The sequence below is a fragment of the Haliotis asinina genome, chromosome 15, assembly GCF_037392515.1.
Source record: "Haliotis asinina isolate JCU_RB_2024 chromosome 15, JCU_Hal_asi_v2, whole genome shotgun sequence".
Taxonomy (NCBI): domain Eukaryota; kingdom Metazoa; phylum Mollusca; class Gastropoda; order Lepetellida; family Haliotidae; genus Haliotis; species Haliotis asinina.
Genome location: NC_090294.1, coordinates 16,332,254 through 16,472,169, shown reverse-complemented (window position 1 = coordinate 16,472,169; position 139,916 = coordinate 16,332,254). Strand labels below are relative to the sequence as shown.

The window sequence follows — 139,916 nt, the reverse complement described above, 5'->3', positions numbered from 1 at the left end:
TTGTACAGGGATGAATTTGTCCTTAACACTGATAGAGTTGATGTCCCGTCACTTAAAGAGTTGATTTTGTTAGCACTCATAGAGTTGATTTTGCCCTTATCAGTTATTGAGTAGATCATACCGTGACTGCTTATGTAGCTGTTATTGCCTTATCATATAAAGATCTGATATTCCTCTTATATATTAAAATAGAGTTGATGTTGTGATGATCACTTAAAGAGCTGAGCGTAAAACACTTATAAATTTGAATTTGAATTTGAATGAGGTTAAATTTGAACTGGTTACATTTTTATAAAATCCAACTTTGACATAAAGACATAAAGAATACCTAAGACTTTAATGTTGAAGGTAGAGATTTGATATGTATACTACATTACATTTTAGCTTTAAGTTTGACCACCAAACATGATATTTTATTCAGCTTATTAATAAGCCCATAAATTATATTCCAGCAGTCACGAATATATTTTTATACATTAACGTGAAATATGTAAGGGTTTATTACATATCACTATATCTACAAGATTTAAGAGCACTTATTTGTTCTATCCATTATCATGTTCTCTACGACTCACTTGAAACAGAATACATTACTGTAACCGTATGCACGAATGTTCACTTTCTACGAGACTGTGTGACAAGAGGGATACTTTCAACTCTCCAACAGCTTTCACGTTTTGTCAAGCCATTAGACTCGAGTATTCTGTGTCCGTATTTTTAAACATGTGAAGTGGAGCTCTGTCTGCATTTTCTGCCCAGATTTTAAAGGGCGTCATCCTCTCTTGCTCTGATATAGTCTGATAAAGGATGCTAATATAGTCTGATTAAGGACACAGTAATGCTCTCAGAAAGGTTTATGGTAGACATGTGGATGACCTTTCCCGACGTGCCCCATCAGTGATGACCATTATGTCCGAAGCAGTTACCGATACAGGGTTGTGTCACATGTCTCCGTGTTGTTGTCTTTACATTTTGAATAATTGCCTGGCTTTGCATGTGTTTATAACAAATGCCACTTACCTGCGCTCACCTTTTCGCAATGACTTGGTATCATCACTATTTGCTAGAGATACATCAACATATGGTTTTGTTGTACCACCATGCAATACCTTGGGCAAAGATTTCTTGCAAACATGAACGGGATTTTTGTATCGACTATTTAAAAAATACTAAGGATTATTAGAAAAGCTCGTAATTCTTGCGAGAGATGTGTGTAGAAGAAACTCGTTTGTCAGCTGTAAGACATAAAATGACATTTACTTCAAAACTACTCATTACCACCTGCCACGGGCCCTGTGGCGAGAACAGATGAAGGCGCAGAGGATAATGTATGTTTAAATGTCTAGACATGTGTCATACTACTACGCTGTACTTATACTGCTGTCACACCAACATACCATTGTCATCCCATGTGGTATACTTACAATGCACTGTTGTTAAAGTCAGGAAACCTGCCATACCAGATGATATATACATCTGTAAATGTCTACTCTCTGGCCCAAATATCATTGTCGTATTAGATGGTGTATGTGCTACCGTAAATATCTGTTCCCTATATTCTATACCATTGTCATACCAGAAGGTACATGTTATACTGTAAAAATCTACGCTCTGGTCTATATGGAACTGTCACATCAGATGGTGTATGTACGTATGTAAATGTCAACACTATGGTTCAAACATCATTGTCATACCAGAAGATAGAGCTTATACTGTAAATCTCTGCACTATGTTTCAAATATCAGTCCCACACCAGATGATGCAGGCACTACAGTAAATGTCTACACAGTAGCTCAAATAAGAAAAGAGTACACTTGTCCACATAATTAAAGTCTTGAAAGCTTAAGTCAACTAAACATGGTACAGTAAACGCTTCGTCAGAATATATACCAGAATTACAAAGATCCATGTATGCAAACGCACCAAAATCACTCTAAATGAGCCAAATTAAGTCAAAATGAGTTTAACTTTGAGTCAGGATACTTATAAACATGCTATTTCCCATTTACAACCTCCAAAACACGGAAAAGCGTGTATTTTGAGCAAACGTAAATATTATCGCCCATGGACCAAATGTTTCTTCGCCCATGGGCCAGCTCATCGGCCATTATTCGCCAATGGGTGAGCGAGTTGAAGTGTTGTGGTTTTGAAACAAAATCATTTTTTCATCATCAACATATATTCGTAACAACTGCATGTTTATTTTTGTCAAATCCCTTGTCGAAAAGGTGTGGTGAGTTTCTGGACTTGTGTGAGCCCCCAATTAAATTGTGACGTGTTTTATTTCTCTCTCGACGTATATTTACCCATAGTATGACCATTGATTCATATTGATACCTCAACATGTAGTTATGATATTGTCGGAGTCGAACAACAGAGATTCATTATGTTTATGGAAAAGGTTTTGCCCTTTTCCATTGTAATTATGTCAAATCAAAGAAAAAAAACTTTATAGCTAACGCTGCCGCTTTCGGAAATCAATATCATGTTACTAGCTCTTACACGGATGGGGTGTCTAGTAATTTGCCTGTAAATAGCGATCATGGTGTACTTAACGACAATTATGTCTCACTTTCAAACCAAAAAGACAAATATTGGCATTTGAAAACACGATTTAAACCAGTTAAATCTCACCCGGAAAAACGCGACAAAGCGATCATGCGACTATATATACAAACGATATATGCACAATTTAGTACCGTTAAGTTTTCCAACATCATTCCATAAAGAGGTATGCCAACAATCAACATCCTGTCTTTTTAAGAATTCTTTTATAATATCAATGCCTAACATGCTGAGTTCCAGGAAGGGCAACAAGTACCACCACCTAACTTCTGTATACAGGACCACTAATCTCTGACAGTCCTCTCCCCGAGCATACCCTCTACCCACTCCACCTAGCAGATTGTCTTATTCAGTTTTAAAAATCACATTCGTACTTCACATTCAACATAATCTAAACCTATCCTCTACGGTTGAGTGCAGTAACGTTTAAGATCGACATGGTGCTTAATTGCTGCCATAAATGCTCTCAGCCAAAGGAGTGTCTCCACATGACGTTTCAATATTGCACTTATAACCGTTCACATAGGTAACTACAAAGATCAGTTTGAGCGCATTTTCTAAGAAAAACATTTATTGGAGTGTTTTACAGTGTTACTAAACATTTTATGGACCTTAGCCTTATCCTTTTTTCTAAGCATTGAATAGGATCGGCTACGAAACACCAGGGTTTGATTCATGAATGAACAGGTATGAATGGATTTCTTTAAATGATCATCTCGTCTTTATAGATGTCTTTGTCGTGTCTGAGTTTCCCATGGACCACACCCGGATGTAGAGATACGTCTTTGTTGAATTGATTTGATTGGTTAGTCAAATATCCGTGAATTACATCGTGATATTGAGAAAAATTCATGTTATTTGTCATCGATTGACAGTGTGCCTCAAACGTTAGATAAGCATCTCTGTACAACAACTATTTATATTTTAATTATTTTATAATGACGACATATAGAAGCATCCATACTAATCTTGATTTACCTTCTAGCACATGTTGCTACTTGTGTTCAACAAACTTAAAGAAATCTCTCCACCAAAACTAAATGTACATTCTGAAAGGTTTTTAAGTTGACATACATCTTATCTTGAGTCTGTCAATCATTCATGTAGCTGGTGACGATACTCTTCCTTTAACCTTAACGGTAAAATATCTGCAAGTGTTCAATCACTCCTTTGATGATGTAGTTTTTATTTAGCGGCTTACTATGAGAGAAACCCCAACAATCGTTCAGCATTAGGTCAACAATTTATTACAATATTTATTTTAGAGCACAGTGCAAGTGTTAAAAAAAAACATCCTTTACTATAATTATTTATTTCCTAGCTTCAATGTCAGTCTTTCATATCAGCATATGGTAACGCGGAGGTATACAGCTGAACTAAATCATGTACATGGAAGGGCCTCGGGGAAGAACGGAGTTGTTGTTCGCCTAAGAATGTCTAATGTAAAAGGTTGTAGCTGAAGTAGATTCTCGTTAGTGTATCATATATTTAAAAAAAACCCGAATATTAAAGTCCATTTCCAAGCTCTAATATGAATAACGTGTGTATTCACTCGCTGTGTGAGCTCTCGCATTGTGACTTGATAGCATCAGGACTACGTGAGTGTTTTAATATCATGTTCTTGATAATTAATAAACCCGAGAAGACCTGTATGAGAATTGATCTTCAGTAACCCATGCTTGTTGTACGAGGTGACTAACGGGATCGGGTGGTCAAACTCGCTGACTTGGTTGACACATATCTTCGTATCCCGGTTGTGTAGATCGAAGATCATGCTATTGATCACTGGATTGACTGGTTCCCAAATCGTTATTTACTGCCTACTGTTATACAGATTGAATATTGCGCAGCGTTAAACAATGATAATTAATATATATATAGTGGATGTTCGCGTACAAGTTTATTGGGTTGTTGTAAACTATGAAAATCTGCGCGTTTGATACATTTGGACATGCAATTCTTTGCATGCACGTATGAGTAATATATATGACCATTCACGTATTTGCGTGTGCATGGTAGCTTATGTGTTTGTGCATATGCTGGAAGTGCTTGTTGCACCAGAGAGTACATTCACATTAATGCAGATGTCAGTACGTACTTAACATGTTTGAAGCAAATGAACCCAACACCGCTCGTGTAAATCTAGAGTATGTGGCGAAAAAAAGACGAAATTTATATTATTAGCAGTACTATTATATTTTATAAATTTAATTTAGGAACGGTTTGTAAAATATGATCATTTTCAGAGAGGGTTAGTCAAGGAAACTGAAATTTTGAGAGAATAAACTTTATAATAATTCATCTTATTACTCACCCGTTGAAACTAGTACTAATTAATAATTTTACAAGGTTATTCCACATCGCGTGATGCCGTATGTATGACGTCAAAGTGTTTTACATGTGTGACGTCACAATGCTATTGCCTGTCACAATAGTATTAGACCTTGATTGACTCGCGGAAAGCTGAGTGTCACCACACTCGTTGAATTCTTAGGAAAGAAGTGAGTGAGTTTAGTTTTACACCACACTCAGCAATATTCCAGCTATATGGCGGCAGTCTGTAAATAATGGAGTCTGGACCAGACAATCCAGTGATCAACAACATGAGCATCGATCTGCGCAATTGTGAACAGATGACATGTGTCAACCAAGTCAGCGAGCCTGACCATCCGATCCTGTTAGTCGCCTCTTACGACATAGGAAAGATGTACTTTGCTCGACATTATTTTGCTTATGTTGGATGAGTAATAAATGAAATGCTAAACTATGTCCCGTGTAACAGCATATTTATGAAACTCGTGAATGGTATCAGTATTTGAATTTAAAGATTGTCAAGAAAGGCAATTGAAGGTGTTATTATTGAGGTCACTGGAACAAGAACTGACACGGGAAAGGCGCTATAACGTTGTGTTATCTCATGGGGAAATTCTAGGACTTGAAATGTGAAATATGACATACAACGACATCGCCACAGGAGTAAAACTGTCAACCACGTCAACACAAGGAAGTGTGTAAGGAGTAGTGTATGGGGACAGGCATTGCACGCATACCTATAGTAGGCAGAGGTGAATGAAGGATGACACAGAGGATTTCAGTTTTCCTCATAATTTCAGAAATTATTCCAATTCAATAATATATTTTATAGAATGTTCCCCGCCCATTCCGAAATGGGAATGTGATGAGTAGAGACTGTTAGACCTTAAGATGGGATGGATTAAGTCGACTAGGCCTGAGGATGGGGCCAGTGTAGCTTACTAGAGTTGAGAATGGAAGGTGTATAAACTGCTAGAGCAGATAATGGAATGAGTATTGACTGGTAGGGCCGGTAACTAGTGGAATAGAGGAGGCTGTGAGAGATCAGAATAGAAGGGGTACATGCTGCTGGAATAGGTTGAGAATAGGATGAGCACAGACTTCTAGTGCTGACAGTGGGATGGGTATAGACGCCTACAGCTGACATTGGGATGGGTACAGGCTTCTCGAGCTCACAATGGGATGCCTACAGGCTTATAGAGCTGACAATGGGATGTGTACAGACTGCCAGAGCTGACAGTAGGCTTAGTATATACTGCTGGAGCTGATTATGTGATGTGTATGGGCTGCATGAGCTGAGAATAAACTGAGTAGAGAGTTTCCAATGTGATATGTATGGACTGTTGGAGTTGATAGTGGGATGGGTATAGGCTGACAGAGTTGCCAATGGGATGTTTATGGACTGTTAGAGCGATGAGTATAAAGTACTATAGCTGACAATAGGATGATTATGGAGTGTTAGAGCTGACAGTGCGATGAGTATAGACTGCTAGAGGTGACAATGGGTTGCTGATAGAGTTGATGATGGGATGAGTATAGACTGCTAGAGGTGACAATGGGTTGCTGATAGAGTTGATGATGGGATGAGTATAGACTGCTAGAGGTGACAATGGGTTGCTGATAGAGTTGATGATGGGATGAGTATAGACTGCTAGAGGTGACAATGGGTTGCTGATAGAGTTGATGATGGGATGAGTATAGACTGCTAGAGGTGACAATGGGTTGCTGATAGAGTTGATGATGGGATGAGTATAGACTGCTAGAGGTGACAATGGGTTGCTGATAGAGTTGATGATGGGATGAGTATAGACTGCTAGAGGTGACAATGGGTTGCTGATAGAGTTGATGATGGGATGAGTATAGACTGCTAGAGGTGACAATGGGTTGCTGATAGAGTTGATGATGGGATGAGTATAGACTGCTAGAGGTGACAATGGGTTGCTGATAGAGTTGATGATGGGATGAGTATAGACTGCTAGAGGTGACAATGGGTTGAGTATAGGCTGATAGAGGTGGTGATGTGTTGAATGAGGAGTAAGTTATATCGGACACTCCAAGGCCTTTTAGGGATGTAGACAGCATGTACGACTCTTTATCCCGCGATCCCTTCATGTTAAAATCAGAGGTCAGTGGGGACTTATTCTTTTGTGGGATCCCTACGTGCTGGGGCAATGACGACACTGAATGACGATCTACCCTGGGAGAACACGCCCCACCCCCACCGCACCTCTTGTGTGAAGCATGTACACGAGTACAGCTGTGTGTCGTGAGCAGTTGCAATTGAGTGTATGGGAGCGGTGACCCAGGTCCAAACGACTCGTGTGTAATGTCTGCTAAATGGGGGTTCGGGGAGGGGACTTGAATGAATTGTAATGCCTTGCAATGTAAATGTCTGATAAGGAAAGTTGTCACAATGGCTGGCGTGAAGTGAGACGCATCATGCTTGACATCAGATGAAAGGAGCCACACTCATGTTAAATTGATCGATTTAACTCCTATCATTGTAGTATTCATATCATTGATACAAAGAACATGCTTTTCTGTATGGATTAACCCTGACTTTGCTTTGTAGAAACACGTTCTTTCACCTTCGTTTTAAATTAAATTGGTGACAGCTACAGCGAAATGTGATGAGAGTTTGCAGGAAGCGTTTGTGAAGACTTTGGTTTGGGTGTGTTTGTGACGGAGGCAGCATCCGCTCGCCTTTTTACGAACACCTGACTGATTGGTAGTAGGTCTATCTGGGATTAACGCTTATGAAGCTGATTTTGAAGCTATATTTTCCCAAAGATGGTGTACTGTCAGATATTGATACTGTGGCAGGCTTTAGATCGATATTAAAGATATCTTAGACCGACGTCACGCTGAAGACCCGGACTCGATTTCCTTCTTCGGTACAATGTGTAAAGTCCATTTGTGGTGTCACCCGCCGTGATATTGGTGGAATATTGCTAAAAGCGACGTAAAACTCACTCATTCACTCACTCACTCACTCAGTATTACGATCGTCACCGTCTAAACAATAGAAGACCTAGATCTGTTCCGGGGAAGTACCAGGATCGATACTTGTGAAGTTCTTTGATCTGAAATTCGTATAACTTTTGTCCTTTCCCATCTATTGTAACAATTTGTATCAGTTTATTTAATGCAGGAATATTCCATATTGACTTAATATTCCATACAATATTTATTAATGATTTACCATTATATTTTAATGTTATATTTTCTCTTACATGTGCTACATCGTCTAAACAGGCAAACAAATCGGATCAACGAAGCTAGAATTAACGCGATTTCATAGATAAAAATGAAGAAATTTTAAATTGAACCAATTTTAATCATAAAGTTTTTAAATCCTCTTAATTAAAGCAACATTGTAGCTTTTTAGACGACGAAACGCTCGAATATTTGTCAAAGAAGATAACGCCAGAGTAATTATTGTATTCTTGTTCTCTAAGTTTGTCGCTCCTTGAACATGACAAATAGCAACACAATCTTTGTGTCACCTCAAAGCGTAATACACATGTACTATTTGTGAAGGCGAAGGCCGACACGCCCAGTGGCTTTCACTACACAATACGGGATCATTTTAAATGGTAAATACATATTTACACGCCTTAAGAATTCTTACGTGATAGCGATTATTTGCACGTTTTGATGTTATAGACGTGTATATTCTGAAAAAATCGTCATTGAACATACGCCAAATGACATATGTAAACCATATTTTTCTGTGTAGTTGTTTATGTAAACATTCATCAAGGTGAACGATTGCAAAAGGTTTAGACTAACCGGTGTCAGTGCAAATAGTCCACCTTTGAGATGAATGAATGATTGAGTGAGTGAGTGAGTGAGTGAGTGAGTGAGTGAGTGAGTGAGTGAGTGAGTGAGTGAGTGAGTGAGTGAGTGAGTTTATATTGCACTCAGCAATATTCCAGTTATATGGCAGCGGTCTGTGAATAATCGCGTCTGGACCAGACAATCCATTGATCAACAGGATGAGCATCGATCTGCTCAATCGGGAACTGATAACATGTGTTAACCAAGTCAGCGAGCCTGACCACCTGATCCCGTTAGTCGCCTCTTACGACAAGCAGAGTCGCCTTTTATGGCAAGCATGGGTTGCTGAAGGCCTATTCTAACGAATCGATTCATTATGTGTGGTAATGTTCAGGTTTTCATGGGAACAGTTCAGTGTAGACTAACAAAAAATATGTCTTACAGAAAAAATGTTCATAGTTAAAAACAAATAAAAATAGAATGAAAAGAAGCCCTGGCCTTTTTTCATTTTCTAGACCTGCATGGGCTTTCTTGTTATATTGGCTTCAGGGTTCTGTATGACAGACTAGGTACATTAATGTGTTCAATGACGAGGAATCGATGTATTCAGCTGAAGGCACATGGTAGATGTGGATTCAAGACATCTATTATGTTCAGTGTGTAGTAGAATTTCAGGTATAATTTGAGTTGTATAGTGTAATCGATATTGGTTATCGACATGTTGTCGACTTCAGGTATTTCACGAATGAGTTTAATCGTCGAGCTAAAAGCCAAGGTTCGATACCCGATATGTTTCAAGTTACGTCATGTGTGAAGTCTGTTTCTGGTGACCAACGTTGTGACAGAACTTACTGCTGAACGCCGCGTAGAACAAACCTTTGTTGATTTAACTTTTACTTTCAGAATAGTGAGTGAATGAGGACGTTTTACGCCGCCTTTTGCAATATTCCAGCAATATCACCAAATATAGGCTTCACATGTAGGAAATCGAACCCGGTTCTTCGACGTGACAAGCGGACGCGTTACCCAGTAGGCTACCCCGCTGCCTCTGTGCTTGCGGTCTGTCAGAAAAATCGAACTTTAAACTTTATATTTAAATTTGCATCAGAGACATGTCTTACTCATAACTTAATCTTTCTTCACGTACAAAAGATTCATTTACACACAGTAAAACATAAATTTAGAACAGAATCCATGAAACAGTTGACATTATTTCCTTCTATGCAAAGTTCGTGATTTGCAGGGTAATGTCATGGAACTGTTTTCTAAATTATACGAAACAAGATGGAATACCTTGAAATTCCGCATTAAATAACCACGCCCATTAGCATCTGATTGTTCAGTTTAACCTGTGTATATCACTAGATCCATAGTGGTTCATGATTTTCTAACTGTGCCACTGTTCTGTGTTAATTAGAGGACCCGTGAAGGTACAGGGGTAGAACAGGCCTTCAGCAACCTATGCCTGCCATAAAAGGCGATTATGCTTGTCTGATCGCGTGGTCAGGTTCGCTGACTTGGTTGACACATGTCATCGGTTACCATTTGCGCAGATCGACGCTCATGTTGTTGATCACTGGATTGTCTGGTCCAGACTCGATTATTTACAGACCGCCGCCATATAGCTGGAATATTGCTTAGTGCGGCGTAAAGCTAACCTCACTCACTCACTGTTAATTAGAATCAAAGCAAGCTGAGTACCGTATCCATGAGATGAAGAAAAGTAGGGGGTCCTGTGCCTTATGGTCGATAAGGAAGTCACAGACGAACTGAATGCGCTGAATGCATGCACAACCAGCATATAATGCATACTGTATGTCGACACACCAGTGTATACACGTATATTGATTATCAACATACATTCATGATGAACCGTTTTTGTTGAGAGACGTAACAGACTGTTCTACAACGAAGGGCTTTGCAAATATTATCATACACGCTTTATTTACTGTATTTTTAAATTGCTAATATTTTAGTTCGTCAATTCAACCGCATTTAAACATAAGCTGTACAGAAATTGTTGCTGTGTGCTCTCGGTGCAAAAGACTTGGACTATAAGTAGGTATTAATTGGTCAGAATGAGGTACGAATGTACACACATTAGTATGTAGACAAAATGCCTGTAGTTCGGGTAAGCATGCATGTCAGTTCTTTCATGTATTTCAAGAGCCACTTCAAAAAGTCAACTTTATTGCAATAAACCTTTAATTGTGTATGGTCTGTGTTTAGTCCATGTTACGAGGTGTGCGGGGCTGAGAAGAGTTCAAGATTTAGAGGTTGTGTTTTGAATTGGTTGTCATGACCATGGCATAGACTTGAGTGAGCGAGTGTGGTTTTACGCCGCTTTTAGGAATATTCCACCAAAATCATAGTGGGGGCTGACACATCGGAGGGATGATTGGACGCGCTAACCATTAGGCTACCCCACCGAACTTAAAGGCCTGTTCTCATATGAATAGGTCCTGTGTGGGACTTGACATTGGGATTAATGTACCTCTGCCTGGGATAAGACATATATGTGGTTCGACATTTGGCATGACATTGTATGTTACATGACCTGCGTTACAAGTGACGTACTCTCAGGACAAATTAGCTGACACTGGACACGACGTGACTATGAACGTTACATGACATACTTTGCACTGACGGTCCTTCGAAAGGAATCCTGTCTAGGCTAAATAAAAAAGTGAAGTTTTACCGCCCTCGAAACTTTTGGGGAAAAATGTGCACGAGAGACATTTAATTTATTCATACGCAGCATTAGGACTTGACTTTGGGCAAGACTGGATTACATGACGCACCATGGATACGACATATATTGCGTTGAGGACTTGAGACTGGGTATGACCACGTATTTAATCGTTTCAGACCTGAGCTGGACCCATTCTTTAATATGTATTCTAGGTTCTGTGAGACAGTAGGTGACTTTATTTTTACGTCTCAGTTGTTCCACAAACACCGTACCTATGTGGGAAATTGAACCCGGGTTAACAGTGTGATAAATGAACGCTTTAGCCACTACCCCACTTATAGAAAGACCCAGGTGTACACACCTGAATAAGGAAAATGCGGATCCGGGATTCGAACCCACGACATCTTGCACGGTTAAGCCAACTGTACACGATACCGTATCAAGTGGGTCATTTATCAATTCTTCAGACACAATATAGTTGGGACATGACACGCCATGGATAGGCCATGCGTACACGTTTCATGATGTGTTTGGCATGTGACATGATGCTGTCGACATGATGCAGTGGCTATGTGGTAGTGTTACGGCTATAAACTGAACCAGCATCGCACAGATGGACCAATTCTCTTACGCCAAACTGAGTGAGTTTGCTTTTCTCCGCTTTTAGTAATATTCCAGCAATATCACGACGGGGGACACAAGAAATTGGCTCCACACATTGAAAACCATGTGGGGAATCGAACCCGGGTCTTTCGCCCTGTGTGAACGAACGCTTAACCAATAGACTACCCCACCGCCCCTTTGAACAATTGAAAATGAGAGGTCTAACCACAAAAGGAGTCGGTTTATCACTAGGTGTCACTCAAAACATGTTTGTTTGTTTGTTTGTTCAACACATAAAGATTAGATCTTCAGATCGGGAGTCAGGCTTAAATGATCCATGTCATCGTGTGCAAACTGCGTTCATCGATGTTCATGATGTCAATCACTGGACTGCCTGAACAGACCATCGTCATATAACAGGAATAACATGTAAACAAACAAACAACAAATAAACAAACTTACGATTTGTTTGAGTTGCTGGCATAGAGATGACACACCTTTATGGATGATTAACTTTTGTACGTTAACAATGACGACGTTTCGGTATGGGTGTTTGTACAGTTTTCAAGCATAGTCAAAATAAAGAAGCTGATCATATGCTTGAAGACGGTATAAAAACATACACAGAAACAAGTTGTACCATAAAGGTGTGTCACGTCTAAACAAGCTTACGACATAACCTTACTCGATATCCAGATGGGAACATTAAGAGTTCATAAATATTTATAAAAATCTTTGGAGCGAGTTACAGTCCCTTAAGACAATATCTGTCACAAATAGCATCGTTAAATTAGTTTGAGGAATCCATTCAACATGTGTTTTAAGAATTTCACTTACATAAACACACATGTCAACTGCTGTTGACGGACGTCTGTTATGTACTTAACCGAAGTTTTTATCACTTTGTTCAGGGAAAAGTTCACAATATTCAAGTCTCCTTAAAAACAATTTCTTCTATGGAATCATCACTGAAAAAAAAACATGAAGGATTTTTAGACGAAAACTCCAAACATCATCAATTGTAAAACGTATTGTAAATGGAAAGAAAATGAACAGAAATTTGCTGTCCTTTCATGCTGGAAATTTTAAACAGGAAAAAAGATATAAACCCGGTGAGAAGGACCCCGCAATTTAGAAGTTCACGTATGAATATATAACATGCTTGAGGAAACACAGACAGGCGTTGAAGTGGCCGGCCCAAGGAAAACATCTCTTTAGTACACATGCAAGGATGTCTGAAAAGGCACAACGTTTTTTTAAACTTTAAAAGTGGATTTTAACATCTTCCTGATAAGCACGATGGCCTTCAGTGCGTGAGGATTGTAACAAACGGGAATTGTTTAAGGGAAAGATTTCCCAACAGTTATATGATTAGAATTGTAGATGAGAGAGTAAATATTAGAAACATTTTTCTGATAGTTTATAAGGTTATAGTTTCTTATATCGTAATTTTTATTTTAAAGAAATTACCTTACCATCACGGTGATCTTGCTTATCTGACAATCGCTTTTTTTTGTTTACTGTTGTCTGACGCTCTGTAAATAAATCTGGACCAGATAATCCAGTGATCAATGGCATGAGAAACAATCTTATTAACCGTCGCTGTTACCCCCGCGTTGTACAGCGAAGCCGTTTGCTATATGTGGGTTTAACGGGTGGTACAGTTCCGAGAATAAGAATTACACTAGACATTTACTGATGCGACAACGATGTGATTACTGAGGTCCATGTTGACGGTGTTCAGAAGTCGGGTACAGCATACTGGAGGATGTCAGCAATGCAAAACACACAAAGCATCATTACTATAACAAGAAATATGTCCAGTTTAACATTTGACATCTAAAAATGTCTTCATGAATAATATAATGTCTTCCAAATAATATTTAGCAAGATGTCAGGTGTTTGTGAGAAGGTGAGTAACATTCTGCCACACCATATGCATTCGTTACAAACGCATATAATCGGTACAGAATGTGGTACTTTACACAATTAAACTGTGTGATAATCAGTATATATCGTGCTTCTTTACACCATTAAACTTGCAATAATCGGCACATATTGGGGTACTTTACACAATTAAACTGTGTGATAATCAGTATATATCGTGCTTCTTTACACCATTAAACTTGCAATAATCGGCACATATTGGGGTACTTTACACAATTAAACTGTGTGATAATCAGTATATATCGTGCTTCTTTACACCATTAAACTTGCAATAATCGGCACATATTGGGGTACTTTACACAATTAAACTGTGTGATAATCAGTATATATCGTGCTTCTTTACACCATTAAACTTTGCAATAATCGGCACATATTGGGGTACTTTACACTAATAAACTGTGTGATAATCAGAACACATTGTGTTTCTTTACACTATTAAACTGTGTGATAATAAGAACATATTGTGTTTCTTTACACTTTTAAACTGTGCGATAATCAGTACTTATTGCGGCACTTTGTATTATTAAAATGTATGATAATCAAAACATATGTCGTACTTTACACAATTAAACTGTATGGTAATCAGTACATATTGCCATACTTTAGACAATTAAACCGTGTGATAATCAGTACACATTGTATAATTTTACACTTCATAAACCATGTTATAATCAGAACATATTGTCGTACTTTACACCATTAAACTTCGTAATAATCAGTACATGCTGGGCTTCTACAAAAATGATGGATAAGAGCTTCATAATTCTCTTCATCAGATAATTTAAACAGTTTTATAAAATTTCTGCTTTTTCGTCTTTTCTCTAGCGTTAATGCGACACATCATCAACAAAGCACTATAAGTGCCGAAAGTGCCCGGAAAGATTCCAGTGGGTGTAAATATGAAAACATGAATAATAATTAATCTGAAAATCAATGATGACACCAGGTGTCCGCTCCAGGGGATGAGCATGTGCTGTCCTAGAGGTAGCTCCGTCACCTACACGCTACTGACACACACTTGACACACCTTAACACAGTCTGGATATATTTTGTTATCACTATGAACGCGTTCAGAAGTGGTTTGTTAACGTACCTTAAACCATTTAACACATCCGACTGTATTTAAACACCGAAAGAGCTAACATATCAGAGTGACGCTAAATTTTATTCAGGTGGATAAGTATCTATGTTATTTTGCACACTCATTCTCTAGCGTCTACTTTCACCATCGTCGTTGATGCTTATTCTCCAGCAAGATGAAAAACTCTCAGCTGTTCAAATCCAGCGACTCCATAGACCAAGGAAATTAAATCTAAAGAATTTTAAAAGAGTTAATCCACTTGAACTTATACACATGCTGACAATTTAAGGAGTTTTAACTCAATTGAAGTTCTTGGTTTTTCCGTGTTAACTATTTCAGGAGTTTTAATTCAATTGATTTTGTGCACTTCGTAGCAATTTTAAAGGGTCTTAACTCATGTTTACGTTGCACACAAACCAAATCTTCTAAAAGAATAAAACATTGAAAGAATGGGAGACATTTAACTTCCAGGCATATGTAATATTTATCCTGTGACACCGTAGCGCCGAGATTCCGAGCCCATGGCCGTCATTCAATACACACCCCCACATCTGCACACATCCGTTCGCATCTAGGCTAATGAAAACATACAATGAATGTGGGCAAGGTTAAGCGCTCTTTAGCACATGTATACGTTTGTAGTTCCAACACAGCGAAGGGCTTTACCATTTGTCCTTGTGGTCGGCTAACATAATAGTATGTCATCAACGCCTGTTTATGAGTTACAATCAAAAATTCCACAAACAACGCTGAATGATTCAGTGTGGTTAACATTGCTGTGAGAATGTAATTGTTACTCATAAGATCTAACAATTTTCTCTGGAAGAGTTGATTCTACTTATCATATGTATTTGTTGTTATTGTGTTCACATGTTCCGCCTATATGACGTCAGAATGACGTCACAATAATGTAAGAACATGTGCACTGATCAGTCTTGACATTCGCCTTCAGAGCTATGTTTCTTTTAACGTTAAATGCAATTTGTTTCTGAGGATGTCAATTCATTGGCACTGTCGACTTATATTTAACAGGCACATTAATTTCTCTACATATACTGAGGGAAAGAAATAGGGGATCATATGAAAAAGACACATGTTCCTTTATTTATTTTTTTCTGTTTTTCTGTACAAGCTTTGCATCGCAAGGCTTGTGAAAAATAAATTGGAAAAATAAGGAAACATATGTGCTTTCATGTGATCTCTTGTTTTTTTCCTTCAGTATATTTTAGCACACTGTCTTACGCCTAAGTGAATGGGTGGGCAATATTCAGATGGAGTTAATTAACTTTACTGGTCGTTGCTCATGTTGTTGGTCATTGGATTGTCTGATCCAGATTCGGTTATTTACAGGCGGATGAACTGGAATATTGTGGCGTTAAACAACAAAGAAAGACAAAGGCAAAACATTTACTGATGGTTGATGACACCACATCACGTTTTCCCATGTATTGACAGAGAAACAGACAGTATAAGATCCCAAAGTCCTCTTTGGTACACTCGACGCTTGATCATTTTCACTTTTTAATGAATAATGGAGGGCAAAAGTAGATTTAAAGCTTTGCCCGTGTTTTGGAACTTGATCATACCTTAATACGTAAGTAAGTCAGCTACATGACAACAGTATGTAATAATCGAGTCTGGACCGGAAACTCCAGTGATTTATATCTTGAGCCTCGATCTACACAAATGAGATATGTTGACATCTGTCAGTCTAGTCAGCGAACCTAACCACTCCACCCCTTTGGTGGCCTTTAAAGACAAGCGTGGGTATTAGAAGGTCCAATTCTTACCCGTATCTTAAGTCGAACCGGAGCGGTTACTCACAGAGGTGTGGTATTCTCACGATCATGATAGAAACAGAAATCACAGAAATCATAGAAATCATAGAAATTCGTAGAAATTCGTAGAAATTCACAGAAATCGCCTTGCTGTTTGATTCGGAATGAACGACATCAATCCAATTTATATCTGAAAGATAGTTTGGCGGTCAACGTTGCAGGGGAAATATTTTTTCTTCTAAGAGAGGTGACACGGAATCATATCTTACATGCATGTGAAATACTTAATTTCATTAGTCAATGACGCTTTAACAAATTCCCGTGTCAGCCTATGACCGCTCTACTGAAGAGACAATTGATTGATTAAGTAATGATGCTGTATTTACATAACGATGACTTGTATGATGATGCAGCTGCTATCGCAACATAAAAGGCTACAGTGATTGCGAAGGATTTGATGAATGCTTCCATCCAAGACTACCTAAGCCCTCTGTGTACCTGTCAGTCATTACAGATTAGTGTCTGACACGACCAAACTGTTTGTATAACGACTGATGATAGTCGATCTAGAATATTTACCTATGCTTGCCATTTATGCCCAAAGGTTTCGCCTACTGTTCTTTGGTGTAGACATTTAAAATTTCAAGCCAGCTGCCATTTTGTGGAATTGTTTCCATTGTTAAATGATTTTTCTGCAAAGATTTCTTATGCATGTGGAAAGGGTTTGTCGCATTTTAACGAATTTCAAAAAGAATAGTAACTGTTTGATATTTTGAATCTCAGTTGTTAGATTGGACTACGGAGGAAATGGTACCAGGATTTAATTACGATGTCCGTGACTTCCTGACGTAATCCCCTTTGTGTGCACGAGAAGCCGGGGGAAGGGGGACCGTGCAACCTCATGGGTGGGAAACTTTCGCTTTCGGATACAGGTGATAGGAATCTGGGACGCTGGTGCACACGGTGGTATGCAAATTCCTCCTCTGTCATCAAACAGCCGTGCACTACTTAAAATAACGGCACTTACAACAAATGTCAAGTTTAGAATTGAAATGGAAATACCACCCTGAGTTAGTTTGCAAGCCCGTGTGATACAATGGCGACAGGCCCATCTGTAAACAGTACATCAAGTGAACGCAAGTAGGGTTATGGTAGGAATGGGAGAAGCGTTTTCGGGTTCGACATTATGTCAATTGGGGACCAGGGAAGTTTAGAGTAGATTAGGACGAACAAAACTGCCGGTTGCAGGTGTAAATTGTGTTTATACGTTTTAACGGTTGCGGGTAGCTGACGAAGAAGTTACGGACCGATCCGCTTTGATGTCACACGGTAGGCAAAGGTGTTTGCGTCTACACGTTACATATATTTCATATACATTTAAAAGTTGTAAAGGACAGTTAAAAACGGTAAACGGAGCCCGGTGGTTATGTACACAATGTAGAGTTGGGAGGGGGAGGACTTGACTTGCCTATGCATGTGTCTGTGACGGATACCACCTGTGGACACGGTACGTAGCTCACCTTTTCAAGAACAGCTCGTGTCATCACTGTTTCATACTGATTCATAAAACATATTTATTATATAGTCAGAAATGTATAACCGACTCGACCCGACTCGGGGAGATATTTCTTCAGAATATGAATAGATTATATTGTTCGGTTATATTAATTATGAATAAGAAAATTAAGGGTATTGTCAGGTATAGTTAAGAAATTAAGGACATTGTCAGGTAGAGTTAAGAGAATAGTGAACATATTTTGAAGAGAATAGCACATCGGTAAATTCGCCTTGAATGATACCTTTGAACGAATAACTATCCAGTGCGAATTACTTCATGCCTTTCAAAGTAAATCCTGTTTTTCGGAATGTTGTAAATTTGAATTCAATTTAAAAGGATTATATATGATATCGACATTTGTTTTTACATACATAATTGATAGAAATTACTTTGAGTTATTATATTTATAAACCGGTTTGTTTCGATTTAGCTGTCAATAAGTTTGAATTATTTTTCGACAATTTATTTATTAGACAAAATAATATACTAATGAATAGATGTGGGTGAATTTTACCCTAACTAGTTTCCCATGACCACTGTTGGGCAGTAAATAAACCGGATAAGTTATTACTTTTCAGCTGTCTTGACGTCTAATTTGGGCACTTGGTATCATTCTATCATTATGATACAATTCACCTCTGTTCTGTCTGGCGCAGTATAGAATCGGTTTCAGCTGTGTATCAAGTGTGGTCACTCTTTGGCATTTGTGTTTCAAATATTCAGGACGTAGCAATTGATAAACATCATATTTCCCTGGTTACCAGTTCTCCTACCGATCTCCTTGGACTGATAGCAAATATAGGAATGCCTGACATTACATATGAGGATATATCTATATTACTATTATAATAGTTAATTAATAACATTGTAATATTTAAAAGAAACCAATACTATATGAGAAATTGTATAAAAGCATAGTTTCATTGTTGTTGCGTTGTCATGCCAAAACAAGGACAGATCCAAGGATTCGGTATTGAGGGGATGGCGTTTCATTATGAGGTATACATACCACAATGTGTTTATTTATTTGTAACACGCGGACCGCCTTGTCCTCATTGTTTTCTCAGTGAGACAAGTCGAATGACGTCACAAGAGGACGGGCGGGGAATAAGGAACCCGAAGAGGAACTGACTCCTATGAGTAATGCTGTTTCATATTGTTACATCCCAGAATCCGGGAAGGTCACTTAACACTGACTCGCTCCTTATAGTATATAGGTGACGAATCACTTATGCGGCGTCGATGAAGATGAGGTGGACATGACATTGTAATTCTGAGTGAGTGAGTGAGTGAGTGAAATTTGAACGTCACCTTGGCTTCTAATTCATTACACATTCATAATTCACACTGATATTTTAGAAATGAGGGTTAAGTCAAACTGCCTCTCCACCCTAAGCAGTTTTAGAAAAACGAGACTGTGCAGTCTGATTTAACCTGAAAATTTGCGCTCCCCTACAAAGAAGGAATCGATTTACAAATACATGCCTACACACGTGTGTGATGATATTGTGACAGTTCTTATATATATACGGTCTAATTAAATGTGGGATTAACAAATGATTAATTGATCTTAAATAAGAATTTTTTGCGTTTGTGTAACGTTTGTGATAAATGTCACACGTTTCTTAGTTACCAGGGGGCAGTGGGGTAGCCTTGCATTTAAAGCGTTCGCTCGTCAAGCCGAAAACCCAGGTTCGATTCCCTACATTGTCCATTGCTGATGTCCTCCGCCGAGGATAAACTCACTTATGTACTATCCTTTATTGCATAAGTTGTGATGTGTCTCTTCACTGTCTAATGACTGCTGTGCATGCACTTTTACAGACATTTAAACTTTTTAACAATAGATTGCACACCCCCGTTCACAGCCATTGAAATTTGTTATACCTGAAGGCCCCGAATCAGCAAAACAGGATACAGTCAGCACAAGATCTTAAAGGGGGAGCTGGTAACTGTCATATAACTTCTATTTCCCAATAAATGGTTGACATTCTTGAATGGGTGTTAAATGGGTGTAGTCCCGGCTGGGTATGGTCATGTCAGTAGGTCAAAGACTGCCCAGCCTAAATCGCAATCTGTCCACGCCCGTATGAAAGCTCATCACATCATTATGCATATTCATTGTAATGCTTGCCGCAACTATTTGTAGGACAGTGTAAGGAGTATCCGGGCCGGGCTGTCACGCTTTCACGTCTTCTTGGAATCTATTTTGAGAGTTGAGTACGGGTAGACGAAGAATAAGAATAACACATTTCTAACAGCCATTGATTCGTATCCGTTTCGTAAAGATACAGTCTTGGAATGAAATCTGAAACTAGTTTCACAGATGACTACCGTAAAACGGTTTACGGATTACTCATAAAGGGGGTTGTTGATGAAATATAGCTACTCGAGTTGCATCAGGGGTCCGACTGAAAATGTCGACGACCGTCGGTCACGCAGTTCCGGCTCGATTACAGGATTGCAAATATGTCCTAAATCCATCTCCCCTTTCGGACAGTCTCGCTGCTATTTTCGTACCACGTCCGAAATATACCATGACCACATCGTGACGCGTCCCTGAGTTGAATTTATTGCCATCTGTCACCTCCAAACCCCTAACCGACTACAAAACAGATTAACGAAAGGCGTAGGTTGTTTGAGACAGACATGTATGAACACCTGCCCAACTATCATGATCATAAATTTGAATACACTAACATTTTAAGGGTGATGTTAAAATGATAAAGATATCCACGTGAGCAAATTTGAAATTTGTTAAGCTTAATTAAAAAAACACGAAAACTGGAACCCCTTAATTACATCGTTTGAGAAGGTTCATTTGTACGTCTGGTTTAATCCTTATCGAAGTGAGAGAATGGTTTTACAAAGACACCAGAAATGGACTTCACAACTCTTACCCATGTGAGGAATCAACCAGCCCACTGCCTTCAGCGTGGCGAGCGAACGTTTTAACCACTAGCCTACTCCACCGCCTTAAACCTGAAAGGAACTGTGGTCTAGTGGACAATTTACTACAAATAAATACATGTCATATTTTCTGATGTCTAGTGGAGATGCAATTTATTACGAATGAATATTTTCCGATGTTAGAAATAGCTTAAATTTGGCACCGTTTACTGGAGTAAATACGAATTAATATGGGCCTATCTGTTTTCCATTAATGCAGTCACAGGATGACTATGATATTTTTAAATCTTTAAAATTTGTAAGGTTTAGGTAGGGATTAAATGCCACAAGAATAATTAAAGAAATGCTATTTTGGCAGTAGTGCATCGGTGAAGCTAGCGTTTCACAAGGCTGCCGTTTCTTGACCCCATACAAACACAACTGCGTGCTCCCATACTAAAGGGAGCAATTACATAACATTTGGGCGGAGGTAAAGAGAATATTTGATTTTCTAATGGACTTGCTAATGACTTTATATTTGCTTTAAGCGCAGGTATGTTTGGTGTGGTTATGCAAATAAATTATTTTAAAATTTGAAAAGAAAGTTATTGTAAGTTATGACAACATTAGAGGTAGATCATAGTTAATGCTGTTTATTATATTGATTGTGTTGAAATGAGTCACGGTTGAAATTGTTACGCTTTCTCTTTGATGCTCCTCTGGAATTTATTACCAGGAAACTGTAGTTTCCCTCACGTTTAAATACGTATTGTTCACGCATGAGAGACTTTCACCGAATTCTATATCGCTTACTGTCCACCAATCCTAACTTTCGTAAAAATGACAGAACGCATAAAACAAAAACGTGTTCATCCTTTCAACACATGTTATTGTGTTAGCATAACATGCATATGGTTTATCGTGCCTGGTCCTGTCAAATGTTCACTTCTCTGTTTACAGACAACGAGATTTCGAACACAGACTACAGGACTGGCTACTCGGACTGTGACAATGTGTAAGCATGAGGTGATTAACAACGAGCCACGCACAGGAGGGTGGAACTCTGATTGACGTTTACAGCAATGCGTGCCTACGTAAACTGGGACAGGAGACACCCATTGGCTGGGCTGGCTCGGTCTTCACAGTGGGCGTGCCCTGACTCGATGAATTTAACTAATAATTTTGAAAACTTACACCACGACTACAAATAACATCATACCATCTAGCGGTCAATCCCTTTGCCGGACCTATAAAGGGAAAACTGGCTAAATTTATGTCTCATTTAAACTCAAAATATAAAGGAGTGAGGACGTCAATGTTTGTCATATGATCGAACACTCTCCTGAAACCACGATGGACTTGTGACATTTCGAATATTTGTGTTCTTTAAGCAGACACAGAATGAATAGGACTAAACGTGTTTTCCTCTATTTCACCTTCTGGGTGATATTGGCTCTTGGTGCAGTTTTGCTGAACATATTCAACATAGACTGGTCAAAGACAAACATATTCCAAGGAATAATCCTCACCGTGGTGTTAGGCGTACTGCAAGGTTCCGTGCTGGAGTTTCCCGTTATGACAGTGGCAACACTGCTTGTTGGAGGGGATAGACGAGAGAATGACAGGGTTTCGGGAGATCAGTTCACCATCGTCCTCAACTACAACCTCCTCGCCGTCAGCAAAGACGACATCGACGAGTGTCTTCAGACCATGTACGACGCTTACATGGGAAACCTATCTGAGAATGTATGTGCTGTGTTAGTAAGCGCTACGAATTCAGAGGAACTTAAGGCTTATGAATTGGAGGTGAGAGATAATTTCAGAGCAATGGTGTATGATGAACTCTTCAGAGAAGGTTTGAATTATGCCAGTGGGGATAGAGACCTTGTAGACTCTCTTCGGTTAAAACATATCTGGTCGAAGTTTGACGATATGGATCGTAATATTTTCGTAAGGACGTATTTAGATGAAATATGTGATCGTTTTGCTCGTGATTTCATGGTTGTTCACAGAGTGAGTAGGGTCCTGAGGAAATGTGGACAGTACCAAGACTTAATGCTTCTATCTCATGGTGATGATGAGGCATATGCATATACAGATAAAGACTACTATGGAAGGCAAGCCAGGCCATATGGGCAACCTTTGTTTCACGACTCTGAAGATGTGGAGAATATTTTCGGACGTCAGTTTGACTATACCTTGGTCCTTGACGGCGATACGGGTGTTGTAAGGGGATCAGTGTTTCAGTTGCTGGAAATTGCTGCTGCCAACCCCGACAGGGGAATCATACAACCAGCCATAAAACTACATTGTACAAGTACAGACACTATCTTCATGCATTTGGAACGAATGAGACAGGCTATATATGAACCCATGACAAACGCTATTACTGCACTACTGGGCCAGTCGTCCTATTTCGGTAAGGCTTTGATCAGGAACTCTGTTTATATTGAAAACGTCATCGGAACCAGAGACAATCTCATAGAGCGGGTTCCTGTTGATGTTCTCAGCCATGACACCTTTGAGGCAGCCCTTCTCAAACCTCTGTACGCCGGGTCCGTTTACCTTCTGGAGGCGCCTTCCTACAACTACGTGGCTTGGAACATTCGGGAAAGACGGTGGAACAGGGGCGAGGTTCTCTTGTCCATGTACTTTTGGAAAAACGCCATCGGGAAACCAATGCGATGGATCCAGAGGAAACTGCAAGGAGAGAAGTTCAACGCCACCAAACTGAGAACCGAATCTAAACTGGACTTTGTAACGTCGTACATTGCTCACTCCGCCCTGCGGCAGATGTTCATGAAGCCGCTGTTGCTGGCATACATCATCGTTCACTATCAGACGCATCTCCGTTACAGGTACGCCTCAATCATAATCGTCATGTTCCTCGTCCTCGTCTTCCCAAAGTTTGCCACCTGCACCCGAGAAAACTACAAGTTTGTGTTCCTCGAGACCGTCGCCTCCATTCTCCAGTTCACCCCGGAAGCCATGGTGGGATGCGTGCGCATCGTGCGGGCCATTCAGGCCAATATTAGTGCGTCAGTCAAATGGGTTCCTCAAAGAGCCGTGGAGGAAGAATTCAAAAACTCAAACCCATTTATTTCAAGTTTTAAACATTTATGGGGCTATTGTTTATTCGCAGTGGTGTGTGCTGTGCTTGTAGGCTTTTTCGCAAGAGAAGCATTATTGATCCTAGTAATGCTTGTGACTTTGTTCTTTTTACCATTTTACACGGGGTTTACCTCACTTACTCCAGACTTTAAATCATCCAGGAGTGTTATGGAGAAATATAAGGCAAATGTGGAGACAGAAATCAGCACCATTGCACAACCCGACAGCAGGGCGGGTCCTGAAAAATACGTATTTACAAACATTGCTACTACCCTCTCTACTCATCCGGACGCAAATACGCGGTACAAACCTTTCGCATTCCGTGGCCAGTATAACGTTGTGTAAAGACAGAAATCCGTAACCAAACACTGGCCATTTGCAAATAGCATTGACATGGATTCTTTAGAATCCCTATCCATCGGTTCTACGTGTTCACTCTGCTCATCATCGGAACAATTCTGATTTTCGAGGCAACCAAGATCGATTGAGGATGTTCCGTTTGCTCATATTTCTATACAGTCAGTATCATGCTCATTTCATGTTTCCAACGCTGTAAGATTGGACGCTGCAGCTGGTCAAAGTGATATAATGCCATATGCAATAGTCTTGTCTCGAATTATTGTGTCTACGATGTGGTATGCCTGATGTTACTACCTGCTCATGTGGTCAGTGTTTTTTTGTTCATTTGCGCAATGTTCGGTGTTATCGGTGCTTTGTTACTGAAGGTTAAGTACTAAAATATACATGTACATTAGTTTTTAAAACTGGCCATTGGCAGGTGGGTTGATAGGAACATCCGTCCTAAACAACGGTAATATGTTCTTTGAGGACAAGAAAAGAAAACAACATGAATCAAATAAGAAATGAGGTGCCCTAACATTAATGCAAGTGCTTTAGATTAAATGATGGAGAACTCACTGATATATACCACGACAATATGAGGCACTCAGAATTGCAATTCATGTTTTAAAAGTACAAAGGACTTTGGGTCATTTCAACTTCTTTAGCTGTCGTGTAGTACTTACAAATTTGATGGTTTTCTTAACTTTAGAATATCAATTTTATGTGTTGTGTAAATATCTTCCCTAAGGTAAAACTAGTGCAATGTAATACATTGGTATTTTGGCTCCCACGAGCTCAGAATCAAAACTTCAAAACACGATAGACAAGTTACAAATTTAGATTTCACTGTTGCAATAAAGCAAGTTTTATGCGTGACTCCCATGTAAATATGTGATTTATTTATTTTTGAATGTTTTATACATAAGATATTTTTATATTAAACTCATTCAATATATATGTGGGTTGTGTCATTTTATTTCGCCTGGTTATTGTGAGTGTGCAAAAGGTTTAGAGTTTCGTGTAATGTAGAGCGAAGCATAATTGCACATGTTGATATTCAGAACTAGACTTTGACCCAGAATAATATTCTATAAAATATGCTAAATGCGAAGAATTTTTGACATCGACTGCAAATTTGAGAATTCTTGTGACCTTGACCTTATTCCACATTGAAGTCAGCTTTGAACTATCACACCGTACAAGTCACCTTTGTTACATGGTATTCATAATACGTCGGTCACAGTGACCTGATGCTCCGACCTTCACTTTCATAAAGTATCAGCTTTGCCATTAGAATAAGATTTCCACCAGGGTGACACTTATAGAGGTTCGGGATGGTGTGTGTTTGCGTGCGTGCGTGCGTGCGTGCGTGCGTGCGTGTGTGCGTGCGTTGTGTGCGTTGTGTGCGAGCGCGCGCACAAGGCCAGCTATTTCGACATGTGCTTGTTTGATTTAAACATATTTTATTCATTAAGAAAAGGATAGGGCAGAAGTTATCCAGCTTAGAAAAGCCCTCTCCTGATAATTACAAATTTATCTTACAACACACACAAGAGACAGACAAAGGATGGGATATGTACAACAGATGTTAACTAAGAAAGCGATGGTTTGTGGTCAGGACCACACAATCCAGTGACTGACATCATGAATGTCAATCTACGCAGTTGCGATAAGATGCATCATGTTTTCTTTTGTTCGTGTCAACTCGACAGGACTCCAGCTATACGTGGGCGATTTGCAAATAATCAGACCACACAATCCAGTGACTGACATCAGGAACGTAGATCTATAACCGTTTGGATGCGATGCATCATGCATTTTTGTTCGTGTCAAGTCGACAATTCTCCAGCAATATGTAGGCACTCTGAATATATGTAAATAACCAAACCAGGCAGTCCAGTGACTGACATCCTGAGCATGGACCTCCGAACCTGGGGTACAATGACAGGCATAGATCAAGTCAGCACAAATGAACGCCCGGATGCCCTTGGTCGCCACTTTCTACAAGTATGGGTTGCGAAAGACCAGCTCTACGGACCCATCATACCGCAATGGGGACGGCGGGGTAGCCTCGTGGTTGAATCGTTCGCCTGTCACACCGAAGACCAGGCTTTTATTCCCCACATGGATGCAATGTGTATAACATTTATGGCGAATCCTAGTGATATTGCTGGAAAATTGCTAAAATCGGCGTAAACCTATACTCATTCACTCTCTTACTTATTCCACAATGCATTTCAAAATGGTATCTTTTCTCACTCTGCAAACATGGCGTCTCAATAGGCTAGCACTGATCCACTGAACCATCAGCAATATGTCGGACTAAAACACACACACGCGCGCGCACACGCACTGGCAGGCACCGAATGAACTCGGATGTAAATACTTACAGTAACAATTACATCAACAAAGATTATTTTAATATCCTTTTAAGAATCTTTAAGAGAGAAGTTATACTCTGTCATTTGAATGCTGCCCTGTCTGGTACCCATTAACACCAGATGTATTTTCTGACTGTGTAGTTTTTCGGAACAAAATGTATAATATGTAACAAGTAAACCGAAATGGGCAGCATACGTCGTCTCAATTCCCTGCAATTAAAAAGGAGTCAGTTGTATTTTACGTCAGCACGATTAAAGCCATTTTGCCTCGGTTCCCCCATAAAGTGACTCGACGCCCATGTGGCGAGCATCGCCACCTTAACAACAAACGTTTTGTTGTGAAGATCCGGGTTAGAACTGATCTTCAGCAGCCTATTCTTGTCGTAAGAGGCGACTAACGGGTTCAGGTGGTCAGACTTGCTGGCTACCTTAACAACAAACGTTCACATTTAGCATCCATGCGGGGAAACGAAACCGGGGCTTCATCATGAAGAGTGAACGCTGTAGCCACGAGGCTACTCCCACCACACCACTAAATGAATTCGCGAATGGACACCCGGTGCTCGTGAATCGAATATGAATGTGTCATCGTGTCGACTGACATACAGAAAATCAGTGAGTAAAGAGAATTAGAGGTATATCTATCTATCTATCTCTCTCTCTCTCTCTCTCTCTCTCTCTCTCTCTATATATATATATATATATATATATATGTATATATATATATATATATATATATATATATATATATATATATATATAATTTTAACTTTGAATAGAATGTTAAAAATCTGAGCTCGTTCCTTGAGTGATACAACTGAATGAGCAAGTTCAGCAATAGTCCAGCAACATCACAGCGGGGGAAACCAGAAAAGGGCTTCACACTTTGTACCAGTATGGGGAATCTGACCTTGGTCTTCGGCGCGACGAGCGAACGCTTTAACCACTAGGCTATGCCAACTGCTCAGCGAGACAATTGTTCAAGGTCGATGACTAACGCAGAGTTAAAATATATTCATTCGGTTTATAAAGATGCCAGAGATAGCTTGACGGTTCTGCCTTGCCCTGCGGGGGAGGCGCTCTATTCTTGTGTGGTTATTTCTACAGTAATGTCATCGTATAAACTGTCATGTCAAAAGAAGGCTAAAGTGCATCCGTAAAAGTATGGCGCAGTTTATCATTGATATTTTGATTAATAAGCATTTTGACAGGCTGTTGGAAGATGGAATTTAACAATGAAAATGAACCACATGGGCATGTTTGTATAACATGTATTTCGACAAATTGCTATATTCTCCACCAAAAGTGTAAAAACATTGACAAAAAGTATATCGTCTACGTTTAGACTTTTTATGTAATGTGACTTCAAACGGGTTGATTATATAAGAATCAATTCCGATTATTTGTTCCTTGGTGTTGAGATCTGTGTCTTTGTGAATAAATCGTTCTGTAATCACGCCAAAAACACGGGTTCGATTTCCCAAATTGGTACAATTAGAGTGAGTGAATTTAGCTTTACGCCGCACTAAGCAATATTCCAGCTATACAGCGGCGGTCGGTAAATAATCGAGTCTGGACCAGACAATCCATTGATCAACAACATGAACATCGATCTGCGAAACTGGGAACCGATGACATGTGTCAAACAAGTCAGCGAATCTGACCACCCGATCTCGTTAGTCGCCTCTTACGACAAGCATAGTCGCCTTTTATGGTAAGCATGGGTGTTGTACAAGTAGACTGCCCTTAGTTTCTGGATATACATAATTTTGATTGTAACAATGTGAAACTCAAAAAAAGCCCCTGGAGGAACAGGGATTCAGAAAATCTAGACTTAAGTTGTTTCAAAGGCATTTAGAAGTTGGAGGAATCAAACTAAAAATGCTTTATGGATCAACTTCTATATGATACAAGGTCACAACGTTGAAGTTGAACCATAAAGCATTTTTAGTTTAAATCTAGACTTGCTTCATTTACGGCTTAGCATTGCACAGAAGGGAAGGCTAAAGGGAAAACAATATGGTTCAGGGATTGTGAAACTGACTATTGTACAATATGTGAAGCCCATTTCTGATGCTATGGCTTGAATGTTGCTGAAAGCGCTCACCCAGTCGTAACTGAGAATTTATTTCAAGCTAAGAGGTAACATATAGTTATTGAATCAGAGTCAATGTCGTGATATTCATCTCCTTTGCATGGTTAGTGTTGTGTAACGCCGGTCTCATCAATATTCCAGCTATATGACTGCGGTCTCACTTCCTTTCTATGGACGGTGGGGTAGCCTAGTGGTTAAAGCGTTCACTCGCCACGCCGAGGACCCGGGTTCGATTCCCCAGTTGGGTGTAATGAGTGAAGCTCATTTCTGGTGTCCCCCGTCGTGATATTGCTGGAATATTGCTTTTAAAGAGTGGCTTGAAACCATACTCACTCACTAATTTTTGTGGAATCCGGGGTGGCTGGGTGAGTTAAACGACCACTGACGTGTGTGTAGGCGATTGTGTGAGGGCGTGGCTTCGAATCCCGGATTGGATTTAACCCAATTAAAGTACAATAATCTGTACTTTACAAAGAAAGTATAATCCCAAATATGAAATAAGTTACATCTAATCACTTTCTAATTGGCATTGTGTATTCATATTACTGTGGCTAGTCTAATGGTTAAAGCGTCTGCATGTTACGCTGAAGACCCGGGTTCGATTCCTCACATGGATAGAAAGCGTGAAGTCTATTTCCGGCGTTCCCTGCCATGATATTGCGGGAATGTTGTTAAAAGCGGCGTAAAATCACACTCACAGATACTCACGTTACTGTGTTGTTTTCGCACCTGGCCTATTTCTCTGTGTGGCGTGTTACAGTAGAGACTTATTCAATAACACTTCAACCGAACTTCTGTGGAAAAGCAGAATGTTAGTTGCTCAATTCTCAAACAAACAAACGACACTGCCATTACTGTTCTGCTGATGGATTGAGTCGTCTGCGACAGTCTAGGGGAGGTAACTCTTATTGACCGCTCATGTAAGTTTAAGGCTTCTGAAGAAAGCAGGACAGAGGAGTTTATCTTTATCAAGAACCCAACAACAGCACTGTGGGGAACACCAGAATAGGCTTCATACATGGCAATCATGTGGGGAATTGTACCTTGGTCTTCGATGTGACGAGCGAAAGCCACTATAGGCTACTCCACCGCACTCTTGACACAGAAATAAAATAAACAGTTCATAAAAACAATCCAGGATATTTCGAGAAAAGTCTTTGTTTTATACATTCACTGTGTATTATTTATTTAACACTATTGCATTGTTAAATCAGTTGTTTACAAGTAGGATCTTCTGGCGAGAACAGGTTAGTGTAGGATTTTAAAATCGTATAACTGTTTATATTTTAATATCTGTGAATTATTTTTGATTTGATCAGGTCGAAACATTTCGGGGTTTTGTTGTGTTTGGTTCTCAGTATTTCTTTGAGTTAAATTTCAAATAAGCCAAAACAGTTCAACTAAATCGGGGTTAGAACTGATCTTTGACAAAAGACGACTGCGCAAACGATAAGGGGCGAGTGACTTTAGTTTTACGCCGCACAATGAAGTGATCGAAAGAATGTCGATACGATGCTGCTCATGCTGTTTATCACTGGATTGTCTGGTCCAGACTCGATTATTTACAGACCGCCGCCATATAGCTGGAATATTGCTGAGTGCGGCGTAAAACTAAAGTCACTCACTCAAGGTCAATTCCAGAAATACTCACATTTATCTCAAAACTAACGATATCGAATCAGTGATAAAATTCCACAAAGGGACAATCCGTTTTCCCAGTCGATATGGAGATTGGCTTAACAGGATTCTATAGGCTTCCTTATTGTATGGCATGCTCGTGACACGGATCCAGAGATTCCTCCGACAGTGGAATGCTATAATGCTACTATCTTGACACCAATTTCGTTGACTTTCTGTTAAGAACAGAGTGAGTTTGTGAATCTAGTTTTCCGCCGCTATTAAGCAATATTCCAGCAATATCACGGCCATGTATGCAGCGTGCGAAACAGCCACTGGCCTGCCTGTCAGTGTCTAGTAAATTTCCAGTCGAACCGGCAAACCACAGTCACTGGCCCGACTGGTTAGTGAATGTTTATGTATGTACGTATGTACGTATGTACGTACGTATGTATGTACGTATGTACGTATGTACGTACGTATGTATGTATGTGTATGTGTTTATATGTACATGTGTATATATATATATATATATATATATATATGTGTGTGTGTGTGTGTGTGTGTGTGTGTGTGTGTGTGTGTGTCTGTCTGTCTGTCTGTCTGTGTGTGTCTGTCTGTGTGTGTGTCTGTGTGTGTGTAGCACTTCTTCCCATGTTCTCGTTTTAGCCGCACTTCCGCACTCGTTAACATTCCAGGTAAAGCATGACGTCGCTCTGTAATTTAATGCCGGAACCGGGAAACCAGGTGAGAAGTATTAATTCTGTTTGTTGTCAGGCGTATCTCTCAGCATTTCCCCAGCTAAATGACGGCAGTCTGAAAATAGTGGAGTCTCCACCAGACAGTCCCCTGATGACATCATAATAACTGATTGGGATACGATGACATGGGTCAGCCAAATCGGCAAGCTCGACCACCCACTCTCGTTAGTCGCCTCTCACGACGACCATTGGTTACTGAAGATCACTTCTAACCCGTATCTATCGGGTGCTGCGAATTTACATCTTTTACCCGTGTGTGTGCGCTCATTACGAAGTTATGTTTGTTACCGTCAAACTGTGCCTTGCTGTTTCGAACATCAAATTACACAAGCCATTACGATTCAATTTCAAGGCATGTATGATTGTTTGTTTACTGATGCCATGCCTAACAATGTCTGTAAGACTGCGATCTGAATCAGACAATCAAGTGTGTCATTCTACGCCGTTTGGATAACATGAGAGCAAACCTGACCACCCGATCCCATAAACCGCCGTTTACAGAGAGCGTGGTTCGCTGAATGTCAATTCTAACCAGGATTTACAGGGGTTCAGATTCAGTCTGGACCAGATAATCCAGTGATAGACATTATCGATATCAGTCTACGAAAATGAGATACGATGACATGCATCAGCCAAGTCAGCCGTCCTGACCACCTGTCACCATAGTCGCATATTTGCTGATTATTGCAATTCTAACCATGGGCTTCTTTCACGAAGCAACCTTTTACTAAGGTTAACCTTAACTCCCATTCTTTAACATGGCACTAGGATCACCTTAGTGACGTACGATCAACTTAGTGTTTCGTGAAAGAAGGCCCAGATCTTCAGGGGTATAATTATCGAAACAACGTAGTAATAGGAATATGTTCTAAAGGTGTACCTTTACTCTATCATGAAGTCAATCTGCCGTGTATAATTAGAACAGAATGGTAATATGTGTGCGGACATAGTCACCATAATATTTAGAGAATATTAACATAAACAATGAGACTGGAAAATGGTTTCATTAAACAGTTACAATGGACACTGTTTAGTAAATTTGGTTTTGTTTTATTGTTGTATTTTATGTTTGTTGTTAAACGCCATGCTCATTTGGATTGTCTGGTCCAGGCTCGATTATTCATACCGCAGCGCTGCAACGTTGCTGGATGCGGCGTTAAGCAGCCAACCATATAACTGGAACATACAAATGGAACATTGCTGAGTACGGCGTGTAGCAACCAAATAACCAACCAAACTACTATATAATGACGATTTGTAAATAACAGAGATTGGACAAGACAATCTAGTGATTGACATCATGGTCATCGGCCGAAACAATGCCAGGCTTTAACCAATCAGCTAAGATGACGACATGGATAGTACAGGGTGTGGAGATTACTTCTAACTCGGATCTTCATGCGTCATCACGTTGATATCAAATCCGGTTTAAGTAATACTGGTCATCCATGAGGAAACACACACCAAACATATGGAAACACTTAAATATGCTTTTCCGTTTAGTTGCCGGTTTCACATGGTCATTGTTTGCAGGCGGAGTTTTACCGGTTCCGATGAGCGATTCTTCATCTTCAGAAATGATTGTACGTCTTGTGGGCGTCATGTTTGGAGTCAAGCACGTGATTCCCGTGTAAAATGGCAGCACAAACAGGGAACAAAGCATAAATAACATGAACATTCCGTCCGTGAAATATATCACTACCAAAGCAACAAGAATTAACGACACCAATGAATACCCCCATAAGTGCTTCCATGCTGACAAAAATGGGTTGGAGGATTTAAATTCTTCTTCCACGGCCCTTTGAGGTATCCAATGTACGTTGGCGGTAATATTGGCCTGAATGGCCCGCACGATGCGCACGCATCCCACCATGGCTTCCGGGGTGAACTGGAGAATGGAGGCGACGGTCTCGAGGAACACAAACTTGTAGTTTTCTCGGGTGCAGGTGGCAAACTTTGGGAAGACGAGGACGAGGAACATGACGATGATGATTGAGGCGTACCTGTAACGGAGATGTGTTTGATAGTGAATGACAATGAATGCCAGCAACAACGGCTTCATGAACATCTGCCGCAGGGCGGAGTGAGCAATATACGACGTTACAAAGTCCAGTTTAGATTCGGTTCTCAGTTTAGTGGCGTTGAACTTCTCTCCTTGCAGTTTCCTCTGGATCCATCGCATTGGTTTCCCGATGGTGTTTTTCCAAAAGTACATGGACAAGAGAACCTCGCCCCTGTTCCACCGTCTTTCCCGAATGTTCCAAGCCACGTAGTTGTAGGAAGGCGCCTCCAGCAGGTAAACGGACCCGGCGTACAGAGGTTTGAGAAGGGCTGCCTCAAAGGTGTCATGGCTGAGAACATCAACAGGAACCCGCTCTATGAGATTGTCCCTGGTTCCGATGACGTTTTCAATATAAATAGAGTTCCTGATCAAAGCTTTACCGAAATAAGATGACTGGCCCAACAAATCCGTCACGGCGTTTGTCATAGGTTCATATATATCTTGTCTTGTTTGTTCTAGATTCATAAACAATGTGTCCGTGAGTGAACAATGTAGTTTTATGGCTGGTTGTATGATCCCCCGTTCAGGATGTGCAGCTGCTATTTGTAGCAATCTTAAAGCAAATCCAGGCTCTATCATTGTGTCGCTGTCCAACACGAATGTGTAATCAAAATGACGATCGTATATATTCTTCGTATCCTCAGAGTCATGAAATAATGGCTCACGAGGTGGTCTTGCGCATGTGCCATAATACTCAACATCGGTGTACGTATATGCCTCGTTATCCCCATTCGATAGAAGCATTAAGTCCTGATATTGACCACATTTCTTCAGAACTCTGTTAACCCTATGTATCACCATAAAATTACGCGCAAAGTGGTGGCAAATATCCTCCAAATACGTTCGTCTAAAATCACCTGTGTCTATATCGTCATATTTCGACCAGATGTGCTGCAAGCGCTGGGAATCTATCAAGTCTCTACTACCACTTGCATATTTTATACCTTCCCAGAAAAGTTTACTGTACACCAAAGCCCTGAAATTATCTCTCACCTCCAGCTCGTAAGCTTTAAGTTCCTCCGAACTGGTGGCGCTCACTAACACAGCACATACATTCTCAGACAAGTTTCCCATGTAGGCATCGTACATGGTCTGAAGACACTCGTCGATGTCGTCTTTGCTGACTGCGAGGAGGTTGTAGTTGAGGACTAAGGAGAGGTGGTCTGCGGAGGCACAGTTATTTTCCCGTCGGTTGCCTCCAAGAATGAGCGTGGCTAACGTCATCACTGGGAACTCCATCACGGAACCTTGCAGTACACCTACCACCAATATAATGAATATTCCTCGTGGGGTAGAGGTTTTTGCCCAGTCGATGTTTAAAATGTTTAAGACTACACCACACAATGCAAGCAATATCCACGATCCAAAGAATCCATATATTCGTAAGCGTGTAGTCATTTTCGCTCATTTCATTCAACCAAATGAATTCCTTTCCATTTACATAACTTTGACACAGGCGTCATTGCACGGAGGTATTTTGAGTAGCCTTTTCCTGATGTTCAACGACGTCCTGAGATAAAGGTTGTATCGCCCCGACCTGTAGAAACTACTGTATCGCCATCCTGAGGTAGTACAACAGCAGATTTCCTCGGTGAATTTCTTCTGAATAGTTGAAAGCATTGCAATCCTGACCGGGAAATAAACAAATAAAAACACCATACACATGTTATTTAACAATACTTTTACGAATATTATATAACTAGTAATGAGAATGATTACTGAGGCTAATATTGAAAGGATGAGCATAATATCAGTAACAGAAACCATTGTGAAAAAAAGATAAATAAAATATTCCAACACCGTTTCGAAGCAAATTAGATTACATGAAATGCTACCTTTGAGATAAACATACACATGCGAATCTGCAAGACACGGCTGCTCAGATGTGATAAAAATTGCAATTGCTTTTTGAATCAGAAAATTTTAGAAATAACGGATTGAACTTACTGTGCATTGCATATCTGTAAGTGCAGACTCAACATGTATGAATGATAAGGTGGAGTTCCAGTTTTCTATTATCACAGAAATATGCACTTTCACATTCACGTACTTCAGGGTAAGTGGTGTAAAGTACAGTTTACATGACAGTGTGATATTATTAAGTGTAGCAGGCACGTCAGTCAAGGACAACTAAGACAGTACAACACTCTGTGATGGAATTATCACTGAACTATTTTGATGTTTAACAATGTTCATGTGGATAATAGACGCAATCAAGGGGAAATTAGGAGGACGTACAGGCTCGTGTTTCTGAACATAAACAGTACGAGTCTGCAACGTTCGGATACAACCGCCCATGACTATATATAGAATGAATCTTGTGAGAGGGGAATATTTTTTTTCTAAATACCCGTAAAGAGAGAGAGAGAAGGGGGCGGGGCAGAGAGAGAGGGAAGGTAGCGTGCGTGTGCGTGTATGAGAGCGAGAGAGAGACAGAGAGAGAGAGAGAGACAGACAGACAGACAGACAGAGACAGAGAGAGAAATACAACAAATACATTATGTTCAATGAGTTTCGGTATTTTAATGTATTTATGTATGCCACAGTTGGCAATCACACAACTGATATATCTCCAATTCCTCAGATGACGATTCATAAGGTTCTCAAGCATCATTTTACAATGTTTTTAAAAAATAATTATGAATTATGTTAAGTAATGTAAATAAAAACATTGTGCCGATTACGATTAGGAATCAATATTGTTCCAATTAGGAGCATTAGAGCGTGTTTTCGACAAGACTTCTTCAAAGATCTGCAATGTATGCGTTGTGTTTCATAGCACAACATGAATGAATAGCTAACTAGTACAGCAGTTAATGCTGTTCTTGTATTGTTTATGGACAATTAATCCTGTGAGGTTAAATTACAATTGAATCTTTCAAGAATTATTTAGTCCACCCAGGACGATCCAGGTTAAAATTGGTCTTCAGCAACCCATGCACGTCTTAAGAGGAGACTAGTGTCAATCGGGTGGTGAGACTCGCTGCCTTGGTTGACACATGTCATCGTATCCCAGTTGTGTACAACGATGTTCATGTTCTTAGTCACTGGATTGTCTGGCCCATTATTTACAAAGCTTCGTCATACAGCAGGAGTGGGTTAAACAACAGTATAGCCCAAAACCTACGCAATGAAAATATTTAGACCGCATGATATCACTGGATTGTGTGGAAGCGATGTTTTCGGTGATTCAGACCAATAAAAAGAACTACCTATTCAAAAGTCCGATGTTTCATCTCTTCAAGGTATAAATCAAAATAGTGTGCCAGTTATACTTCCCATCACTATTGGCGATTTTCAAATAGAACAATGTCTTCATGTTTTTGCATCTCCAGTGCTTTTTTGGCTTTGATTTCATGAGACTGTCGTGAATTTTCAATCTTATAATTTGGCTATTTATAAAGGTTACCACGTCTTGCTGGTAAACCCAACCCCAACCCCCACCGCACCCCACCCCACAATATCCCCAGGGAGTCCTGCTCCATAATTCCTTCAATTCCTTCCCAACCAAATATAGAAAAGTACCAAACTTTCACAGATTAGTATCGACTGGTCAAAAATTGGAATACTACCAAATCTCCGTTATGCTATCAGTCCGCTGAGTGAGTGAGTGAGTGAGTGAGTGAGTGAGTGAGTGAGTGAGTGAGTGAGTGAGTTTCAGCAATATTCCAGATATATAACGGCAATCTGTCAATAAATTAATCGATCGTCAACATGTGTCAACTAGTTCAATGAACCTGACCATCCGATCCCGTTAGTCGCCTCTTACTACAAGCATGGATTACTGAAGACCAATTGCAAACCGGATTTTGCAAACCGGATTTTGCACAGGACCTGTACGGAGAATGCGCATCGAATTCAGATATGATTAGAGACATTACAGCTCCCACTGCTCAACTATTCACTCCAACATTAAATGTCACCATGGATTTACCGGAATTCTTTTTCAGAGTGAAACGAATTCGAGCGTTTACAATACTCAGTGAAAAACGAAATGTTATCTGATTCATTGGAGAAATGCACTGTACAAGTGGTACAGATGATTACGATCACAAATGGCAGTGGTAGACTATTCATGAAAGTTCCACATGCACTGCTGAAACTCTAAAGAAAATCCTCTAGCCTTATCCAAATCATGTTTTCGAACATGACACCAAAATTCTCCGAAGTGCACAAACAATATTCCATATCATGATGCTAAAGCGTTACTTCTTTTACAATCCTCATCTTCTTTGGCAACGTATTCAGCTGCTGTATCAACTAAACCGACAACTCCAGCTCCGGTAAATGCATCCACAGCATGTAAGCTCAAATAGGAAGTTACACCGGAAGCATTTGCTTCTGTTCCTCAAAATGAACTTGGAAAATCGACATCAGCCTCTTGATGTTATCCAAGAGCAGCAATTGCCTGAACATGCATCTGAGATTAAATCGCGCTCAGCTGTGGAAAAGCAAAAATGCAACTGAGAAGAAAAGTCAGCTCCTTCCAGCACTTGGATGTACCTTCTTCATTTTAAACTGTTGTTGAGGTTCACAGTTCGTTTGAACCTCTTGACATGGAGGTCACTCCTTTGCTGTTTGTGGAAGGTAGTGGACTCCATCCCGATCTCCAAATGAGTCCGCATGAGGAGCTCACAAGGTATCATACTGTGAACTTGCGTAGGACCACGCCTGCAGCCTTTTAATCACGGTGAATTTGTCTCTCAGGTGATACTTCTCTCTACAGTCTACACTTGGATAATTCAAACTTTCAGCCAACGATAATAAGTCTCCTCATAATTTGGCAATTCCAAAAGACCACTGAACATAGCTGCAGCAAATTATGCCCCACGTGACCAATCGGAAGCAATTGTCCCGCGTTACTTCATAGTAAATTCGGAAATCGAGCCAAACACACACAAAGAGGCAGGGATCCATACGAACTCTACATTTTTGTCGTTAAATCAATCCTGAGTGTTATTTTTTTGCTATTTCGTTTAGGCTGGTGGTGTTTTTTTTTGTGTGTTTCGTTTTTGTTTGGTATTTTTTTAGATATGTGTGTGTGTTTGTGTGTGTTTGTGTGTGTTTGTGTGTGTGTGTGTGTGTGTGTGTGTTTGTGTGTTTGTGTGTGTGTGTGTGTGTGTGTGGATATGGATATGGATTATGTCTGTGGTGACGGGTGGTGACGGGAGGTGACGGGGAAAGCTATTCCACAACATGAGAGCACCACATCTCACCTGTCATAGTAGGAACTTGGAAGAACTGCTTTCAGTTGGAATGCTTTTGACACGCATCCTCCTCGAAACATTTCGCCCGCAAGCATTATCTCTACAGAAAATTAATACAATCCTGTCGTAAGAATGAGACTTAGGATATGACTGAAGTGTCTTTTTGTGACTAGGTTATAAAGGAGTAAGAAAAATGACGATATCTAATGTGAAGAAATAATTACAATAAGGATAGGGGTATTTATCGGAAACTAACACCTCTGAAACTCGAATTTAGTCTCCACTATTCAAAAGTCCGACTGACAAGGGTAGTATTGCTCATATACTTCATACTGACAGTCTCTGTGATTCATTACAACAGTGGTGTTGGCGTAGTACAAGTGGTTAAGGCGTTTGGTCGTCACCCCGAAAACCGGGGTTCGATTCCCAACGTGCACAATGTTTGAAGCCCATTTCTGGTGACCCCTACTCGCGACATTGCTGGAATGTTGGTAAAAGCGGCGGAAAACTATAATCAGTCACTCACTCATTACAACATAAAAATATATGAATTCCTTGTAATATCGCCATCTTTGTGTCGTTGATCTCCCGAACACTGGCTTGATAAATAATGATTTTAGTTTGAGTCAAAACCAAAATGATGAGTAGTCTGTCATGAAATGCTTAAAGTGAACTGGACGCTTTGAAATCATAATTGTGTTCAAGAGGGGGTCTTATTGCTCCCTCCCTGTATCCCGATCATCTGACTACCATCCCTTTGTGCAACCAAATCTTGTTAGCCGGATCCAAGGAGCATGGATTATTATTGAGGACCAATGTAAACGCAATCTTCATGAAGCTATCAATAACTTGGTTGATTTCTTGATTAATGCAGCACTCGGCAATATTCCAGTTATATGGCGGCACGTTTTAAATAATCGAGTCTTGTCCAGACAATCCAGTGATCAACAGCATGAGCATCAATACTCGCAGTTGGGATACGATGACATGAGTCAACCAAGTCAACCCGATTCCAACAGTGCCCTCTTACAAGCACAGGTTACTGAAGACCTGTCCTACCTGAATCATCAAGAGAATGACTAAATGTATAATTATGATGAAGGAAAGATCATAAACAAAGGCAAATCATTAAAACATGAATGCAACAGTTTTATTAATTCTCTCCATTAACATACAGTCTTAAACAATAGCATCCAATATATTCCTTAACAAAGTATCAAGCCACTTTTAACAATTGCCAAGAAACCCTCGCCTACTTCTGAGAATACACATTGGACAATTGCAACATCTTCCACACTGTCATAATAATTGACATATAATCACGTTCACATGTTTACATGAAATATTCAGTGTTTTGTTATTGTACATAGCACACAAAAACAATGACATGAATCAAAATCTGGTCTTTTAAGATGGCACGGACTGAAAAAAAGAGCTTGGCAATTACTTAAAACGTCAGTGTATAGAGATCATGTATTACATTTCTAAACCAAATAGGAAGTGACTGACGTTTAAAGACATTTATTGAGACTTCCGTGGCTACATAAAGAGAGGCGCTCATGGTCATATACCTGAGGAGCTAACGTTTGTTTGTTTGCCTGCCAGTCTGTTTGATGTTTAACGCCACACTCAGCAATATTTCAGCTATATTGCCGCGTTTGTGAGTATGAAGTGTGAGCCAGACAATCTAGTGACTGACATGAACGTTCATCTTGTAATTTGAATGTGGCGATCATGGTCCGAGTCTGACAATCTGACCACATGATCTTATTATTCGTTTCTCACGACAAGCATGAGTTACGGAACACCAACTGTATCATGGCATTGAGGAGAACACAATATAAGCTTATGAAAAGTTTTTACACGCTTTGCATTTTCTGAGAATACATAACTGATACACTGCACCAGAAATCGCCTGGACCTTCAGTGAGTTTTACATTCAGCAATATTCCAGCTATAAGGAGGCGGTCTGTAAATAATAGAGTCTGGACTAGACAATCCAGTGATCAACAGCATCAATATATGCAACAGGGTGTAACCCAAGTCAGCTTGTCTGAAACTAACCACCGTTTGTCACTTCTTCCGACAAGCATTGGTTGCTGGAGGTGATTTTTAGGGTTAGGACTTGTATCTTCACGGAATCAGTGTTTTAACATTTTTAGTGGAGGATTAGTCTTGGCTACCCAGCCACCATACAGCTATAAACATACCTCCATTGAGAACATCTTCATGTATTAATAATGAACACTGTATACATGGTTTGGTCTTACAAAGTTAGATATGGCTGCCAGACAGTGCTGTGTGAGAAGGTGTATCTCCTCCTCCGACATTCAAGCTATATTAGAGTAGCCTGTAAGTAATCAGTGGACCAGACGATCCTGTGACTGATATCATGAACACACAGTCGGGATTGGATCATGTACCATTAACCAACCCACGAGGTCTTACCATAGTATCCATTATGTCACTCACTGCAAGGTGTAACCTGTCCAAGGGACCTTTTCTAACTCTCATTTCCATCAGAGTGAGTATAATTTTATGCCACACTCAGCAATATTCTGGCTATATGGCCGTGCTCTGAGTCAGAGAAAGGTAATCCAGTGATTAATAAATTGACCATCACTCTATGCTAATGGGATATGATGACATGTGTTAACCAAGTCAGTCAGCCTGTCCAACCTCCTTTTACATCCAACATCCAATGTCCTTTTACATAGGACAATCATGGGTTGCTGAAGATCATTTCTAGCCTGGACCTTCATGGGTCCAGTCCCAACAGGGGCCATCAGAGAGTGGTATTTCACTCAAATCTTGCAAGTTACCACTGGCAACATCTTTGGCATACATAACAACAAGATTCTAAAAATATACTTATCACCAACTTGAATATCACACAAACAACCTTCTATTTCAGGCAAATATCTCAAAACACAATGCTTTAATGACTAGATTCTGCAGACATGCAAGGTATATTTTTACAATTCTTTCCTATTTCCGTGAGACACTAAAAACTTTATCCTCATTGGACATGTAATGAAACGATTGTTTTTGACTTTCCATGACATTATACATTGTATTAAAATACGCAAGAAATGTTGAATCAATGACTGACACTGAAACTGTTGTCAGGGATGGTTGGTTGATGAAAGAAATATCATTATTACTTTGGTTACATAAATACACAATAATAAACAAAACAGACCTTGTAACCATGTTCTGTGTTTGATTGGAAGTTTCCACACACACAATTACATAAATATATCAAAAATCATAATATTTTTAATTTGCTTGCAGAAGGCTCTTTGATTAACAGAACTATTTTAAATATTCTTCAATACACACTAAAATGTTTTCCTCTGAACTGAACTAAAACTGTTTTTATCATATACTATTAACAAAAAAGTAGGGGATATTGGATTTACAAGATTGATAACATGTAAACAATGAATCCAAGGAGGAAACAGATGATGAAGAGAAATTAAGGGAAAATGTGACAATAAACAGCAGAAGCTGTCAAACCCGGCATCTGTCTAATTCAGCAAGTTGTCAACACTGGCATAAAATCCAAATACCTTTCGTGGCTTGTCCATTTATCATCACATTGTCTAAAGCAGATTATTTCCTCAGTCCCAACGAGTGCCGGATTAGACATCTTCCACTGTATTCCATGTCTGTTGAAATGTTTCAACTGTATTGATATATATTGCTTTTTCTCATACGCATTGACAGTGGCGAGTGGAACATGGAATATCCCCAACTTTTTTGGAATGGTCTATAATGTCTCTTTAAGTCATCCAGCATATGCAGCCAGCATCAGTTTCCATCACATTCAAGTAATTTAATTTTTTTTTAAAAGTAGACACATGGATTCCAAACTCCTCTCAGGAGATGGAAGTAAATAGGATTGTTTTACCAGAGACAAAGGGTGTGTTTTGAAAAATAATGTTACCCACCGGGACTAAAACAATGTTGCAGATAAGATTACTCCACTGACCCTTGAATTCTGGTGCCCACTATATTCTTTTTAAGTGGTGTGAATAAAATAAGCTTTCAGGCACCATAGTTTTTTTTTGGCACTGATGGACAGATGACATCCATCATTCTGATGACCACAAGTTTGATTGTATAAACAATTACACATTGACAAAGGTGTCATTAGTTTGTGCTTTACTTACACCAATTTTAGAGAGATGTAATTAGGACCACAACATTTTTTTCATACTCAGTGTTAAAATATACAAATGATATATATTTTCAAACTACCTGTGTCAAATGAGGACAAATTATACTGACAAGATGTCTAAGCTCTACATTAATGACTTCATCACAATATGCCTGAAAAATGCCTGTGAGGTACAATTGTAATTCATTCACTCTTTGACTTTAGGTGTATGTGTTGTTATTCTTGGTTGGAAAATAATTATTTTAATCCTTAATCAGCAACATGTTTCAAAAACATAATAATGTCCAAACTCCTGCTTCAGTTTGCAAAAACAATAAATATGTTCCACAACAAATTATTCTTTTTCATGCAACTTGAGACCAGTTGTTTAAGAGCCAGTACATTTTATTTGAACTAGTAGCAAATATAGTGAAGGAACAGGAAAGAGGCAGTTTTTCTGCTCTTTACAGATTCTAATAAGGCAACAAATAACTAAAACGAAAGGTCATGGGGTTATTCATTGCACACACCTCTATTTAAAGTATAAGAAAAAAGTATATATTGAAAAATAGTTATAACTGGTTTTAGTCAAATATGATGCACTGATGGTCCTATGGTCAGAATGGCTAATGTACATACATAAGCTAACTGGAGTTATCTCCCTTCAACTAGTTGGTTTCCTATTACTAAATGGCAAGAAACACATTATTGTTTGGATGTTTGTGTTGGTATGGACGGATATTTGGTAATAAACATGGACAAAGCTAAGTGACATACAAAATCTAGTCAAACAGATAATTCTGATATGGAAATATTTTAATTTCCCTCAGCAACTAAAGTATCTGGAGCATAAGCATTACCAAAATCAAATACAGGAAGTACCTCCATGTTTTATCAAAAGTCATACAGTTTCTCATGATGAAATATTATGTTAATAAGTGATAAAATATAATTTTTTGCACATATATAAAATGACAGGTATGAGGAGAATATGATACACAACTCAGTCATTAACAGGAAAGAGAAACACTATTGGAATAAATATAATTTCTGTTCCCGTAAGCAATATTCTGACCAGTGTTACAGAAATACACAACAAAACAATTCCGATGGAAATCATCTGGAGTGTTCTCAATAAAACATGTGTACACTTTCCAACCACCGACCATGGTATTAATCATATTGATATATAAGGAAGGATAACAATATATGGATAAACAACGTCTAGATTACAGTGGGGATGATTTTTCGGTGAAGGTTCATATCAAGCAGACGATGAGTGAGTGAGTGTATTTAGTTTTGCATCACTTTTTGCAATATTCCAGCAATGTCATTGTGGGGCACCAGAAATGGGCTTCCTACATTGTACTCATGTTTGGAATCGAACACGGGTCTTCAGAGTGCAAGTGATAAACTTAGGCAATGTCTGGCTATTGTTGCTGGATTCCCTAAGCCATTGTAGTCCTAATCCCCGACTGAAGTGTACAAATATCTCACATTTGCATATATGCTTCTTCATTATCATGCTTCTTTATCCCTCCTTTGCTTGATAACGGTCTTCGAGCCTACACCAAAATGTCACAAAGTTGTTTGTCCATATAGTTATCCTTCCTACCTCTTCCAAGTTCTTAAAGAAGATTAAAATATAAATTGAATTTTACCACAATAAAAACAAACATTTCTTAATATCAGGTACAGAATACAGGATTACATTCGATTAATGATTCTACAAAACAAATAATATCTTTTTCATGACCTATGATAAGTCGTAATATTGTTTCGAACATGTAAATGAACTGTACCATGTTGTAACACATACAGAGTTATCATGTGTTCCTGTAGATATCTCAACCGAAACCCACATAAAATTAAAAAAAGGGATCACATGAATGTACGAGTGTTCCTTTATTTTTTTTCCCAGGTTTCTTCACAAACTTTGTCTCACGCAATGAAGAAACCTGACAAAAATTAGGAACACTTGTGCTTACATGTGATTCTTTACTTTTTTCTCCTCAGTATATATTCATGTATTTATTGATGAATACAAACTGGCTGAAATCAGTGACGTATCACTGTATTTATGTATATTTCAAGCTATTATGACGTACCCTGATGAAAGACTAATGACACCTGATATTCATTCACATCTTATGCAACATGCATGTATATGAACTGTCAATGTACATATGACACAGCTAGACTGACAACAGCCTTCATTTCACCATAATAAATGATGCGAAGAAAATAACAAAAAAGTGACTTCTAAAATCTTGCATTATCACACACATTTGACTATGTTTTTATCTTTAGGTGCAACATCAGATTTCAGTTAAAAATGTCTGTCCTATTTTTATCAAAACTATAACACTATCTCTATACCAATCACTATTTGACAATGTCAGGCATTTATAAAAAATGACATCATAATCAAATGACATCACTAATCTCTGTCATAAAAAGTTTCTGCCACCTGTACTGTTAACACTTAAGTCACCGTGTCTACAAACTACAATTGGAAGACTGATTTGAGATGACTTTTAAAATCTCTGTCTGGTGTAAATATTAATTCTCATCATTTTGTATTTTTATAAAAAAGCAACCTATTTATATTTCTTTCTACACATTATATTTCAGGAGAATTCATTGGATATTTGTACACATCTCAACACAAGAGACTGATCCTTCTGACATCTGACTTGCATAACTCTTGATACTTAAAAGACTTCAGGAAAACTGTATAAAACTCTAAAAGATGAAAAACATTCCTAAAATAAGAAATACACTGTACATCCAAATATAACAACAGATTATAATATGTTGAATATTTTCTTTTAATAATATACCATTGATGTATTTTTATCATGATCTCAAAGTTTTCAAGAAAAATCTGAACACAAATATTAACAGAAAGTATTGGGCATACAACCAAGCTATTATGCCTGTATCAAAGTGTGAGTTACTGAGAGACTTCAACCAGAGTATTAAAAAAACATAATTACATTTCACATCTAACATACTATTCAATGTTTGCTAAGGATGAAAATTGTCACTAAAGGTGTGATCCTTAACAAATGTTGAGTACTTTAGACATGAGTCCATACACTTCATTTTGACCACAAGGGTAGGTTTTAATAAAAACATCTGTGGAAAACACCACATGTGCCAAACACCAATGCCCCTACCAGTATATTATTTTTTATATTTTTTGCACAAAATCATTCTTTGTTTCATATAGAAATAAGCCTCCCTGATTTTTAGGAGCCATTAGTGTCATAAAAGACTATATTCCAAGGAACTGTCTTTAATCATTGTTTTCTCCTCATTTTCAGTTCAAGAGTTTTCTTCAAATATATCAACCATGTAAACACTATGAGAGTCCAAACTGGCACCAAAGATCTGCATAATTAACAAAGTATGTATATAATCTATATAACTAATCCCTCTAGTTTCATATGACTATTTCTTACTGTAAAAGAAATGTTTATATTTGTTATTGTTAAATTCTGCCCTCAACTTAATGGTGGAAGTCTGTATATTATCAAACCTGGACCAGATAATCCAGTGATTGACATTACCCTCTCATTTTATTGTGAGACCTGCAGTCCTTTTGTGAAACAACAATGTTGACAGTTTGATTATTATTGAAACAGTATCTGAAAATAATTCCATATGTGTTACTTATAAATTCAGACACATCGCTATGCATTGATGGGCATTTTTAAATAATCTTATTTATTTAGAATAGTAAAATATACTACTGTGCTTTGGTTGGTTGTTTTATGCCGCACTCAACAATATTCCAGCTTTATAGCGGTGGTCTGCACATGATCAATTCTGGACTAGGCAATCCAGTGATCATCAGCACGAGCATCAATCTACGCTACTGAGATACGATGACAGGTGTCAACAGAGTCAGTGAGTCTGACCAACCGCTCCCGTTAGTCACCTCTCACAACAAGCATTGTCGACTTTTGTAGCATAATTGGGATACGATGTGTCAACCAAGTCAGGGAGCCTGACCACCCGATCATTCTGTTGCTGGCAAAGCAAGTAATAATCCTATCTCAGCCTGTGGCTGTTGACAAAAGAAAAGATTAACTGAGCAGAATATTCTCACAACTCCCTCAGATCCCCACTACCACTAGTACCAGTACTGCCACCACCCTGTGACCTAACATGGGCACTCAATCAATGATTGATTCTTCATTCTGTGACCATACATTAGGAGCTAAACCAAGGACTGACTCTCACACCCAGCACCTCTGGCCACATGGTAGCCTCATCATTGAATGAACAGTGTAATAATCTAAGCATGCTACAAAACAGTCTTCTTTCATCTTTTCAGTCTCTCTGCTTCATCCTGATTGGGATCCTCATCAGCATACGAGAGTCACAATACACATGGTGACCACGCCTCCTATTAGACATAATACCTGCTTCAGTGACTCCCTGAAACAGAATTATAGGGTTCAGAAACATCTGAATCTCTGAATATTATAACAACAATTACATACAACATTAGGTGAGTTGAAATGGGGTTTAACGTCACACTTGAGAATATTTCACTCATGAAATGTATTTCGCACATGATGAGATACTTGAATGTATATATGTGGATGCTTGTGTGTGTGTATGTGTGGCTACTTGTACTAGCCCAGTCTTAAGCTGGATTTATAGTGCTAGTTCACTATTCACTGAGATACCATGCTGCAATTCATCATGAATACCCACTCAGACATATATACTGACTCCAAGTCAACATGTCCCATTAATGCCGAACATCAGGCAGGGACCAATAAGTACCATGTTTGAATGTGTTTTGGTATGACTAAACTACACCATAGTAGAGGTTCATATACAGGATTAATGTTCAAGGGGATATCTGGCCAAAAAGAAAACAATTTCGCTTCTTATCTGTTGTGTACATTTGTTACAATGTGATAGTGTAAACTACAACATCTGATGTTATGTGTGTGCATGTATGTGTGTATGTGCCCTCACATCTAGTCCGTGTGTATCGCCATGCCATCACGGCACATGACGACATGCAGTCATCCATGTTGTAACCTTGACAACATGACAACAAGAAGTCATTTTGTATGACCAGCATCTACTTGCTGGGGACAAGTTCCATCTCTCGAATCCCCATAGGTATAAACAATAATGTTTTATGTGACCTACTGCCATTTTCTCCTCATTTTGTATTTCTCTTAGTCCCAGAGGGCTACAAGAAACTGTGGCCACAAGATACAAATGATTCAATGCATTACCATCCATGCTTTTCCTGTAGCAAATCAGGTACGACAGTTACCAAGGCGATGTATAGAAATCCTCCAGATGTAAAAGGAAGAATCCATGCAGTTCTCTCCCCTGTTCAACAAAGAAGAATGAATACATGAAGATTCAGGTATTTAACTATCAGAGTAAATATTGACGAAAGTTTATTCACACTCTCTATTGTAAAGATACAATGTTGATAGTTAATGTTGTAATGACCCAAAGTTGATATTTTCTGTTGCAATGACACACTGTTTACTCTGTTGTAATGACACTAAGCTGATACTCTGTTGTAATGATACAATATTTACAACTGATGTACTGACACAATGTTTATACTTATGTAATAAACAATGGTTATACTCTCTGTTGTAATGACATTAAGTTGATACTCTGTTGTAATGATACAATATTTACAACTGATGTACTGACACAATGTTTATACTAATGTAATGACACAATGGTTATACTCTCTGTTGTAATGACATTAAGTTGACACTATGTTGTGACGATACAATATTTACAACTGATGTACTGACGCAATGTTTATACTAATGTAATGACACAATGGTTATACTCTCTGTTGTAATGACATTAAGTTGACACTATGTTGTAACGATACAATATTTACAACTGATGTACTGACACAATGTTTATACTAATGTAATAAACAATGGTTATACTCTCTGTTGTAATGACTTTAAGTTGACACTATGTTGTGACGATACAATATTTACAACTGATGTACTGACACAATGTTTATACTAATGTAATGACACAATGGTTAAACTCTCTGTTGTAATGACATTAAGATGACACTATGTTATTATGACACAATATTTACACTTGATATACTGACAGAATGTTTACACTAATGTAATGACACACTGTTTCCTCTGTTGTAATGCCTCTAAGCTGATACTCTGTGGTAATGACACAATGTTTACAAATGATGTACTGACACAATGTTTATACTAATGAAATGACACAATGGTTATACTCTCTGTTGTAATGACACACTGTTTACCCTGTTGTAATGGCACAATGTTTACCCTCTCTTACCCTGACACAATGTGTACTCTCTGTTGTAATGACACAACGTACCTGCTGCCTGGGCGGAGTCGGACAGCAGAGCAGTAACAGCTCCTATGACGCCACCTGTGGCTGTAAGGAGCTGCAAAGACATATGAAACTATCTGAACGTGAACCTACTTCCTGTATGTTTTTACAAATGCTAAAGTCGGTGAATATATGATAGCAGGCAGCCTCATATTCCAGCCCAAAATTCAATCAATAGACTAGAGCTCAGCCTCAAACCCTGTGTCCATGAAACCCGGCCTTCAGCAACCCATGCTTGCCATAAAAGGCCACTATGCTTGTCGTAAGAGGTGTTCAACAGGATCGGGTGGTCAGGCTTGCTGCTGACTTGGTTGACACATATCATCGTTCCCCAATTGTGCAGATTGATGCTCATGCTGTTGATCATAAGACTGCCTGGTCCAGATTTGATTATATACAGACTGCCGCCTTATAGCTGGAATATTGCTCTGTGTGGTGGTAAACTAAATTCACTAACTCACTCACTCACTCCAGCCAAATATTCAATCAATAGACCAGAGCTCAGCCTCACACCTTGTGTCCAGGAAACCTGTGAAGATCAGGTCAGAATCTTCAGTATCCCATGCTTGTTGTAAGAGGCAGCTAACAAGTTTGGGTGGTCAGATTGCTGACTCAGCAGCATGCCAATATATCAATGCTCATGCTGCAGATCACTGGATTGTCTGGTCCAGACGGGATAATTTTCAGACCGATGCCATATAGCTGGAATAATGCTGACATAAAACTAAACTAACTCACTCACTCAATGATCCATTATCAGTGACAAGCAATGAGGACTGTGGAAATATTTTATCCAAAGTTGACATGGTGTAGGTGGACATGATTTAGTAGTTTTGTTTGTTTACCGTGCATTGGTTTCGTTTGTTTCTTGTTTCACGCAACACTCAGTAATATTCTAGCTTTCAGATGTTGACAAACTTTGTAAATGAAACTAGAAAACCTGCAATCACACATCACTAGACAGAATAATTCAACTGTAGTTCCAGTTATGCAACGTTACATAACTAGAATATTGATTAGTTTAGATTTCACCACCAAACAAACAAATCAGAGTCTCTCAATACCAGATCAATTTCGGTAATGTGACACAATGACATTAAATCATATATCAATAGATACTGTTTGAAAACATATTAAAAATGCAAGTTCTGGCTAAAAATCAATCAGCTTCCATGTTTATTAACCTTTTCTATCAAGCTGTCAATAAGTCATTCGAGCATATAAATATTAGTGACACACATGTTCCTCATAATTACCATCTGAAACAGACAACCAACACCCACAGATTTAACAGCTGGCCATAGTGAGGGTTCAACAGGTGGTCCTTGCATCAGATATATCTGTTTCAATGTCACCCTCAGGTGCAAAGTAAAAACAGTCTGCTCACTTGCTACTGTACAAGAATTCAATAACATACTGAAACACCGTAATGACTGATCAGTCTGATTGCTGTTGTATTGAGTGAGTGAGTGAGTGAGTGAGTGAACATTACCCTCTTCATTAACACTGGAAGGAGGTCATATTGAGTGAATGACATCATGAGTGAGTGGTTGGTTGAGTGAGTGAGTGAGTGAGTGAGTGGTTGACACCATCAAAGACATCATGAGTGAGTGAATAAATTTACCCCCTAAATCAAACCATGACATATAATGAGGCAACTGAATGCCTCTTGATGCCACTGACAAGACACTTAGAGAATTGCATGAAGAATGCATAAACTGAACAGATAGGTTTCAAATCCTCAGTCCAGATAATGACATAAATAGTCATTTGTTTTAAAAAAAAACAACAACAAAACCCAAAAACCCAAACAGCTGTGTCTGTCAGAGCATGACCCAAGTTACTTTGGCTATAATTCTATTTACAGAAACATATACCTGAAAAGCTGACTGTCAGGGTCCCCCCTTTACATCCTCACTGGTCAATATCCTATTAGGTGATATGCTACACAGATACAGTACCAGCCCTGCTTGTCTTTGTTAATGTATAGATTGCCCAGAAGGAATCAATTGGATTGTCCCATCAACAAAACCACGGAAACTCCTGGACAATACATAGCTACATTTTTCACATACGGAAAGTGCTGAAATTGCATGATGAGGAGAAAGATTTATTATGACTGGCAACCCAAGATAACTAACAACAGAGGATTCAGATTTCTGATAAGTGAAATTACACAAAAGTTTCAGTGCGTGGGAGGATTGTCCTCTGTATCATTTGTTAGGGTTGAGGAACGTGAAGAAATATTTTCAGAATCAAAGTACATTTAACTGCAGGGCAACTGGTGCCCGTCACTGAGTTGACACCAACTGACAAATAGCATGACCAGTGTTTTAGGACGGAAGTTGATAGATTAACAAATCCAACTTTGTGTGCTGTTAAATGCTGCACTCAGTAATTTCCAAGCTGCATGGCAGCTATACATAGATAATTATGTCTGGATAAGCCAATCCAGTGATCACCATCATGAGCATTGATCAACACAACTGGGAAACATGTGTCAACCAAGTCAGCAAGCCTGACCTGGATCCTGACAGCTCTAACTCAGATCTTCATGGGTAGAAGATTCCAAGCAAACGTGATCCCAATAGTATTGTGACAGTATCATTACTAGGATTTACTGCTCGCCTGTGGAAGATACTGCAGTGTAATTTTTTCATGGCAATAGTACACTAATGTAATACTGCTATATGTATGACGTCATAATGCTTCACAGTTATGATGTCATAATGCTAATGCTGCTATCGCAATGGCACTAGACCTTCCTTCACTTGCGGAAAGCTGAGAAAATCACACTGTGGGCCATTTCACCGCAGCTTCTATCAATCTGTGTGGCATAGTAATAAACAGACTACAACTACAACAAACACTAAACGTGCTTCTGTGAAATGCCATTTTTATTAAACTTGTGAAAGATATAGAATCAAACTCATTTTCACACGTTTGATACCAAATCATTAACTCATTTAATATATACGGTATTATAATACATATCATATTACATGGAAGGTTGCTTAGAATCTTCTATGAGATTTCTGATTGCCTTGGCTACTTACTTGTGCTTTTGCAGCTTTCCATCGATCAAATCCTGACCGTAGTAGTATTGCAAAGTCTCCAATTTCATGGGGAATTTCATGTAAGAGTATTGCTATAGTAGTCATGAGGCCAACCTGGGAAAACACAGAAAACACAAGAGACTTGAAACTTGTGCAATATTTGTCTTTTTCTTACAATTTCTTCAAAATATATTTGAATGAGCCATAGTTCTATATATTGTGGACTGCACACTCAGCAATATTCCAGCTATAGGATGGCAGACTGGACCAGATCATCCAGTGATCAATATTCATCCAGTGATCAATATTCTGAGCAACAAACAAATGTGATTACATAAACTGATGCATTGATTAAATTAGGAATCTGAACATGTCAGACATTTGTTTGCCTCTTCAGTCTAGCACAGGTTGCTGGGGACCTGATTTGAACCCAGAATCTCTGTGAGGATATTTCTGCTTTTAATGGCCATAGCATTCAGCAGCATTTCCTGATTAATTTACGAACATGGGTGCAACAACTGATGAAAGTATTGACACATTTCAAATGCCTATGGGCCATCAGACCATAAGTAATAAATATGAAATATCTATCAGTCTTTCAGCCAGAATTTAACATATTCATAAGAATACACCTCCAGAAGAGGCGAGGGCTTTCTCAGTTGAATCTGTAATATGTTCAGCAAGGGCAAAGTCAGAAGGCAAAGATGCTAAGAATACCATTGTCATAAGTAAAGGCTCTGACTTCAAGATACACGTGTATTCTAGCATGTGCACTCAATGACTATAGGGACAACCAGGCAGGCATTTCTGCCCTGACCTCAAGATACACCTTTTTTCTAGCATGTACACTCAATGACTACAGGGACAACCAGTCAGGCAGTTCTGCCCTGACCTCAAGACGTGCCGATCTCCTACGCCAGTCTCTGAACATGCACACCCAATGACCGTAAGGTCAACCAGCCAGGCAGTTCTGCTCTGACCTCAAGACGTGCCGATCTCCTACGCCAGTCTCTGAACATGCACACCCAATGACCATAGGGACAACCAGCCAGGCAGTTCTGCCCTGACCTCAAGACACGCCATCTCCAAGCATGTACATCCAATGACAATAAGGTCAATCAGCTAGGCAGTTCTGCTCTGACCTCAAGACATGCCAGTCTCCTACGCCAGTCTCCTACGCCTATCTACGAGCAAGTAGACTCACCTTTGTGCTGACAATGAAGCTACCTGCCACAGCCAGTCCGTGGGTAAAGTTGTCTATACAGTTGGCCATCAGGTTCAGATAACCGCTGACCTGAAACATGTTGAGATGAAGGATACGGTGAAACTTGGTCTGCATACTCATTTTGTGTCTTACAATGTCTTGTGTGTCATCATCAACAGTTTCAAACTGACGAACCAATGTTGCTAATAGGCTAAATAAACACTTATATTTGTATGACATCATCATCATCATCATCATCATCATCATCATCATCATCATCATCATCATCATCCCCAACAGATTATCAATTCTTCTTTGACTGGTATTCTGAAAGTTCGGTCGATAAAGAATGGGGGAATATTTTCATGGGTATACAACTTCTTTGCCCATAGAGTGTAATGAAGATGTATATCCATAGTATAATATTCAATCTTCTTAAGATTATCATTAAAAAATACTTGCAAGGTACATAATGATTCCTTGAAAATTTTGTGCTGATGGCAAAGATGCGAAACACTGAAAATCATAGGCCCAGTCAAAGTCAGTAGATATGCCTCACCTTTATATGCTCTTTGCTTGAACTACTTTGGGGAGTATTTTTCTGCGGAGTATTTGCTAAAGAGTCTCTATTTACAACTTTTTTATTATTCACAGCCTCGACAGTTTTCTTGTGATTTTTGTGTCTCCTCTTTTTATGGCTATTTTCACTTTCTTGTTTCATGGGGGCATTGACAGGGGTAGGCTCGACGTCACAGGTATCCTTGATCTGAAACATATGACAGCTGTTAATTTGAGCATACAATTCTTGTTCAACATTACACTCAGCAATATTGCTGCAAATCTGTGAGTAAGTATGGTTTTACAAAGCTCTTAGCAATATTTCAGCAGTATTATGGCAGAGGACACAAGAAATGGGCTTCGCACAATGTACACATGTGGGGAATCGAACCTGGGTCTTCTGTGTGACAAAGAATTGAACAAACCATTGGTTGATATCATGAGCATCAATTCATTAATTGCCTCGTATGACCTGCAAAGCTAATCAGCTGGATAAGCATGATAAGTCTTACACGTGCAGCCATGGGTAAAGTTTCAATTGCAAAGTGCCCAGCCTGTTTTTAATTTTGGCATGGAAATCTCCATTTTCGACAAGCACATAATTTTTATATTGTCACTGTAAATAATTGGATCAGAAAATCCAGTGACAGACATGATGAGCATATGTCCATGAACCATGACAACAAACCTGACAAGCATTTGAAAAACAAATAAATAACCTGGATTTGTGCAAGTCTTATCAATTATATTTTTCTATATATTGGGAAAATAAAAACTGTAATTTTGATTTGAAGTATTTTAAGCTCTGGCATCGACAACAGAAATCACCCTACTTGGTCTCACACCTTCAAAAGATAAGTATGACTGGGAGTATAACAACAGACTAATGGCCATCTCAGGAAAGTTATACAAGGCATGGCAGAAATAGATAGCACAGGATCAGAGATTACTTGCAAATCTACTCTAGATAATGTTTGTTCTTTTCAGTGACTATCACACTCTCGTATCAGATGTCCCCAAGGTTACTGGGGGTATGAGCAATGATGTGCCAAGGCGTAGCATGGGAATATGCCATGCATTTGTCAGTCGAGATTAGGATTATCTGGTTCTGTGATAGGGTTTGCATCTGCTGTTTCAGTGAAATTGGAAGCAGAAATTCTTTTTATTTCAATAGGTTCAGAGAAGAAATATTAAATTTGTTACAAAGGCTCCAGGATATCCCTTTCATATAGCACTTATTCCCTATGTATATTAGGGGCAGTGGATAGCCTAATGGTTAAATTCTATCATGACATTAAGTTTGTTTCTGATTGGCTGTTACTAAAAAATTAAAAGTGAAAATATTTTAGGGTAGCCTAATGATTAAAGCATCTGCTAGTCATGTTGATGACCCGGGTTCAATTCCCTACATGAAATACAAATCAACAATAGCAGTTTGAAACTGTGATCATTTGTTCAACAACTTTTATCCTCAGTTGAATAAAATTCAGAGAATTAAATGTTGAACTGGCAAGGTAAAATTATGAAGCTTCGCACTCTTAATTTCACTTTATTTGATATACATTTTTGTTTGAAGTGAAATTCATTGGTATGTTTTCACTTTAAACAGATTATAATAACATTGAGATTGACACTAAAATCTAAACATAAACTCAACAAACAAGTGTTATGTAGACTGGGATTTGATTCTCAATGTTGCTGCAAAGACAGGAATGTGGGGTGCCTGAAGTCATCTAATTCATGAGGCAGAACTGTACCCCATGCTGATGGGTTCCAGCACAGCAGTAAATATCTGGGAACAGCATCCAGGGCTTAATTTAACGCTTTGTTTCTTGCGTGAGTGCAACCTAATAGTAATATTACAAAAGTGCGACCTAGTTATTAGACTCAGTTGCACAAGGTGCAAGTAATATTTTGAGTAGGTTAACTTCTGAATGAGACATCTAAATAATTCAATAGCATATTTCTTTATTACATATTGCAATAAAAGGATTGCAGCTGGAATTTGTCTGGTGCAACTGGGGTTTTATCATATGTTGCACCAGGTGCAAGTAGGTTATCATCTCTTAAATCGAGCCTTGGCATCCCAGCATAAAACTGCCGTATACATTGACATGCCATGAGTGCACTCACTCACACACCCAGTCTGCCACCCACCATGTCACTAAGTCCACTCACTCACTCACTCACTTGATCACACACTCACTCACTCAGCCATTCAACTTCGGTTATGTGTCCCTCCACACACTGATCCACTCACTCACTCACTCATATACTCGATCGTAACACCGAAGACCCGGGTTCGATTCCCCACATGGGTGCAATGTTTTCTGGTGTCCCCCGCCATGATATTGCTGGAATATTGCTAAAAGCGGCGTAAAACCAAATTCACTCACTCATAAACTCGATCATCGCACACCCAATAATTAGCCATCCATCCACTCACCCACCAACCCAACAACTGAAACAAGAACAACACATCGCACTCATTATTTAAGGGGACATAACTCTTGTATGAGAACTGAGCTAAAGTCAACTTTACTTTTTTCCCCCAATGAATGAAAACTATATTGTCTCTTATTCTGAAGTAGCACATTATTTACTCACCTCATTTGAGGAATAAGTGTAATAGTTCAGTCCATTATTTTCATATTAATCAGTTGCTAATAACTTACTAGGGTAAAACCAGACTGTCTGGAGACATAATGCGTTGACCAACATTTCCCTGCGGGTTTTACTTACTGGAGTATATTCATTTTCATCGCCAAATGTCTTCTCTAAAATTAAGAACAGTAGCAGGCCGTTGATGATCCAAAGGCCAATTCTTGAATGGCTATTGTGCAGGTCATCTGAAAATCAAAGATTATATTTGCAATGAATTTGATTTATCAATTTTGAATATAATGTTTACATATGTCCATAACCTATGCAGGTCTACACCATTCAACGACTGCTAATGTACCCGGTGTCAAAAGCAGTGGTCAACAGTATGAGCATCTGTACATGTCAATGTGGTACAAAGAAACAAAATTTGTCGTCTGTCCAAACGTCCCTGAACCGCATTATTTTCACTTTCGCCCAGACTGTTTGGTTTAGTAATGCATGGATGTTTTTTTTAAAAATGTTACAAAAAATGTAGTCAGATTTATGCAAATAATTCTCGTCATAAGCGACAGTAATGAAACAATCATAAAGAACAAAACTTACCTGCCCACAAATAATTTAGGTTTGACAATTATCATCCAATTGGCATTCATCGCTTATTTTTAAAATAGCATGTAATAATGATTATTGTCCTGAAATATGATAAATATCTCCATATGCATGTCTAAATTTTAACCCGACCATTGGACAGGTGAATTTGTCCGAGAATCTGGCAGTCCGTGTTGAAATTAGTTCGTCCCTGCGGTCAGGCACGCATTTATTTTGAACACTGATAAAAAAACAGTTACACAATTTATTCAGATTTAACAAATAGAACAGCAAACAACAGAAATGATTAATCATAAAGACTTAACGATTTATTTTTTATAAATCAATACTACAACCCCCAATCAGCAGCAGCTGGCAGTTACATTATCCCACGTTGAAACTGCCACAGCCTTCATCTTTCAGCAGTTTCTGTTAATTTAGAGTTGCACATACACATCACAACTGTCAGGAGATAATGATCTACCTTTATCGAGATACGCCCACGCCTCTGGTAAAAGATGAAGGAAGACGTCTCCCAGTAACCCCCCAACTGCGAAGCTCAACATCAACTTGAGACGAGATGCAGCAGCTGAGAAAAATAAACAGACAAGTTAAAATGGTGTAAACATCATAAATATGAGGCTAAGAGCAGTCAGGAACAGTTTGTTGCAAGGTACAACAGATTATCATATAGATTGTAGTTCACTCAATGTCAAGGTTGAATAATTAATACAAGGTGCGACATAAAAAAAAAAAAATACATGGTCTGCAAATTTATCTGAGGCAGTTGAAATTATACGCAGGACTGGTTGAGTGAAGATGGTTTTACAGTTTCTCCCCGCAGGTTCATGGGACGCCAGAAATGGGCTTCACTTGAGCACATGTGGTGAATCGAACCTGATTTTTTGTATGATGAGCGAACATGGCTATCTTGTACGATGTTTTAGCAAATGCAGTACCACCATATACTTTGTGTAATGACAACCTGTAGCCCTATATCAAGAAGCAAAGCTTATTTATTTAGTCTGTCAACAAAGTGAATAGAAATGCAAAACTGCAAAAAATAAGAAACCACCCACATCAAATGAATTTGTTAATGCACGTAAAGGGAGAGCTCAAAATCACTACACTTGCATGATGATAAGCATTATTCTGAGACTGGAAAACAGAGACCAGTGATTTGGTGTGAGTGAGTGAGTGAGTGAGTGAGTGAGTGAGTGAGTGAGCGAGCGAGCGAGTGAATAAACGTTACCCTCTTCATTAACACTGGAAGGAGGCCATATTGAAACTAGATTTGTCATGAGACCGCCATGTGAATACAAGCAAAAAACTTTGACTGTATTATATCATGTTAAAAGTAATTTGTGAGAGCTTTGGGTACCAATCAGATGTATTCCTCATGCACAAAAACCCTATCTGACCCATCACACAGAAAAAAGATGGAGAAAAAAGAAGAGATTTAGTTATTTGGAAAAGAAACTTTTTGGATAACTTCTTTATTGCTTGCAATGACAATACCACCCACTTGAGACAACATTATGCTAATAATGAGGTGGTCACATACTCAGCTGCATACAAACATACACATGCACACTTCCCTCAAACACAGGGAATAGATTAAAAAATGAATTCTGTTATGTCAAAAGGTAAATACATGACTAAAATTCTGAGCATAATAAATGGTATGTACATTTTGAGCAGACAAACAGTGTCTCTCAAGTGATCAAGATGAAATATTTCATAGGCTGCCAAAGCAACCAGATTTGTGACAGATTATAATCAAATCCATGATTAACTAAGGCTGACTGAGGCATTAGGTAGGAAGTATAATTTGCTGACTGCACCAACAACATTTATGACTAAAGAGGCATGAGCGATGCCAAGCTGAACAAACATGTTTGAGATGACCTGCCCTTGTCACAGCTGGAAGGTTTATTTGATGGTGAGGTCTTGCAGGGGCACACCTTACACATCTCAGACAGACCAAATGCCAACAGCTGGCTCTCCATCCTTTCTCTAGCATATGTTACATGGAGATGAGCACTGGGTGACATGTAACCTTGTTAAGCAGATCTGCGGGTCTCCCGTTACACTGGGACCTGTCTCTTGGGCTGGTTACTTGTAATATCATGATTCACCAATGCATTGGTGCATCTCATCAAGTTTTGCACCAAGATTCCTATTTGGTCATATTGATAATCATCTTGATGTTGCACTGATACTTCATATGAAATTTTTTTGGTTAAATATAAACTGGACTTTATTGAAAGTAAACCTAGCACATTTTTCTCTTGTAATTTTGTTATATAGAAAATCAAATGTGACTAGACTTGGAGAGTTTGACTGATGGATACTTGGATGATACTGAATCTATAGACCATGTATGTTACACAGTTCCTCGCAATACAAGCCTTCATCTACACTTCTCAACATGCAAGTCTTGGCACCTTGGCACAATAAGACAGATCCACTCAAGATCCCCAGACACGTTTCTGCTGGTAGTTTTCCTGTATTCAGTGGATACATGGCAATGGTTAGACTGGTGCTTAGTATCTGAATATAGACTGTCAAAAAACACTTTAAAATGGAAATTAAAAAGAAAAACAGGTAGAGTGGAAATCCAGACTTGCTTCACTTAAGGTTTTAACACTGCATGGATGGTTAGGTTGAAGTGAAAATAATATAGGACAGACATTAGGGTCTTCAGATGACATGCTGATAAACCTACAGACTAATCACCTTCAGAACTGCAGGAAACACATTACTTCTGGCTTACAACTGCTGCTATAGGAGCATCTTAGGCTGAAGCTCATCATGTTTAGTGTCCTGTAAAAACTGTTTATGGGGAGGGTTCTTAAACACACTAATGGACTATTCAAGTAGATACACTTATGAAAGGACATCAAACATTGACTGCTTGGAAATTACTGGACATAGTGCTCTTCCGTATCAGTCCTCTTTGGCACAGTTCATGTTCAGCTGTTATGGCTTTTTAAATTTCTTGTTGTAATGGAAGGTTGTTGGGTAGCTCAGTGGCCAAAGCACACTGAAGGGTCTGGTTTGATTCCTTCCTTGTGGTGCCACCTGTTTATGTATTGCTGGAATATTCTTCCAACTTGTAACCACTCTGAGGCTCCTCACTCTTGTGTCTGTTCCAGAAAATATGATTAAAGTCATTCATATACCATCTCTTGTTATAAATTTAGCTTTCTAAGTGGTTGTTTGTTTTCATAACAGCGGTTCACTAATTCACAGCTTGTTTTTTTCACAACACATCTTAGAAAAAAAGTTATGCTCTTTTGAAACCATAAGTTGTAAGGTAAATGGTATCTGGCAGGCACTAGTGCAATAACATGTATGTCATGCATCTTGAATTCACCCCTTTTTAGGGTTGACTCATATGTGTACTTTGTCTATGCTCATGATTAAAGTGGTGTCTTATTAAGCAAGTGTCTTTAGTGATGTCACCAAGCTTGCTTCTCAGGCCTCACACAAACATCATTCACATCTGTGTATTCTAAAGGCAACGATGATGATAATGCAAAAGGACAGTTCTAAAATCCTCTGAAACCATCAAGTTACGTAACAGACATAAGTCCATTCAGAAGGTGTGGAAATAACCAAGTCTAGTGTTCTTTTCGGTCATACAAGCTAATTTGTATATCATGCTGTACCAGTGTCCAGTGGACTTTCCATTGTTAATAATATTTTTCATTCAAAAATTCAACAATAGCAATAATAGTGGGTACATGTCATCTTGTTAATAAATGGGACTTTTGACAAGCATGGGTTATTGAAAATCAATTCTAATCCAGATCTTTATGGGCCTGGTGTGTAAGAATGAAAAGGCTTTGATTCTATGAATACATGCTCATACTATCAACCACGAGGTTACCATAACATCAGTGTGATTATGAAGATGCTGGACTGATTGTGCTCATCTATAAAAGCAATATAGTTGACCACTATAAGCTCACTAATGCACCAGGTAAATATGGTTCAAGTAATCAAAAATAAGCTTGCTGTTTTAAACATTAAACAAATGTTAATACTCTGTTCATGCGTAAGGTAATTGCATTTTTAACATGATTAACTTGTGAAGGGTGTGGTGATCTTATCTAATAACTGCCTGCTGTATAATTTAGGCCACACCAATTTTATTTCTTGTTTTATGGATTCCTGTTCTCAGAAAACCTAAAGACAGGAAGGGGAAAAAAATAAAAATAAAATCACCAATAGAAGTAATATTCCTTCTCAATACTCAAAATATGTTACTTTTCGCAATTTATGAAGTGTATATCGGAAACAAAAGAAACATTTCTTGTAAGTTTGCATTTTTGGTAAAAAAAAACCCATAAGGATTTTAGTTGTTGAGTGGGAAAAATTCATTTTTATTTTTTTTTCTTATTCATGAAAAAGTACGACAGACAGACCTGTAAAACCCCCCAAAATTGGTCTGGCCTTGTACCTTTTCCTAAGTTAACTAATAAGAGTCAGGTGCATAAGAAAACTTTAATGTGTGTTCTTAGGACTGGGGATAACAATGAAAATCCATTGGGTAATTGAGACATTCATAAATGCTTCTCCACCACAATTCCTAAATATTCATAAATATGGATATAGTAGATCAAAGTAAAACCCTCAGTTGGTACCTTGTTGATTTGGAAATCCTGTCTTTCTGATGACTGCATTGTTGAACTTTCATAACTTTCAAAATTGTAGTCTTTCTAAGATAGAATGGATCTCCACCAACCCATGTCTCTTGTGAGGAATGATTGAAAAGATCAGGGGGTCAGGTTTTGTATAAGTAAGGTTAAGGGGCACTGATATATCACAGGTCTCAACCCAGCAGTCTAACACTCTCACCTTAGTCTCATTAGGAAGTGTGAGGCCATTTGCTGGTGTCTACGAGTTGAAGTTTTGGCATACATTCTAATATCATTATCTTAAAGGGCACATGCAAACAAAAAATAAAACAAAATTAAAACATTTTTTACTACATTGCTGATTAAGAAAAATCATATAAATAAAATGATAAATGTATAATTTAAAATCAAATGTGCAATATTTTGTCCTTGGGTTTACCTACTTTGAAACGAGGCAGCCGCGATACTGAACCAACTCAGAGACGATACTGAACCCAGTCAGAGACGGTGAGTGTGCACTCAAGTGTAACAAAACCGGGTTCACTTGCTTAGCTGTCTCTTTGTTTAAGGCTTATAAACATGATGGGTGTTAATTTCAAACTGCATGTGGTCAATGATGGAATTTTCTATTACAATGAAATGTGAGTTGATTATATCCTGCATCCTACAATCTTATTTCCGCGCCTTTAAATTTTCATGAGTGATGGTCATTAAACCTTTTATAACCTTTCACAACACTTGAATCATATAGCAGCTCGGAGCTGGACATGGATCTTTATTTAAGGAATCAAGATGGTTATCAGTGAAAAATGCCTTCTTCATCAATTCATCAATCTCACAATGGACAGGCACTAAAGTTATCATGTCAGATATTTTTGTAAGATGATGCATAACACGTGTCACAAAATTACCAGTGTTGTACATTTTGAATGTTCAAAAGGAGTCTCAGTTGTTACGGTGATATTCATATTAATGTTCACACAGGTATCACTGACTGGCTAGGCATTCTGAATTAGTGAATCCTGCAGTAGAATTAATGCTAAATTTAATAAATATTTAAATAAAAGGGAATAGAAAATAAGTATATTCAATTGTTGTATTTATTCTAATTGTGTTTTATTGTAAAAATACTTGTTTATATAGCAATCGGGAAAATAACCGGTAGGTGTTAAGGTGTTTGGCACAAGTAACAGGTTGCTGTTTGATTGAAGTGCAGGTATTTGTCGATGAATTTTAATCATGAAAGTGGTCTGTCATAACCTGACCCTAGGTCATCACCGTGGAGTAGCCAATTACAGGATTAGAAATTGATCTCAGACATAAGTGTGATACTAGGTTTTCTCATGTGGGTTACTCACCCATGGGTGTATAAGAAACCATACGATGATAGAGTATGTAAATGATCTGTATTGTGCAAAATGAATTATAGTTTATAACATATGTAGATGGGTACATTGAGACAGATTCTACTCCAACACAAAAAAGAACCCAAGAATAATATATTTATCATTGCTGAAAAATATATACATAAGGACTTCGATAGAACTATCTAACTCCTTTTAAACAGAAAAGGAGCCCCTTATAAGATGACAGAGTCAGACCTTGAGTGGTGAAAAATCTAGACTTGCTTGAGTTGTGGATTTTTCACATCAAAGAATGAGTGACTTATGTGGGGTTTATGCCAATGCTAGCGATATTCCAGCAATATTAAGGTATTAAGGGACACCTAGAAATGGGATTCACACATTGCAGCCATGTGGGAATTGAACCTGTGTCTTCAGCTTGATGAGCGAACACTTTAACCACAAGACTACCCCACCGCTCCTTTACACAACAACAATAATAGTGGGTATTTGTAACAGCGCCTGTATTCGTGCATTCAATGTTCGCTCAAGGCGCTACAAAAATGGAGTGTTGTGTTGATGGGGAAATAATCTGTTCAGGGACTGTAAGGAAGAATAATTTGAAATCTTGAGTAGTCAATATCCCTGTTTTAACTCTACAGTTTTAGATCATATGTTATCTTTTCTTTGGCAGCTACAGACTGTAATGTCAGTACAGTTGTATTCACACAAGTGCATGGTAAGTGCCAAAACAAAACCATTAAACCTTGACATTTCATTCTGCTGAAGACTTCTTTCAGCAATGACATGCAACTTCCACATAAATCAAGTGCAGTACAGATAGCAAGGCTGGTTTAGACCTTCTAAATCAACCCATGACCACATGGCGATACATATGGCTTCAGAAAAGCAATTAATGTCTTATTTCAGGAACAGTGATTAACTTGTGCCAAGTATTGTCCCAGAAATATTCCTGCACTCTTAGAACTTTGGCAAAATTTCTAAAACAAGTTACTAAAGACTGTGAAGAGATTCAAGGAAATGTACTGCTACTTGTTGCATATTAAATATGGATTCCGATTCTGATAAGATTGTGGAAAAGCTGAAGCTGAATAGACCGGTAAGATTCTTTTATGCAAGTTTACATTTGCGAAAAAATCCTTGGTGTTTTCTCATACACTAATTATAACATGGCTCTTCATCAAGGATGATGGTCATATTGTATCACTTGGATGCCTATGTAATACCAAGAATGTATTGGTGCTCATGCTCTCAAACATTAGTACCTTTCATACTACAGGACTCATAATCAACCAATAACCCCTCTGACTCTCATAGTTTTCCGGGATAAAATTGATCTGCAGCAACCATGATTGTCACAAGATTTGACTAAGAGGACTGGGTGCTCAAGATGTCTGTTTTGGTTGACAAATGTCACTGTATCCCAACAGATGCTCATGATGTTGATCACTGGATTGTCGGGCCAGCATACAAATATTTACAGACTGTCATCATATAGCTGGAATGTTGCCAAGTGGAGTGTTAAACTTCATACAAACATTGTTCGATAAATATGACCCATATATGAGAAATGACTGAGGCTGTCTTCACATGCTGGCTGACAATGAAAGTGATGACAATGAAAGTGATGACAATGAAAGTGATGACATCTGGCTTACTCCGGGGTTTCTATTACACAACATGGCAGTTTTATTCATGTCAGCGCTCACCTGAAGCATACACATATCATTCATGAACTAACTCAAAACACATGGATAAAGGCAGAAACAATTTCTTAAACGTGTTCACTTCACCTCTGGCTCAACCACTTTTTCACCTAACAAAGCTAATGTAAGTGGGTTAAAACATGGCACCTGAATTATATATGTTTTCGTGCATAAGGTCAGAGTGCTTGGTGCAGGTGTTCATGTCAAGCTACACTGAATTTTATCTGTTGGTTTAGGATCAAAAGCAATCATTATAATGAAAAAAATTTCCACCACATATACTTAAATTGAAAATGAAACATGGACTCAGTGACTGAGTTGGATTAAAGGAACACTTTTAGCATTACGTCAGTAAAGACCAGACCAATTTCATTTCTTGTTTAACAGATTTTTGTCCTCAGAAAACCTAAAAGCAGGAGGGGGAAAAAATGAAATGAGCAGTCAAAGTAATATTACTTTTACACACTTAAAGTATTATACTTTTAGCAATTTATGATATTTATTTGGGGAAAAATATAATCTAAAGAAATTCTTGTAAGTGCACATTTGTGGCCGATATAAAAATTAAGATTCTATTTTTGGAAAAAGGAAATTTGTTTCTTCACTCTTGAAAAAAATACAACCTGCCGATTATGTTTATAACAAAATTGGTCTAACCTAGAGCACAAAAAAATATTTCAAATAAAGTGGCTGAATCGAGTTTTAGTGATGCTATGAACATAATTGCTTTTCATGAATTAAAAAGTGCCCTGGAGATGAATTTATCATCATACTGAGCTCAGCTTAACTAAATTTACATCAGAACTATTACAGCTTTACATCTTGTGCCCATATCTGGAATGAAACCCAGGTCTTTGGAGGGACAGGCCAACACTTAAACCACTAGGCTTCATTTCACTCTAGGAAGTCTATAAAATATGTGTTACACCAACCACATGGGACATGCTCAAGAACTGCTTCAAAACAAGCCAGCCTTGAACGAGCCTAACAACACAATTAAATGGCCACCTTCACTAATTGCCCTAAACAGACATCAATACATTACTCCTAATGATAAAGTCAGGTGCTTATCACATCTAAGTCAATTAATGGCTGGTTGGTTTCTTGTGCCACCCCTAACCTACACACTCCTCCGCCACAGAGCATGCAGCCAGCTGCAGCATACATAACACTGCCCACTGTATCCCAAGACGTCAGAATCCTGCAGCCAAATTTGGCACGGCACATGGGCAGAATTAGTGGCCAGAGAAGCAGAAAGTAATCATCTGGCTGACTGGACATCTCTTGGAGTGACCAACAAAGCCAGGAATAACACCCGGTGATAAAAGAGTTTATACCCTGTGTGTGGAATACAAGAATGCCAGGAGAAGTGATGGATGACAATAGGCGGCATGATGCTAGCATCGGCATGATGGTAAGTGCACACAGGTTATGATAACTAGGGTGTTTGTATGTGTGTGTGTCTGTGTGTGTGTGTGTATCTATGTGTGTGTAGGTGGGTGGGTGTTCTTTGTGTTTGTCATAGTGGTATCATCATCAGTGATGGTGCACATGCGTAACTATTTTGGCATCATGTTTGTATTCAGACCTAAAACTTTCCTCTCTATTTCTATTGCGTTTGTCATATGGTTAATCTTTATATATGTAACTATACATTTGAATACTATCAACACATATTCTTATGACTCAAGAAATGAAACATATTATTGATGAATCAGCGGTTTGTTCTGTGGGACTGAGTCTCTGTATCAACGCCAACACTTACCAAAACAAACCTTGACAGTTTTGTTTTTTGTCAGTAATGCATAACAACCTGTAAGATATCACAAATTCACAATCTAAATTAACCGTATACCATGATTATGTACGCCATAAAAAAGAAATTACATTATTTGTACATCGACAATTATTACAACAAAGAAATGATACTAGATATCTCGGGATAGTTCAAGACTTCTTTTAACATACACCTCCTTGATGTAAGTGTCTATGTCATTGGCATGTTTCTTCACCGGTGGTTTATTTATATATGTCAGTCTATCTGTATGGGAACGCTAAGCTTGCTAAGCTTGGGTACTATTCAATGCCCAATTGTCTGACATGGTGAAAGAATAAATAAACATACTGTGATGCAACAACAAATACAGGCGATTTCTCTCACAAATATATAGAAAAGGAGTTTAATATTTGTGGCAATGTCTGGTATGCTCATTGATCCTAATAGGTGAACATTTTGTAAGAAGAATATTTGTGTAATTAACCAGTCTGTGAATTTCAAGCAATCTACCCATTCAAATTTTCTCAAAGAGCCATAATTGTATGATTGTACACTACAGCACCATTGTGTCAAACTCTGGTAATGATATGCCGGATATCTCGACATAACATCTCGTTCCCAGCAATATCCTTCATAATTTACCATTATTCATGTTCTTTTACCTCTCTTCACCCTAGTCAGATCTCTTGAAGTTCGGATAATATGATATTAATTTTCTTGGTCCGCTGGATATCAAGGCAACGGTGCAGTACTGTATTATCATCAACATTTCTATTGGAACTGTTTATCCTGGAACAAAATTGTAATGAACATGATGACCAGGGCCCTTATTCTTGAAACGCTCGTAGCCTTAAGAATTCTTAACTTTGATTGTAGACAATGTGATAAGAATGGGTTTAAGAACTTCGCAGAGCTACGAACGTTTCGAGAATAGCTAGCCAGTTTGTTTGATACAAATATACTATGCCAGGGCTGTGAATGTAACCCAGTGTAAGTAACTGAATCTGGACCTGTCATTCCAGTGATTGATATCATGAACACTGACTTGACAGTAGGTATTAAAGATAGCATGCATCATCCAAGTCAATGAGCATAGCAATTTCATCTCGTTTAAATCTCTCTTCACAATACATGGAATTCTGGGTGCTGTTTCACAAAGTTCTCATAAGCCAAAGATCTCCTCACTTTTCTCGTTGCAATTTTGTACCTACTCTGTTGTAACATAAGTATGAATGTTACGAGAAAAGTTATGAGATCTTAAGCTTACAAGACCTTTGTGAAATGGGGCTGTGGACATCTTATTTGAGTAACATTTTAGAAGTTGGGACGTACAATACTGAAGAAACATCATGGACATCAACTTGAGAGCATCTTCATGAGTGCAACACTTCCAAACAGATTTGATATCACTTGACAATGCTTTCATTCTTGCTTGATAATGGCTCAAGAATCTCTATCGAAACATCGCACTCAGGAAATAAAGAAGTTGTCATCCATAAAGTTTGTTTCTAACCTGGGCCTAGATTTTCACAGCTCTCTTAGTGCTATGACAGTCGTAAGCACCATACATTAACTTATGACTATCTTAGAGCTGAGAGAGCTTTGAAAATCTAGGCTCTAGACTTAATAATTCCCAGGGTCTGACTGTGTCTGAAACTGACACGAGGCCCAGAGGCACGTGTGTCTGAAACTGACACGAGGCCCAGAGGCACGTGTCCAACGGGGCTGATATATGCTACACTGTAAAAGACTTTCTGTGTTAACATATTTGACAAAACAGATACTGGTGTCATTCAAATAACATTGGCCTACTTCTTTACTTAAAAACAAAAATATGGCACTTTCCATTTAACTGAGTATGTTTTTTCTCTATCCTACTCTATATGTGTTGAATCACAGATGCACCAACTAAAGTCATACATACAGAACCCATTTTTATGAAAATTTTGACATTTCCCTGATAGATAGACACAGAAAAAAATATTTGGAAGTCTCGGTGTTTCTAGGTCAACTATCAACCAACAAACCTAACTTTCATCCTGACTTTGTATTTAGCTAAATCGATCTGTCTTACATCAATGCATAATACATAGTTATATGTATTGGGAATTTCTCCTGGGAACTGGTACATCAGTATTGGGTGAAATATATCTAAATTATTTTCAATGTATTTTCTGATCAAGGTCTTTGGCTCTGGTTGATCAAACCAGTAATGATGAAGAACATGAGCTCACTGAGGAAAACTCTAGCAGGATACAGCTATTGCTGTAAGTACTTTGGTTGTTGTTGAACGCCACTCTTAGCAATATTCCAGCTATAAGGTGGCGGTCTGTAAATAATGATCCAGTGATCAACATCATGAGCATCGATCTTCACAAATAGGATACAATGTGTCAACCAAGTCAGCATGCCTAACCATCCGATCCCTGGGGCCACTAGTTGCGTCTCACAGCAAGCATGGGATACTGAAGATCAATTCTCATTCGGATCTTCAGGGGTTGTTCTGTTGAAACCTTCTTTGCCATTCAACCATTCTTCCAGTATGTTTCACTTTACCATTACCAAGTCGTTACCTAGAAGCAATTTAGATTAAGAGCAGTGTCCTGCTTTCCATACTTTGTTTGTTGTTCCAGATTTCTGTCAACAATAATACAACAATATCATGGTGGCTTGTAAGTCAAATCTTGCCCAGACCATGGGGACATTGTCTGATCTCACACAAGCGATATCTCCCGTGGTACATAGTTTTGGATGATAAGCAAATCTGGGCCATAGAATCTAGTGATTGATATAAGGTGCACTGATCTATGAAATCGGGATATGGTCACCCGATCCCGTTAGTCCCCCAGAAGTTGCTGACAAACAATTCTGAACTGGATCATCTTCACTGATTGACAATGACTCCGGCACTGCCAAACCACCATCTGACAAACCTTTGAATGTAACCATATAGGAGCCCTGTAGCAAAAATGGGGTAAAATCTGGAGTCTGCAATCCAGGCATACATTCTGTTGTCCTGTAGTTCTGTGAATATGGAGGTAGACAAAACAAGATGCTTGCTTTGTTGAAACCTGCATATCAAGCCAACCAGTAAACTTCATATTTAATCCCGAAATGTTTAATATATCAGTTTGATGATGTTATGTCAGTGACTCCAAATAAATGTCAGTTGCAATTTAGATTACACTCAGCTTCCTGACTGTGAGATGTTTGGGATAAATGCCAGTGAAGACATAGCGCCTCAGTCTCCAAGGTCTTCACTTAAGCTGCTATCAGCAACACACATGTACAAACGGAGAATAAAAAGGTTCATACTTGTAACCACGCAACTAGAATCCTTCTTCCAATAAATCTGTGAGAAGAGAATATATTTCCTAAATTACATAGTTAATCTTGTTGATGTTGATTTTGTTTCCATATTATTCTGATGAATTAAGTAGCAGATTGTATTTTAGTTGCAAATTTGAACAAATTCAGAACACTTTGGGCAGTTCATAGTTTTGCATGATGTCAAGAGTTATCAAGTGGGTGAGAAACTGACATTAAACCGTAGTCTTGAGCATGTCATCTTGGAATGCATTAAACATAACGGAACACAAGGAACACTCAGACAAAGATTAAATGTGAACTGTTTTCTAGAGGAAGTGGTGTCACCATGTCACAATGTACAAAATCAATTCCTGCCTGGTTGAATGGGTGAACAAGTTGATGGTATATTTTATATGTTCCCTGACTTGACATCCAGATCTCCACAAGAACTGAAACTTATCATGGGCAAGATGTCACTAGACTAATACTTATTTCAGAAATATAGGATTTTGACAGAAAAATGATACACAAAGATATTTTAAAATCGAAATGAAGCCTTGGTGAGATGGGAGATTCCTATGTTATTGTAACTTACTTCACATTAGACAATTAGAAGTAGGACGAGTCATCGATACGCATCTATACACTGATTCAATATTGTGCCGCCGATACACTGAAATTGATACAAAGTTTTTCATTGTTGTATATCCCAATACCAGGCTTCAAATGGGCCACGATACATCAATGTCCAACTTTGAATATTGCTGCATCGCAATATCTGTCAAGAAAAAAAGAATTACTTTTGTCTGATGATTAAAATATATGTTTACTTATTTTCCCTTTATATGTAAATGTTTTCTCAGAAATAAATGTCAAAAACTGTGTCAGACAGAGCACTTGCATATTATTAACATTCCATGTATAATCCTAATTAACATGTTTCCGAATGAACATTGAACAATGCTGGTGGAATTTGACAAAATACTTTAAAATGGTTTGGTTTTGATCTTAAGGTGGTTTATAGTTGGTGTACGAATTAAAGGTTTTAGTATTGTGATATGTATCTTATCACCACCCTTATATTGGGATCCATATCATATCAAAGCTTCAGTGCACATTACACTTTGGAAATATATGGTCATGGCTAAAATTTGGGTATCATGAGGTATCATAATATGGATTGTATGCCAGTACTAGCATTTTTGACAATTGCAAAATAATATAGCTAGACAGAAGGCCAAATATGATTCAACATCTGTGAGACAGACAGGTCAATGTGTAAAAATACCACAATATGACTTTGACATATGAAACTATATTGCATCTCATACCATAACAGATCCCATCACATGTGCTGCAGCTGATAATCTGTCTGCTAGTAGAACAAATGGGTTATATTTGGTTCTAGGAACACATGCTTATCATAAGAAGGGATAAAGGGGAATGGGTAATCAGACTCCTTGTCTTGTTTGATTGTCAGTGTACCACAATAGTTTGCTCATTCTTGTCGTAAGAGGCAACTAACGGGATCGGGTGGTCAGGCTCGCTGACTTGGTTGACACATGTCATTGGTTCCCAATTGCGCAGATCGATGCTCATGTTGTTGATCACTGGATTGTCTGGTCCAGACTCCATTATTTACAGACCGCCGCCATATAGATGGTATATTGCTAAGTGCGGCGTAAAACTAAACTCACTCACTCACTAGTTTGCTCATCATATCAATCAGTGGTATGTTAATTATTAACAGGCTGTTTCCGTATAACTGAAATGTTGCTTGGTGCAGCATTAAGAAAGAAAGAAAGAAAGAAAGAAACAGACAAACAAATAAAGCTCTCTGTCTTGATTGATGTGCTAAAAATTGACTGTCACAGTTGTTAACTTGTTTTCCTCTTACAGATTTAAATAAAATGTGAAATTTTGAAATATTCCCATGCTTCAAATACTCAAAAGAATTGGCAAACACAAGAGTAAACCTAAACGCCCATATGTGTTTTACAATGAGTATGGGTACAGTGAAAGGTCATCAGCTGGTCGTTTCAGCTGGTAGCATCTGGAGCTGATCATTTGTGACGTCATTCTGACTTATGTCACAATACAGTTGTGTGCGATATTTCTATGTGCCAATACACAGAAAATAGTCTTGCAGTTTCTGGGAATCAAATACCGTTCGATCACATTCTCCAACCAGTCAGATTACAGAACACAGTGACTTTTGGGTTACAATGCTCATTAAACCATAGCATAATGTCTTGGAGAGTTCTCAGAATCACATTGCAAGGTTAAACCTTAATCCTTGTACCTCAAATCAGGAGCACTGACATAATAGTAACAAGAAAACATGCTGTCTCCCAAAGACAGAACAACACATATTAAATATGGCAGCTTGAAGTGCAGCAAGGCAATTAATGTGAAGATGGACATAATCTTTAATGACATTTTATAGTGGTAATTTCAATCTAAGCAAGCAAGTTGCAGCTGTGAAACCACAAGTACAAGTATGGCACCGACAAGCCTGGAAACATTGAATGGAACTAGGATTTGAACCCACAATTAATGGTTTGAAGCAAGCCAAAGGGAAGTAACTATGAATTGCGATGCCTAAGATGACACAGCCATGACCTGACAGATTAACTGCTAGTATAGGAAACAATCTTGTGTCGCTTTCAGCATTTTCTAAGCAGAATATGACTGCCCGTATGTTACACGAAGACAATGACCCTTGAAGACAAAGTTTAACCTGGGTCTTCAAGGGCCATTGTCTTGTGACCTAGGTTAAATGTTGTCTTCAGAAACCCATGTTTATTGTAAGAGACCACTAACAGTGGATCAGGTGTTTAGACTCGCTGCCTTGGTTGACAGATGCCATCATATCCCATTTGTATAGATCTGTTGAATGCTCATTCAGGTGATCACTGGATTGTCAGGCCCCGACTTGATTATTAACATACCACTGCCAGATAGCTAGAACTGACATTTGTCATTCCACTCTGAGAGTAAGGAACACCACTCAATGTATATATACAGCAGTGTGTTTGGCTTTGCTTAGTATTTTGAACTTGTTTTCCTTCTGTTAAATCATATTGATAATATTTAATGTGCTAAGAATCTCTTAAAGCATAGTGATAATATTTAAAAGTCAAATTTGTACAGTCAATTTATCATGAAACTTTATTCATTTATAGTACTGATATATTCTCAGTAGTAGTACAGAAATATATATAAGTTACTGGTCACGAAGGGGGCATGGGCTCAGGTATCCTTGATGTTTGTTACATAAGACCGCTCAGCCAATCAGAAAACAACATTTATGTGTGAGGTAAGATAATTCCTTATGCCAACATTAGGCAAACATCTCTTAAGTAAAGTATTAGAATTATCGAATTTTACAGAAAACCAACAAGAGAAAGTCACTTAATGGAGAACTCAAATTTCCAGTAGGAAGCTTTAAAATCAATTATTCGGGTCCAGTGGACTCAGTCCAGCCCAAAGTAAAACATTCCATGATAATTCCATATAATTAACAAAACATTAAAACCGATATTATAAAAAACATCTCTGAAACATGAAAAGAGACAGTTTTACATGAAAATATATATACTGCGTATGTTTAACATTATCATCAATGACAAATACCAAGATGATCCATTTGAGTCATTTCCTCGGGATTGTTGGAAAGCTCGACAAGGAATGAGTGGTGTGGAGCAGAATGGTGGCAATGATAGTTGTGTTGAATGAAGATTCCTCCTCGCTCAGATGACAGCAAGACTCAGCTTGCTCTAGCCAGTGTATTGGCGTGGGCCGCGGAATCCCTGCCTGTTTGAAGTTCACTATGATAGCAAACCTAACCTTCTAAACGCCAGGCGGGAATTTGGGGTACCTTTGGTGCTTATTGGAAGCAAGACCAGTTTCAAGTGCTACTTGGGTTGTGGTGAACATGTGAAGACTACTAGTATTTGCTACATGGTGCATGGATGTGAGTAGATGCGTGTTGGATTTTACCCCAAAAATTGGATACTATCTGTGAGATTATGGTAAGTAAATGTTATGTTTCATTGACGATTTGTCATTTAGATGAGTCATGTCACTGGTAATATTAACAGGTTCTTCTTAGCACTGATTCGTACAGTGAAATTGTCTATCTTACATAATGAATGGTGTATGTACAAACAGTTATTGATAATTATACGTGTGACATGCTGCTTTGAAAACAAATTTTGATATATATTTCACTTTCATTGGGCATATCAAAGCGGTTCATGCACAATTCTATATCATTTTCTGTTAACATTACATACATGTTATTTTTCAAACATTTTAAGCAAATTATATCATGATGACAAAATGTTCATTCATTTATTACTGAAGGTCAAACAGGTGGTAATAAAGATCACACAGCATGTGACGGTTTTATCTGAAGACAATAGAATGTCAGCAAAAGGCCATGCGTCAGGGCTTTATGTTGCTGTCATATTACAAAGTTCAAATGAATGTCAAGCAAATCCTTAGTGATGATAACATAGCAACAAACAAGTCGCTGGTTAAACAACACAAAATATTTTTTAAAACCCTGATATGAGAAGGATTTGTTTACCATAGACAGAAATGGATATATGCTTATATAATTAACTGTAATACTCTTACAGAGCTAAGTTGTTGTTTGTTTGTTGTTAAACGTTGCTTTCAGGATTATTCCTGCCATAAAGGTGGCAGTCTGCACACACGAAATAAATTCATCCATATATTGTTATTCTTCCTTACTGTTCCAACTCTACATGCTTCTCGATGAAGTGGTCTGTAAATAATCAAGTCTGGACCAGACAATCCAGTGATCAACAGCATGAACATCAACCCATGCAATTGGAATACAATGACATGACATTGTGTCAACTAAAACAGCACGCCTGACCACTTGATCCAAACTCTAGCCTCCTATGACAACCATGGGTTGAGAGAGATCACTTCTAACCTGGTATGGAGCACGGATAAAAACAATATTATTTGGTATAATCCTGTGGAAATTTCTTCAATTGTCTAGTTTAACATCTGAGTCATGAGACATGCATTATTGTGTAACAGAGAACACAAAATGATGTCCCATGTAATACCATAATTAATGTAATGTGTGAATGGTTTGGTATCTAATGGGCAAAAGCAAACGATCAGTTGAAACTTCTCTCCTAAGAATTCATTGAGAGCATTACATCTCCACAACTGGGTCACACATATACTTGGTCATGTGACCAAGTTCAAATAGTCTCAAGGGCATGCACTGTTATTACACAATGTGTAATCACATTGTAGATTTATTAAACAGTGATATGTTCAATGGGTGTTCCCTCAGTAATAAACTGCATTTATCAATTTTCCAGCAATAACACTATTGACAACCTTCACACCTTGTACTTGTGGGTAACTGAACCTGGACCTTCACTGTGACCAACAAACACCACATCCCCTAGGCTATCACTTTCCAGTGGAAATATATATGGTGGTATTCAGTGAGCTGTCATGTACACCTAGTCGACAATGTACAACATTGTAAGTAAGACAGTGTCAAGGAGAATCAACATCAATGTCTGAACAGCGGCAAAACAGGCGGATCACGAGACACATTAGGTTCTGTGAAGAATTCATATTCTTCTCTTTGAAATAGGAAGGCAGTCACTTAAAACTTTCACTTCCTGTTTGAGTGCAAATGATTAACAAAGTCAGTCAACTGATGCATATATCTATCAGAAGCTGATGAGGAAGTGAATATTCTGTATGATGTTTTCCTGTTCAGTTAATTGCTGGTTTGAGAAGATAAATTGACATATATTTTTAATTTTTGATATCAATCATAACATGTAGCCTTATAACTTTATGTATTAAAATATGACATTTAGAAAGCCCCCTTCACAAATGCATATCTGTTTTGAGACATTCGTTCAGGTCATTATCATGACCCCATTAGCATTTTGTGGCATGAATCATCCCATTTTATATTAGCCAGCAATCTTAGATGCTTGTCATAAGAGCTGCAACAAGATATTCTCTGACTCAGAAGATGTCAAGGACCACCTGATTCCTTAACATTAAAGAACTGAGTTTGGTATACTGAGAACTTTTTTGTGGCATAATGACCTTAATATTGAAAGAATATCATAAATGGGACATGGTGGGCCAAAAGAAAATAATAAACCTTGAATAAACTTATAGTTCTGAAATAAGCTTTACATACTTTAGCTATGAAACATATTCAAGTATGATGTAATAGTGAAACCTTGTTAACAAACTCGTTCCTGCATTTGATTGTACCTGGATTGTTTGGTCAAATCAAACCCAGGGATTTACCTTGAATCCTGTATTTGAGGGTCCCTGGGATGCATGCTTATAATTTTCAGGGGTACTGGATGACCAAATGGGGTCCTGGACACTTAAATATTATCACTAATACTGTTATTGTATTGTGTATCATGATCAACACATTAATTGTTATAGTAATGAAATCACAAATGATGCCATAACCCAGCTAGTACCAAACTCAGTGATAACTTACTGTTACTTGACTGGAATTTATACAGGAGTATTTGGACTTTTTCTGTCATCCCTCACACAGTGGATGCACTGATAAATTCCATTGTGTCCATCAATATGCCGGAATTTGCATCTTTTAAATCCCTGTAACACTGTATAACTGGAATATTGCTAAGTGCGGCATTAAATGATGAACAAACAATATTTGATGATGCCCTTCCATGCAAGACAACGACCATAAGGTTATTACCCATCAAGAGAAACTGGCCATCGCATAAGGACTTAAATGTAAAAACTAAAGTCACTGAACATTTTTTCAAAATGTTTGATATAAACAAAGCAAGACTTCTGTATGTACTGGACAGAAGAGGTCATTCTGATTTGCACTGGTGATATTCCAGAAGCACATGCTTGTCATGCTCATTGTTACAGCACATGGATTTTAGCCAGCTGGTGTAGTATCTCTGATAGCTGGTAGCCAAGTAGCCAGTAGCCTGAACCTTAGAACCAGGGCATAACCTTCATCTGGCATGTGTCATCCATACCCACCATTACATACTGCCTCCCACAAACACATTGCCTAAATACTGATGAGATTTCATGAGTGAGCAAGACTTGCAGGAGGTCATCTGACAGTGGTCAGAGTCAAGTAGCTTACAGCTGTACCTCTGTCAGGCATGTAGTCTCCATTACCAACCCTACGGTATATATTTCATGAAACAAACATCCCTCTCCATTGCATGCCTCCTGAAATTAATTGTGAGTGTCTGTGTGGGGAGTAAGTTTGGTTTTATGCTGCTTTCAAGAACATAAGATCAGAGATAAGATAAGATAATCTTAACTTTATTGTCCTGCAAGGGAAATTTGTCTTGCTTTCAAAGAGCCAACACAAAGCAAATAACAACAGATAATTTAAAGAACATGTACACATACACAATGTCAAGCTAGTCAGAATATAATGATGAATCATAACATAATCAAAGTACATGACATACTAATCACTTGTGTCTCATCATAGATTTCTCTGTGACAGTTTTTGAGGAAGATTTTGAAGCTTAACACTGTATGGGGAAAATGATATTGAAGTTCTATTGGTTTTGTAATACAAGATTTTGAAATGGCAGCCAGAAGGAAGAACTTCATAATTCATATAAAAAGTGTGACAGATCCGTCTGAATGGCCAGAGCTTTCTTCTCAACCTTTGACTGATATTGAAAAGGTAAACGTACGAAATTGAAGCCACAAATTTTGCTGGATATGTTCACAATTTTGTCAAGTTTGTTTTCCTGAGAAACAGGAAGACTGCTATAGCAAGCATGAAAACGGAAAGTTAGAATTATTAATGAATGTTTGGTAGGATAATTTTAAGATGATAGTGTCTACATTAAATGATCGCAATTTTTTCAGAAAGAAAAGCCTCTGTTGTGCTTTGTACACATTGTGAATTTGATTTCAATGAAAGTTTATTATCAATGATAGTACCCAGATATTTATATTCTTCTACTGATTCTACTTCCTGTTCCTCAATACAAACAGGTTCCAGTTTGGTTTATCTGCTTCAGAAGTCAATTTTCATTTCTTTTGTTTTGTTTATGTTTAAGGAGAGGAAATTCTCTTTGCACCATGAAGTAAACGCATCAATATTTTTCCTATACTCTATCCCTGATTGACGAATAAACCCAACCAAAGCGGCACAATCAGAAGCTTTTGACCTTTTGGAAACAGGGATTATGATTATGTGATGTTTTCCAAATCGCTGGTATATGATGGGCATTGACAGACACTTGAAACATATATGCCACACAACTGTTTACAGTATTCTTGTAGGTTATTCCTGCTTGGCCAATTGATTTGCCAAATTTAATCTTCTCAAATGTTAGCATTGCATCAAGGTCGGTTATTACTAAATAACCATTTCCTGTCTGAGAGAAGTTATATACATCAAATCTTGAGTAGAATTGATTGAGATCTCTCACAAATAAGGCATTTACTGTCATTGCCAATCATGGTTTTAATTCTATTCCACGGTTTATTCACACGTTTGATATCTCGTATTTCTTTCACTCAAGTTCTATCTCCTGTGCAGTAAGCACGCTTCTTGTCACTGAGAAGTCCTTTCAGTTCAATGCTAATCCAAGGTTTGTTGTTAAGGAAATGTTTTATGGTTTATGATGGGACAATATCATCGATACAGAACTTGATATAATGTGTAACAACGTCAATCAGCTCATCCGGATCAGTCAATGCTTTGCGGAAGTTATCCCACTCTGTACATTCAAAGCAACCTCATTTCAGTTGATTAACAGATTCTTTTGTCCAGATTTTAACAGATTTTACTGTTGGCTTTTGTGATTTGAGAGTTTCTTTTTACTGGGGAAGAACGTTACGATCTGCCGGACCAAGTGGCAGATTCACAAAAGATTTATGAGCTTCTTATAAATCTGTATCTGTATCACAGATCTAGGGTTCTTTTATTCCTATGTCCATTGACATATTGTGATAATGAGGCAGTACTTTGTTTACCACACAGCTGTTGAAGTCCCCAAGAATAAGTTTTGGTGTATAAGGTGAAAGGGCATCGAGCTTACATTGCAGCAATGTCATGGCGGGGAGCACCACAAATGGGCTTCACACATTGTACACATGGAGAATCGAACACAGATCTTTGGCATGATCAGCAAATGCTTTAACCACTAGGCTACCCCAATGACCCTGAAGCTAAGAGCAGGTTGGAATAGTTGATGATTCTGCAGGAGAATGGAGACAGGTCCATTTCCTATCTGTGTCAGAAGATTCTGTTGCAGAGTGGTTAGACAAGACCCTTTGGTTTTTTGTGGATTCAGGATGAGAACGAGAATCGTTTGCTTGTCTTCCTATGAGGAGTCTGGGATGGAATAGGTTGTTTCCCATGGTGACCAATGGCAAATGTAGTTGCAGAAACCCTTCCTTGTCTCTCCAAAAAGATTCACAAAGGAGGATGAAAAGATTCCGTGCTAGTCATACTTGGTTTGCAATGCCTCCTGCATGACTTCCCTTGGGATTCTGTTACACTATAGGTTGACAATTCCATCTGAGTACCTCCCATCATTTACACTGCAATGCCTGTAGCTTGTTTTTCCTTGGGATTCTGTTACACTACAGGTTGACAATTCCATCTGAATGTCTCCCTTGGTTTGCAATGCCCGTGGCCTGTTTTCCCTTGGCATTTTGGGGCAGTACAGGTTGACAGTTTCATCTGGCTGCCTCCTCATGGGGATCCCAGGTCGCATGAAGCTAATCGAAACACCTGCCTGTCAGCCTGAGAGGGTTGTTGGGATTCTGGTACAGAATATGTACATAATGCTTGTTGAGATTCTGGAACAAAATGGAGAGTGGCTGATAGGATCTTGGGGTAAATGAGGCCAGCCATTGCTTGTCTTCCTCTTCAGGGATTCTTAGGCAGAATGGGTTGACACACACCCCAGATTTAATAAGCCAGATTGTAGAGCTGGTGATAAATGTACAAGCAACAATGGGATTGAGATTTCATGCCAGTGTTGACAACTTGCCGGTTTGAACAGATGCCTGTTTGGACAGAGTCTGCTGTACACTGAAAACATTTCATTCTTGTCTCCCCAAACAGACATACAAAGGATTAGCATCCCCATTGGGATTCTGAAGCATAAATTAAGTTAGCCATGCCACTTGCTTGTTTTTCCATGGGGAATCAGTGCCAGATTAGGTACCAGGCACCAGGTACTTGTCTCCCTTTGCCGATTCTGGATCAGAATATGTTGATAATGCCGCATAAATATACCAAGGATTAGCCTCACAAATGGGATATTCTTATGCAACAAGGATTACATGCCAGATAAGCTGTTTTTCTAACTTTGGGATTGGGATTATGAACCGAGTTGGTGTCCCTCGCTGTGATATTACTGAAATATTGATTAAAAATGTGTAGAAACTAAACTAAACTCATTAAATCACTCAGACTGAAGAAAGTAACAGGTCGGCAGTTTCATTTGCTTGCCTGAATAAAAGTGAGCGAGGGTGTTTAGTTTAGTTTTAAGGTGCTCTAGAAATATTCCAGCAATGTCATGGAAGGGGACACCAAAAATGGGCTTTGCACACTATCCCATTGCCGGGAATCAAACCCTGGTCTTCAGTGTGATAAGTGAATGCTTTAACCACTAGGATACCCCACTGCCCCTCCAAAAAAAGATGAGCAACACCCCTATCTTCAGTGACAGCAAACAAAGGGCTGGGTAACATCTTCAGTCCTGGCTCATCTCTATCAGCACATCCCGAAGGCTTGTATGATTGCTTATGGCTTATTTGATGAAACAAGGCTCACATTTCACTGTTCACAGGCTAGAAAAGGTGTTATATTGCAGACTGGCAAGATGACATGTACAGTTACAACTTTCTTCCTGACGCCATGACGATAATGTTTACCAGTTCCTCTAATAACAGAAACACTGTAATTACCTTTAATTAGCATGGTAGTAATGTCCAATTTGCTGTATTGGAAAAAGAACGTACACAAAAACGACAGAAATAGATGACAAGCATAACAAATACAGTCTGCTTTATCTTCTTTAGATATGTAACATTGAAAATATTTTTCACTTCTTTAAGCACTATTCAAGAGATATCATGGTTGAATCACCAAAATTTCATTTCATTTGTTGTACTTCTGTGGAGCATTGAAATCAGTGTGTTGATATGATGAGTAATTGCTTGTATGACTAGACTACTGTACCACTCAAACAGGTTGCAATACAAAACACAGAAATTGGTGGGAATTATACATAGCCTTTACCTTTTCAGAAAACAATTACATCTCAAGTAAAGACCTTGGTTAGTATTTGTCTTCACCACTGCATACACCCCTCGCTCCCACCATAATGCTTAAAGGTAGTCAAAAAACTGAAAAAATGCTTTAAACAAGCATTAAAAACAATTCCATCACTCACTACTACGAATTACAAAATACTGCATGAAAATGCATCTCCTTCCATGTCTTCACTGTCCAATATGACTATAGTAAGTATGTAACAAATGGTAACAAATGGTAACAAAGAAAACCAAAACACAAAAAACAAGTGTCAAGTTGGAAACAGAAGTAAATATATGATCATAATGTCCCTGTGGTCACTCCCAAATTTATTTATATTTACAACAAAAATATATTCCTTGTTTCAATTTTGTATATTTTCCAAGCATGTGCAGGGGTGGTGGGGTAAACCTGGTGATGAAAGTGTTCACTGCCCTCCCGAAGACCCAGGGGTGGTGGGGTAAACCTGGTGATGAAAGTGTTCACTGCCCTCCCGAAGACCCAGGGGTGGTGGGGTAAACCTGGTGATGAAAGTGTTCACTGTCCTCCCGAAGACCCAGGGGTGGTGGGGTAAACCTGGTGATGAAAGTGTTCACTGCCCTCCCGAAGACCCAGGGGTGGTGGGGTAAACCTGGTGATGAAAGTGTTCACTGTCCTCCCGAAGACCCACGTTCGATTCCCCATATGGGGATGTCTTCAGTGATATTGTTAGATTATTGCTAAATGAAATCTAACCCTTTCTGGATTCACACATTTGCACTAAACCATCAGCTGTTTATATTATTAATGAAATGACTGACATCACTGAATCCTAATTCAAACCTCATGCAAGCATGTTTCATTTAAATCCAACATACATTACACTGTATCACTTTTCATCATTCATCAGCATGACACGCTGAGCCACGTAAACTGCATTTCATGATAACTTGAGGAAAAAAGACAGCTGAAAGAAGTAGAGAAACAGAGTATGTGCCAGCAACTCAAATTACTCTCAAAGATCACCTTTCCCATGATTCATGACATCTGGAACAAAAGGAAAGGAATGTCAAGGACATTATTTTATTGAAGTTGACATCATTGAATGATAGTAACTACTTTCATGTCTATCATTCTGACAGAATCTGGCACATTTTCCAAAGAGGTTGTCTTCAAGAATGAAGGCATAGTCTGGTTTGTATGTCTTGAGGTACTTGAATCATACTATTTTTCTTTCCACCAAGACATGCAATAATTCTCATGCCAGTAATATATGAACTACACCAACTCCAATGGAAATGAAGCAAGTCTAGATTTTACCCTGGAGTCTCCCATCTCACCAGGGCTCTTTTCAATTTAAATGAGGTAGCTTATTTCCATCCAAACTGTATTCCTCCTGAGACTGCTGGTCAGATGTTCTGCCAAGCAATCCAGTGTCTTGACTTCTAAGCTAATGGAATAACATGACAAACTGCATACCTACCTTTCACAAAACACGCACTAGATAAGATAATAATAGCTTAATGGGTAAGGTATCTGGTCATCATGCTTAGGATCCAGGTTCGATTCCCTGCATGGATTTAATGTATGAAGCCCATTTCTGGTGTCGCTTCTCATGATATTGCTGGAATACTGCTAAAAGCAACGTAAAACTGAAACTAACTCACACACTCCATTCCTTAAATTCAATTCAATTTCTTAATTACACAAAAAAAGCTAAGAAAAGATTCACTTCTAACTCTGCTGAGCAATTAACTTATTCAACTTAATAAACTGGTGAGATGCTGGAATACCATCAAATGAAAAGACACAACATGGTAAATTTTCTAAGATCAAAGACATTCCATCTGATGTTATTCAATAGTGAGCCACTCTGTGCACCGAGACACAGAAGATGACATAAGTAGTTGTAAACATGTTAACATCTTTATCAGGGTAATGAAGGATGCAGTGACGCACCATTATGCAAGGTACAGTGACCTACATCAGCAACCTTGAGCTACAGCCCTTGCTCCTGTCACAGGTTGTTGATGGAGGCAGATCTCAAGAACTGTGAAACATTATATAAATGCTCCATTGGTAATTGTATACTTGATTATTTGATTAGCATTTTCATGCTTGTGAGTCACTACTGCAGCATATGACTTATGGAGATAATTGAAGGGGGAGGTGGAGGGCTAGGTGATGATGACAAACATTGTGCCCACATTATGTTGGAAATATCAAAACTTTAATAAATGAGGAAAAAAGATAAACAAATGATTGTTTTAATGAAAAATATGTTTCAGTCTGTTAGACAAAAGACAGCTGGATATTTTAATTCAAATTTGGAGCTCAGTGACAGTCAAAAGACAATTTGTTATCAAAAACAGTAAAATTAGAAAAACAAGGTCAGTATGTTGGAAATATCAAAACTTTAATAAATTAGAAAAAAGATAAACAAATGATTGATTTAATGAAAAATACGTTCCAGTCTGTTAGATAAAAGACAGCTGGATATTTTATTCAAATTTGGAGCTCAATGACAGTTAAAAAAAAATTTGTTATCAATAACAGTAAAATTAGAAAAACGAGGTCAGTCTGTTATAAATATTTATTATGTTCATCTTTCTATTACCAACGCATCATTGCTGTGACAAACAACTATATGTACAGCTATTTTCATGTGAATGAACACAATAACATTGTACAATGTTTCATGTGGTTCATTTCCATGACGACCATTGTCGTATATACCAGATGAACACCAGCTGATTACAGAAAGGAATACATTTCCCAGAATCCTCACTGTTTTTCATACCTCATTATGCTTATTCCTTCCTGACACAAAAACACATGTAATGTGACATGTGATAATAGATAATTAAGTTGTCAAGCTTTTTTTGCATTTAAGCAATTCTGCTTTTCATCCTCACTATTAATGAATATACCACTTGTCACAATGATGAAGATGACAGACAATTTGCAATGGAATGGTATTAAGCTGGATTTTATATTCATTTTGTCTTTGGTCCTAACCTTGCTGACTCTTAAACATCACTTTGAAACAGTTTGTAAACATAACATATGTACAGTATGTACACTATAAGTACACGAATGTGTGATTACATCCCTTAAGATGCATGCTTGTTCCCAATGCCCAAGACAACTAAATTGTGCTCAGAACAAAGAAAATGGATGGACAGCTTATTCCCTCTGTTTAGTTAGCATTTGAGGGCTATACCTCTCACTCATTTAACAATGGGATTCTTAGTGTAAACCTAGTTTTGTCAGGAACCAGATTAAATTATGTATGTGCATGGATCTAGGAAGCTGGTAGATGTTGACAGTGTACATGAGCTCCTCACATTACTTGGACAAGTAATTATAACCCCAGGCTAGCAGTGCATCCTATTTAAGGTCTCTGTTCAGAGATTTGAAAGGTTGGTGTCATGTATCATGATGCTGTGTTTGTGAAATGATGAGAGCATGGCAATAGACACAATGTGTAGGTCTTATGATGAGATTATTCCACAGTTAAAAATGCAAACACTACAATATGAAAAGCTTGTTTCTTAACGCACTCAGAAATATTTCACCTCCATGATGGTGGTCTGGATGATAATACACGAGTCTTGACCAGACATTCCAGTGATTAATATCATGACCTTCTCATCCTGGTCATTGTCTGTTATGATATAAAACTAGGCATGATTTGCAGAAGACCATTTCCAGAGAAATATTACCAACACCAAGATGAAAAGCACTCTGGCATTATATAAATGTGAAATAGCAAAAGATGAGACAGCACGACCAGCTTCAGTCACTGATGGCTACTGAAATTCTGTTTTTTCATTGTCCTCTGGACACTAGGACCTGTAAAGATCTGGATAAGAATTGATCTTCAGCAACCCACTCTTGTAATAAAGGGATTGGGTGGTCATCCCAACTGTGCAGATCGATGCTCATGCTGTTGATGACTGGATTATCAAATTATTTACAGACCTCCACCATATAGCTGCATTATTGCTGAGAACAACAAGCAAACACACCTCTGAACTAGTTTCTAGCAAACCTGTTTCATGGCTGGGTTTATACATCACTGAATGCCAATAAGAGACTGGGGCTTAGTGAAGGTCGAACATTTGAAATAACTGTTCTGTAGACTGTAACAATAGGTGTGCTACAAGTGTGATCATAAATTGGCAAACAATTCTATCACACAATATCAGCCAGCAGACAATGTAGTGTCTCAAGATCTGACAGAGCTCAATGTAAGTCTTTAGAACTTGCACTGGTGCAACCGGAAACTGCTAAATCCAACCCAGCTTTTATTTATTCCAATTCCACCCAGTTCCTGTTACTTGTTTGCAGTTCAGAATTCAGCTGGATGTTAAAGACTGTTACTACTGATGCCACGAAATTTTATGAAGTAAGATAAAATAATCATATCAGGAAGGAAATAATTTTATTTGTTATATGACGTTGTTCCTTATCATCAGTACCAAAATCTTAAGCATTACATATCACTTCATATGGAACAAAAGGTGTAACCTGTGTTTGTCTGGTACAAGAAAGTTATTACCAAACTTTCAACAGGTTGCACCAGGTGTAAGCAGGTTTCCATTCCTTAAAACAAACTTGACTGAATATGGCCAGCCATGATGGCCAATTGATCCAAGTCCGGACTCCCTTTAAACAGTGCCTTTAAGCTGAGGGCCCTGTCTCGCTAAACCTCTATAATGAAATGTTGTCAGAAACAGAGAATACCAAACCTTATTTCTGAGACACTGCACACAGGAAACCATTCTCTGTGTTCAAAGTCACATATTACAAACAACTATTAATCAGTAAGCGAAACTACCTTCTGCAAAACTCATCACGGTAGGAAGAGATACAAGCATCCGTTACCATATTTCCGTTTGTACGGCGCTCAATTTTTTCCCAAACATGCAGCTGTGTTCATGGTAGACACCATCAATTCTGTTCAACTAGTTGGCCGGTCTAGAGGTTACTAGTATATAATTATAGTAATATTGTTAGATAATTTGGGGCTAAAACAACATGTCAGCCAAGATCATTTCTAGTCTCTGACTAACAGACAAATAAGTGATGTTGTGCCTTGTGTTTAGCAGGGCAATGACATAATATGTGCATGAAATGGATTTAGAAGTATTTCTTGACAAATTCAAAGACATTCTCAGGGCACATTTCCTTTGATAAAGCCTGTCTATAATTATATGCTGATTATGTATGTAAATTCTGTTATATTAAATTCTGCTCAATGTGTATAAGTACAAAATTTCATCAAAGAGTTTTCTATGGGAACATAAATTTTGGCAAGATCATGTGTGTGTTGATTGCTGTTTTTTACAACAATAATAATTAGCTATACATTTGTTTCCAATGAATAAGTTGTCAGAGAATGTATACAAAATGGATTAGAAGCAGTTATTATGTATACAGAAAGAACAAGAAAACAGTCACTATTAGTGTGCAACATTGTCACCGGTGTATCTCTACACAATCTTTTATCGTCTGCTATTTTGAAAGCCCAACTGAAAGCCGTTTCTTCTAAATTGCTTTCAGTTCTAGCAATCTTTTGATAACGATACAACAACGGAGCACTATATAACACTACCTGTATTTTTAGATTTTTGATGGCTTAGATCAAGATGCTCCATGTTGTTTGTTGTGGAGAAAACACTACCACACAGTAGTCCCTTATGAATATTCAAAGTCAACAATAAACTTGTCAGCATCCATTATAAAATCACATGAATTTTAGTTTCAGTAAGAAGTTAAATGATGCATGTCCAGATCTCCCCACTCTCGCCACTCACTTGGGCGTATTTTCAATTTTAATGGAATTAATTGTTTCCATCAAAATTATGTATTAAGAGACTAAGCATAAGTCTAGCTACACTTTTGGAAGATCACTCAGTCTAAGTAAACTTAGCCTCAGTACTTTTCGTTACACTCCACTACTGAGTCTAACAAAACCTTATGGGAGGTTGCATTAGGTAACCTTTGAGATTGACCAATCAGAACACAGCTTACCAAATCCCAAAAGTGCACATTCGCACATACCTTTTGAACATTTTATCTCGAAAAGGTTCATACCCGAACGATTCCGGATGCAATTTAGCGTACGCTCGCATCCGGGTGATGCACACGGCGTACGTACAACCATGACAACGGTGAGCAAACAGTCACTAAAAATAGTGTTTTGGGCAGTATTCAAGGATGTTATCTTGCGGAAATATTAGCTAATGGTAACCTTGTCAACAGAAACCCCAAAGAGTATGCACTGCAGGTCAAACAACTGTGTTATATGCGGATTTTTGTTTGTGAGGAAATAATATTCAGTAACCTGAATATTTTGGAAGTCCCTCTGATCCCTAAAGAGTAGCCATTATCTGATTGGTTAAATCTGTTTAACTGTCTCACGTTTGATTGGACGGTCATTGGTCGCTCAAAGGTTACCAGACGCGACCTTCTACTAGGTTTTGTTAAGAATCTGGTGGAGTGTAATGAAATACACTGAGACTAAGTTTACTTAGACTGTAAGACCACCATGTTCCTTCACATAGTGACCTCTGATTGGTCCAGAAGGTGATCAGGATGCATAGGAGCTGGGCCTTTAATACAACTAACACAGAACATGCATGTAATGTACATTCAAGAACTGAAACTTTCCATCCCACTCATTAATGACAGGTACTTGGACTGTACATGTGGTCAGAGCATTGAAATCTACAGAAATAGATGGGACATTTGATAAAACAGACCCATTATAATGGTGTATAAGACAAGGAAGAGTCCTAAATCTTATCACCAAATGTAAACTATTGCCCCTTTTCTAAATCTGGAAGTTCTTGTGCATACAGTGTGCAGATGACCGATATCTCATCTAGATAATGCTTGAAATGTGTTTTCTTTTATTGCATGATAAATGTTAAATATGAAAATAGCTGACACTGGCATGCTGCACTGATACGCACTGATAATTATTCACAAATGCCATTGGGTGGTTTACTACTGGCAGTAGGACCTGCATGTTCAACATACACTCAGATGGTCGGGATGAGGAAATAGAAACGTCATTACCACCGACAAGATGTCTGGGTGAGTGAGTGAGTGCCTTGTTTAAGTGGCATTTCAGAAGTTGTGTACAAATAGGACAAATTTGTTATGGATAACAACTTCTTTATTGCATGCGTGGGACGTTTCGATACAGGTTCTTGTACTCCTGCTTGACAATGGTACAAGAACCTGTATCGAAACGGTGCACTCACGCAATAAAGAAGTTGTTATCCATAACAATTTGTCCTATTGGTGAGTGAGTGGACAGGATAAAGCAGTGGTAGATGGCATCAGTATTAATCATTACTCTCAGCATGGAATGACAAATGTGAGTTCCAAACATGACCATAATCACAAAACTGCAGTCTTGTCAGCTCTCATAGCCATGAAGTACCCAGGGCATGCACAGGAATAAAATTCTGTATCCTGTCTCACTGTTGTCGAATGGGCAATATTCCACAAATGTCACTGAGGGAACACCAGAAAGGCACAAAGCCTTCGACAAAGATGATGGAGAAGCAGATACATCTAACTTGGTTAGTTACTTCACCACAAATGACACTCAACCTTTTATGATAGCACCTCACCACGTTTCCGCCCTTAATAAGTCTGACATCTTTATACCTCCATTAAGAAAAGCGGTAGACTTGCTAAAGCGGTGTCTAACTGTCAGAGGCAATGATTATTAGATAACTAAAAAAAAAAAAAAAAACTCTTTCCCTAAAATAGGACATCCTTGCCAGACTTTTACAGATCTGTTCTACATAGACCACAGACCAGTAGCTGATAGTTCAGGGTGTCTGTAAGGTCTTGTTATTTAGTACAGTCATGAAGCAAGGCTATTGAAGCCTGTATTATCCACTAGGTGATGATTAATGACTAGGGGCACAGCCAGTGTTGTAGCCTATGCATGATTATGCCACTCTGTCTTACAGGAAACATGCCCACGTCATGACAGATGAATGTTTGTGTAAGGTTACTTCATGGGAAACAGACAGAATCAGTTGACTACTGTGTCAGCCATCACAAATTCCACAGTCATTATATGAAGTGCTATTGTTTAATGTAAAATTGTTCTCCATATTACACGCCTATGTTTGGACATGTGTTTCAGAAATGCATGATGTTTAATTGCAATACTATTTGGGTAAAAATGTGCAAGAGTATTCAGTGAGTGTGTATAGTTTTATATCGCTTTTAGCAAATATTCAAGCAATAACAGTCAGCTTGGACACCCAAAATGGGCTTCACACATGGTATCCATGTTGGGAGTCAAACCCAGGTCTTTGGCAGGACAAGCAGATATTTAAACCACTAGGCTACCCCACTGCCCCACAAGATGTCTCCTTACAATGCTGTATTTAGGTAGAAAAGTGCAAGAACGTTATGAATGATTACTGATAAAATATTATACATGACACTTTAAGACAAGTATGTTAATGTCAATAGAAACTTTCTATACACATGAACACATAATAAAACATCTACTCCCTTAGCTGTGCTTTGGGAAAAATGACTGAAGAAGCTAAACAATGTCTGAATTCCATTTCGAAAGACTTACACCATTTGACATTAAGCAGTGCATTGTCAGCATTATCTATGTTAACGCAGCCATATGCTTGTCTGCTGGGCTAATATTAGCCTGATGTCAACAGTAGTACGCAGCATATAAACCCCCTACCACTTTTCACATTTGCCATGCTAGCCTCTCTCACAGTCCCTGAACTGCATTATTTTCCACTACAAGTCCTGCAAACTGAGGGCCATGGGGTAGAATAGTGGTTAAAATGCTCACTCATTCACACCTAAGACCTGGGTTCGATTCTCAACGTAGATTTTAAACATAATGTGTGAAGCCTATTTCTTGTGATATTTATGGAACATTGCTGAAACTAAAGCAGCTTTGAACTAAATTCTCTCACTCATGTAAAAGACTGAAAGAAGCAAGTCTAGAGTTTACTAAGGTTCCTAATTTCCCACCTCACTGGACTTCATTTTCAATTTAAATGGAGTTTTTTTTTATTCAATCAAAATTACATTATTTGAGGTTGAGTGTTAGTTTATTGCCATGCTTGCAGTCTGATTTTTCCACTTTCTATGATGAGGGAGGTATTCTTGCAGGTCTGAATATGTCTCTCTGTAAGTAATCTGTAAACAATGCCATTTTTTGGTTCAATCAAAATACCATTTTCAGAGATCTTTCCTACTTTACATCAAAGCAAACTGTTTTCTTGCAGATCCAAACATGTCTGTCTGAAAGTAATCTGTAAACAAAGCCAACTTTTCTGTTGCTTGTATATAGGCAAGTATCAGACTTAACAAGAACTGACAGAGAGCGTTAGGAGCTATGAACATTGAAAGTAACTGCATAATTGCAAAATGTGGTAGGTAAACTGCAGTGATCGTGAACTGTTCATGTAGCTTGCTGGTATCTGGCCAATTCGGGGGTATAACACCATAGCAACACAACTGAAAACATGTGCCAGTATATCAATAGTTAGAGCAGTCTGACATCACAGTGAGATGACGGAGAGGAATACCTATATCCCTGTTGTGCTGTTGGTTGATAGCTTGTCTGTTACTAAGCCAGCTGCATCTACTTCAATATGAAGTTCCATTGAGAGCTGACCAATAGGCTTCAGGGCTGGTACAAGTAATATGAACCAATTCTGACACAAGAGCCATGATAAGAAGACCAATTAGTTAAACATGAACCAGTTCTAACACTATTGCCATGATTAGTCGACAAGCTTGTAATACAACCAATTCTGTCAGACACTATCGCCATGATTAGCAGACCAGCTTGTAAATACAACCAATTCTGATGCTATTGCCATGATTTGTCGACAAGCTTGTATTTCAACCAATTCTGATGCTATCGCCATGATTAGTAGACCAGTTTGAAACCCAAACAATTCTGATACTACTGCCATGATTAGAAGACCAGCTTGCAATACAACCAATTTTGACACTATCGCCATGATTAGTAGACCAGCTTGTAATACAATCAGTTCTGATGCTATTACCATGACTAGCAGACCAGTTCGTAATACAACCAATTCTGATACTAATGTCATGATTACTAGACCAGCTCGTAATACAACCAATTCTGACACTATCACCATAATTAGTAGACCAGCTCAATACAACCAATTCTGGTACTATTGCCATGACTAGCAGATCAGCTCACAATACATCCAATTCTGATGCTATTACCATGATTAAGACAAACTAATAATTTTAAATTCTATTTATTTGTTAAGTTACTGATCTATACTGGAAACCTGATTATAATGTACAACATGACTTCTGATACAAATGTGCAAAATGTCAGACCCTTCAAAGATTAGTTAAAGTTTTCATAATACAAAAATTGCTCTAAGTTCTCTCAGACATATAGGGGCAGGGCAAATTCTACTTTAATAGTAGCAGCTATATAACATGTTCAAAAGTAATAAATACAGTTGTTTACTTGCTCATACTTTAATTACAACTGCAGGACAAGAACACACAAGGACTCTGAGTCTGACCACCTTTAAGGCAAGCAATCTATATAGTTGTTGGAAATCTATTTTCACACAGAATTGCCATGGGGAGCAAAATTACTTTGACATGGATCACGCTGATAGTGTCTCAAGCAAACCCCTGAGCTCAGTCCATATATAACTATATCTTTCTCATCACCTTGTCAAGTCTGCCATCCCATTCTCATCTGCCTTTCCGCAAATGAATGTAGGAGACAATATTTCATTAGTGGCATCATATTAAACTTTATGCACAAATCAATTTCAGGAACAAAATTGTTTTCATCTGATCAGGGACTGCCAAAAGGGACTAACCATTAGATATTTGGAGGTAGGGGAAATATTCTTTGGAGATGGTATTCTCAATTACAGCTGTCAAACTCTATATTCTCTTTAATTAACATAACAAGCTTACATTACTATATTCTATGGCAGGTGGACAGTCTACCAGAAAACCAAGGCCATAGGTAACAAACAGTTTGATATGGTGTTGAAGGTGCAACACATTGGACTATATTATTAGAAAATTACTTTGTTGTTTAACACCACTATGTGGCAGTGGTTTCTAAATAATCAAGTCTGGACCTGACAATCAAGTGATCAACAGCATGATCTCTGACAGGTGTGTTTGAAATTGTCAAGAGTCAACAGAACTTTGAGTCAAATATCTTAGGGCTAAATTTGGCATTGGTGAGTCAGTGGGTGAGTTTAATGGCACTTTTACCAAGGCTGTCACTGTGTTTAGGTCAAACATTAATTGTACACCATAAAATCTGACGAGATAATATTGTTATTATTACAGTTAACATCTTTGAACAGCATTTCAGAAGGTGGAAGAGCAATAATCATGATAAAGACAAAATGTAGACAGAACAGCTTCTTTTAATTTGTCCATGTAAGATTTTGGTACAGATTCTTGACAATAGTACATGGATCTGTATGTTACACACACAAAATAAAAGAAGTTGGTATCAAACAATTTATCGTTATTGCATCGGTTCCTTATCCTTAATCCGAAGAAACACCTGAAAATTGATAAAACAAAAATTTTTTCAACATTATTATTAGAAGATTTTGGATTTGGTGTGGTTGCGGTGAAAGGAAAACACAATTTTGAATCAGTCTGATTACTGAGTGTATTCTCAAAGACCCATGGAGATTCAGGTAAGAATATGTCTTCAGCAACCCATGCTTGTCGCAAGAGGCGACTTACAGGATCCAGTGGTCAGGCTCGCTGAAATATCATCATACCCCAATTGCATAGATTGATGCTCATACTATTGATCACTGGATTGCCTGGCCTGGACTCAATTATTTGCAGACTGCCACCATACAGCTGGAATATTGCTGAGTGTGGCGTAAAACTAAACTCACTAACTCATATTCTCAAACAGAAAGCACCCTTTACTAAGCTTTAAAAACATCTGAAGTATCAAGTAAGGTTTAGAGTTTAAAGTGTGATGAAAAACTATATACCTCAGAATATCACATTTCATTGAATGTAGCATTCAACTGGAGTGATGTTCCATCGAACTGACATTTGCCAGCATGCCTACTTAGTAATTACATCAACTACATGATCTTAGTATATTAGAGGTTGACTGCACACGGGCAGAGACAATGACATTTTTATTGAAATTCCCAATACAGAATGCAAATAAGCAGTTTCCAGTGCAGACACTTTGTTCAAACAAGCGTTTAAAACAAGCAGTTATGACTGTCAATTGAGTCTCTTCTCATAGTGACATGGTGACATACAGTATGGTTCAAAATTATTGAGAATAGCTAAAGCATTTCATATTATTAAACGAGAACAAATCAGATAAAACTGAATGTATTGTGAAAGTGAACTGACCTTTTCATGTTGTGTAGGTAACAATTTAATATTTTATCAAGTCTCCTTGAGCTTCACGGCACAGTCTAAGACAGGTAGGCATACTTCCTATCAGAGAGGTTAGTGTCTCGTGAGTTATGCTGTCCCAGTATCGGACCACTTCTCTCTTCATGTCTTCAATTTTTGTCAACCCCTTTTGATTCACACATTCCTTCATCATCCCCCAAATGTTCTCAATGGGATATAAGTCAGGACTATATGCAGGAAATGGTAATGCAGTCACATTTTTCTCCTGAAACCACTGCTTGGCATGTTTTGCGGTGTGTTTAGGATCATTATCTTGCTGCAAAATCCAGTCATTTCCATAAAACACATGTGCACATGGAAGGAGAAAATTATCTAATATGTTAGTGTAGCGTTGACTTGTCAGGTTTCCGTCAAACACACACAGCGGGGTCGTTCCTAATAAGGATATCCCTCCCCTTACATGAAACTTTGGGCTGTATTTAGGTCGTCGATACAACGGTGCTGACGCAGACTTTGTCCTTATTTTCACATTATTGGGATATACCCATATTGAGCTTTCATCAGTAAAAATCACATTTTCCCAGTCAAAGTTTTCATGTGCCAAACACCACTCAACACGCCTGTCTTTATGTTCTTGTTTCATGAGAGGAGAAGGAATTCCAGTCTTTTTCTCCCATCCAAGATCAATCAAATTTCTTCTAACTGTAGATTTTGATACAACTGTTGATCCCCTTTCTGTCATTTCATACCTGATGTTGGAGATGCTTGCCCTTTGCTTTTTAGACGCTAAAATTCCCAGCCGGACGCGATCTGAGAAGTCCAATTTTCTGGGTCTCCCTGCTCCTTTCTAGTGCCCCAAATCCTTTCCCTCTTTAAAATTCTTCCTAATCCTATACACAGTTGAAAGAGGAGTTCCTGTTCTCTCTGCCAATGTATTTACATCATCAATTCCTTGATTACACAACTCAAAAATCAACCTTCTTTTATCTTTAGCAGACATTGTTGACAGTGCTGCGGAAAATGACGTCTGCTACAAATTCAAGGGAGGTAACTCTAATTGTACTATACTCAGTAGGCCAAGATGAGTTACCTCCCTTATACCATTACTTAGTTTTAAGTATCAGTGAATCAGTTGAGGTGTTAGGATAGCTCAAAGTAAGAAGAAAAATTCTCAATAATTATGAACCAGACTATATAAACAAACAAAAAACTGCTCACTATTGCATGGAGGACAAACATGATAAAAGCAGTTGTGTTGAATATGTAATACAGTTCATCATAATCAAAGGATGGAGCTAACTTGTGTAACAACAGTTGTGCTGAATATGTAATACCGCTAATCATGATCAAAGGATGGAGCTAACTTGTGTAACAACAGTTGTGTTGAATATGTAATACAGTTCATCATGATCAAAGGATGGAGCTAATTTGTGTAACAACATTTGAAACCTGTAGAATCTTCATCGTTGACATAACATAACTTGTTTGAACACCTTTGTTGATCTTTTCTGTTATTGATTTCAAAGACATTCGGTGACATAATTATTCACACTTGACTACACTTAAGGTACAATTAGCTGAACAGGCATTATGCATCATCACTGAATTCACCATACAGTGAGTTCTGTACACAGTGCTGATGTGGAGCTTAGGTTTTAACATCATCAATCAATTTTTGAAAAAAATGTTTATATTGTTTTACATTTACACATGTTCATAAAGAGATACTATCACATATCTGTCTTAACTTAAGAACACTGATTAAAAGGCATGGTATTAGCTTAAATTATTTTTTTTATTACACCAGCATTCATTTAAAAACTAACTGGCATCAGGTTTTCGACAAAAGGCTCAAGTGGCAGGCAGATATACTGATATGTATGTTGTTCTTGGCATTTATTACAATCTATATCTGTATCTCCCTAATTCTAACCCAAAAATAACATCCTACCACAGGATTTTATGCAATGGCTTTCCAGATAGATATCTGATATATTTCAGTAACAGATACCTATAAAAAAAAGTATTATAAGCTTAAAATGACACCTGAGGTCATTTTTGAGTATCCTAAAACTGACTGTACATTGCAAAATATGTACCCAAAGGATGACAAAAGTAAACATAATCGTATATAGTTTGCGTTTTCTGTACATTTGTAAAATAGCTTGAATCCAAATGAAAAAAACAATATCTAAAGCCAAGGGTCAACCTGACATAATCTCCATTAAAATAGTATCCCATCCAAAAAAACCATTCTATTGCTGAAAGCCATTAACCTAAATGTTGGGTATGCCTTAGACTAACCACTAGTCTCTGAAATAACATATTTTACTGAAGAAAGGTTCTTAGTAAAAGCAAAATATAATGAAAAGAAGCCCTGAGACTTTCTTCATTTTCAGACTAGATTTGTCACACATTGTAAGCTTGTGTGGCCTTTCTTGGATACATTTGCTTTAGGGTCTGTATGGCAGACTAGGCATGTCAGGGTATGACCTTGTACAAACTGACAAAGCAAATCAAGTCTAGGTGAACTCATCTCTGTAGCTTGGGTACATTCAGAGTGGAAACCTGCTGATAGTGACCCTATGAGCTGCTCTTCTGTTGTAAGACATTTCTCCTTGTTTGGTGGAGATTCAAGCTAACACACTACTATGATTATTAATTCAAGATGATGTCTACGATGCAAAACACTGATTTGCAACCTGTGTTGCAATAAATATGCTTCAACAAAATAAAGGTTATATTTGTCTAAAAACACATATGACTTATAACAGAAACTTTTCAACAACCACCTTACTCCAAGTCAGATTCTCTGGTATTTAATAACCCAGTTGGCTACAAATAGTATAAAATGCACAGTGCCTGTCCTTGTTTCTATTGTACAATATCCCAGCGTCATTCTGTATCATTTAGAAACTAACTATTCAAGGGTGTGATTCCCATGCAAAAATAGAAATAAGATATATATATAAAAATTGCAGTTTCTTGGAGTGCACATTTTTGGGATATGAATCATATGTTACATGTCTAATTAGTAGAAGGTTATTCAGCTATACAGAAGTTCAATAGATGTGACACTGTAGAGCACTCAGCCTGATATATTGCTAATCTACACTAGAGGAGAAGATAGCACTATCTCACAACAACGTATCTTACAACAAGACAAGACAATCCTGATGGGTATGTCTGTTCAAATCAGAGGGTTACTCTCTTATCCTTATGATTTCAAAATGTGGGTTACCACATTACTGGTTTGTCATACAGACCCTAAAACAAATATGTCTAATACTGCTCATCGTTCAGAATAGTTTGTATGAATATTTGATGAAAGGTTGGTCTAAACATTATTAGAAAGTGGGGATAAACTGATTTTTTGTTGCTGCCAATACTAACTGCTATTTAATAAGTGGTGTTCAGTTAATCAATAAAATATATTGACTATACGCATAAAGGTGAAAATTTACCAGCTTATTGAATATATTAAATCAGGCATATGAAGAAAACATTCAATATGATGAAGTACTGAAAAAGGCTACCACAGTTTGGGAATAGTTGTAACAAATATTTCAGTATTTATATGATAATTTACCAGTCAGTAACAGATGTTTACATACAAAGGACATATGACTACATTGTATTTTGTAAATCTGTTCTCTTCAGATGAATGTATCTAAAGAAACAGTTTTGTGATTTCAGGATCAGCAGAATCAACGCCAGAAAATTTGCATAATCAAACTGTTTTATTTCATTTCTGCTTTTAAATTAACAAATTTATGTAGAGTTATGCAAAGTAAGAAGTCACTCTACTTGTTATCAATAACCAAATGCAAGCATATGTGGGTTCCTTATAGTTGAGCGTGCACAAGTTATCTCCCTTTCTTAGTTTCTTGGGATGGGGGACAAGGGGGGTTTAAAATCTTTACTGCATAAATGTTGCATCTGACCCATGGTTTGACTTTGGCAAAACTTCCAGATTCAAGGGCAAATAGACAGACAATGCATTCTGGATGATAAGACGTTTCAGCATAGATATTATAAGACTTGGGTGGTTCCTATAGCTTTGAACCTACGAAAATCAGGGTGACAATAGGTACTCAGCAATCCATGCTTGAAAGAGGTGGCCATCAGGACTGGGCGGTCAGGTTTGCTGACTTGTATGATCCATGTCATATCCCAATTACACATGAAGTTGATCAATGGATTGTCTAGTCCACTCTTGACTATTGACAGATTGCTGCTCTAAATGCCATATTATTGCGGAGGGCAGTGTTAACCAACCAACAAACAAACAAATACTTTAGCTTTGGGGCTTTATTCAAAAGAAAGTGAACACATTTCACATTAAATAATTCAAGCACTAAATTCTCTCACTTATTTAGTTATTTTGTAACCACAATAATATTACTGCACCTACTGTTTCTTACTGTAAAACAAACAAAATACAGACAGGACCCCAGCAACGTCTACCAGATCAAGGAGGGAGTGAAATGGACAAGATTGGCTGGCTTGGTGCTACTCGTTATTAGTGGTGTGACGATTTATTGATACGCAATGATGCATTGATCCATGGCCTTCAGTGAATTGATACAAAGTTTAACATTGTCACATATCCCAATATGATACTTCAAATGGCCCAAGACACATTGCTGTTTAGCTTTGAATACTGCTGAATTGTGATATCTGTGAAGAAAAAAGACTTACTTTTGTTTGAGGTTGGTAAATATACGCTTACTTATTTTCCCATCAGAAGTCACCATTTTCAGGGGAATTTTGCATCAAGAACTGTATCAGACATTGCACTTGTATGCTACATTCACAGTGTCTGTGTATAAACTTGATTATTTCCCATCCGAATGAACATTGAAAAACACTTGTGGAATTGGATGAATGATTTTATTTGAACATATCATCGTGACTAAAATTTTAGTATCATGATGTAGCGTATCGCTGGTTGTTTGCCAATACCAATCACAGGTTTATCTGTATATTGGTTCACACTTATGTTATGATATGGATCTCGGGTCCAAGTGAGGGTACCAGTGAAATCCCTTATCTAACTGGCGTGCTGGTTTGCTTGGGGGAATTAACTCAGCAAAGAGTCCGAAGTCACAAGAAGCTAATTACAATTTTATTTACAAGAGATGGAGTAACAAGGGTGGCCACAGAGAGTCGGTACAACCCTCTGGGCTGAGGGCTCGTGCTGACCTGTGTTGGGAGTCTAAACCCTACTACTGGACAAATGAAGTTGGAGACTATTTAACTACAATTCAAACAATACAAAGATTCTGATTTGCTGACAAAAATGGGTGTAACCTACAATAGCCAATGGAATAAACAAAATGGGGTGTGTCTTACCATTACAACTTCAGTGACCAGACAGGGGGAGTACTTAATCTTTTAATCCTATTCTAAGTGGCATTAATCTTGTTGGCACATTTACTGGATGCTTGATTGCTTACTCTGGGCTAGATCTTTAACGACCCTTAACTGGTGTTTGCATAATGTTATTTTACTGTAGGTGATGGCATGTTTACCTCTTCAAAGCAGTTTATTAACCCGTCTAGACATAACCCTTGTTTTAGTGAATGGTTTGTCTTACAGTGTTCTGATTACCTCAGGCTAGGATTCTAACTGTGAAATTGTGTGGTCATTACTTATACCTTTTTCAATGGAATGTCTGTGAGATAAGCTTTACTACTTTTGAGAGGAGTCTTGTCTAAGCTTTTACTGATACATGATGAAACTAATATTCTATATTCATATTTTCCTCATATTTGAATGCTAATATATTGCTTGTACTGGTTACAATTAATAAAGTATTTTTGGTATGAATTATCATTTCATGATACTTATCTGGCAGATGAGCAAGATCAACCTTAGCCGCTAAGGTTAGAGTTACAATCACCTTAAGAAAATTATACACCTGTTGCACAAAACAACCTTTGGGCAACATTAACCCGGACTCCAACCTCAATCATACCGTTAACTAAGAGTGAACTCTTCAGCGCTGGAGTGATGGAAGTGTCCCTAGTTACCACACGAATTCAGCATGTCCAGTTGACGCGTTCTGTCGCTGTACACTCTCTGCTTGATCAAATTTCTCTCAGTGCTGTTGCATAAAATAAAGGTTGGGTCGATCCTATGTTAGTTATCATCCTTAACTTAAGGTTAACCTTAGTTAAGGTTGTTTCGTGCAACAGGAGGCTAACCTTAGTGAAGGTCTAAGGTTGTAATCTTAGAGATAAGGTTGACCTTAGAGATAAGGTTGTTTTGAACAACGGAGCACTGGGTTTAATTCCCAACATGGGAATTGTGGGAAACCTAACACAGCAGAATATTGTGTAAAGTGGCCTAAAAACTAAATTCACTACTAACGTGCCCTCTCATTCAGATGGAGCACTGCTGAGCAAAAAAACAAACAACATCACCACAGACCTCTTGTTTTTTAAATGGGAAGTTCTGTTTTAAGGCTTAATGACATTTGCCTAGTGTATCAGCATGTTTGCTTAACCCTGATGATAGTATTAGTCATTCAGCTTGTCCTGTGCATCAAGACTAAACATGTACATAAACTTTAACAAAATCTTCCTTGGCACAACAGTTCACATCCACTGTTTAATATTAAAAATTAAAATTGAATATTTTCATACTAGCATTATTAGGAAGCAGCTTCCATTTCTAAATAAAACAACCCAATAACCAGAAATGAAATCTAGGCAGGGTTAAGGTTAAATCAATGCTTCTTAGAATGGTTCTAAAATATCAGAAAATAGACTCAAATTACTGACACCTGTAGCAGCATGTGTTCACGTTCTATGTGCACCTATTGTTTCATGGCACTGATTACATACCCTCATAATGAAAGCTTGAGTTACAATGTAATACACTCTTAAAAAAAGTAGGGGATAATGAACTTTGAATCAATTTGGATGGGAAGTGTAAACTTTAACAAACGTTTCGTGGACAGACATCTTGTGATGTGATACCACAACGTATGATAAACATGTGCACAACGAAGTAGCTCCATACATGTGCATGGGATCACAATCTACATTTTGACGTTTTTTCAAGAAGGTCAAGAAATCACTTTGAACATTAAGTATGACACTAATCTTGCATCACACATTTGTTAGTGTATGTTTCTAGTCATTTGTTTTAAAATGAAAATCATATACATGCAAATTAGATGGCATACGCCAATCATCTTTCAAAAGTGAATACCTTTCAAATAACTATGGTTGTAAGGAAGTGCAAATGGTGATGCACTCTCAAAACATTCAATAATATATAAACATTGATTGACTCCGAAAAATCTCCTACATATTTATAATTGTAAACAAAAAATATTAAGATTCCCTACCTTTATTGAAGAGTATATATAGAACAGAACTTACTAAAACATCTGGGGATTATTCAGTTAATAATAACTTCAAAACTACTTATTTCTAAGTTTGAATAACCTATCCAGAGTTCATTAAGATCACAGATACATGAGACTCATCCAAATCTGTGGTGTAATGAATTGCTGCGTTAGGCTTCCCACAGTGCTCCATGTCATGTTAGGTCATTGCCCCCAGGGGGCAGACAAACAAGCAATTAGCAACTACATGGATCCTGATTGATCTGTTCCTCCTGTGATGGTCCAGTAATTGTTTATGCTCTGTCATGCTTCAGTGCCTGGAGATGCTAATTCAATTCTCCACAAGGTACAGAAGGATTCAATCAGGTCTTTTCGTTTGGTTCTCAATGAAATGTTTCAGTAAGCTATCATAAAGGATGTTATACAATAGTCATGCATGCATACATACATCCATCCATCCATCCACACACACACAAATCTCCTGCTCCACCCCCCTCCACCCCCCCGACACACACACATATACTTGCAAAAGCAAAAGTAAACTATATTCTAAACAAAATTCTTCATGTTTGAGTATTATTAAATATTCAGAGTAATATTTGGGGGCATACATAAAAAGCCTATTATATATTAATCATCTACTTTTAGATGTTATATTAACTGTCCATGACTCTTCAGTTAAATATGACTGATAAATACTGTTCATGTTTCAAACTGAAAATAACTATATGAAATGCCATGCATATACAACAAGGGTTATTAAACATCTAATATGTCCTACTTAATATTCCGAACTACTATGAAATATTATTCCTGGTTCAATGTTTGCCCTGACACAGAAAGCCTGTGTATTTGACACACAAATTATCTCAAATACACTGTGAATAAAGAAGCTTTTGTCATTGTTGACACAATGCTTAGCTGAGTCCTTAAAGTTCAGATAATCAAAACTTGTAGTTTGCTGTTGTTTAAAACTACTTAGTTAATTGTTTGCAAGTCAACTGGTCAGTGCTGATTAAATGCCTGATCTGCCTTACCTTGGTTTTTGTCGTTATTAAACAATCACAATTGATGTCTTGATGAAAATTCCAGACAGAAGTTGACTCTCAAAAACATGTCCACGACTCCTTAACATGACGACTGGGAGTCATGATGACACCTAAATGTTTATGCCTAGTGCAAACACTGCTGGTTGTCCATTTTTACGTTTAGTCACTGTCCATAATAAAAGTGCAAGTCTTTGCATTAAGTTTTATTTAAATTTTAAAATATTTACAAAAACAGTTTGTATTGCATTGTCAAGTAAAATAATAAAACACTTAGTTTGCATTGTAGATATTTCATATACTTAAAGTTATTGTCCAAAATTGTCTTGACAGAATGAAAAACTGACCCTTAGATTGTTTTGTAAATACATGACAAACAGATATTGCACAGCATTGTCTTGATTAAAATCATAAACTAACACTTAAATCATTGTAGGAATTGCATACATACAGATATTGCACAACAAAGATGCAACCAAATGCTTCTGCATATATTTTTTCTGATTCTCTATAATACCTCTTTCCAACAAAAAGTGTAATGTGTAAACTTCCTTACTTAAAAACTGCCAAATGTTTAATTCTGACTACCTGATTCACTTGAATGAGTGAGTTTAGTTTTACGCCACACTCAGCAATATCATAATTACTTCTGCCACTTAAGGTTCATACATTCTATTATAATGGTGTAATGGGCCGATTTGTGTAAGTTATGGTTGGCTGGCTGTTGTTTAACACTACACTTGACAATGTTCCAGCTATAAGGCAGTGATCTGTCAATAATCAATTCTGGACCTGACAATCCAGTGATCAACAGCTGGAGCATCGATCTACACAACTGGGAACCGATGACATGTGTCATCCAAGTCATCGAGCTGTACTACTTGATCCTGTTAGTTCCCTCTTGTGACAAACCTATCCAGATGTATCATTCAGATAATAAAATGATCTGTATTAACGAGAAACATCCCTCTTTTGCAAAACCCACAAATTCTCTTTGTCTATTCCAGGGTGAGTGAGTTTGGTTTCAGGCCACTTTTAACAATAGTCCAGCAATATCACGGCAGGAGACACCTGAAATTGCTTCTTACATTGAACCAACCTGAGGAATCGAAACCCTGTCTTCAAGCAAATGCTTCAACTATTAGACCATCCCATCGCCTAAGTCTTTTCCAGAATCACCCCACCGAAATTATACAAGCTTGATGTAGATGTTATTGTGTAAAGTCAGGTTAGGATGTACCATTTGCCACTGGAGTGACAGCAGTTGGATATGTCAGATGTTCAAAATCTGTATAATAACCGTGGGGGGTGGGGGGTACTATTGATGGGGGAAACAACTATTGCAGTAGCGATAGTCTATTGCAGCATACAGATTTATTGTGCTCATTGTCTGTTGTGACCAAATATTGCAATACTATCCACAGTCACACATACTATCGATAGTTCTTCATTTTTATCTCAATTAATTGCTATTGGAGACTTATCAACTGCAATCTATCAATAGTTTGATAAACCATCAGACAGCCCTAATAACCATGCTCTGATCTAAAGAGCATACCCAGTGCGTGCTTACAAACCTATGCGTGTACGTAATCATTGTATGCATTTTTTGTCGCAATCAAGCATAACTAGTTACCACTCAGAGGGCTTATGACATATCAATCACATTTCTCTGCTGTAATAATGTTGAAACAAATCTGATGATTTCTATGGCTAGAGACATGTTTTAAACAGCATTACTGCTAATGTTACCATCATCACTGTGGAATCGTGCCGTTGGAACAAGGAACTGATTAAATTCAGTTTTGTATACAGAAAAGAATTCTTCTCATTGGCAAATAGTAAATATAATACACTAAAACATGTTGTTATCAACACATATGAATTCAATATCATCTGTGATAAATTGTGCAGTAAATATGTTTGAAAGGGTTTATGTCAATATCTGGCAATAGCAAACAGACTACACTGAAACATATGTCATTATCAACTCATATGAATTCAATATTATCTGTGATAAAATTTGCCAGTACATATGCTCAAAAGGGTTCATGTTAATATCTGAGAAAAGCAAATAAACCACACTGAAACATATGTTATTATCAACACATATCAATCAATATCATCTATGTTAAAGTTATATTCATTTGCCAGTGAAAATTTAATGTTCCATGTCACTGTGATATAAAACATATATCATACATCAGCCTTTACAAATGTGTCACAAAGTGAGCAACTATTTGCTAACACTGAATGGTCTATGATGTTGAAATATTGGACAATATGATGAATATACACCATTTTCACAATTGTTAACTCACAGCGAAAGTATACGTACTGACCTTTTCTAGATGTTATCTTGAATGTTGTAACAATTAAATGTTTAATCTCCATTTAAATTACCATCTCTTGGTCACTTTGACAAAGAAAATACTGTTAACCAACTGTGTGCGAATGCGTGTTATTCACTGTGTCTTGTTCTGCTCAGTGCTATTTATATGATTACATCACGGTCAGTGAAGCATCTGTGAGACAAAAATGACAATATGGTGTGCAGTATGGTATAAAAGAACATAATCTATACATTCCCATTCATCATCCATTGACAAAACATGCTGGATGTTACTAATACTCAAGTATATGTCCTTTGACAAATCAGTGTATCAAATAACAAAAAGCAAATCAGTCGACATGATACAGGCCTAAAGGAACACGTGAATAAAACTTGCCTCCATGTCTCAGAGCCGATCCTGACTCCAGGGGTATCACGAGAAGAGGGAAAATACCGCTAAGTCCAACAAGAACAGAACTTAGAACAGAGTAAGTCCAGATTTCATAAGTTCTACGAGACTCTTCGTCAATCATATCCTGCCTTTCCGGATCGAGCGCCACGTCTGGTGGTCGTTTTGATTTGACACCGTTTTTCAATACTGCCGGCTTTGCTCGGTGGATCTCTGCTGTGGTATAAGCTGAGCATACCGCGTAGATAACTATCATCACATATACCAGATGTTGATAGCACGCCATTACGGCAGATGACAGGACTTATCACCTTTGAATACACATGTGCACTGTCCACAACAACATTGACGCGACCTTTCAACTTTGACCTCGCCACATGGACGACGTTCCTTGATCCTCTTTTGCAGTTGCCTCCCTTGAAACACAAATCTCTTTGTGGTGCTGGTTCGCACGTCCTCAGAACCTGATGTTTAGTTTTTATATTCGCGATGGTTAATCATCTTGTTGTTAAGTTATCGAACTCTGCAATGGCTGCACAGAATAAGCACAATCCTATCTTCACGGCTGAGTAATCTCATAGTTCACCTACTTCCGTGAATGCATCGGGAACTCACGGAAATACCCGAGGATGAGGTGACCGCCGATGCTTTCATGGGGGAATTCGACCTTGCCCTTCTGAGGAATTGGTTGCAATCACGTATCCTGAAAATGAACAAACCCGAAACTGATACAACAGCGCTGTATTAGAGAATATGCGGTATTAAAAGTATCCCTTTCACAATATTTACGTGATATTTATTAAAGAACGTAAGACTTTCTGCCAAACTGTGGCCTGAAATATTGGTACGGAATTTTTACCTTTGACCTAATCGCTATTCCTGGCAGTCCGTTTCTCGCGGGAAAGTGAGAAGACACCGCAGAGAAGATGCTAGAGAGAGGAACGATGTATCCGGGCTATGTCTAAAAAAAACCTTAGCATATGGAGGCAGGGAGAAACGGGAGGCGTTCCTGGGAATGAGTCGGGAAGGATGTTGGATCGGGGCGAAGGTCACTAACTGAAGATTATGGATTTTCTGAACAAGACTTCAATCTACGATATAGCTCAAGACGCCTCACAAGTCGCCAGTCACCACGACTCGGACAATGGGCGATTCCTCAGACCGGTGCGTTGACCTTGCCTTTCCACCTTGCTTATTCCATACAAGGTGTATAAATATTCATAGCGAACCTTAGGCTTTGTAGGATGTCTTGAACGATAGTAGACCGGACGTTACGATGCTTTGTCGACAGTATCATCCAATCCCCTAGTATTTTCAGCACAAATGTTAAACGCCGATGATCCCATGCGAGAGTTGTTTTTAGTAATCAGCCGGGAGTCGTTGGTTTACGGTAGATCATATCTGATTACTTGGGATAGACAAGGCGAGGAGCTCAGCAACTATGTTCAATAAACGGTCTTCAGTAGGTTTATACATATTGGTTCTCTACTGGCACCATATATTGATGTCTGTAGGGTAGTACAAGCTGCTCATCACACCGCCAGGGTGGATAAGGTAAATACGGTTCACACCTTCTTGAAAAGATTTAGGTCATGGCGTTGATATGTGGTGTGAAAAAGGTCAAATTAGTGTAAGGTGCAGAATGGGTATTCCAATGACTAGTGAAACCTTTTCCCAACAGGGATCTGTACCACATGGGACATGGTGCAGTAATATATTTGTATGAATAAATCATGGCTCAGACAACACCCTTGTTGTACTCAATTGCTCCCTATGTAATTTATGTTTTGGCAGTATTCCCCAATGAGTATCCCATGCTTATGACCTACATAAGCATACACATGTAGTAATGTTGCTTCTGTAATGGAGTCTTCAGGTTTCATTGTGCATTTACAAGATAATGTTGCAAAAACAAAATGGCTTTCTCCTTTGCAGTGATAGCTAATATGCTTTCTCATCAGGGTTTATAAAAATGTTTCCTAAAATTTTTAAGAAGACTTATAGGAAAGAAGTGCAGCATTCTTATTGGATAGGCAATGAAAAGATCATAAATCTTTGCAAAGTTATCTGAAAAGAAACACTTTATATGTAATGTTGGGTTGGATGAAGAATCTTCTTGTGTTTTCTTTGAAACAAAGTAATTTTAGTCAACATTTAGGCTTGCAAAAATTAAACTTTCAATCATTAGCTTTATTTGAGAGTAAAATTTAGGAAAAGATATAACTAGACCTTCCTCGCATTATAAGGAACATATTATTGTGTTTGATTGGAGAATACTGTCATGTCAAAGAACAGTTGCATAATTAACAAGATCTGGAAGTGGTCTTAACAACAGAGATGTAACACCATATATAATATGTCTCATAAAGTAATGTGTGAAGTGTGGTCAGGCTTTTAAAAAAAAGGGAGCTGAAAATTGGTTGATTGTTTATGGCAGTAGCCAATTGTGTTTCATCAGGTGTTTGTTCTTCACAACCTTAAGCGGCCTTCACATGACAAACTGGCGTTTGACAACACATGTTGTCCAAGTAGAGTTTGAGAGTGTGAACATTCCAACAACTCGCTACCATCACCAATTTCAGAGTTGTCAAACTGTTGTCGAGAATCAGGATCAGTCTCTATTCTCTCCAACATTCCATGAAACTTTGGCGTTGTCAAACATGTGTTTGTTGCATGAAGTGTTGTCAAATGTGTATTGTTAAGAAACAACCAACTGCAGTCAATGAAATTGTCACATGACTTTACCGATAGAGAAATGACGCTCACATGACACGCAAGTTTGTCAACATGTGTTTGACATGTGAAAGCGCAAGTTTGACAACTTTTAAAATTTCAACGACACATGTTGTCAAACTTGTTGTTTGTCATGTGAAGGCAGCTTTATTGAATAATCTTATGATTTGGAGGAAATCACTGTTCACAATGTCGTGTACTTACAGTATGGATATTACAATCATCTTTATGGAGGTCTTCCAATTCTGCAGGTGGTATAATTTCATGCATTTAAACATTAATTTGGTGACACACATGATTTATATTATGTTAAGAGATAACCAAAATATTATTGATATTACTATTTTGTTCTATGTTAATACCTGAGGCTATTTCCCTAGAAATTTGTATCAGGTTAACCTTGTACAATGTTTTAGCTAAATTAATTGCATAATCCAATTGAAGTATGTGTCAGATAATGGGGGAATCAGATTTCTTTTTTTAAAGATTTAGCATTACTTTTTGACCATATGTAATATATACACAACAGAATAATGACATTGTTGCTATGCACATTCATGAAATGTCTTTGGAGTTCATTTCATATTGACATAATCAAATACTGACCTTTTGAGTCATATTAATAAACTAGATTACAAACTGAAGTCCAGATATGAAAAGAATATTTCTTATCACAAGATGGTGTATCAACAGGAATTATTGCATAATTCCATATGTATTTGTTGATACTTGGTTCCGGAAGGCTGATCATGTCAAGAAGATGAACAAGGATTGGCAGTTCGCCTTATGTACTGTACGTGCCATTTTGACAAACAGTTAATGCTTTTTTGTATGGAGAGTTTAGAGGCCCAGACTCTGACTGCCTTATCAATGAGATCAGCTTACATACAGTTGTGCTTTTTTGTATGGAGAGTTAAGAAGCCCAGACTCTGACTGCCTTATCAATGAGATCAGCTTATATGCAGTTGTGCTTTTTTGTATGGAGAGTTAAGAAGCCCAGACTCTGACTGCCTTATCTATGAGATCAGCTTATATACAGTTATGCTTTTTCGTATGGAGAATTTAGAAGACCAGACTCAATCAATGAGATCAGCTTATATACAGTCATGCTTTTTTGTATGGAGAGTTTAGAAGCCCAGACTCTGACTGCCATATCAATGAGATCAGCTTACATACAGTTGTGCTTTTTTGTATGGAGAATTTAGAAGCCCAGACTCTGACTGCCTTATCAATGAGATCAGCTTATATACAGTTGTGCTTTAATGTATGGAGAATTTAGAAGACTAGACTCAATCAATAAGATCAGCTTATATACAGTTGTGCTTTTTTGTATGGAGAATTTAGAAGCCCAGACTCTGACTGCCATATCAATGAGATCAGCTTACATACAGTTGTGCTTTTTTGTATGGAGAATTTAGAAGCCCAGACTCTGACTGCCTTTTCAATGAGATCAGCTTATATACAGTTATGCTTTTTCGTATGGAGAATTTAAACAACCAGACTCTGATTGGCAGAGCAAGGTCACCTGATACTACCTCATCTGAAGATGTTGTGAGATGTTTATGCAGAGATATTGTATCACAACACAAAGGTTTGATTTTATTAATATTGGGTATGCATAACCGTAAAAGTGACACTAAAATATTCAGCCTACATTATTTGTTTCCCTGATCCATTTTAGATCAGTGAGCAGTTTCAGTGGTTACAGGGAGCAGGTGCTTGATGACATTTAAATTCTGTCTTGAATAATGGAATATGCTGAAATAGCAGCTTGCACATTGATTGTATTTACACAACTTTTATCATGTAAATATATACAAATGAATGACCTTAACCTGAGACCATTCATTACAAATATGCAGAAAAAAATTAGTTTAATATACAACTTATTTTGATAGGATATGTTGCATACTGTGAATAGTGGGAATCAAATCAGTGGAAATACACCATACCTGTTGACTATTGTAACCAAGGTAACAGTGACAGTTAATTCCCTTGTCTTATAGGATCGAATCAGACAGAGTATCTGAAACACTGTTATAACCCCAATTGTCTTTTCTAAAGTTGTATTTGAGTTAATGAGATACTTTCCAGGCATTTTTTAATATTTCCAAAGCAGATTCAAGTTTGATAATCATTTTTACATAAATATTTCGTACTTATGCATTTTGTATGAAACAACTCAAAGTAAACCCAGCCATAATCTCATGCTAATTTAACATATTCTTGATGATAATAATTTGTCCAGCTGGTCACTGGCCAATATAAACTAATGGGCAAAATAAATGATACCAAATTGAAATCACTGATATTACAAAACGACAAACCAACATTGTGAAAAAGGAAAGTGAATTTTAGTAACAGGGGTAATAACAGTTTAAGTAATATACATATTGCTCTGTCATTAAAATTCACTTTTGATTTTCACACTGGTGGTTTGTTGTTTTGTAATATCAGTGATTTTGACTTGGTGTCATTTCTTTTACCTGTCAATCTAGTTTGTGGTGAGCAAGTGTTATGATTTCACATGCCCAGCATCATTTGTTGATGTCAGACGGCCCCTGACACAAACACACTGTCATGTTTACGTTACACATAGCACTGACTTGGGTAGATTGGTTACAGTTAAGCACATTATGTTCTCATAGAAAGGTTTGGGCACATTTTATTACAACATAGAACTTTCTCCCCTACAAATTTCCATGAGTGCTGACCCAGGTAATTTACATAAAATGTAACAAATGATGAATGGGAAAGAAGTGAAATGCTTGTACATGTACATTAACACTCAAACCTTTTTGGTTTTTTAACATGTGCATGTACAGTACTAAATAATCAATCTATCCTAGGGATCAGATAAAGCATAATTGCCAGCCACCAATAAGTCGGTATAAGCATCACAAGTAGTGCAGGAATTATAAGGCACTTGTAATAAAACTTGCTGGAAATATATGAGTCCTGCAAGGAAATGAGAGCATGTAATGTTCTGTAAAATTTTCATAATTATGCGACATACTAGAGGTACATTTCTTCACCATGTAAAATCCTGTAATTACTTGGATTAAAATATTTCATCTATATTTTATGTTAAACAAACAAATAGTGATAGATGCCACTCAAAGCCACATGAAAATAGCATACGGGGTCTTTGCAAACTGACAGAAGTAATGGTACTCTGCTCTGTGTCTTTTAAGTATTCCATTTTGCGAACAGCCACGTTCAAAGTATAAAACAGTCTTTTGTAAAATATTGGTAAATATTTGATCAGAATTTAGTGAATTCAATTCACGAAGGGTCACTGAATATGGAAATGAATCATAACAGGATTACTTGTAATAAAAGAAACTCCTCTTTAAGATATTTCACACATTTCATGAACATGAATCTAATCAAAGCCTGTATTCCAATACTAGCCATATTGTAATACCTTGTAATCACAAACTATATGTTGACTTGTTTCCTAATATCTTTCAGGCGGTGACAATCGAAAAGGTTCCAGACAAGCTCTTGCTCAATGCCTTCTCATTTCTGAAGCACAAGGAGCTTGGGAGGGTGGCACAAGTGTGTCGGAAATGGCGTCTTCTCGCTTATGACAGTCGACTATGGCAGAGCGTGTCGCTCCGCCCAGAATTCTCAGGTCTTCATGTAAACCACATAGAAACTCTCATGGCGCTGATAAGTCTTCGGTTCGGTGTCACTCTCAAATATATTGAGCTGCCAAGTGAACTCATTCAAGCACCTGTGTTACATGAACTGTCAAACAAATGCCCAAATCTTCGAAACATGACCTTGGACTTTTCGAATGCCATGCAACTCCATGACTTTAATGACCTCAACTCCTTCCCCTGCAATTTACGAAGTCTCTGTATCTGCCTCTCAGAGGTCATCTTTCTGGAGGGGTTCATGCGCAGGATATACAGCTGTCTGTCATCACTGGAAGTCATGCACTTAATAGGTAGGTCAATAACACACAAAACAAACATCTCTTGAACTATATTTTATTAACTTACGAGCTTCAGAATATCTTCCTTGAATATCTCTGTATTTATTTTTAAAGACACAATCCCAAATTAATGTATTGTTGTTAGACATCACTAATGTCCTCCACAGATGGTTGGCTTAATTTGATTTTTTTTGTGGTTCTTCAGTTTCAAACTTTGTTAGATACATCTTAGTGTTAAATTTGTTGAGCATGTTTGTGTGATATAGTTTATCCCTTTTTATATTGCGTCAAATATTACAAATACTTGTGACAAAGGAGGCAGTGGGGTAGCCTAATGGTTAAAGTGTTTGCTTCTCTTGATGAAGACTATGGTTCGATTCCCCACATGGGTGCTGTGTAAGAAACCTATTTCTGGTCTCCCCAGTGGGAATATTGCAAAAAGTGGTGTAAGACCAAAGTCACTCACCCTTAATTAAAATCAGGTGACCTGCGGAACCTTTTAGTTATAGTGCTTTTCCAGGAGATTGCTTAATGATTTGTTTGTTAATTCTCAATCGAAAGCTTCATGGTAATTTTCCATCCATGGCTTCAAGATAAGAACACCTGGGCACATCTTTTTATCCCATTTCGTGAGAAGTGTGCTTAACTGTGCCTGGAATACGTGGATCAATTCTTCTGATAATTACACTACCAGATTAGCCTAGTCAGACAATTACAAATGAGCATACAAATCAGGCTTTGTGTTGTCAGCCCTGCTGTTACATTCTGCATAGGCCTTGGAGACCGTGCAGTGTTAATGTAAGTCTGACTGCTGTCTACTGTACACACACACACATGGTATCCACACACACATGAAGTAACCATCTGTCGATTCCTGAGGCTTTCCTGATGACTCTGTACTTTGATCTATTCAGTGTGTTGCTACACTGCTGTGTTAAGCTGTGGTCAATTAACCTAGGCAATTTATTTTTTAACACCTTGTCGGGAAAGCTTGTGGAAAATTTAACCAAACTAATTTTGGGGATAAAGAGTAGCTGCACGTTACTTCCCTGCATTTATTAACCCTGGTTATTGGCATTTTCCATGAAAAAGGTCATCGTGATATTGCTGGAAAATTGCTAAAAGTGACATAAAACCAAACTCACTCACTCACTCACTCACTCACTCACTCACTCACTCACTCACTGGTAATTCACTTATCCTTTTTGAAGATTTTTTTCTCAAGATGTCATATGTAATCCACATTTGTCTTGTGATCTGCAGTAAATAAACAAAATCTCTATGCTTGGTTAATACAGGGTGAAAAGTGCTTGAATTTTAGTGTCAGCCAGAAAAAGCCTTGAAAATAACCCAAACAGCTTGAAATGCCTAGAATGTGTGCAAAGTGGCATGAATGTTGTTCATAAAGGAATAAAATTCATGACAGACTTAATTCATTGAAAATATTGGCGCTGAAAATCGTGATAAAAATTTTGTGTTGTCCACACTCTTTTTCTGTATTTAATTATTGTTTGATTAATAGTTTAGCTGAGATAGAGCATACTTCGTTAGAGTGAGTGTTAAACTGCTGGTATCTCAAGGAACTAATGATGCAAAATAGGCAAAATACAGGAATAATCATTCTTGGGGACCATTCATTGACAATGATTGGGATCACCCACTCTGTTTTGGGAATGTAGAGAGGAATAATAAAATTTGTACACATGAGCTTAGAAGTGTGTCAGCAATATTTTACATGACATGCAGTTGAGGTCACTTATGATTTTCTTAAATTCAATGGTGATGGTGGCAAGAGGGCATTCATATTCTACATGTTTCTCCTTAGAAATCATCATAAACAATCCTTTGCTCACAAAAATGCACTCATGCAGGATCATATATTTTTTGGGTGTAGATGCCAGCTTAGTTCCCTGATGCAGTTTACCAAAAGCTGGTACGTGTTATTGCCCTGTTAAATTACTGGAATAGAGGGAATAAAACAAGGAATGGTTGGCCTGGAGTGAGTATTCTGTGTCCAAGAAGGATGTCTATGTTTAGCAAATTGCAAACTCGTGCAGACACACATGACTTACCACAAATGTGCAATTATGTGGGTTTCACTGCCATTGGAAGCCGTTCCCCCCGCCTATAACCCTGTGGTATGAAAATGTATCGATCTGATTGGTATTGTAAAAGAATCATATGCGTGAATATGACAAACAAGAGCATTAATATAGCAAAACATCAGTCAGTTGGTTTAGGGGATTTTGTAATGAGCAGATCACATCATGAAACTCCATCATAACTGTCTGTGAGACAAGAAACAAAATCCAGATATGACATGCAGAGTTGTGTCCCTTTCCTGCCTGAATGCGCTGGGCATGGGTACATGGTATGATGTCAGTACCATACCTACAGGGATACCACAAGTTGACTGAAGCATCTTGTGTTCACCCAGTGGTGAACAGCATGAGCACTTGTTTCATTTGTTGGCTGCAATGCACAGGAACCCGATATCACACTGTAGGTTAAACATTGACCATAGATATACACTCATGTCATATATATTAATAGAGTAAATTAATATATATGACATGAGTGTATTTCTATGGTCTATGTTTAACCTACAGTGTGATATCGGGTTCCTGTGCTGCAATGGTCCACAATCAGTCAACTTACATTAGTCAACAATATCCTATCATCATTTCTGTCCGTTATTTTATAAAACATGGGTTTTCGCTGCCATACACCAAGTTTCCACTCAGCGATATCACCTGACAGTGTGACTGACTTCAAAGTGTCCCGTTTTGTAATATTTTCAGGTACATTTGAGTTGTCCACTGAATCTGATGAGGACAGCTATGAAGTGATCAACATCAGTAAGATCAAAGCGCACACACCAAACTTAAAGATTGTAAACTTTTATGGAATTGGTTTTATCGATGACTCCCACATCGAACTGTTGACCTCCAACTGTATCCATCTTGAATGTCTGGCTCTCAACTTCTGTCTCCGAGTGCGAGGGTCATCCTTCAAGACCTTGATACAACGCTGCAAGAAGCTGAAGTCCCTTCTCCTTCAGCACACAGGTAAATCATGGACTTACTTCATCAACAAGGCTGAATTCAAGGTCAACGTCACCATGTTCATGTCATGACAAATCTTGAAACAGGAGCTAGTCTGCAGCTAATAACTGTTAAAATCAAAATGGTGCCCAAATAGACTGAATGTAGTGTTTGATGTCTGTAATTCTGAAGTAGTTCTAAATGCGCCAGTTTTGCTACAAACATGACAGAAAATGGAACATCCTAACATTTTTATCTCCTTCAAGCAGTGCTTGCTAAATGTTGTGAGGATTAGCATGTTAAGGTTTACACTGGCCCTCTTGACTAGGTTTTAGAAAACACCAAATTTTTAAAGTTTCTTGTCTCAGCTAAAATACTTGAATATCTACTGTACTGAGAAGTGAAATTCCAAATATTACACATTTAAAGTGCATTTACAGACTTGATATACCTTTTCAACCAATAACATTGAATTTCTTCAAACCATTATCACACTGATTCATGTTCTAATTGAAGCTAAAGCAATCAGGGTCATGAACCTGCCTTTATTTCAAATGTTACTCATATATATATGTTTTTTGTTAAGGGTTAAGGATATTTTTGCTTTATGTTTCTATTTGCAATGGTCCTCTTTTCCCATTTAACACTAATCAGTGTCTAATCAGGCCGTTTATAATACTGCCTTTATGGGTCACAGCTATTCATGTACATGTATTCGACACTTGCAGATTTGCACATTCTGGCCACAATATAGCTGGAATATTGTGTGGCGTTAAACAACAAATCAGCATGTTCTGTCTTTCTGATCTGAATGCCTTATGTAAACTAAGATACCGTTTCTACTGAGCAACAGAAATGGTTCAATGATTCCAAAAAGCTGAAAAGCAGATAACATCTGTTGACAGTAGTAATTTAAATAACTGCCAAAGAAGGCCTGTGAGATAAAGTTAGATTCCCTAAGGAGGTATTGCTGCGGTGATATTGCATCACAATGCTTTTTAAACCATTGTGACATCACAGGTTACTGTGATGTCACAATTGAATGACATCACTAATCTCTCAACAGTTGGAGCTGGTAAAATGTTCTTTTACTCGCAAAACATAGGTTATTACTATTTGCAAGCTGAGAGAGTTTGAAAACTAAGTTTTGATGATCTACAACATCTCAGTAAAGTATCATTTGATATATGTCAAAACATTCTGATACTAGCTAGAATATGCTTAAACCTCATGTTAACACTTTTCAGTGTTTAAATCTTTGAGATAACAAATTTGCTATTCAAAATCCTATTTTGCTACCTGAAAAAAGCACACAGTAGCAACAACTTGCAACCTGGAATTTTTTACAGAAACCGCTAATCAATTAACCGTAATCAAAGCGAAGATCCCCACTGTGTCATTTCACTCGTAAACTTACTGATACTGGTATTTCAATTTAAAAACAAAAAATGCTCATCATAGTTTTTCTTGTCACTTATGCATAGCAATACTTGCATAATTGCGACTTTTCAGTGCGCATGTGGAGACGTGTAACATTACTGTGTCGTATGTTTAAATATGGCCATTCAACATTTCCTGAAGCGGAAGGGTGATAAAATGTTGTCAGCTTATACAAGTAAAGATATTACTTTTGCATAACTTGATAAATACTAGTATGCAGTGGTATTGAAAACACTATGAACAGATTAAATCATGTATTTTACACTGTAAGAAAAATGCTGCTACCAGGTAAAAGATTTTGCTACCTAATATTAAACCAGGTTGCAAGTACGTGCTATTTCATAAAAACGTTCATTTCGAACACTGCTTTGAGTGTTGATATATTTGATGTCAAAAGATTCTCTCTGTCATACACATTAGCTTTACTGACAAATGTGAATCTCATTCGCTTGTAAGTGTTGATGTTGCTGTTGTAGGTGTTGAAGACGCACACATGCAGAGTGTACCATGGGAGACCTCATGTGTCACTGAACTGGATCTCACTTCAACAGAGCTTTCAGCAGAGTGCTTGGAGAATGTACTCACACGTATGCCTGGATTCACGTACCTCGGTCTCGGGCACTGCGAGTTCTTTTCAGACAAAGTATGAAAAACAATTTTTTAATAATTATTGTAAAAGGGACACGTACAATTTTATGATGTGTGCAAATGTGCATATTGAACAGTTGATACCAAAGGATATACATTTGTTTGATAAGATTTATGACAATTGTTCTTGTGATTTTATACACATATTGAAAAGGATGGGACTATCAATGTAATTTTTAGTGTTTGGAAGCTAATCAATAATGTTGATAACCTGAGTGCTGTTTCACAAAGCTATGACTGTCCTACCTCCTATACTGTAATGTAGACTTCCGACAGTCATAGCACAACACGCTGTACCATGGCTTTGAGAAAACGTGCCATTGAAACTTTATTAACTTTATTAACTATTACTTAAATTAACTTTGTGAAAGACATGGTGTTCATCTTCATTCTCTGAAGAAGATATCTCATCTCACAACCCATGAACCACATTACTTTCCTTTCTGTCTGGCCCTTTCTATAATGGACCTGTGAAGGTTCTTGGATAGAATAGGCCTTCAGAAACCCATGCTTGCCATAAAAGGCGACTAACGGGATTGATTAGGCAGCCTTGCTGACTTGGTTGACACATGACATCGGTTCCCAATTGTGCAGATCGATGCTGTTGCTCATACTGTTACTCACTGGATTGTCTGGTCCAGACTCAGTTATTTACAGACTGCCGCCATATAGCTGGAATATTGCCTAGTGCGGCTTAAAACTAAACTCACTCACTCACTTTCTGGAGTGCTAAAACCGGAAATGAATAAGTTTAGATTTCCTCTGAATCTCCTGTCTCACATAGGCTACTTTTTAACATAAATTAATTATTTGTTTCTAGCCAAATTATATACCGCGTATATACAGAGGCAAAATGTTTGTCTGTAGATGACTGAACATTACACTGTGTTGCACAGAGAAATTAAGAATGTGATATTTTACTGATTTTACGATTGCATCATTCACATTTGTCATGACAGTTTATTACAGTAGATAGGCCATTCCAAGATTGGAATTTTTATTTTTTTTGTTGGTTTCATGTTCCCCTGATATTTCTTGTTACATTGTCCAGGTACTGGAAAAGTTGATGGAGAAAGGCAAGTTTAACCGCCTCCAAGCCCTGGATGTTAGCCACACCCATGCACTTTCAGAGAACACGCTGTACCAATTCCTGCAGATCCACGGACCTAGTCTCCGGGGTCTGATGTTAGCAGGGAAACCCAAACTCACAGAGAACTTCTGGTTGAATGTCATTCCATTCATAAAGAGAATGCAGTAAGTTTTTTCTGCCATGCCAACACTTGCCATATTTACAAGGTGTTAATTTTACTGGTAACAGAACACTTATTACAAATTGCTTTATATAACTTTTGTGTCTATCAAAGATATTGGTTAAAATTGATCTTCAGCAGCCCATGCTTGTAGTGTGAGGTGAATCATGGGATCGTGTGTCACTGACTTGGTTGATGGATGTCATTGTGTCCTAATTTCATAGCTTGATGTTCGTGATGTCTATGACTTGATCGCCTCTTCCAGACTCGATTATTTTCACACCGCCTTTATAGGGCAAAAATATGGCTGAGTGTGGCAAACAAGTGTTACTGATGCCATCTTGAGGGATTTATCCTGGGTTGCACATGGCTCATTGTACCATTTTCCCAAAAACCTTAAGGTCATGTCCTTTTGAGGGACCCATGTTCCTCTGGGCACTTATAATATTACCTTGTCAAAACATCAAAGCATTTCATTCTAGTAGGTACTAAGTAGGTACTATTCTACCCAGGGTAGAATAGGCCTTCAGCAACCCATGCTTGTCATAACTGTGGCGTCTAACGGGATCAGGTGGTCAGACTTGCTGACTTGGTTGATTGCGTAGATCGATGCTTATGTTGTTGGTCACTGGATTGTCTGGTCCAGACTTGATTATTTACAGACTGCCGCTATATAGCTGAAATGTTGCCGAGTGTGGCGTAAAACTCACTCACTCACTCACTCACTCACTCAGATTTGTTTGGTCAATAAGTATGGTTTTACACCACTTTGGGCAACATTCCAGCAATATCATGGCGCAGACACCAGAAAAGAGCTTCACACATTGTACCCATATTGGCAATCAAACTCAGTTTTCAGTGTGGCAATCATATTGTTTTTTATGTTTGTCTGTTTTACAGAGTGTGTTGTCTTGGCACTGCAAATGGCTGGTTCCTGAAAATGTCAAGTCGCGTCCATGTGGACCAGATTGTGGAGGCGTTTGCTCAACACTGCCCCAAGCTGCTGCGTGTGGAGATTCAGTGGGACCCAGACACAATCAGATACAGCGACAAGAGCAACAAGTTCATAGATCATCTCAGGTTCAGCTATCTCCAAATTTGAACTACGTTTATAGCTTTTCAGAAAAGATGTTCTGTTGGCAAGACTTATGTAAATGAATGCAAATAGTCTATGTGGCATGTGGTTGATGGTCCTGTTTTCCATGTTGAAACTTTATCACAAGATGTGTCTCATCAACCATTGAAGCTTGTGCAGAGTTGGTCTCGTCACTATTTGTTTGACATAATTCTAATGTGACGTAAAATTTTACCTTAACTCATCCCACTGAAACAGAAAGGAAGGGAGACATATTGTCTGTTCCTTGATTGGTGTAGATGTTTCCATTGTGACTGTAACTGATTTTCAAACCAACTTGCATTATATATCAAAATCTGTTTGTGTGGAGACATACATTTTTCTGAGTCTTGTTTTTGTGTTGTAATAACTGTACACCAGATTACTAATACCTCTGCAAAATCTAAAAGTTTTCGTCTTCATAAAAAAGGGAGGGATTGAGGCATGGCACACTTTTGCACACTTACGTAGATTGTATTCACAAAATGTAAATATATTTAATTTTTGTTTATGTTTCAGGTTGCGCTGTCCCCACTTAAAGTCCTTTACACTAAGTGATGGAGAGTATTATGAAATGGTGAAGTCAAATTTCGAGCGGGCAGATCGTCTGAAAGTTGTTCGGACAACCACCAACTACAGCACAAGTATCGTCAGCCTCCTGGCTAACTACAGTGACTTGCTGTTTAACTGATTCACATGATAAAGTGGACAGTTGATCACACTTTCAGTACACATGTATTCAGGGTTTGTTTAGAGTGAAGAAGAGTCCAGCCCTCCTCATCCTGAAACAGTTGAATTCTGACATTGTCGTGAATGATTAAGTTGTATTGTGATAATGGCAGTGATCAGAATGTGCATATCTTGTGGAGGTCAACAATTATTATATAGTCATTTGTTAACTGAGGCATATACAAACTTAAATTACCATTAAATTGTTCCCAAGAATATCAAAATAAGCTGACACCAATCATTACCTTTGAAATAAAAAGTAAGAGGGAATCACTAATGATTGTATCACATGCAGGAATACCAGTTAAAAATGTTAAGGTCACCTAATTCTTTCATATGGGAAAGATTCAAGTGATCTCTAAACTTGTTTTAGTAATATCATGCATTGGTGGATGGTACAGTGACTATTGTGACAATACTCGTTGGACTGATGGTCATCACGTGAGGTAAACTACAAATTTAATGTTGCTTTCTCAGTATGTTTTTCTGTGACGGTAACAAGAATGTCAACAATATCAAAGTTCAAGTTGTGCTTCCACCCTTATGAAAGCTGATTTGTTTGAGAAGGTTGAGCAGAACCTTAGATATCATATCGTTTTCATTTTATGATCAAAGGGATTCCATAATGGTGATGCTATAATATTTCTTCTGGTAATCATAATTTATGCTCATAATAGTTTAATCCCCAATACTGCTGCTAGATTCAGTACAGTGATCAATTAATTTTGAAAGATTAGATTGTACTGGAACATTTATGTTGAACAAAAACAGTAATCATGAATATTTGGGGGTATATTTTATGAAATTGTGTGCTCATTCCCCCAAAATATCCATGATCCCTAACTTTGTTTTTGAGTATATAATCTTGTATTGTGGACACCATGTCACTACAGGATAAGTGTATGACACAAAAATGTTTGGTGTGTGCTCTCATGTTTGTAAGAGATAAATATATGTTTTGAAGTTAATCAGTGCATGAACCAATTTTTTTTTTCTGAGCACAAATTCAGAAAAATAATCTCTAAACTATTAAATAACAAAGGACTAAGTACAGTTCCCTCTTTCCACAGTAGAACTTCAATGCTGCTGCTCTTAGTTACGAAAGAATGAAATTGTATGTACAACTTTTGTGAATACATTTTTTTATGTCTTTAAGTAAATAGTTATACACTTTTGAGCCAACGCACAAACAAAAACAGCTACACCTGTGTTGAAATCAATCTGGCAGTTGCAGCTGAAGTTCTGCCTGAATAACATCATATTAGTCATGGTAAATGAATCACTCGATGAATGAGTGAGTGAGCAAGTTTGATTTTACGCTGCTTTATTCCACTGGTATTTCATCTATTTCGCAATAATACTATATTAAAACAATGTGAAAATACGAGTGTTTAGAGGCCTAACTGACCCTGCATAGAAAAATATCACTCTTTAAGTGCTATTGTTTGTTTAATGCCTTGATGGGTCAGACATTTTTTTTACCTTTTCGCACTGTCCATTACAGCACAACCTTCATTTATATATACATATATATAATTTTATTGTAGTCTCAATTTAGAGACTGTTTTTGTGTATTTTTCACTGAATTGGGAAATGTGTGTAAATGATTATATTTCTAAATATATCATTTGTCATGCATTTTATTTTCCACATTGTCTTCACCTGGACTGAGGTATTTTTTTAGTTTGTGTGTTCTTCCATGTTTAAGGACGTACCTTAAAAGAGAGCCTGGAAGACATTGGAAATGTTTCTGAGTATTGATCAGTAAACAGAAATAATTTAAGAATAATGAAACAGTGTAATTTTGAAAATATTTTATTCTTCTAATGTTACTTTAGGTGTATATATCTTAACTATTTGCAGCATCTAAATAATTACTTTGATGAATGTGTATAGATTTTTAAAAAATAATCACCAACTTTGATTGTTCATGGTTGCGCACGTTTGATTGTTGAAACATTTGGAAGAAAGTTTGCAAAACATAACTTCATTAATATATACATCACTTACAACAGTGTTTAAGATAAGATAAGATAAGATAAGATAAGATAAGATAAGATAAGATAAGATAAGATAAGATAATGCTTTATTATCCCGAATGAAACTTTGGTTAAATCGTAAAACACATGAAAAAAAGCAAAACTATATGGACTGAGATGCTATGTTTAGCAATGAAATGAATTTCTGTGTAACCCAATATATTATTACACTATTTTATAGGCACCTAAGGGAAGCTTTCATTGGAGAAAAAATATTTTGACAATCGTTTTTGGTAAGTCTGTTTACTATTAAGTCGGTCTTTGCCAGGACGATTTGGAGTTGTTGATTTTAGTTGAGCATTTGTATATAGAGTTATGTTTTCTAGAACAAGGTGATAATTACTTAATATTGCTCACAATGATTGTTAGACTCCTTGATTAAGGAGATATTTCTTTCTTGAAAACATCCAAGTTGTCTGCATATTGAAAAGACATTGTGGATTTATTAAGGATTATTGTCTAAGTACCCTCTGCAGGAATAATATGTACTTTTAGCAGTGTATGAAATAAGGCCTGTCTGATGGACAGTCTAAATTTACAGCTAGCCAGCTGTAAAAGTTTTAGCTGCTCCATTTATCAGAGCAAATTCACCATATCTTGGTGTCTGGACTGGTTAAATCCCTTTCTGGCTGGTAACACTTTTAAGTTGCCAACCCTGATGTCTAGCAATGTTAGGGTTTATTTCATTTACTGCTGTTAGTTGACAATGACAAGCACGTGTGGATATTATGTCACTGATATTCTTAATAAGGAAAATACTGTCATGAAGTGAAAATAAGATTATTCATTTTAACAGGATTATGAATCAAGGGATTGAGAGATGTATGTTTATCCTGCAGTTGGATATATGGTTCAACATAAATGGTTGCTAGGGCAATAGGTTAATGCTGGTACATTTTGTTTTTAAAGCAGCCATAGGTTTTGGCAGGAAGGTGTTGTGGAGTTATTCCCCTTGTACTTAAAAGACATACTTTGTTACCTGCATTTAGGAAAGGAATGTGCTTTTATCATGTAGACAGGTGCCATCAGAGTACAGTTTTTATTTTAAAGTCATGTAATGAGCACATGTTTGAAAACCAATGAAAAAGGTCTGATCTCAACCCATAACCTCGACTGTCCCACCTGTGAAAAATGTCAAAATCAAGCTGTTGTTCCTTATTTTGAGCAAATGTGCAATATTTTAATTATTTGATGTAGCACTGGTCTGTTACTGTGTGATAGTATTTATTGTTTATTTGTTCATGGGCATTGTTTGTGATTTACGAGTTTTCATAATATAAATATATACCAGATAATAATTATTATTAAGTGTGAGATGTCAACCAAGTTGACTAAATGAAACCTTAGTCTGATTATGTCAGATATGATGAGGTGATGCCACTCAGCAACATAATATGAAGTAAGCAGGTCAGAGATTGTACCAAAGTAACATTCATTAAAACCAACAAACAAAGAGCAGCCAATCTATGGATTATGACCACACCTCAAATAGAAATATCAGTGTATGAACTCCCCAAATTTGTACCAGGATGCTGTTGTACAAAACAACCTGAGCGTACTACCTTATGTCTACATTAAGGTATGGGAGTTAAGGTCACCCTAGTGCTAAGACTACCTTAAGTCTGCATTAAGGTATGGGAGTTAAGGTTACCTTAACTGCTGAGGTTGCTTTGTACAACCACACCCAGATCTCAGTGCTGAAATGTCTTAGACAATCCCTCTTAAGATGCATTTAGAAAGTAACTCTTGCATTATTTCATGTGAAACCATTCACAATAAATGAGGGAAATGCATTCAGTTTGTGTTAAAAATATGGTATAATTATCATGGTGCACTTTTCATGCAGCTTCTATCTTTTATTAATTAGTGTGGCTATTTCTGTTTAATGTGTTAACATAGTCCATGGTTTGGTTACACTGGTCGGTCTGTCATTGATCTGTTTATCGCCGACACTGATGAGAGATTAATACATGTTCATGTACATATTAATAGTGTCGCTCTGATTAAAGGAATAAGCAGTCCAGTAAAGCTCATTGTTAGGGAGCCTCCATTTGATTTGGGTTAAAGAATGGGTATTGTGATTTGAAGCAATTTATTTTTTGTTCCAGCCAATGAACTACTTATTTGATGTGACCCATCAAACAATCTACATGTTTTTAATAATAATCCACCCACAAAAAATATTTTAAAAAAATCCTTTGCCTCTTCTCCCCATAGATATAAAGTGGATGCTCCTTTGTGTTAGAGGGTTTGCAAGTGCACCTTCCTTTAATATTTTCTTGTTTAACAGAGAGTACATTTCAAACAGTTATAACTCACCAATAATGTGTCTACCAGGCATGCAAAAGAATCCATGATTGTCCTGTTTTGACTATGAACTTAATCTGCACTTGAATTTGATAATCCGATATCTTCGGTAATCCGACAATTTGCCTGCAACGGACAATGTCAGATTAATGACACTTCACTGAACTAAAATGTACCACACAAAACCTGTATGGTTTTAAACTTGCATTACTTTGGTGTAAACTAAGACTGAAGGTCTGTGGACATTAATATGAATTTTTCAGAACGTGTAAATGACAGCAGCTATATTAACAAGTGTAGTGTTTACAGGAAAATCCACTGAATTGTGTGAAGCCCCACTGATTGTACAGTGTATCTAAAGACAAAATCCATAAAGCATGACACCACTGACTGTATAAAATCCACTGATTAGTGTGAAACCCTCACCCATTGTACTGTAAAAATCCATTGACTGTGTTGTCAACCCGAATTAAGGTATGAAACCTCACAATTGTGTTCAGCCTCACATACTGTGGTGTACTGTGACCATTACAACATTTGGGGTGCAAACACAAGCCCTTGTGTCATTGTGAGGATTAAAGATTTATGTTGAAAATATAATAATTTTGTGATGATCCCCAACTTGAAACGTTTCACAGTACAATATATCTAGACATACTGTACACTGAAGCGTTTCAAGTCAGGGAGGGGTCATCTCAATTTTTTTAGAATTTTTAAAAAAAAATCTTTAATCCTCACAATGACATGAGGGCCTGTGAGTGCAAAACCTCAGTTACCTTGGTGTGAACTTGAACTAATGAGTGAAACCTAAGGGTCATACAAAACCCACGTACAGAAGGACGAAAAAACTGATGTCGTTACTAACCCAGACTGTTTCACGCCAGGTCACACACTTCACCTCTCACCATGTGGATAAATGGGTGATCGATCATCATGCAGATTGGTTTGGTCCCCAAATGGTTTATCAGGGCTTGGGAGTTACAGTCTCCATCAGAGCTTGATCAGTGTCATGGAGCTGTCAGTTTGTACATCAGATATTTTTATTGTTTTGATTTTTCCTAGAAGGCCAGAGATTTTAGTAATATAAACCTTTACTTTTACCACACAAGTCTGTCCTTTTGGATAAGTGGAATGTTTTATCTGGAAATAAAACCCTTAAAAGGGATGTGGAATGTCTTTTCTTTAATTACGTTGTCAGTTGAGCTCATTAGGATGAAACTTGTTATCTCCAGTGACTGTTTGCACTGTTCAACATGTTTCTCAGCAAGACTCTAGATATGTGACGGCAGGGTGTAGGTAATAGTCTGGACAACAGAATCTTGTTACTGACATTACAAACATCACTCTGTCAGCTGGATAGGTTGACATGCATAAACAAGTCAGAGGTCTTGACTCCTAATGCTGTCCGTCACTGTACAAGAAGCATGGTTTTCTGGGACCATATCCACAAAGTATTCGTAACATTACAGACACTTGAAGGTCCGGGGTAGAATAAGCCTTCAGCAACCCATGCTTGCCATGAAAGGAAACTATGCTTGTCGTAAGAGGTGACTAATAGGATCAGGTGGTCAGACTCGCTGACTTGGTTGACACATGTCATCGGTTCCCAATTGCGTAGACTGATGCTCATGCTGTTGCCCTCTGGATTGTCTGGTCCAGACTCGATTATTTACAGACCACTGCCATATAGCTGGAATATTGCTGAGTGCGGCATGATGCTCATGCTGTTGCTCTCTGGATTGTCTGGTCTAGTGCAGCACTCAGCAATATTTCAGTGATATGGCGACAGTCTGTAAATAATCGAATCTGGACCAGACAATCCAGTGATCAACAACATGAGCATCGATCTGCACAGTTGGGAACCGATGACATGTGTCAACCAAGTCAGAGATCCTGACCACTCGTTAGTCACCTCTTATGACAAGCATAGTCGCCTTTTATGGCAAGCATTGGTTGCTGAAGGACTATTCTACTATTCTACCTCGGGACCTTCATGGGTCAATACAACCTATGAAGTTGAAAAAAACAAACAAAAATAAACTGAGATGAGAAAAAGCCCACGAAATTGGAATTCAAATGATACACTGAGTTTCCCCCAGCTCTGGGGAAAAAAGTGGTTTCAGCAGCTATGCTGCACTAGGCTCCTATTGCATGCGCTGTGAATAGTGCATGTGCAGTTCGCGGAGCTTGAAACAGTAATAGGTTGTGAGCAGTAGTCTAATCTTGGCAGTGTACACAAACAAGTACATAATCTACTTGTTACATAAAAACAGAAAAAAATGTTGATTGTGGTAAGCAGACTCTGTCACAAACAAAACTCATTGTCTGGTTTACTGACACCTATATGTCTGCCTACCTGTCTGCTAATGACAATATGCAACGCATAACTTCAATCATTGACCTCATACAGTTTGATATTAATGCTTATTGGACTTATATGGCTTAATAAACAAAGAGCCGGCTAAGCATATCAGCAAATGATCCAGTCACCAATGAAAAGGCTTTGTTACATTTGAGTGCACACCTACCGGCTCTGACAGGGTTTGGTATTGCTGCTGCTAGGTTTCAAGGGAGGTAAATCCAAATATTGTGCTTTTGACTTGCGATTATACACAAATAATTTTGTGTATTTTTTTTTCTTAATCAGTAATGCATTTTATATATCAGGAAAAGGTGATAACTGTGTTTTAATTACTTTTGATTTTTTGCTTGCACGCGACCTTTAGCAAGGCACTACTGGATTCACATCTTTATTATGGTTACATAATGTGTATAATCACATGTTAATAGTAATTTATGTGCAAATTAAAGGATACATGGCCATTTCTCAAATACCTAATGCATCTTACCTTCATCATCACTTGTGCCTCCTGAAGTGTAGTGAAAAGCTGTCCTGGTTCTCAATTTATGAAGTAACCTTTACTGAGGTTATCTCTGTGTCAGTGTGACCATTTTGACCTGTTCCCCCTCGCTAACATCATCAAGGACTCGAAATCTGTCGTGGAGTTGGATACAGAAAGTCACAGGTTTTTGTAAAATATTGCCATACACTTTGGTATGAAGGTTGAACACTTGGTCGACTTGAGGTTTTTATTCCCTCACGGACCGGCGAAACGGAATGTACGCACGAGTGATCGATTTGAAACTGCTTTGCATGAAGCTAAGGTATTCCCATCCTAAGTGCTATACGAATCGCGAGATACTATGAATATTCTGCTATTGCATTTACTGCTTGTAAAGTGTGACGTGATTGTTACTCGTGATTACTCTAGTAAACGCATAACTGCGTCTGACACACACTCTTGCACAGCGCATGTTTATAGGTGAGTATTTTCCTTATGAGAAAACTCGTTCATGTTGTGTAGGTGCATCGCGGAGGGGAGCTTTATCGTGCCCTCAGTTCTTACCACTCCACACAAAGCTTGCCGCATACGCTGCTGAAGGATGCTATATACAGTTCAGTGCGAGGAGCTTGCAATGAAACCGATCAACTCGACCAGTAGAAACAATCGACATTTTGTACTGATGTAAAACGTGCATGGTGTATATACAGTGATATGAGAGTGGTTCTTTAAAAGGTTAGATTACTGAATCTCTGCAGTGTATCATTTATACGCCGAGCTCTTTAGCATACACATACATTGTACACTTTTTACCCATGACCTTTCTTTTCTTTCTTTTTTTTAGGAATTATTATGGACGTATACGCTTGCGGATTTAATGGATTTCAACAAATATCTCACCTGCACGAGCGAAATGCTCAACACAAATCCACACAGACCCCTGTTCTGCCATATTTTGAAAGCCCAGTCAAACTGAGTGTGAGAACAAATAGTCTCTCCGCTTGTTTGATCACATGGTCAAAGTTGCGTTTCCAACGCAACTCAGGTATGATTTTGTTTGCAAATCGTTTAGTTGTACTATGTAACATATGTTATAGTATCAGTTACAGTTTCTCATCAAAGTACACAGTCTATTGTGTTTATTCGAATCCACATCCTCACTCAGGCACCAAATCACCTGCACACAAAGTCAGCCGTCTAACCCACTCAGCCACCGTGACTTCCACACAAAAGGAAGTCGGACAACTGGTAGTCTAGACAACAGAGTTAGTGTACCCCTGAATAGTATCATATATACAGATGTACGTGGGTCTGTAATTATCTCCGTGGGTAGGAGATCAATCTTTCGGAGGAATTTATAGCACTGGTCTCAACATAGTGTTAAAGGATTGACATCCATTGACAATGAGAAAACAAAGTTAACACAGATGAAGAAAAGGTGTAACCAACTGATATGATCTCTTAATTATTATTTGAAACATTCACTAACACCTGACACCTATATACTGATGCTTAGTCGTATTCAGTTTTGATAGTAACACATGATGCCATTATCTTAATTGCAAATGAACTCCAGTGATAAGAGAGATTAAGAGAGACTACCGGCCCCAGAACATATCTTCAGCTGAGAAGAAATATAAAAGAGGCATTCTGATCAATGCGGATATTAAAATTAAATTTTTCGAAATATTTGAAAACTTTTTCAGATGACATGTACATATGCCATAGACACTGTAATCTTGACATGTTCCAGCATACAGTGATTAACATACAAATCATTTTGACCTTATCTCTGTATCAGGTGCTTTTCTGTTCGAAAATTCATTGGCATAAATATCTCTTGGCGTTACCTGAGGTATTCAAATTGCCTGGGTCAAGAATTCAAGTTAGAACTGGTCTTCAGCGACAAATGCTTATAGGGGGTCGGATGGTCAGACTCGCTGTCATTGTATCCCAACTGCGTAGGTCGATGTTCATGCTGTTGACCTCTGGATTGTCTGGTTCAGGCACTATTGTTTACAGACCGCCACCATATAGTTGGGATATTCCTTAGTACGGCGTTAAACAGCAACAAATAAACAATCATGGACCAAGAGATATGATACGTTCTGTCGTTGTGGTCTTACGTTTTGACCAATGCGTATGTAGAGAGTTAGTATAAATAGCAGTTTAAGTAAACTTAGTCTCAGTTCTTTTCCTTACACTCCACTACTGCGTCTAACAAACCCTAGTAGGAGGTTGCGTCAGGTAACCTTTGAGCGACCTATGACCGTCCAATCAAACGCGAGAAGGCCGAACGGATTTAACCAATCAGACAACGGCTATTGTTTAGGGTATGGCGGGACTTTAAAAATCGCTAGTCACGGACACTGATCCCTCAATAAACGAAAGTCCTTATAAAACACATGTACTTGAACTGCAGTGTATATGCACAGGACATTCTGATGACATGGTTATCATTAGATAATATTTCCGCAAGCTGACATTCTTGAATATTGACAAAAACGCTATTTTTAGTGACTGTTTACTCTCTATTGACAGTTAATGTAGCGTGCTTCATGTGCATTACCCGGTATCGATCGTAATAGCATTCGGAATCGTTCGGGTACAAACCTTTCTGAGGTAAAAGTTCAAAAGGTAGGTGCGAATGTCCACTATCGCGATTTCGTAAGCTGTGTTCTGATTGGTCAATCTCAAAGGCAACCTCCTATTAGGTTTCGCTAGACGCAGTAGTGGAGTGCAAGGTTACTTAGACTGGTATAAATAGTAACTGTGTTTTCTATAGCGTCTACGTACACGGAAGATTCATGTTGTCCCGTGGCGACAAGCTGGATCAGGACGGTGTACAAGACAGCAGCGGGACAATATGTCATCGGGAGTTTGACCGACGTGCCCAACTCCACATTGAACGTAGAAGTGGACACTCGGATAGACGATATTATTGGAGGAGAGGACAAATTATATTGTATACACGGTATGTATTTAATAATACTGCAGAACAGTAAAATGGCTCGGATATTTGGTCCAGGCAGGGAAAGAGCTACTCTGTGACATTGTAAGTGTAAAATAGAAGTCGTGCTGTCACATATACACCTGAGCGCCTTATTAAACAAGAAACGCTAAAAGCAAACATAAGAGGTGACTTATTGGACAAGGTGGTCAGGCTCTGTATATTGACTGATTATGGGATGTTATTTGCTCATATTATCAATCACTGGATCGTCAAGTCCAGACATGTCTGTGTAGTCGCCCAACGTGTATAAAGTAACCGTAATTTTGCTGTAACATTACTATTTTACGTATACATGTATATACTATGTTATGCCTTGAAGGAGCGTTCGTCTAGCGGGATGTTTAAAGCGTTCACTCACCAGTCTTATGACCTGAGTTAGGTTTATTCCCGATACTTCCTGTCATTCCTGTCGTGGTTGTGTCGTCAGGCAATCCTCAACCCGCTTCAGACCTCATGTCAGGCAAATAAGAATCTAGAACCAAGGTCCCGTTTCTCAAAGCGATTGTTGCCCGTGACAGGCCTTCAGCAACCCATGCTTGCTATAAAAGGCGATTTTTCTTGTCGTAAGAGGCGACGAACGGGATCGGGTGGTCGGCCTCGCTGACTTGATTGACACATGCCATCGGTTCCCAATTGCGCAGATCGATGCTGTTGATCACTGGATTTCCTGGTCCAGACTCGATTATTTACAGACCGCCGCCATATAGCTCTAATATTGCTAAGTGTGGCGTAAAACCGAACTCACTCAATCACTTAAAGCAATCGTCTCGTTAAGTCAATGTTAACCCATAGCCGTAACGTTACACTCACTTTTTGAAGTGGATCCAGATTTGTCAGGTTTATACCCGTGACCATTGGTACAGGCGTCTAAGATGTGCATCTCTTTCGGCACCGATACACCGTGACATAAATGGCATCTTGAACCATTTTTGTACTTGGTAAATGTTGTGGCGATAAAGGAACGAGATCTCTTACAAACAGATTGTAACCGACTAAAGCAGTCACTGTCGTGAGTGAATTGTTAAATTTAATATCCTGCTACTTAACTGGCGTATATTAATCCTGTGACTGCTATTTCCAGATGGAGGAAGATTATCAGAGATCGTGGATGGAGGCACTTGCAGTGCAGAGGATAATCCACGTAAAGGCTCGGATGGAAAGGTTGCGTTTTTGAGACAAGTTTTTACACTCTCTCCAGTCACGACCCTGTCTTGTGGCAAAGAACATGTTCTCTTCCTCACGAAACACGGCCATGTTTACAGTTTTGGACTTGGGAGGTAGGTAGTTGAATGATTAATGGTGATTATGTCGTTCGTTGTTTTCACTGTAAATGCCCAAGACGTGTTTTCACTTAGACTGCTGGACGCTTCGGAGACGGTGAAAGGCAGTCACGTGACGGTGAAAGGCAGTCACGTGACATGTTCACATGGTCAAGCGGTAATGGGGAATATGGAATCGTGTAATAAATACTGACATTTCGAGTCATGAGTTACTCTAATAATTTGCAGAAAATGTATTTGCAATTTCACCAACATGTGTTAGAATAATTCTAACTGAAACAGCGTTATTCCTTGCGATCGTTTCTGTCTACTTAAATATCTGCTCATGATATATTCACTATCTCGTGAGAAATTATCCATGACCCCTTCTCTCCTTGAATGTAACATTTTTTTCGTTTTGATGTGGTGACAAATGTAAAAGCGATTTTCACATTTGTACATATTATCCCCTATCAACGCAAACAATTTTGAAGTCAGTCTTCCTTTATTTATGTCTGGATGTCTCAAACAGTACAAGTCTGGAATCCTAGTAGCCAGACTAATGTGGATCACACTAACGGGAACTAGACTAACGTGGATCAATATCTGAATCCTGATTGAAGGGGTCCAGACTATTGTGGATCAATATCTGAATCCTGATTGAAGGGGTCCAGACTAACGATCAATATCTGAATCCTGACTGAGGGGGTCCAGACTAACGTGGATCCATATCTGAATCCTGACTGAGGGGGGTCCAGATTATGGTGGATCAATATCTGAATCCTGATTGAAGGGGTCTAGACTAACGTGGATCAATATCTGAATCCTGACTGAGGGGACCTGACTAATGTGGATCAGACTAATGGGAGCGGTATTGAACGGGTATACAAATGCTACAATGATACAATCTAACATGGACTCAGTTGGTCCAGATGGAGATGCCAGTACTATGGAGGTTCCACCGTGTGTTGTAGCCGTGGTCAGCTGGGTCATGACTCTGTGGAGGAGGAGACGGAGCCAAGGATGGTGGACTGTCTCGACGGCCTCCGTGTTGTGGGTGTGGCAGCCGGGGGATGGCATTCAGCAGCCATAACAGGTACCATAGATACTGATATACATGTCTCGATGTATACATATACATATACTCATCTCGATGTCTTTGCTTGCCAGTCCTGGACTGAGAGGTTTGTGTGACTCCAATTTATCCGTCCATGGTCAAAGTGCAAATCGCTAAGGCGTCATGTGAGCAACGTGAACTCCGAGAGACCACAACAAACATATTTTATTTGTAAAGGAAAACACGTTTGGCTATGTGCAATTCTCTTATAACTTAAAACTTTGGGTGGTCGGGGGAGGACCACTGGCTCTTCACGCCGAAGATTCCAGTTGTATGCCCCACATGGGTACAGTGTGTGAAGCCCATTTCTGGTGTCCTCGTGTCATTGGTAAAGGGAACTTACATCAACTTGCATACGAGGATTCCAAGTTTGAATTTATCATTAGCAACCTATGGCTCGGTTGCAAGGTTCCTTGTTGGATCGTACTTTACAGTGTCAATCACTCGATTACGTGATCCAGACTTGAGGATATAAATGAGTGCAGAGCTAACCAACAGACAAAGTGTCATAACGACTTGATCATTATAACTCTTGAACCAACGGGACCATACCGGTTCTCATGTTGTATTGAGGGATAAATATGGGATCACATGAAAGCACAAGTGTCCCCCTTTTTTTACATTTTTTTTTCACAAGCCATGCGAAACAACGTTTATGAAGAACCTGGAAGAAAATAAAGGAACACTTGTCCTTTTACTTGGTCCTCTTTTTCCCCTCAGTATGTATGAAAGCGGCAAATGACCTCTACCAGCGTCTCTTTGGTAGCCCCCGCCCCCCTCGCCTTCCCCTATCAAGTTGAATTGATGATACAGGGAGTTATGAAACAGATACGGGTGATAAATATTAAAGCCGTCATGGCCGGTCCACGTTGAACATCAAGCCAATACTTGTCGTAAGCGGAATAACCTGGCCGGTTGTGACATCCGTGGTGCCCAAACCAAAGTTTCAAAGCTGAGTGGCACCGTTCTTAATAAATGAAACAGGTTTTAGTACTATGTTAGTACTTCTGCCCTTATGATTACGTGTATTTGTATATAGTGCATTATGATTTAGCCTTTTTGTACCCCAACTAATACAAATACGTTTTGGTGTTCTGTGATGTGTATGTTCTATTCAGGCGACTGAATTTAATCTTTGCTTGTAGCAAGTGGTGATCTGTTTACATGGGGATGGAATGAAAGTGGCCAACTTGGACACTCGACTGAACAAGTGGTCAACGTGGATGCCACTGCATTACACCATGCTAATATAGGACAGGCATCTGGAGACTCACAAAATCTTGCTCAGATCAGCCCAACTGAAACTACCAATTCCGAGTCAGAACAAATGAAAGTTTCACAAAGCCGCTATTCTCCTTTTAATTTTGAAGACAAAAGTTCCAGTCCAACACAACGTCATCCAGCCTGTTTGGATTCCATCAACAGAAAAACCAGAAGCCTTGGTACTAGAAAGGAATTAACAGAACCTCACAATTCGGTCATGATCAACGAGGTGGAACTTGATTCTGGATGTGGAGATGGTGAAACAGTTGAACAAGGGACGGATGAAAATGAGGATCAGGGAAAGCTTGTAGAAGAGGATGGGGGGAAGGTTGTAAAAGAAGATTCGGGGAAAATTGTAGAAGAGGATCCGGGGATGATTATAGGTACTTATAAGGAGAAGGATGTAGATGAGCTACAGAAGAAGTTTGTCAATAAGGCCAGACTCTCACTGATAAGTTCCCCGCTGTTGGTGTCGTCACTCCCAGATGACTACACGGCTGTCAAGGTGTCGTGTGGATCTCGCCATACTGCCGTTGTCACAGGTATGTTTGCTGTGTACTTTGGAGCCCATTATGCAAGTTTACCAAGAATAATCATCTATTATTTAAGATTATTTGTCTGTTAAATGATTTCCGTCATGTAGCTAGGATATTGCTCAGTGCCGCAATAGGTCTGAAGAAAGGTCCAATGACATAAGTACCGGGTTCACACACTAACTTTGAAAAGTAACCTAATCTTTCTTGAAGTGACAGACTATTTAATGAAGTTAGTGTAAGAGTTCTTGGTTCTTTTATGTTTATTGTTCCTTTTCAGATGACGGTGTTTTGTATACATCAGGATGGAACAAGTACGGTCAGTTAGGCCAAGGTCACACAAGGTCATCTGATGTCTTTAAACCGGTGTCCTTGACCTCAGTGAAAATTATTGACGTTAAGTGTGGATGTTGGAACACTGTGATCCTTTCAGAAAGTGAGACTTTATCCGCTACGTGATAAACACAAAAGTGTCCTAGGCCAAATTCTAGAAAAGTTCTTATCTTTTAGGATCTCTACAAAGTCGTGTTGCGGTTATCGTTACTGCCAGGAGGGAATCAAGACAACAGACTATGTACATGGAATGCTTGGAAATATGATGTTTATATTTTCCTATCTTATGTTTTCACAAAAGTTTATTACATTCCCTTTCCTTTTCTGGAATGACATTCGAATTCCGTTGATGACGAATGCAAGCATAGGCCACCATTGCGGGTCACGCAATCGATAACCTTTGCCCCGGTTTACTATCCAGCCTTCCTAGTATATATAACATGTAAATAGGGCGATATGATCGAAAACCGGACAATTGCCCACTCATCAATTAATATATTGTATTTTTAAGGTCTCACAAGTATCAAAAGCACTTGTCCATATTTCTGATATATGTAGGAGGCATATTGTTATTTCTTATTGTATTGCCAAAGACGAGTTCCTATGCCGGAAGTATACAAATTTGGTCATCAGTTTTTGACTTCGCTAACTCCGGCCATCTGACTAGTTAACACATTACGCTGAATGAATGTGTTTCTTTAAAAAATATTTTGAAAGTTATGAAGATAAGTTAAAACAACATAGGTTGCAAAAAGTTTGAATTTCCCTCTCATTTTTGCACGTGCACGTGTCATTTTATCAACCAATTTGATTGCACTGACGACCTAATTTTGTTTACGTAACTCGGTTTATCAATTTTCTGACACGCAGTGGGGGCCTGTGGGACTGCAGTTGATGAGAAAATAATTATAGCGTAACCTTTTTAAATCCAAGCCGATGAACCATTAATCTTCGCCCAAAGATAAAGCTGACTGTCCTTAATTTTGACACCGAGAGCATTATTTTGTGTATTTCTACTATTATAATAGTGTTAATAATAAGTTGAGGATGATCATTTTACGAAAGGATACAAGAAATATGCAAGGACTAACTGGTTCATATCTTTGGTTAGTTCTTGTTTCAGTATGTACATATTTTGTTTATAATTATTATTCCCCGCCGCGCGTATAGCATAATAAAGCATTAGGCCCGTCCGTCCGTCCGTTCGTAAGTATTTTAAGAGCAATTCAATAGATTCTTTTCATATTTGGTACCTAGGTTTATCATAGTAAAACGCAGACCTCAGTCAGTTTGTGGCTTTTACCTTCTTTTCAAGGTCACAAGGTGACTTTAACCTTTTACGTTTGTCAGCGATATATCTCAAGAACCATCCCCTGGATTTTCTTCATATTCAAGCTTATTCTATGAAAGGTGCAGGGCCCAGTCTATTTTGGTGACCTTCACTTAATTTTCAAGGTCATGGCGACATTTTGAAGATTTTTGTCATGTTAAGCAGCATGTTAACCTTGTCAGCGAGATATCTCAAGAACCATCTACAGGATTTTCTTCATGTTCAGTTCCAAACGTATTCTGGGGAATTAAGGCACAGGGCCCGGTGGATTTTGGTGACCTTCATATAATTTTTAAGGTCATGACGACACTTTGAAGATTTCATCATGCTAAGCTGCATGTTAAGCTTGTCGGCACGATATCTCAATAACCATTCACTGGATTTTCTTCATATTCAGCTCCAAAGCCCAGTCGATTTGGGTGACCTTCACTTCGTGTTCAAGGTCACGGAGATACTTTGATGATTTCAGCATGTCCACCTGCTTGTTAAACTTGTCAACACGATATCTCAAGAACCGGTCACTGGATTTTCTTATTCATCACCAAGCTTCAGGCATTTAACTTCATCTTAAACTACTACCTTCGTTTTCATGATTTGATAATTTGCCCCGCCGGATTATGCCACCTTAGTGACTCTACTTGTTTCACAAATAACAAGAAATAGTTTAAGTGTCTGCTTTCCTGGTGGACGAGAGCAGAGGCACCAGAGAATTGTCAGTCTTGAATACTGCCGAAACAGGTTTCACTGGGTGCATGCATTTATATAACTCGACCCTGACTGCCAAGTTTAACAAAGCATGGGAGTTTCTTTTTTAATGTGTGATGATAAAATTTAAAACTATATTGTCCACCCAAACGTCACTTGTACCGTCACACTACGAACAAAACTCATATTATGTTCATGGGCTGAGTTTCTGGATGGTGTGAGTCGACAAGACAATATGGATCATCTGTGGTCTCAAAACCTCCTGTGTCACTGAGCTCAAATTCACCCGTTGACGCCTTTGGGTGGGACAATGTCTGCCACACGTGTTTTATTTCAGACTGGATGAAAGCAGTAGCATATATCCTTCACATGTTGAACTCATATCATCTAAGTCTGCTGTGCTGTTACCACCAGACACTCTGTGCAGCTAGTAAAAGCTGTGTCCAAACAATAAAGGCTGCACAGGGGCCTGAATGTTGCTGTACAGATTTTGAATGGCAATGACATTTGTCTCAATACTGCACTTTGACTTGAAGTTCAGTACAACCCTCAACTTTTTCTGAAGCCTCTGGATATTCATCCTTAAAGCAATCTTTTGTGTCTCTCTTTCGCCGCATGTCTGTCATTAGAAACCAGACTCTGCAAGGCAGAAACATGTCGACCGCATGTTTCATCAAGATAGAGGGAGACAACCAGTATTCCTCCCCTTCTTAGCTCTCTACCTCTCATCAGCAAGAACATCTCTCAGTCTGAAAGACTGGTCACGAAGGGCCTTTTCTTCCTCTGCAGAACTGTCAGGGTAGATATACAGTGATTCCTTATACGGAACCGGTGTCCTGGACAGCCAATGGGCAGCGAGCATACACATGATGAAATGCATTGAGTTGGACGGTACACACTGTTTATAGAAGTCTACACCTGTTGCAAGAGCGAATACATTGTCCATCCTCAAAAGGTAAGATGGAGGATCTGGGATAATGCCAGAAAGGCGTCTGAATAAAGAACTGAAGTCGTTTAAAGACTGGTCTTCATAGATAACTTGGAACTGCCTTTCAGAACCATGGCGTCCCTTCAGAATATCCAACAGGTCCTTCAGGAACGTCATTGAAGTGGCTCCATCTCCTGTCCCGTAGTCACCAATGTTGAACACATGCTCTTTGAAGGGAATTTCTGGCACCAGTTTCAGTAGCTTGTCCTTCACAGGGTTCATTAACTGGACTGTCTGAGGGCTCCATAATTTCCACACCCTGTTTGACCACAGGGTACATAGTCCTTCCCTTGAGTGTTGTATCAGGTACAAGTGGCCTGATACTTACTTATCTTTGGTTGTAGACTCTTTCATGAAAACATTTTAGTTTTGGCCTTGAGGGTCAGGAATCTTTCTGAAAAATAGAACCAGTGTTTCATAGCAACTGTTTAGATTTACATGCTTGTCTTTGTCCCTACCGGAGCGGTAGGAGAGCCTAGAAACGTTTGTTAAAGCGTTTGCTTGTCACACTGAAGACCTTGGTTGGATTCCCAACATGGTGACAATGTAGGAAGCCCATTTCTGGCGTCCTCCGCATTGGTTTTGCTGGAATGTTGGTAAAAGCATCCTCGATATCTCCAGGGTGTACGTTCTGAAACGTTTCCACTATACCCAGGGTGCATCTACGGGCATCTACGATAATTGTATTACCTCCCTTTGTTGGCTTCGCATGCTCACAGTAGCCAGTCAGCTAAGCCACCGTTACTACCTACCGACCTTGCCAGTGTTAGCAGAGATAGCGGTCGCAGCTGCGAAGGTTTGGTCGCAGAGCGACTCAGATTTGAGGGAAATTACACAGACAAATTGGCAGATCCGAAACTTTAGAAACATATATGCAAGAATCCCTTGTACCTCTTTCAGAGAACCTCTGCATGGCTTGTGTTGTCTTTTTTAATCGGTTACATAATTTAGAAAGCGACAGTGAGTTGTGATCGCTACCCTGAAGTTCCCAGCGTAGACACCTGATTGGCTAAAAGCCAACCAAGGAAGGTAATAAATTTATTGGGCTGAACCGTAGATGCATCCAGGGTATAGTCGAGATTTATCGGAATGTATATCCTGGAGATATCGAGGATGTGGAAAAGCGTCGTAAAACTAAAACCACTCACTAGACACTCACTCACCCTCTTTATACTTGCTAACTTAATATTCCCAGATTAAGTGAAATGCTTGGTCCTGACTATGTTAAAGAAGATGTTCATCCACATATCATATCCTCACTGAGTCTTCCTATGCCTCATTAATGTACACAGACGTTTAGCCCATTTCTTGAGTTGGCCACAGCGACAAATGAATAATTGATTATTCTCAGCAACTGGCCAACTGACAAAAAATCTACTTTTTAGTCATTGTGGTTGTGTACGGGAATACTAGGATGTTGTTAGCACGCACGTATTCTTCTGCCGTTGAAGATGTTATGCTGACAAGTATGACATAGTTTAGTAAACTTTTACCATGTGATTATTTTCCATTTGGACCTTTGTGTCTGAGTGTCGTGAGTAGGTTTAAAGTTAAGTCATATCGACAATACGTGTAGTTCAGTATTATCGTGAGGACAGAAAGTCACCATTGAGAATAAATATAGGAACATACTTTATAAAAAGCTGTCATCAAAAGACAGTGTAACTACTAGATTATCACATATGGTATTAAAATTATTTTGAGAACATAAAAAAATTAAACTATTTATTGACAAACACTATAACAGTGGACTGGAGATCGTGGGGAGTTGATTCCTACATGCCTCCCCATTAGACTTAAGCCATCCCTGTGTGGCTATAACACATGATCTGTATCGTGTGTATAACACGTGATCTGTATCGTGTGTATAACACGTGATCTGTGTCGTGTGTATAACACGTGGGCTGTATCGTGGGCATTAGCTGTGGACTATATTTTTCCAATGTCATGTGAACTGTATTCAAGGTATAACACGTGGACGGTATCATGGGTTTAACACATAGACTGCATTGTGGACATAATCCGTGACATGTAGCGCATAACGTGTGGACTATACAATGGGTATAACACATAAACTGTATTCAGGATATAACATAGACTGTCTTAAAGGTATAACATGTGGATTGTGCTGTGGGTATACCATGTGGACTGGATTCAAGGTATAACAAGCCGACTGCACTCAAGCTATAACACGTAGACTGTATTCAGGGCATAACACA

The 139,916-nt window shown here is 38.2% G+C and overlaps 5 protein-coding genes across 6 annotated transcripts in view; 3 read left to right on the top strand and 2 right to left on the bottom strand.

The window, feature by feature from the left end:
- The first annotated feature begins 21,947 nt into the window (after nucleotides 1-21,947).
- On the top strand, nucleotides 21,948-25,534 carry LOC137266427 (glucans biosynthesis glucosyltransferase H-like). Its single transcript, XM_067801919.1, has one exon. It carries the CDS (start codon nucleotides 22,608-22,610, stop codon nucleotides 24,660-24,662), a length of 2,055 nt encoding a protein of 684 aa, XP_067658020.1. The 5' UTR covers nucleotides 21,948-22,607; the 3' UTR covers nucleotides 24,663-25,534.
- Nucleotides 25,535-32,930: 7,396 nt separating this feature from the next.
- On the bottom strand, nucleotides 32,931-34,973 carry LOC137264899 (uncharacterized). The gene has a single exon (XM_067800257.1). The coding sequence runs from the start codon at nucleotides 34,971-34,973 to the stop codon at nucleotides 32,931-32,933; it is 2,043 nt and encodes a 680-aa protein (XP_067656358.1).
- A 4,941-nt stretch (nucleotides 34,974-39,914) lies between these two features.
- Nucleotides 39,915-105,736, bottom strand: LOC137266429 (zinc transporter ZIP13-like). Its single transcript, XM_067801922.1, has 9 exons — nucleotides 105,055-105,736; nucleotides 57,835-57,939; nucleotides 56,901-57,007; nucleotides 54,160-54,366; nucleotides 53,601-53,690; nucleotides 52,397-52,510; nucleotides 49,326-49,395; nucleotides 48,215-48,314; nucleotides 39,915-47,393 (listed from the first exon to the last, which is right to left on the bottom strand). Exons 1-9 carry the CDS (start codon nucleotides 105,350-105,352, stop codon nucleotides 47,321-47,323), a joined length of 1,164 nt encoding a protein of 387 aa, XP_067658023.1. The 5' UTR covers nucleotides 105,353-105,736; the 3' UTR covers nucleotides 39,915-47,320.
- On the top strand, nucleotides 66,347-125,478 carry LOC137266428 (F-box/LRR-repeat protein fbxl-1-like). Of its 2 annotated transcripts, none has more exons than XM_067801921.1 (7): nucleotides 66,347-66,480; nucleotides 111,274-111,754; nucleotides 114,544-114,810; nucleotides 116,703-116,869; nucleotides 117,926-118,128; nucleotides 119,025-119,204; nucleotides 119,758-125,478. In XM_067801921.1, exons 1-7 carry the CDS (start codon nucleotides 66,424-66,426, stop codon nucleotides 119,927-119,929), a joined length of 1,527 nt encoding a protein of 508 aa, XP_067658022.1. In that variant the 5' UTR covers nucleotides 66,347-66,423; the 3' UTR covers nucleotides 119,930-125,478. The 2 variants fall into 2 exon arrangements, with proteins under 2 accessions (XP_067658022.1, XP_067658021.1); XM_067801920.1 differs by lacking the exon at nucleotides 66,347-66,480 and adding an exon at nucleotides 105,985-106,230.
- A 2,530-nt stretch (nucleotides 125,479-128,008) lies between these two features.
- The window catches only part of LOC137264898 (uncharacterized), a 19,235-nt gene continuing 7,327 nt past the window's right edge, over nucleotides 128,009-139,916 (top strand). Inside the window, exons 1-6 of the mRNA XM_067800256.1 lie at nucleotides 128,009-128,201; nucleotides 129,942-130,130; nucleotides 131,251-131,446; nucleotides 132,403-132,524; nucleotides 133,691-134,350; nucleotides 134,852-134,874. Coding sequence (XP_067656357.1) covers nucleotides 128,009-128,201; nucleotides 129,942-130,130; nucleotides 131,251-131,446; nucleotides 132,403-132,524; nucleotides 133,691-134,350; nucleotides 134,852-134,874 — 1,383 coding nt within the window. The remainder of the gene's footprint in view (nucleotides 128,202-129,941; nucleotides 130,131-131,250; nucleotides 131,447-132,402; nucleotides 132,525-133,690; nucleotides 134,351-134,851; nucleotides 134,875-139,916) is intronic.

Excerpts from the sequence above, each read along its gene's own strand:
- LOC137266427 (XM_067801919.1), top strand. The coding sequence starts at position 22,608 with ATGAATAGGACTAAACGTGTTTTCCTCTATTTCACCTTCTGGGTGATA.
- LOC137264899 (XM_067800257.1), bottom strand. The coding sequence starts at position 34,973 with ATGACTACACGCTTACGAATATATGGATTCTTTGGATCGTGGATATTG.
- LOC137266429 (XM_067801922.1), bottom strand. The coding sequence starts at position 105,352 with ATGGCGTGCTATCAACATCTGGTATATGTGATGATAGTTATCTACGCG. Across the intron at positions 57,008-57,834 it reads GTGGGCGTATCTCGATAAAG|ATGACCTGCACAATAGCCAT; the intron begins GTAGATCATTAT and ends TTTGATTTTCAG. Across the intron at positions 48,315-49,325 it reads CGACTCCGCCCAGGCAGCAG|GGGAGAGAACTGCATGGATT; the intron begins GTACGTTGTGTC and ends TTTGTTGAACAG.
- LOC137266428 (XM_067801920.1), top strand. The coding sequence starts at position 106,132 with ATGGATTTTCTGAACAAGACTTCAATCTACGATATAGCTCAAGACGCC. Across the intron at positions 106,231-111,273 it reads ATGGGCGATTCCTCAGACCG|GCGGTGACAATCGAAAAGGT; the intron begins GTGCGTTGACCT and ends AATATCTTTCAG. Across the intron at positions 111,755-114,543 it reads GGAAGTCATGCACTTAATAG|GTACATTTGAGTTGTCCACT; the intron begins GTAGGTCAATAA and ends TAATATTTTCAG.